The sequence below is a fragment of the Salmo salar genome, chromosome 09 (assembly GCF_965601325.2).
Source record: "Salmo salar chromosome 09, fSalSal1, whole genome shotgun sequence".
Lineage (NCBI taxonomy): Eukaryota > Metazoa > Chordata > Actinopteri > Salmoniformes > Salmonidae > Salmo > Salmo salar.
In genome coordinates, this window is record NC_138299.1 from 74,821,590 (window position 1) to 74,933,353 (window position 111,764).

General features: G+C 42.0%; 3 protein-coding genes, 1 long non-coding RNA gene and 1 other non-coding gene across 7 annotated transcripts; 3 read left to right on the forward strand and 2 right to left on the reverse strand.

Moving 5' to 3' along the window:
• Nucleotides 1-1,441: 1,441 nt before the first annotated feature.
• On the forward strand, nucleotides 1,442-5,833 carry LOC106611754 (neuronal PAS domain-containing protein 4A). The gene is made up of 8 exons (XM_014212297.3): nucleotides 1,442-1,952; nucleotides 2,435-2,598; nucleotides 2,722-2,824; nucleotides 2,942-3,251; nucleotides 3,390-3,499; nucleotides 3,698-3,833; nucleotides 3,959-5,682; nucleotides 5,805-5,833. The coding sequence occupies exons 1-8, from the start codon at nucleotides 1,778-1,780 to the stop codon at nucleotides 5,831-5,833; spliced, it is 2,751 nt and encodes a 916-aa protein (XP_014067772.3). The 5' UTR covers nucleotides 1,442-1,777.
• Nucleotides 5,834-13,637: 7,804 nt separating this feature from the next.
• LOC106611753 (uncharacterized) lies at nucleotides 13,638-16,912 on the forward strand. The gene is made up of 5 exons (XR_001330159.3): nucleotides 13,638-13,927; nucleotides 15,018-15,486; nucleotides 15,695-15,813; nucleotides 15,963-16,056; nucleotides 16,678-16,912. It is a non-coding gene; the product is annotated as an uncharacterized LOC106611753 (long non-coding RNA).
• A 7,970-nt stretch (nucleotides 16,913-24,882) lies between these two features.
• On the reverse strand, nucleotides 24,883-92,275 carry LOC106611752 (uncharacterized). The gene is made up of 5 exons (XR_014378796.1): nucleotides 92,121-92,275; nucleotides 67,189-67,347; nucleotides 30,221-30,317; nucleotides 27,118-27,278; nucleotides 24,883-25,275 (listed from the first exon to the last, which is right to left on the reverse strand). It is a non-coding gene; the product is annotated as an uncharacterized LOC106611752 (transcript).
• On the forward strand, nucleotides 58,787-64,991 carry LOC106611751 (transmembrane protein 121). Its single transcript, XM_014212295.3, has 2 exons — nucleotides 58,787-59,290; nucleotides 62,175-64,991. Exon 2 carries the CDS (start codon nucleotides 62,177-62,179, stop codon nucleotides 63,233-63,235), a length of 1,059 nt encoding a protein of 352 aa, XP_014067770.2. The 5' UTR covers nucleotides 58,787-59,290; nucleotides 62,175-62,176; the 3' UTR covers nucleotides 63,236-64,991.
• An 879-nt stretch (nucleotides 92,276-93,154) lies between the features above and the next one.
• LOC106611750 (uncharacterized) lies at nucleotides 93,155-110,429 on the reverse strand. Of its 3 annotated transcripts, none has more exons than XM_014212292.3 (16): nucleotides 109,986-110,429; nucleotides 107,029-107,134; nucleotides 104,601-104,814; nucleotides 104,016-104,158; nucleotides 102,065-102,227; nucleotides 101,887-101,942; nucleotides 101,495-101,685; nucleotides 101,091-101,201; nucleotides 100,813-100,938; nucleotides 100,225-100,329; nucleotides 99,994-100,143; nucleotides 98,535-99,159; nucleotides 96,419-96,482; nucleotides 96,107-96,291; nucleotides 95,890-95,978; nucleotides 93,155-93,978 (listed from the first exon to the last, which is right to left on the reverse strand). In XM_014212292.3, exons 1-16 carry the CDS (start codon nucleotides 110,172-110,174, stop codon nucleotides 93,886-93,888), a joined length of 2,610 nt encoding a protein of 869 aa, XP_014067767.3. In that variant the 5' UTR covers nucleotides 110,175-110,429; the 3' UTR covers nucleotides 93,155-93,885. The 3 variants fall into 3 exon arrangements, with proteins under 3 accessions (XP_014067767.3, XP_014067769.3, XP_014067768.3); XM_014212294.3 differs by lacking the exon at nucleotides 109,986-110,429 and adding an exon at nucleotides 108,794-109,049 and having other exon boundaries at nucleotides 106,970-107,134; XM_014212293.3 differs by lacking the exon at nucleotides 109,986-110,429 and adding an exon at nucleotides 108,794-109,048.
• Between the last annotated feature and the right edge of the window lie 1,335 nt (nucleotides 110,430-111,764).

Sequence of the window (111,764 nt, forward strand, 5' to 3'; positions counted from 1 at the left end):
TGGAAGGAACATACAGTTCCTTTCAAATCATTTCACAAAACATCACATTTCATCTCAAATTGAGCTTCCACAATTCACTGGATCCGACTGTCTTCTCACAGGTTTTTACACATCAGTGGTAGATGTAGATACGAATGACTGCTGCAAAGCCTCCATCCCCAAGCCTTCAAAGAATGTAGGCAACGTTTTATATGATAGTTTGATTGAAGATTATGTATTTTGGGCAAGAACAAAACTCTGGTCTTATCTGTTCAGCCCATAGAGAAAGGGTTGGGGTATGATCATGTTGTTTGGATTTATGTTTTTCGACAAAGCGAAAAAAAAACACAATTTGCAAAATATAAACACGGGTGCTTATAAGATGCAACTGTAACCTGTGAAAATGGTTACAAGGCTTTCCCAAATAATTCCCCGTTTGGATGCAATCCACGCCTAAGGTTTTCAACCAGAAGAATCAGCCAGGTTTCGATGCATAGACTAGACATAGCTCAGCATCACCCTTAGCTACATTCCACTCAAATTACCTTATAAGGAAGGATGTTGCAGTTTATGTAACATATAGGCTATACAGCGCGATTAGGCTGTTTCTCCTCTTCCTTTGCGCGTTAGCCCCGGAGGCACTGCGCTGCCTGACAACTGAATTTCAGTCAGAATGGTGGATTCCATTCATAAAAAGAGACTGAATTTGGTGATGTAACACTGCCCCACTGTCCCGCGTTTCTCCCTGAAGCAGTGAAGCAGACTTCCACCGATGCTAGAATCACTTTCTGCTGGAATATTGTTAATGTATAACCTTGGCATGCATCTGCATGCGTTACCCTAGAGGTCGACGGTGGACGGTTTTAAAGAAGGCATCGCATCGTTCATAATCATAACATTAAACATTATGAGCTAGTCTGGCGAGGCATAGATGCATTTGCATCATGTAGGCTACTGATAACCTAGCCTACACTAGAATTAGGAATGATACATTTTCAGAGAGGATCAATCGTTCCTCGGGTGCCAGACATAAAAACACATTTTCTCAGTTTCACTGCCCCCCCCCTCTCTCTCTCTCTCCCTCTCTCCCCTCCCTTACACCGGGGTCCGGTGACTCCGTCTACGTTTTACGTTTGTCTCCGCCCATTCCTCGGTTTTGTCCAAATCGGGCTTTTTGCGTCGCCGGAGCTCCCGATATCAAGCCAACGTCATCATTGGGTAGAGAGAAGAGCTGACGTCAGAAAAGAGTCACCAAAAGGAGAGGGTAGGAGCAGTAGGGGGGACGGGCAGAGGGAGAGAATTTCACCATTGCTAACATTGAATGCCCCTCGGCCCCCCTTCTCTCTAGCCCCCCTCTTCCTACAACGTCGGTGTTGGCGCGTTGGGAGCCCCCCTTCGTCACCGGAATCCCAGCCTATATAACTTACTCGAGAGCAGAGTCCCTCCACCAGATTTACGGGATCCGGATATCTGGGCGAGAGACGGCTACTACAGCCGCCGAATCAGTCACACTCTGAACCGGTGGAAAGCCATCCAGCGGCTAGCCAGCAACCTTACTGGACGCTGTGGCGGAACCGAAGAGGAAAAAATAACGGATAGGAGAAGGTCTGAAGCCTTACCCTGGAACAAGCTGAGATGAAATTCCAATAGTAAAACGACAAGGTTATTACTACTAGCCTTTCTCTGACACCTCATCTTGGGAGAAAGAGACTCAGACCTCATTGACGCAACGGTCAATATTCCGTTGAGTTTCACCTTTAAGTCCAGGGAATTTAGCCAACCACTATAACAGGCTACAATGTATCGATCAACGAAGGGCGCGTCGAAGGCTCGAAGGGACCAAATCAACGCGGAGATTCGGAACCTGAAGGACTTGCTTCCCATATCCGATGCGGAAAAGGCACGGCTTTCATACCTACATATCATGTCCCTTGCCAGCATGTACACCAGAAAATCGGTCTTCTTCTCTCAAGGTAAGCGCGACTTAGCTTATAGCAGACAAGTTCAAATACACTCAGTGTATAACCCATAGCCTGTTGATTCATAACTAAGAAATGCTTGTGAATGAAACATATACTGACAAACTGTTGCTTCCATCCGTCTGAGCTAGTTGCATGCTACCTTGGGCTTTCCGCTTGAATCAACAGGTGCCATATTTCTTGTCGAAAGAAACAGTTGATGAATTTCATGTCTACATGTGAATTATGTTGTTTAGGAATATATATTAGGAAATATTATCGTGCTTTGTTTGAGGTTCTGGCGTGAAAAACTATTTTAGAGCCGAGTGTCGCTATCTAGTGCTGAAACGCTTCTATCGCTGTCCATGGCACTGAAATCTAATGCGGCCGTTCTACAGCTATTGCAGGGAGCAGAAACGTTACCTTTGTGGTATGACATCCATTAGCTAGACAAAAGCATAATAAAAAAAACATTTCCCATCATCTTTTGTTTTTAGAATCGGGATCCGCTGGCAGTCTCGATGAAAGCGCGAGGTTCCTGTCTTTCCACGAGCTGTCTGAGCTGGTGCAGGAGCTACCAGGGTTTCTGCTCCTGCTGACTGGGGAAGGCAAGCTGCTCTACCTGTCAGACAGCGTCTCCGAGCACCTCGGCCACTCCATGGTGAGTTCACGGGAGACCAGCTCATGTCTAAATAGCAAACTAGTAAATTAGCTGTAATTTAGATTTTGTCTCAGGGATTTCATGAGTATGCTAAATAAAAAGGACTCGTTCTCGATGTTTCAGGTGGATCTGGTTGCCCAGGGTGACAGTGTGTATGATATCATTGACCCTACTGACCACTTCATCATGAGGACCAACCTAGCCCCTCCTACATCACCTGACACAGGTAAGATGCGCCTCCATATTTCCAATGGTACAGAAACGGGTTACAAATGCCTCACATTTATATTACTCAGATCATTTCTGATATTCACAATTCCCCCTTTCCTCTTCTTTCTCTCAGATCGTCTATTCCGTTGTCGTTTCAACACTTCCAAGTCGGTGCGCAGGCAGAGTGCTGGGAACAAGCTGGTTCTGGTTCGGGCACGCTGCCCTTTCCCACCCTCCTCTTCTACCACCCCTAGCTCCTACTGGACATCCAATCCCGTCTGGATGTGCTTCTGTTCCCCTCTGGAGGCCGTCCCCACCCGCTCTGGTCCTGGGGGGGACCACGTTCCTGCTCTGATCCCTCCTGCTGCTGAGAACAACTTCTTCCTAGCCTCGTTCCAGTCTCAACACAGCCGAGACATGAGGCTCCAGAACGCACAGGACAGGTGAGGTCACACCCACTGACCAGGCAACGCCACCTGTTGCTTTAGATCGTCTGAGTGATGGCATGACGTGTACGCTTTATAGTTAGAAGTATGTTGAAGACATAGACTTACCATGTCTTCTCTCCATCTTCCCTGTAGTGTCAGTGTTTACCTTGGCCTTGATGTGTCAGCCCTGAGGTCTCGCTCCTGGTACAGCCTCCTCCACCCACAGGACCTGTCACACGCCTCCACTCAGCACTGCAGCCTGTGTAAGTACCAATTCAGTTCACCACACAACAACCACACACAGACGCACCAACACACATCAACACAAATGCGAACTCATTTATACTGCATCCACTATTACATGGATCAAACTTCACTACAAACCCACCATTAAAGTTCTGTGACGTGATCAGTTCCAGAACACAGTCTGATGTCGATGTTCTCTCTTTGTTCCCCCACAGTGAGAGAGGGAGGAGAGGGTAGATCTGAGATGGTGGTACGGGTGGAGTCTGCAGACCACTCCTGGGTCTGGCTCTACATGGTACTGCAGCTGGAGGCAGGAGACAGCCCCATCAGCAGCAACAACTACATCATCAGGTACTACCTCTACCCTATGACAGATCATCACAACACATTTTCAATAGATATAAAGAAGGTTGCAAAGAGCACAAGGTAATCTTACTAACCATTTCCATCTTTCTCTCTTTCTGTTTCTCTCTCAGTGAGGCGGAGGCGTGGTCAGTGAGACAGCAGCTGAGCACAGAGCAGACCCAGCTGACCCTGGTACTGAGTACCAGTACCTCCCGCCAGGACAGCCTGAGCCTGTCCAGCCCAGACCAAGTCTTCACCCCAGGCAGCAGTGGCCTCTCAGCACAGTCCTTTGACTTCAGCATGACTGTGTCCAGCAGTGTGGGCTCCTCAGACGAGACAGGGGGCGCCACCACTGAGCCCATGCAGGTGGAGGGCGACCCTCGCTCAAGTATTTCCTCTATTGAGGAGGAGAGCTTCTTCCAGCAGCAGCAGATGCCTGCCCCTGTCCAAAGCCGCTCTGCTGCCTCCTCCCCCACCCCAGTTACCGTTGCAACGGTAGCAGACCTGGACTTCCTCACTCAGAACATTCTCCTGCCCCCCTCCTTCCAGCTCGAGCCCCCGCTGCCCGCCCTCCCCCTTCCACTCCCCCCTGTGCCCACCTCCCAGGAGCAGCAGACCAAAGAGTTTGTGTGTACGCCCCCCTACACACCCCAGCTGGGCGGGGGCAGCTTCCTGTTCGGCGAGCCCCTCTTTAGCTTCGACCCCACAGGCACCACCACCCCCCCTCCCTCCACCACCACAGCTACAGCCACCACCTCCATCGCTCCCTCCCTCTCCCCCTCCGCCCCACCCACCACAGCCTCCAGCCCTGCTCCCCCCTCCTCCCTGTGCCTCACTGGCCCCTCCACCGACCTGTTCTTCCCTACCGATCCCTGCAGTGGCTCTCTCTATGAGAAGCTACCCCCCACCCCTGACAGCCCTGGGGATGGGGACTGCACAGTGATGACCTTGCCTGAGGTTCGGGGACCCCTGTATGTAGATGTCCCTTTAGGGCCCTTTCACTACCCCCTCGAGGGCCTCCTCACCCCAGAGGCCTCCCCTGGTAAACAGCCTGGTCTCTCTTTCTTCTCCCTGGAGAGAGAGAGGGATAAGGAGAGAGCAGAGATCTCCCTCTTAGCTCAGCACATCAGCTCCTTAGCAGAGGGATTCTACCTGGATCCTCTCTTATCCAAGCTATCCCCTCCTTCCATGTCCCCCTCCTCCTCCCCTCCCCCCCCGACCCTCTCACCATCCGTAGCCACCGCTGGTGTTGACTCTATCCACATGCTGGGAGAGTTTTACCCCGTTAAAGTGTGGAAAGGCCTGGACTTCCCCGTATTCCAAGATGATGATGACTCTCTGTTTGAAGAGAGCATCTTAGAAGCCCTGCTCCAGGACTTCTCCGCCCCTCCGCCCCTCTCCCCCTCCATCTCCCCATCCTCTCCTCCCAACCCAGTGTGCTGGCACTCACCCTCCCACTTTGAGGGGGTCAGCCACTTCTGTAGCGTCCAATCGGCGCACTGTTACCCCACGGCCAGGTGCGGGGCGACATTGGCCGGCGAGGCCAGGGCGATGGCAGAATGGGAGGGGCTGGGGGAGGAGCCTATGGAGATCGAGGTGGCGTCATCACCTCTGTCTTCCTGTTCCTCCATCCCAGCATCCCCTCCCTTGCGACTCACTGCCTCCCCCACCTCCGGCCCCTCCACGCCCGTCGCCCCCAACACGCCCGCCGTGCCTTGCGCCCAGTCCCTCCTGGAGGAGCTGGCCGCCCTGGAACCCATGTTTGGGGCAGGTGCCTCGATCGCCCCCGGCTTGGGGCAGCAACCTGAGTTGTATCAACTCCAGTGTCACCAGCCGCCACAGTGCTTCCACAAAGGTGAGAATCATTCAGTTAACTTGTTCTACTGTCTTTCTCTGTTTGATAAATGGATTAAGATTTGTTAACCCTGAACATACCAGACTAATGTGCTCTTTCTCTTTGTCTCTTGTGTTTTTCAGATGGGAGTGGAAGTGTTCCCCCGTTCTAAAATAAGTCTGTGACTTACTTCATTAAGTATGGCATATTGTCATATTTCGTGGAGCTATTTTACTGAAAAGTAAAGATGATTTAAGTGTATAAATATATACATAATGTATACTACTAAAGGACTTTATTTCCTACATGTCTACTGAGAACAAATATTGCCTTCATATTTTTGTTTATTTATTTATTAATTCATGTATTTCAATTTTTCTTTTGAAATCAACAATTTCACATTTAATTTCAACATTGACATAATGGTGCAATATTTACCAACCGTATGTACCCATGACGGACTGAGTTTTGGGTCCATTTGGTGTAACATGAGCTTCAGATTTGATCAGTCAGAGACGGAACAAAATCTCTGACCTTGTAAAGCGCCGTTTAACTTCCAGACCGCATTTGTATTCACTCATAGTGAAAAACCTGTTGCGAACCAAAAAAATGAGAATACCTTCTTTGATATTTCAATAGAGAAATGACTTAGAGCATTATTGCTTGTAATGCAGCATCGCAAACTCAAATCACAAATGTGGTGAAAGTCTATGTTTACAAAAATCTCTACTGACCTGGTCCAACCACTGACAGTAGCTGATAAAAGGGGACCAGATTTACTCTCTCACATCCTCAATATTCAGTTTCCAGAGAGACACATAGTTCTACTTAGACCTTATTGTATTCCTCTCTTGTCATAGCTTGAAAGGCCATGTCTAAACATACAAATACTGTAGTCAAACTAACCTAATACTTTGAGCTTTGAGTTTGCAGCTGAACACTTTAAAACATTTGACTTCATGTTATTTCTCCATTACAAACTTGTGTATCAATGTGATGGTGTGCAAAAAAACAACAACAATACAAAACATGTGAAGACATAGGTCTTGGAATGTCCACACGCAAGAACGCATGACGGAGGTTTCTGGCATTTACCAGAAGGTGTTGTCGAATGGAAATCGTCTGGAAGTTACTCAACAACCGTGTGTGGTTCTGTTGTGTACAGGACCAGCACATTGTACATTAGACTCTGAATGTGGGCTCTTTAGGTCACCGTTTTCTTGGGCTTGGCTTCAAGGGCAGCTCTGCTGGATTTTCTTGCAGCATCAATATTTGCAATGCTGGCAGTTTATAGCGGCTCCTGTGTGCCTGGCATGGCCATGACCTGCTGAACTCTGAACTCTATCTGAACTCTTTCTCTATGTCCATGAACCAATGGACTGACAGTCACATCGTAGCTCTACTTGAGTTATGGTGTTGTGGGGCACAATACGCCTATGTGAATGACTATATGATTCTTCTTTTTTGAGAGGGGTTAGACAAAAATGGAAGTTTTGTTTTAAAAAATGACCTGAAAATAGTGTGATGGGTTACTATTTCTATTCAGTTCCTCCTAAGCGACACGGGTTGAGAATGGTACTATTCCCATGGTGTCGACGTGCTAACGTAGAGTTGTCTACGGTCAAGTAAAGGATTGATTCCTACGTTCTAGCTATTAAATGCTACGTTTAACATATGTGTAAGTATTATATTGTATGTGTTGAATTGAAAAATAAGAAACTGTTGATGTTCAATGCATAATGCATTATGTCTGTGGATGTATGCACATGCAATTTTTTGGAAGGGTTGTACATATTTGTACATTTGTATGAATACATCAGTCTGTACATATCAGAGATATTTCTATTGTTTAAGATGGACTATATACATGATGATATATTGAAGAATGGACATTGTGGATCAGTGTTCTCTTGTGTTGCTGAAAAGTGTATTTGGTTGTCAAACAAATGCATTTATATAAAAGTGCACTTAAAGCGGTTGGATCTCTTTGTGTCGTCACTTCCAGTCCACCTCCTCCTCCTCCTTCTACCTACTCTCATCATCATCCCCTCATCCCTCCCTCCTTCCTCTCTCCTCCCTCCCTCGCTCTCTCCTCCGTTTCTTCCCCTGGAGCTAGCTCCGCTCAGCAACAGCACTGACGCCACGATCTGACTCAGACTGACGCACACGCTCCACACCGAGGCTCTCACACACACAGGCACACACCACACACACACACAGTTGGCCTCCCACTCAAGCAGGCATGTTCACTTTGACACACACATTCACACAGGGGCGGACTGGGACCAAAAATCGTCTCTGGAATTTCTAACACGCCAGCTAATGTTTTTCCACCTGACCATTCCCCCCCCACCTAAGCCCCCATTATTAGCCAGATATTTTGCAAAAAAATAAATAAATTAATAGTTAGACAGGCCCACAAGGCAAAACATTGACCAGCCCATATGACATTTGTCCGAAATACCAGATGGCCAGCCCGCCCCTGCACGCACACCCAATAGGAGCCCCCCCATCTTTACAAATAGCAGCAGATCACACTCACTCAATGTACCTGCTATTCTGAGAGCGTGCTGTGATGGTGTCAGACTCCATATATAGGCATTCCTGTGTCGAAGCTCTGATTCAAGCAGCCCTCTTTCCTCAGCCTCCGATTCAGATGGGAGGGGGGACTGGGGGAGCCAGAGAGAGAGAAAGAGAGAGAGAAGGGAGAGAGGGGGGAGAAAAAAGAGAGCAGGAGAAGAGAGGAAGCCAAAACCAGAAAGAAAGAGGGACAGTCATGATGAATGTACTATAAATCACTAACTAGTACCCAGTGAAAGCTCTGTGCTCTTCACATCATGGAGGGCACATTTTGGTGAAATCACTAACGTTACATGAGTGATGGGCATTGCCATGTTACTGTGTAAATGCATCCTGCCACCTCCCCAGGTCCCTCAAATCTAATTTCAAAAGCAGATCTGCAGGATAGGGTACAAATGTGAGACCTTTAATATCTTATATACTAAACCTGGAGAGACAAAGCATTGCCATACCAACATTTTGTTTCAACACCAGACCAGTCACTGCAGTGAGCCTCCTGGAGATGAGAGCAGCAGAGATAGAATAGATTGTAGCTCTCTCCTGTCATCTTGTGGCCAAGCAAAAGTAGTGCATTTTCAAACTCTTCAACTCATTGAAAAAGAAAAGTATCGTCCTCTCACTGTCAACTGCGTTTATTTTCAGCAAACTTAACATGTGTAAATATTTGTATGAACATAACAAGATTCAACAACTGAGACATAAACTGAACAAGTTCCACAGACATGTGAGTAACAGAAATGGAATAATGTGTCCCTGAACAAAGGGGGGTCAAAATCCAAAGTAACAGTCAGTATCTGGTGTGGCCACCAGCTGCATTAAGTACTGCAGTACATCTCCTCCTCATGGACTGCACAAGATTTGTCAGTTCTTGCTGTTATACGTTACCCCACTCTTCCACCAAGGCACCTGCAAGTTCCCAGACATTTCTGGGGGGAATGCCCATAGCCCTCACTCTCCGATCCAACAGGTCCCAGACGTGCTCAATAGGATTGAGATCCGGGCTCTTCGTTGGCCATGGCAGAACACTCACATTCCTGTCTTGCAGGAAATCACGCACAGAACAAGCAGTATGGCTGGTTGCAATTGTCATGCTGGAGGGTCATGTCAGGATAAGCCTGCAGGAAGGGTACCACATGAGGGAGGAGGATGTCTATCCTGGAACGCACAGCGTTGAGATTGCCTGCAATGACAACAAGCTCAGTCTGATGATGCTGTGACACACTGCACCAGACCATGACGGACCCTCCACCTCCAAATCGATCCCGCTCCAGAGTACAGGGCTCGGTGTAATGGTCGTTCCTTCGACGATAAACGCAAATCCGACCATCACCCTTGGTGAGACAAAACCACGACTCGTCAGTGAAGAGCACTTTTTGCCAGTCCTGTCTGGTCCAGCGACGGTGGGTTTGTGCCCATGGGCGACGCTGTTGCCGGTGATGTCTGGTGAGGACCTGCCTTACAACAGGCCTACAAGCCCTCAGTCCAGCCTCTCTCAGCCTATTGCGGACAGTCTGAGCATCGCTTTATTTACTTCCATGGGGCAGAGAGAAAAAAAATCATTTATAAAGCTAATTTCCTACAATTCTACACATTTTGCCATGACTTATACCATGCTCATATTTGGTATCTTATTAGGATTCCCTTTAGCTGTTGTGAAAGCAGCATCTACCCTTCCTGGGGTCCACACAGAACATGAAACATGACATAACATACAGAACATTAATAGATAAGAACAGCTCAAGGACTGAACTACATATATTTAAAATCGATGCATATAGCCTACATGTCAATACATACTGTACACAAAAAATAATTAGGTCAAATAAGGGAGAGCTATTGTTGCTTTAACTGTTTGTTTAACTCAGGTTTGCTGTTCATTTGAGAAACATGAAATGGAAGATATTTTCATGCAATAATGGCTCAATATTATATTGTACACTTTCTTGAACTTGCTCTGGATTTGGGGACTGTGAAAAGACCCCTGGTGGCATGTCTAGTGTCAGAGCACATTAATATTTCTCATAAAAAGAGAAGTAATACAGTCAGACTCTCCTCAACTCTTAGCCAAGAGAGACTGGCATGCATAGTACTTATATTAGCCCTCTGATTCCAATGAAGAGAAAGACGTACTGCTCTGTTCTGGGCCAGCTGCAGCTTAACTAGGACTTTCTTTGCAGGATTTGACCACATAACTGGACAATAATCAAGATAAGACAAAACTATAGCCTGCAGGAGTTGCTTTTTGGAGTCTGGTGTCAAAAAAGCAGAGCATCTCTTTATTATGGACAGACCTCTCCCCATCTTTACAACCATTGAATCTACAGTGCTGTGAAAAACTATTTTCCCCCTTCCTGATGTCTTATTTTTTTGCACATTTGTCACACTTAAATGTTTCAGATCAAACAAATTTAAATATTACACAAAGATTACCCAAGTAAACACAAAATGCAGTTTTTATGTGATGATTTTATTTATTAAGGGAAAATAACTATCCGAACCTTCATGGCCCTATGTGAAAAAGTAATTGCCCCCTAAACCTAATAACTGGTTGTGCTTCCCTCAGCAGCAACAACTGCAATCAAGCGTTTGCGATAACTAGCAATGAGTCTTTCACATCGATGTGGAGGAATTTTGGCCCATTGTTCTTTTCAGAATTGTTTTAACTCAGCCACATTGAAGGGTTTTCGAGCATGAACCGCCTTTTTAAGGTCACGCCACAGCATCTCAATCGGATTCAAGTCCGGACTTTGACTCGGCCATTCCAAAACCATATATTTTTTTTAAGCGATTCAGAGGTGGACTTGCTGGTGTGTTTCGGATCATTGTCCTGCTGCAGAACCCAAGTGCGCTTCAGCTTGAGGTCACGAACTGATGGCCGGACATTCTCCTTCAGGATTTTTTGGTAGAGAGCAGAATTCATGGTTCCATCAATCACAGCAAGTCATCCAGGTCCTGAAGCAGCAAAGCAGCCCCAGACCATCACACTACCACCACCACCATATTTGACTGTTGGCATGATGTTCTTTTTCTGAAATGCTATGTTACTTTTACGCCAGATGTAACGGGACGCACACCTTCCAAAAAGTTCAACTTCTGTCTCGTCAGTCCACAGAATATTTTCCCAAAAGTCTTGGGGATGATCAAGATGTTTTTTTGCCAAAAGTGAGACGAGTCTTTATGTTCTTTTTGGTCAGCAGTGGTTTTCGCCTTGGAACTCTGCCATGGATGCCTTTTTTGCCCTGTCTCTTTCTTATGGTTGAGTCATGAACACTGACCTTAACTGAGGCAAGTGAGGCCTGCAGTTCTTTAGATGTTGTTGTGGGTTCTTTTGTGACCTCTTGGATGAGTCGTCGCTGCGCTCTTGGGGTAATTTTGGGTGGCCGGCTACTCCTGGGAAGGTTCAGCACTGTTCCAAATTTTCTCCATTTGTGGATATTGGCTCTCACATGGTTCGCTGGAGTCACAAAGCTTAAGAAATGGCTTTGTAACCCTTTCCAGACTGATAGATGTCAATTACTTTGTTTCTCATCTGTTCCTGAATTTCTTTGGATCGAGTCATGATGTCTTGCTTTTTGAGATCTTTTGGCCTACTTCACTTTGTCAAAAAGGTTATATTTAAGTGATTTCTTGATTCAACAGGTCTGGCAGTAATCAGGCCTGGGTGTGGCTAGTGAAATTGAACTCAGCTTTCCAAAATATGCGAATAACCACAGTAAATTCATGATTTAACAAGGGGGGGGCAATTACTTTGTCATGTAGGGCCATGAAGGTTTGGATAGCTTTTTTCTCTTAATAAATAAAATTATTACTTAAAACCTGTATTTTGTGTTTATTGGGTTATCTTTGTGTAATATTAAAATGTGACAAATGTGCAAAAAAACAAGACATCAGGAAGGGGGCAAATACTTTTTCACAGCACTGTATATCTTTTGACCATGAAAGTTTAAAATCTAAGGTAACACCAAGTAATTTAGTCTCCTCAACTTGTTCAACAGCCACACCATTCATTACCAGAACTTCGGGAATGATTTGTACCAAATACAATGCTCTTAGTTTTAAGGATGAACATTTAAGGATGTTCACCTGTTTATTACTGGCCACCCATTCCAAAACAGACTACAACTATGTTAAGGGTTTAAGTGACTTCTTCCCACCACTGTCAATATGCTTTAGGCTCCTGAGTGGGGCAGCGGTTTAAGGCACTGCATCTCAGTGCTTGAAACGTCACTCCAAACACCCTGGTTTGATTCCAGGCTGTATCACAACCGGCTGTGATTGGGAGTCCCATAAGGCGGCACACAATTGGCCCAGCGTCGTCCGGGTTTGGCCGGTGTAGGCTGTCATTGTAGATAAGAATTTGTTCTTAACTGACTTGCCTAGTTAAATACATAAAAAATAAATAATAATCAGCTGTGGTTGCTGATGCATATTTGGTTGAATCATCAGCATACATGGACACACAGGCTTTGTTAATGCCAGTGACAGGTCATTGGTAAAAATAGAAGAGTAGAGGGCCTAGAGAGATGTCCTGCGGTACATTAGAGAATCTTCCATTAAAGAAAACCCTGGAACTAGTGCTTGGTTGCACAGCTTTTGGCCAATATAACTGCAGACAAATGCTTCTTGTAGCCATCAATGAGCTTGCTGCACCTTTCTACTGGCAATTTGGCCCACTCTTCAGCAGCAAACTGCTCTAATTCTTCAATGTTTAAAAGTTGTGGGGTTTCCAGCAGGACATTAACCCGAAACACACATCAAAAAGCACCTAGGAATGGTTCAAGAAAAAACACGGGACTGTTCTAGAGTGACCAGCAAAGAGTTCAGATCTGAATCACATCCATAACCTATGGTGAGATCTGAAAACAGCAGATGGTGGAGGGCACCCCTCAAACATTGAACAATTACAGTAGTTTGCTGCTGAAGAGTGGGCCAAATTGCCAGTAGAAAGGTGCAGCAAGCTCATTGATGGCTCCAAGAAGCATTTGTCGGAAAAGCATTTGTTATATTGGCCAAAAGCTGTGCAACCAAGCAGTAGATCCGGGGTGCCAACAATTTTGTCCCAAACATTTCTCTTTATTTTCTCAATTAAAATTGTAAACTTAAGTTTACAAAAATAAATGTGGTTCTGCAATGTTGAAAATCCAATAACTAGGTGCTGAGACCAAGAGTTGTATTTCAATTTCTACTTATTTTAGAAGAAATATGGAATTATTTATGTAAAGTGAAAGGCTTCGTGACCCTAAGCTTCATGACCCTTGTGCCTGGAAATGGCATTGCGGAAATGCGTTTGCAAGAAATGAGCCTGTCCTCTATCTATCATAGAGATAGATAGAGGACTCATCTTTGTATCTGTGCCATTATAGAATACCACAGTATGAGTCACAATACCCATTAAACCTAGTGGTCAAACATGGACATTTTCCCAATAATTTTTCCACAATTCAACACTTAAAATAAGGACTGTTTCGTTTAGACTTACCTTGGTGTGACGTTTTGATAACCGTGTTACTCTCTCTCGGGCAAGGTGACTTTTAGAAATATTTTCACCTGTATTTACCCCCGAAAATGAAATGCTAATTATCTGCTAATGTGGCTATCATACAGAACTACAAATGCCTGAAATTAAGCTTCACGTCACTCAGCAGGCCCATGATGATCTGGACGAGACAGCCGAATTGAGGCAAAAGTAAGAATCTCTGGATTAACTATCTAATGTTAGCTACATTTAGTAATTAATAACTTGGCTAAATTAGTTTAAACTGACAATTATGTGAACTGTATAGGGCAAGTTTAAAATGTACACAATAAATGTTATCTAGTTAGGTAGCTTATGCTTAGCTAGCTATCAAAATTAGCCATCTATTTGTCTAGCCATTTAAATGCATGAGAAATTCGTAAAAACGAGTTAAGCTTTCTTTGGTTTTTATTAACTAACTAATTGAAATGGTGAAGCTAGGCATTCTTGATAACGTTTGTTTGTGTCTGTGGGTGAGGGGTGGGTAGCCTACTTTAAGTACTACTTGACTTGTAGATACCCTAGCTAGCTGTATTATTTTGGTCTGGCTTTTTGAGAGGCTTCAGAGATGAACTGATTAGCATCCTCTCTTGAGTCAACAGTGTGCTTACTTCACTGCAGGAAGACAAGCATGATCTGTTTGCTCTTACCGCCTGGTCAGCAGATCATTAGTATAGCTAGTAGGCAATACTGATGGAGGAAAAAAATTGATACAGTTACATATCACAATATTATTTTGGAAGATATTATATTGATACTTTGACTCAAAGGGGGGGTTGTTGTTGTTGCTAGATAACGTTAGCTGGCGCTAGTCTGCTGTACCTCCGCCAAAACAACAGTATTTTTCATACTATAGATTTTTCTCTATCTTCTTTTTAAATAGTAAGCCAGCGTGTTTTCAGCACTTATTTAATAATTTAAAAAAAATCTCATACTCTCTCATCTCTCTGCAGGAGACATATAGAGAGCAATATGTACATCAAATCTCAATAAAAATGCAGTATAGAATCGCAATGCATATAGAATTGTGAGAATCGCAATACATATTGTATCAGCACCTAAGTATCATGATAATATCGTATTGGGAGGTCCCTGAAAATTCTCAGCCCTAATATGCAAGGTTATGCAACCTTATTTAGTCCTACCTGCTATGGTGGGTTTTAAATTAATTCGTATTCACACGTTTTTTTTTTTTAGGTAGAATTACTGTCATGTTATTGATGCCAAATTGCAAACCTTATTTGCACCTTCTCTATTCCAGAACCAATGGGTGGGCCTGAGTCTCATCACCTCTCAACTAGGCAAGCTGTTTCAACCTGGAACACTGTTCTCCTGCTTTGGTCTGTTTCAGTCATTGCAGGTAGTCCTGAAGAGCATGAATGTGTGAAGGGGTTTTGTTCCAGCCCAGCTCTAACACTTGATCAACATAATCTATTGATCGTAACCAACACAATGAATCACGGCGATAGGCTATGATTTGTAATCAGGTATGAGCTGGGCTGGAACAATAGCTTATACCCACGCCAGTCCTGCCATTCAGATCTAGAGATGTCGTTATTCTGTACTCCAGTAATTTAGATGGTATGATATATAACGTATGGTCCACTCTCAAGTTGAACTTGAACTTGTTGACTGATGCCAAGGCGGCAGCTGCTAAGAAGAAGGTAGCAGCTGCGGACCAGAAGACTGCAGCCGAGGCAGCACTGGTCCATACCTGCGCTGTCTGTCAGGTGAGTAGTATTGGATGGTACTGTATGTGCCTTCAGGTTCCTCTCCATGTGTAGGCTATTGGACTGGCCTGTGTGGCACAGTCTTTCATATGTGTGGTAGTTTGTTGCATCATATTCCTTAGTTTATCATCTGTGTCAACTTTGAATTCAATCTAAGCCACAGTTTGTTAACTTCCTCCATTTTTGTACTTGACCTTTATTGGCGCAGAACCCGAAGACATTCAAGCAGCACTCTGAGAACAAGCATCCCAAGTCTCCAACGGTCCCAGTACTGGTTGATGTGCAGGCCTAAGTGACCACACACGCTCAAATGGACCTAGAGCTGGGGTAAGATTCTTCCATCATTCACACACAGTAGACATACTGTAAACCTCCATGTTGTCAACAAAATGCTGTCCTCGGTGGTTAAGTTGTATTATGTCTGGCTCTGTGGAAATGCTGTGATCACTCATCGTCTTTAATGTTGCGATTCACAGACACACGATGACCACGATTTGAGTGCTGCAACTGAGACGGAATGACCATCGAGGGACACATGCTGAGACCCCGACTATACAGCGCTATGAAAAAGTATTTTCTCCTTTTCTAATTTTCTCTACTTTTGTATATTTCTTTACACGAACGGTATCAGATCTTCAACCAAAACTTCACATCAGAAAAGGGAAGCTGAGTGAACCAATAACACAATCATTACATACTTATTTCATAAACAAAGTTATGTAACACCCAATGCCCCTGTCCCTTTAGCAGTGTTTGGTTTTCGCCAGGCATAATGGGATCCATGTCATCTAAAAACGTATTCTTTTGACTCATCTGTCCTTAGAACATTCTTCCAAGAGTCTTGATGATCATCCAGCGGCTTTTTCGCAAACTTCAGTCAACTTTGTGGATGAGATTATGTCTGGCAAAAACCAAACACTGCATTCCACAGTAAGAACTTCATACCAACGGTCAAGCATGGTGGTAGTGTGATGGTTTGGGGATTCTTTCCTTTCTCAGGACCTGGATGACTTGCCTTAATAGAAGGAACCTTGAATTCTTCTCTGTATCAGATTGTTGTGGGGGAAGTTTAGTATGTATGATCTATTAACATGAGGGGGGTGGGTTGATATAGTACCTAGTTTGAGTGTGCATTGATGGGAACAAGGTAGTAAAATGTTGGCTAATCACTGACTACTGTGTGTCCTAAAGACTAATCCTGCAGCTGATGATGATGAAGATGACACCAGCTTGACACCATCTTCAATAGCATAGAGCCTGTAGACCAGGGATTCCCAAGCCTTTTAGGCCCACGACCCCATTTTGATATCTGAAAACACTCACGACCCCAACCATGTGGAGAAAAATAAAATATTTGGGGCTATGGCAGTCAATTAAAAAACATTCTAACAGTATTTCTGAACGTCTTCTCAACTCACCATCACATACTTTTAATACTTGTCACATACTTTTAATGCGGGGTATGACAGTCAATTGCAAATTAGTCTGACATAAGATACATTATCTCACTACCACTAATGAGATTGGCGTGCCTGATGCATGTTGCGTCAGAGTTTCTCAAAGCCAGGGGGCGTTGTGGACAGTGCTCACCTAATCTCTGCTGTCACATCCAACCTGGATCGATATTTGGTATTAATACAGACGGGAGCACTGGATCCAGCTTCACACAGATTTGAGATGACGATGGGTACAATGAGTTTCATAGTGCTTTCAAGACAACTGGGAATTCTGAAAAATACAAGGTCAAATCATGACGTTAGTGATCTTCTGGTCGGAAAGTCGGAGCTCCAGAAAGAGGCCCGAGTTGGATGACCGTTCAAAACGATTTGGGAAGTAGGATTGGGAAGTACAGTAGATCCCAAAGTGCTCTTCCAAGCGTTGGAGGTGAGCAGTCATCACTCGTGTGTTACACTTACAGATGCTGTTTTCTGTGATAAACATGCCCAGCTGAGGGAAGGGGGCATGATTCACTTTAGAGAAGACTTTCTCTCCAATAAGAATTATTTCCTCTGAATCCACTGATTTGGTCACTCATCTGTAGAATGTTTCTGTATTTCCCCTGCATGCTTGCGTTCAGTTTCCCAAATATGTCTTGAGAGACATTTTCTTTTCATTACACAGAAAGTCAACCAAGTTTTTTTTTACATCCATTGTGAATGACAAAAGTTCCTCTCTCAATGTGAAAAATGTTTCCAACGCTCCCCCTCGATAACCACCAAGACTCGGTGTGAAACAGAACATCATCATATCTCCACATAGTTTAGTGATCAGGCATGCGCACAGTGGATGTGGGTTGATGTAGTTTACAATCAAAGTTTCCTGCTGCAGCATATCTGTATATCTGAGTACTGTGCTCAGCTCTTTTTCTGCCAGTTGCTCTCGGTGTATCATACAATGTGTCCACAAGGAGACACATTCATAACTAGAGTGCAGAGACCTGCCTGCCGTCCTGCTATGGATATAGCCCCATCTGTGCAATAGCACACAATTCTATCCCATGGAATCAGTTTTTTGTCAATATAGCCACGCAGCACACTGAAACTCCCCTCTGCCATTTCAAATAATATCAAATCAAATTGTATTGGTGACATACACGTGTTTAGCAGATGTTATTGCGGGTGTAGCGAAATGCTTGTGCTTCTAGTTCCGACAGTGCAGCAATATCTAACAAGTAATATCTAACAATTTCACAACATATACCCAATACACACAAATCTAAGTAAAGGAATGGAATTAAGAATATATAAATATATGGATGAGCAAGAAGGCTGTTGTGCCTTCTTCACCACGCTGTCTGTGTGGGTGGACCATTTCAGTTTGTCCATGATGTATATGCCGAGGAACTTGAAACATTCCACTTTTTCAATTGCTGTCCCGTCAATGTGGATAGTGCGGTGCTCCCTCTGTTGTTTCCTGAAGTCCACGATCATCTCCTTTGTTTTGTTTTGTTGAGGTTGAGTGAGAGGTTATTTTTCCTGGCACCAGACTCCCAGAGCCCTCACTTCCTCCCTGTAGACTGTCTCGTCATAGTTGGTAATCAAGCCTACTAGTGTTGTGTCGTCTGCAAACTTGATGATTGAGTTGGAGGCGTGCTTGGCCACGTAGTCATGGGTGAACAGGGAGTACAGGAGGGGGTACGCACCCTTGTGGGGCCCCAGTGTTGAGGATCAGCGAAGTGGAGGTGTTGTTTCCTACCTTCACCACCTGGGGGGCGGCCCGTCAGGAAGTCCAGGACCCAATTGCACAGGGCGGGGTTCAGACCCAGGCCCTCGAGATTAATGATGAGCTTGGAGGGTACTATGGAGGGTTACTATGGAGGGTTCATGCTCAGGAACCGTGAGACAGAACAATATGTCCTTGTGAATAGCTTCCCCCGACATGCATAGAGAACAAAGGCCAATGTATGGGTATCTCGGCCCTCACAGCTAATATCCGTTTGGAGCGCATAAACTGGGGAGAGTCGTTCAGTCTGAATTTCCTCTTGATTGCTAGCAATAGCATAAATTCTTTGTTTAACAGTGTTATCTGACAAAGTTATTGATGTGAGTTTCTGTGCCTCTGCCTCCCACACATTGTTTTCACCATATATATCAATTGCGAACGGTAATATCAAAGTCTTTGCAATAGTGTGTGATAGCAGGCCTAGCCATTCACCGTGGGAATCACTCGCTCTTAGGTTGAATTTGATCTTTCAGATTTGAATAATTTTAATTTAGATTAAGGTTAACCACATTACAATGATTTTCAGATACAAAGATTATATTATAATATATAAAACATTTGTAGTATACTCGTCGAACCTATTCACTCTATTGTTGTCAGTACTTGTCTACTCAAAAGCACAACTGTAGGTGCTCATACACAACAATACACGACTAGACTGTCTACAACTCAAACCCGTCTCAATGGCCTATTATTGCCTCTGAGTGTAGCAAAACACATACCAGTCTACTGTACCCTTTTTTGTTTACAAATGAACATGAGTTTTTGTACGATTTACACATCCACATGCTCAGTCTTCATGTTTTACACATCCTCATGATCAGTCTTTATGTCTTTCCAAGAGACGTGCAGTACCAACCAATCTTCTGCAAGAGGTCGAAGCAGCGGGTAGTGAAGAACATCGCCAAAGCTTGCTAAACCAGCTGCCATTACCCAAAACAATAAATAACAATTCTGGAACATTCAACCAACAACATCCATATTCAGTTAGACTGATGTTGTAGTATAATATAGAATGCCAAGTATGCTCACAACTGCATTGTGGTCTAGATATTGCTAGCTGTCGTACATATGTATATAATTGTTTCATATATTTTTTACTAGTGTACTGACAAGTGACTAAATGATTCCAGATGCATGGAGTTGGTGTATAATTTAAAATTGAATTTGTTGGCAAGTAAACATGTTTCAATAAAACAGTAGATTAGCCTGTCAATATAGCAAATAAGTAGACATGGCTTGTATTCAAGACAAAGTTGAATTGCTCTGAAGACCGAGGTGAGTTTACACAGCAGTATGCAGGAACACTTATGGCACTGAATATACCAAACATTAGGAATATTAAGTTGCACCCCCCTGTCCCCCTCTTGTTGGAGTGAACATGATGGCCCATGTTGACTCCAATGCTTCTGTTGGAGGTTGAAAAACTCTGCAGCGTTGCAGTTCTGGACACAAAACGGTGCGCCTGGCACCTACTACCATGCCCCATTCAAAGGCACGTCAGTCTTTTGTCTTGCCCATTCACCCTCTGAATGGCACACATACACAATCCATGTCTCTTAAAAATCCATCTTTAACCTGTCTCCTCCCTTTCATCTACACTGATTGAAGTGGATTTTACAAGTGACATCAATAAGGGATTATAGCTTTCACCTGGTCAGTCTATGTCATGGAAAGAGCAAGTGTTCTTCATGTTTTGCATACTCAGTGTATATACAATAGAATCAAAATATACTACTAATGCTTATAATAAATACTAGAGTTCTACAAAGGGAATTCTTGGGGTTGGTGTGTTTGGGTGGTGCAGTGAAGTGTTCGGAGTCACTTTGATACAAGGGGAGATTGTTTTGGGACCTTTCACATCTCCTCTTGAGATTCATCAACTTCTTTGTATCCATGCGGCATTGTCTGTGAGTGAAAGACAAAATCGCTATTACACAGTCATGGACAATCATTGTGTACTGTCTGTATTCCTACTGTAGCAGCATGGTGTAGAATATGAGAAATCTCACAGACACACGTTAGCTAGTGTCGGGTCGCGTCAATTCGAATCTGGTATCAGAACAAAATAGTTAGCACAGAGTAACTTCTGATTTCTTTGTACTTTAATTAATGCAAACACTTGAATGGTAAATATGATGTTCGTATATACGGTCTCACTGTAACACCACGCAGGGCAGACAGAGAAGAGAACTACACATCCTTTGTTCTCCCTGAAATACTCTGACAGAGATATGTCATGACGTTGGCCTGTGGGTAAGGTTTATGACCCCCCCCCCCCCCCCCCCCATAAATACCTTTCTCCCTTCCCCTCTCTTTCTGACCCTACTGAAGGACTGTTGAATAGCCTGTGTTAAATATAGAGAGTCTGGGAACATCAAACAAACGGGGAAAAGGAACCATATTTTGGTAATAAAACCAGTTGGAAATATGCTTTGGAACTTAATGAGTATGGATGTCAGTTCGGTTCTCATCTGAGACATTATGACTGATGACAGGACGACATAAACTGCACCTGGGAAAGTATACACCCTCTAGTTATCAGAGTCACATGGAATTGTTATGCAATTGAAATGTTTGATATTGAAATTGTTTGTTAGGAGATTAAATGTAATTTTAGCTTCCAAATGAGAGAATTGGGTTTTCATAAGGAAAGTGCCCTGCTTGATCAGTGGCCCGCCCCTGTGAAGAGACAGGGGTTATAAACGATGAAACACATCCTTCCCCCTCTCCACTATATAAGCCTTTGACGAAAAGATAACCACATGTTCCAGTACGTGAGGTCTGCAGCCTCTGCGTTATAAGGACACACATGTCAAGTACAGAACTAAGCCAACCTCGGCGTGAGCTTTGGTGCCGAATGGTATGAACTTTGAGCTTATTCACTACAGAAGTTATACTTCCTAGCCGTTGAGTTAGCAGCGGCCGCTGTAGACGTGGGCTAGGAAAGGACGGACCATTGACATTCTTCCGAGGACAGGAAGATCTGTTGGCCAACCCGGCCAGCATCTACGGCCAATATACCGAAGCGCAGCTCAGAGTAAATATTTATTGCATTTTCCTTTTCCAAATGGGCGGTAATTTAGTAATGCATAAGATAATGTATTTACAATAGCATAGCTGCTGTTTCTTTGTTCCTAAGTCTTCCCGCTCTTTCATTCAAGCCCAACCCCCTTTCCTTTGTGTAACCAGCCATCATACAGGTTCCGTCCACCAGGGACGTTTTCTGTATGACATCATTTGTATTCTGTGTATTTGTAATTCTGTGTGATTAGTTTAGGTATTTAGTAAATAAATAATTAAACCCAATTTTGTATTGCTGATTCAACTTGTTAGCCAGGGTTCGTGAAGATAGCCAAGAATTTACAACTTTCATTATGAGACTGAAAATAAGATAAGAGTTAATATTGACTGCTATCGATGTAAAATATAAATAGGTCTTTAAGAGTTTATTCGGAAGATAACGGCTCTATAAACACTTCCGTGGTGTACCGACTTTCTAGTTAATTACATTTACATGATTAGCTTAATCAGGTAATATTAATTACAGAGAAAGAATTTTATAGGTTAGCATGTCATATCACTTAATCCGGCAGAGCCAAAGACACGACAGATAGTTCCTGCTCACTGCTGGCCTGTCAGAGGGAGGATGAGCATGGTTTAAACTTACTCATCCTATCGTTGGCGTGCAGGCTGGTCCCAGCCTCGTGACGCACTTCCTGTTGCCGGGTGTAGTTATTGTCTTTAGTAGTTGACTTATCTTGTGACTGCACAATGCACAGTTCTCTAAAACCCCTACACCCCCTTGTATGTACATTTCAAATATTGTAGCATAGCTTCTCTGTTATATTATATAGGTTATGCAAACAAATAACCAGTTCAATCCTAACACTAGCTAGCTACAACACAGGTATAGTTCCTCCCAGGCAAATATGAGTCATAAAGCCAGTCATTCCTTTACCCTCAGCCATCATCATCATCAAAACACTTCTCCAGTTTTTCTCCTAATGAGAGACACAGAGGCTAGCTAACTAACTAGGAATAACGTTAGATTATAGTCACAGGAGGCTGCTGAGGGGAGGACAGCTCATAATAATAGCTGGAATGGAGTGAAGGGAATGGTATTAACCACGTGGATAACATGTTTGATGTGTTTGATACCATTCCATTGATTCCATTCCAGCCATTACTATAAGCCCGTCCACCCCAATTAAAGTGCCACATGCCGCCTGTGATTAGAGTACATTTTAGGTATAGCAAACACAGCTACCTAACTAGCTAGCTAAATTTGGCTAGATTGGCTTGTAGTACCAGCAAGCAGGCAGGATGAAAACCACTACATTGACCATGATCCTTTGCTAGTTACAACCACATTCACCATGATCCATAGCGATTTATGGTGCCATTCAGCCAATGAGGTATATAAATCCTGGATCGCTGATGCTATTTTTTGGCCAATGAGAGGTCGATCATATTGGCATTCCTCAGAAAAGCAGTCCACCATAAGATTTAATGGAATTATACAGTATTTCATTTAAATGTTTAAAGTACAAAATTACATGTCCTTTAGTGGGGACAGTAACATTAGAACTTTCTAAAACTTATACTTTATGGAAAATATTTGTATATATTTTTTCATGTTTCTGTTTAGCTCACATAATTTAATTTAAAAGTATGCTTTAAGGTGTCTGTAAGAGAATAACCATGGTATAAAAAAATGAGTAAGTGCATTTCTATAGTCGGAGCTATAGAAAGAGGGCCGAGTTCCCAAGTTGGAATTCAGAGTAGGATGACTGTTCAAATAGTTTTTTTCCCAAGTTCCCAGTTGTTTTGAACGCACTGAGGTCGGAAGTCTGAGATTTCCGAGGTCCCAGTTGTTTTGAACGCGGCATCTATAGCGTCTGTGACAGCATGAGCAGCCATTGAGGCTCTCTCTTTTGAAGTAGTACATTTTATTCTTCACGACTGGCTGATCCCTCCTGATAATCCGGTTGGACATGACTCCAACAGGGTCACCAGGAGGGATCAACCAATAAAGTTGGAAGTCCCACCCAGTTCACTACAATAAAATGGTGGAAACCCTCAATGGCATTGCCCATGCTAATATGACCTTTTTGGCCACTAGAGGCCTCTATCATTCTCTATGGTCCTTCTCCACTTGTACATCATCAGGCAAATTACATTTATAAGGGTGGAATCATAAAGTAAATGTGTAAAGTTATAAAAACTAATTTAACTAGCTGTGCAATATATTTTATAGTAAAAGGATAAGTAGTAAATATTTGTTAAGTGTATGCATGCTTTGCTCCTTTGAGAAAGAAATGCTGATTCAAAACAGGTGTGGTGGTATTAAAGGCCCAATGCCTTATAATCTTAATATAAACTAATTTCTGGTTAACAAGTACCTAACTTTTGTTTCACAATTTAAATTGTAAAAAAAAGACAAAAACAGCTTCTTAGCAAAGAGCCTGGTAGTGGTCTGAGTGATGGGCTTAATTGGACGAGCCTAATGGGAGGGATATACAACCTGAAAACTAGCTGTTATTGGCAGAGGTTTGAAACTCTTTGTTATTGGTCTATTAACTTATACCACCTGGTGATGTCACCAGGCAGGCCAAAACTCCAACCCTCAAAACTCAACATTTTCAAACAGCCATTACACTAAAATGTAATTATCATTTTCACAGTATTATTCCAACCTCATTGTGTGGGAATATACACAGAGTATACAAAACTTTACAAACACCTGCTCTTTCCATGACAGACTGACCAGGTGAAAGCTATGATCCCTTATTGATGTCACTTGTGAAATCCACTTCAATCAGTGTAGATGAAGGGGAGAAAACAGGTTAAAGGATTTTAAGGCTTAAGTGCCTTTGAACAGGGTATGGTAGTATGTGCCAGGCGCACCGGTTTGTGTCAACAACTGCAAACCTGCTGGGTTTTTTCACGCTCAACAGTTTCCTTTGTGTATCAAGAATGGCCCACCACCCAAAGGACATCTAGCCAACTTGACAACTGTGGGAAGCATTGGAGACATGGGCCACGAAAATCAATATTAAGGTGTTAATGTTTGGTATACTCAGTGTATATAAAGCACAGGGAAACCACTTCCCCTGGACCACTCAACCGTTTTTTAATTTGATAGATGGCAAATGAAAGAAGATGCAGCAATTTGTATAACAAATTCCTTTAATACAGCTTGGTTTGATGCCAATATTGAGAGATGAGATACATTCCTTAAATCATCTTCTGCACATCGTTTGTATTTAATAAACTCTAAAGAAAACATGAATCTCCTTGAGAGAAAATTGGCGTAAAACACACTCAACTACACTTAAAATCATACAAGTTTATTTTGCTAAGAAATACAGAGCTACTGTAAATGACATTGACAGAATGTGTGATGTGAGTGGTATGTGTACAGTACAGGGTCAGTATAAATGCATATGTAGGATATGGGGTGGCTGGGAGGGGGTCCTCATTTCTTCTTCACTGACTGCTTCGGCCTCAGATCTCAACCGCTCCTTCTCCTCCAGGAAAGTGTTATAATCCTCTGCCGATAAACTGAAGGTGGGATGAGAGGGAGGAAGGTAAGGCGAGACAGGGTGAGAGAGACAGGGAGAGAGAGAGGAGAAAATAAGAAAAAAAGTGAATAAAATGGCACAACTATTTTATCAACGATACAGTGGTCCTAACTGAATAATGGTGCGTCACGACAGTACCATTTGCCAATGATGAGAATGGCACTTAATTCCAGTCTATCAACACATACACAACCGTTCAAAAGTTTGGGGTCACTTAGAAATGTCCTTGTTTTCCATGAAAACATACATGAAATGAGTTGCAAAATGAATAGGAAATAGTCAAGACGCTGACAAGATTATAAATAATGATTTTTAATTTAAATAATAATTGTGTCCTTCAGACTTTGCTTTCGTCAAAGAATCCTCCATTTGCAGCAATTACAGCCTTGCAGACCTTTGGCATTCTAGTTGTCAATTTGTTGAGGTAATCTTGAAAGATTTCACCCCATGCTTACTGAAGCACCTCCCACAAGTTTGGATTGGCACTTATGTACCATACGGTCAAGCTGCTCCCCCAACAGCTCAATAGGGTTGAGATCCGGTGACTGTGCTGGCCACTCCATTATGGACAGAATACCAGCTGACTGCTTCTTCCCTAAATAGACTTAATAATTTGGAGCTGTGCTTTGTGTCATTGTCCTGTTGTAGGAGGAAATTGGCTCCAATTGAGCGCCGTCCACAGGGTATGGGATTGGCATGGCGTTGCAAAATGGAGTGATAGCCTTCCTTCCTTCAAGATCCCTTTTACCCTGTACAAATCTCCCACTTTACCACCACCAAAGCACCCCAGACCATCACATTGCCTCCACCATGCTTGACAGATGGCATCAAGCACTCCTCCAGCATCTTTTCATTTTTTCTGCATCTCACGAATGTTCTTCGTGATCCGAACACCTCAAACTTAGATTTGTCTGTCCAATGTCTGTGTTCTTTTGCCCATCTTAATATTTTTTTTTATTGGCCAGTCTGAGATATGGCTTTTTCTTTGCAACTCTGCCTAGAAGGCCAGCATCCCAGAGTCGCTTCTTCACTGTTAACGTTGAGACTGGTGTTTTGCAGGTACTATTTAACGAAGCTGCCAGTTGAGGACTTGTGAGGCGTCTGTTTCTCAAACTAGACAATAATGTACTTGTCCTTTTGCTCAGTTGTGCACCGGGGCCTCCCACTCCTCTTTATTCTGGTTAGAGCCAGTTTGCGCTGTTCTGTGAAGGAGTAGTACACAGCGTTGTATGAGATCTTCAGTTTCTTGCCAATTTCTAGCATGGAAAAGACTAATTTCTCAGAACAAGAATAGACTGACGAGTTTCAGAAGAAAGGTCTTTGTTTCTGGACATTTTGAGCCTGTAATCGAACCCACAAATGCTGATGCTCCAGATACTCAACTAGTCTAAAGAAGGACAGTATTATTGCTTCTTCAAAATCAGCAGAACAGTTTTCAGTTGTGCTAACATAATTGCAAAAGGGTTTTCTAATGACCTTTTAAAATGATAAACTTGGATTAGCTTACACAACGTGCCATTGGAACACGTGACTGATGGTTGCTGATAATGGGCCGCTGTACGCCTACGTAGATATTCCATAAAAAAAAAAAAGCAATTTACAGCTACAATAGTAATTTACAACATTAACAATGTCTACACTGTAGTTCTGATCAATTATGTTATTTTAATGGACAAGAAATGTGCTTTTCTTTCAAAAAACAAGGACATTTCTAAGAGACCCCAAACTTTTGAACGGTAGTGTACAACAGAGAATGAGTTTTTCAATGCCAAGTATTGTTACAATATTAATGACACTGGGCACTTTGAGACAAGGGTCCTACTCGTTGACGATATCAATGCTCAACGAGCGAGCCGAACCGATGATGCTCTTGACGACCGTCTCTAAGGAAGCATTCTGCATCTTGAAGGCGTCATCCTGGGCCTTGAACTGAGCGATCTCATACACAGCCCTCCACAGACACCATTCCGGCTGTCTCATAGCCTAGAGATGGAGAAAGAGATAAGAGTCCAAAGTGGGAATAGGATGTAGAAACCGAGGGGAGCGGAGGGTGGAAGAAAGAGAAAGAGTAAGGAGCAAAAAGGAGGGCAGAGTGTGGAGGAGAGTGGGGGAAAAACGAGGAAGTGATCAAAGGGAGGAGCTGGCGCGGAAAGAGGAAATCCATAATTCTCTTTCCTTAGCCCACCACTTTTCCCACTACCTTCCTCCTGCCTGTAATTGCCTGGCTCAAAGCCCCCCCCCCCCCCCCCCCCCCCCCCGATCATAAATATATCATCAATCAAAGAAGGCCAATCTCCGCCTCAAAGCCCTGTGTGAGACGTCTGCATCTGCCCGTCCGGTACGGGCCTGGCCTCAGACAGCCAGCTACAGAGATGGAGTGAGGGGGGGAAACCAGCCAACAATGTCCAAACCTTGCCGGTTTTACTGGCCCCTTTCTGGATGCCAGCCACCTGCTTGAGGAAGTAAGACCCATTTTTCCCGTGTCCAAGGGCATTGAAATATTTGATATTGATTTATACACTATGTTCTGTTGGAATTTAGAATTCCCAAATCAAAGCTTTTGATTTGAAGATCGGTTGGCCGATCTTCAGGTCATACGTCCTGTCAGGCTGCAGTGAGAAAGAGTAAGACAGAAAGAGAGATCGAGAGAGACAGTAGGGAAGAGAGAGTTCCTTTTAGATGTGTTTTAATCCATCAATCAAGATGAAAGTGGAAAGTGGAACGGATGAAAGTGGAACGGACGCTGTATGAAGTGGAAGTTGCTCTCAGTCTCTGTTCTGCATTAACTTGTCAATGGAATTATCTATCATCAGTGACCTCACAATGAAATGACACCATTTTTCTTCTATGAAATAGCCATTCGCTGGGATGGCCTAAATCTCCTGGCATCGATCTGGCGGACAATAGCAACATCCGAGAATTACTCTTGATTTACGGATGGTGACTTTGTAAAATAGGAAGATTTGCTACTGCTCCTATCCTTTTGTTGAACAGAATGAGTCAGAGACAGGGAGAAAGAAATGAAGGAACAATGAACACAAGACTGATCGAGGCTGCAAGGTTCCAACAGCCCTGTGGCATGCCAGCGAGAGAGACACTTCCACTACACTAGCTAAACCAAGTCTGGGCAATTAGGCCTGGCTTGCAGTCGACGTTCCAAATCATCACATAGGTGTTTGATGGGGTTGAGGTCAGGGCTCTGTGCAGGCCAGTCATGCAGAAACAGGAAAGGGCCTTCCCCAAACTGTTGCCACAAAGTTGGAAGCACAGAATTGTCTAGAATGTTATTGGATGCTGTAGCGTTAAGATTTCCCTTAACTGGAACTAAGGGGCCTAGCCCGAACCATGAAAAACAGCCCCAGACCATCCTCCACCAAACTTTACAGTTGGCACTATGTATTGGGGCAAATAGTGTTCTCCTGGCATCCGCCAAACCCAGATTTGTCAGTCAGACTGCCAGATGGTGAAGCGTGATTCATCACACCAGAGAACCCGTTTCCACTGCTCCAGAGTCCAATGGCGGTGAGCTTTACGCCGACGCTTGGCATTGCACATGGTGATCTTTGGCTTGTGCTTGGCCATGGATATCCCATTTCATGAAGCTCCCGATGAACAGTTATTGTGCTGACGTTGCTTCCAGAGGTAGTTTGGAACTCTGTAGTGAGAGTTACAACTGAGGACAGACGATTTTTACGCGCTGTGCCCTTCAGCACTCGGAGGTCCCGTTCTGTGAGCTTGTGTGGCCTACCACTTCGCGGCTGAGCCGTTGTTGCTCCTAGACGTTTCCACTTCACAATAACAGCACGTACAGTTGACCGGGGCAGCTCTAGCAGGGCCAAAATTTGACGAACTGACTTGTTGGAAAGGTGGCATCCTATGACAGTGCCACGTTGAAAGTCACTGAGCTCTTCAGTAAGGCCATTCTACTGCCTGTGTTTGTCTATGGAGATTTTATGGCTGTGTGCTTGATTCTGTCTGTCAGCAATGGGTGAGGCTGAAATATCCAAATCCACTAATTTGAAGGGGTGTCCACATACTGGTGTATATATAGTGTATTATATAAAGCATGACAAACAATACTCAGTAGATCGACACGGCAAGGGAAATTCTACTAGCATTGGATCAGTAACTGAAAGGTTGCTGGATCGAATCCCCGAGCTGACAAGGTAAAAATCTGTCGTTCTGCCCCTGATCAAGGCAGTTAACCCACTGTTCCCCGGGCGCCGAAGACGTGGATGTCGATTAAGGCAGCCCCCCCCGCACGCACCTCTCTGATTCAGAGGGGTTGGGTTAAATGCGTTAGACCCATTTTAGTTGAAGGCATTCAGTTGTACAACCGACTAGGTATCCTCCTTTATATACACAAAAGGACATTTGGGTAGTGAGGAGATGCTTGTAGTGCCCAGCAGATGGAGCCCGTGAGTAAGAGCGAGGCTGCAGGTGGGTTGGACAAAGTTCTGAGTCTTTCTGTCAGTCAATGCCTATGGGGTTTACAAGGCTTAATCTGTTCCCTCATTAGATATTCCACATATGCACTGACATCAATGCATGTATAATTGGCTAGAGGACTTCGAAAATGATTAACAGAAAAACGCAGCTGTATGAGATATGAAAAATGAATACCATATGAAAAAAAAATCATAAAAGCCACTTTACGATGATTCTATCCTCTTTACGATGATTCTATCCTCTTTACGATGATTCTATCCTTTTATACGCGCTAAATTCTGGGAGACTTTTACGTCCCCCCGGACAACGCTAGATTAATGAATGCAAACGGAAAAGCTTACTTCAGTGGAACAGTATGAATAATGGAGGTTCTTGGGTAATGGTATGCAGCCAGTGAAATCAGGCAGGATCTCTGAAAGGGTAAGCTGTAGGGGGCAGGGCTGGGTACACTGAGTGAGTAGTATTTTTTATCACACCTTAACATGAATCTTGATGGGCAGAGGGATTCCCTTCCTTGAGCTCTTCTGTCTTCTCGTTGAAGTCCTTGCAGAACTGGCCGATAGGGATGCCCTTCTGATGGAGACAGAAGGAGAGAAGACAGAGAGACGGGTGAAATGTTTTAAAATGGATGAGGAGTCTGGACCTGCAAAAACATCCATCCGATTGTCACTCATAGTGGGTGCAGCTCGCTGCTGGAATACCAATAACTGCTGGGGTCTGTCAATCAATCACAGGGCTTTTCAGAGTGGGCTGAGTGTATGTGCACGCATGACCGCCCTGGGGAGTGAGAGCATCTGCAGGTGTGTGTGGTTGTGTGTGTGTCGTTGTTTCTGTAGTGTGTGTGTGGGTGGTTGTTTATGTCCGTCTGTGTTAAAGTGCACACGTGTGTGTGTGTGTGTGTGTGTGTGTGTGTGTGTGTGTGTGTGTGTGTGTGTGTGTGTGTGTGTGTGTGTGTGTGTGTGTGTGTGTGTGTGTGTGTGTCAGGGGGGTATGACAGAATCCATGTGCGTGGCCGCTGAGTGGGAGACCTGAGATGAATGAGCCTGGCGTTTCCAGTGCCTGCCAGGCCAACCAGAGCAGAAGCTAAATGGATGGGTGACATTAAGTCAACACGCGCCACTGGCATTCCCCTCTCTTGTCTAGCCTACCTCCACACACCCATAGCACAATAAGCCATTTCTCAGAGTGGCATTGGGAGGCAATGACTAATCAGCAATCTAATTACTGCCGTTGAAATTTAAACTGACCTTCAACAGCCATCTTTCCCCTAAGGCAATGGACACGGTTTGATTGAAATGTTTCTCTCAGAATAAGCAAAGAGCGAGAAACAGATTTTTGACCACAGTCTAATGGTGCTTTGAGCTGTGCTGCCGTGATGGACCATGTTGAACACTGCCTGCAGTTCCTAATTATGTCGCTAATGAAAAGCCATTCATCCCAGCAGACATTACTCAATGACAGGGGGATGAGGAGGACCTTTATTTGGGACTAACGGAGTAGAAAAGCTCTTTTAACATCTTCACTCTATGTGAGAAAAAAAAAAAAAATAATGAATGTGAATCGATCCATCCATTTATCTGTCAATCCCATCCATCTATCTTACTGCCTCTATCACAGGAGGCTGCTGAGAGGAGGATGGCTTATAATGATGGCTGAAACAGAGTGAATAGAATGGAGAACGCGTGGAACCCACGTGTTGGATGTATTTGATACCATTCCACAGATTCCGCTCCAGCCATTACCTCGAGCCTGTCCTCCCCAATTAAGATGCCACCAACCTCCTGTGCTCTCCATGTATCTCAGCATTTATAGAAACCCAACCTGACTGAAGTTACAACACACCGTGTGTCGTCACGACTCACATGGTTTCAGAGCAGATGAGGCCCATTTGAATGATACAACCTCAGTAATGAAAAGCCATGAAGTCCCTGGAGCCCATCCCCCCCCGTCCCTCAGCTGCTTATTAACAGTAATCCTATGTCAACCTCATTTCTATTGCCTTCCCTCCCCTCCTTCCCATAAAACAACAGAGCTAAACAAACAAATGGGGAGGAGGGGAGGACAGAAAGAAAATGTCTAATTAAATAAGGCTTAATATAAAGGCTGGGCTCCCCGCTCACAGATCCGGGCTCCCCTTCTCTCTTCCTCGTTCCTTCTGTTCACCACCATAAGATAATGATCTGTCGGAGACTCTACGGCCAATGAACAATGACACGAAAAGCCACACAGACTAGCAGAGACTAGAGGAGATGGGTCTAATGCCGTTATAAAGTGCTTAAGCACAGACAGAGGGACATGTATGCAGTCAGACAAACGGACGGCCAATTATGCTAAAGAGAGGATGACAGAGAGGATGACATGAAAGGACCACAGACCAGCGGAGATGCTGTCCCATGGTGTTAGAAACAGATTAAAAGAACAGAGAGAGATGCAGAGAGAGAGAGCGAGATGCAGAGAGAGAGAGATGCAGAGAGAGAGCGAGATGCAGAGAGAGAGCGAGATGCAGAGAGAGAGAGCGAGATGCAGAGAGAGAGAGCGAGCGAGATGCAGAGAGAGATGCAGAGAGAGATGCAGAGAGAAAGAGAGAGAGAGAGATGCAGAGAGAGAGAGAGAGATGCAGAGAGAGATGCAGAGAGAGAGATGCAGAGAGAGATGCAGAGAGAGATGCAGAGAGAGAGAGAGATGCAGAGAGAGAGAGAGAGAGAGATGCAGAGAGAGAGAGAGAGATGCAGAGAGAGAGAGAGAGATGCAGAGAGATGCAGAGAGAGAGAGAGATGCAGAGAGAGAGAGAGAGAGAGAGATGCAGAGAGAGAGATGCAGAGAGAGAGAGAGAGAGATGCAGAGAGCGAGAGAGAGAGAGAGATGCAGAGAGCGAGAGAGAGAGAGAGAGAGAGAGATGCAGAGAGAGAGAGAGAGAGAGAGAGAGATGCAGAGAGAGAGAGAGAGAGATGCAGAGAGAGAGAGAGAGAGATGCAGAGAGAGAGAGAGAGAGAGATGCAGAGAGAGAGAGAGAGAGAGAGATGCAGAGAGAGAGATGCAGAGAGAGAGAGAGAGATGCAGAGAGAGAGAGAGAGAGAGAGAGAGAGTTCCGGAGTTCCAAATTGAGCAGCAGCTGCTGAAAAATGAGCTCCTACAAATATTGAAATTATTTGTACGTACACAGAAAATAAATGTGCAATAAAAATCAAAAACCAAAGAACAGAATTATTTTCACAATGTCGAGGTGTGAGACAAGGCTGCAGTTTGAGTCCAAACCTTTTCAACATTTATATCAATGAATTAGCAGACATGTTGGACCATTCTCCAGCCCCAGGACTCACACTATTTTACACAGAGGTGAAATACCTGCTATATGCTGATGACTTAGTACTTCTATCACCAACCAAAGAAGGTCTTCAACAGAACATTAATATTCTAGAGCAATATTGCCATAATTGGACCCTGGCAGTAAATGTCAAAAAAACGAAAATCATGATTTTCCAAAAGAAAACCAGATGTCAGAAACACAAATATAAATTCACCCTGAACAACACCATAATTGAGCACACTAAACATTACACCTACCTTGGTCTGACCATATCTGCATCGGGAAACTTTAATATGGCAGTGAATGCACTCAAAGAAAAAGCCCGCAGAGCATTGTATGCAATAAAAATGAAATTATTCAAAATCAACATCCCAATTAGAATTTGGACCAAAATATTTGACAGTGTAATCCTACCAATAGCTCTTTACGGAAGTGAGGTTTGGGGGCCACTCAATAAACTGGACTTTAAAATGTGGGACAAACATCCAATTGAAGCCCTACATGCAGAATTCTGTCGGAAAATCCTACAAGTCCAGAGAAATACACCAACTAATGCATGTAGGGCAGAATTGGGCCGCTTTCCAGTAATAATGAAAATACAGAAAAGATCATTACAATTTTGGCTACATCTAAATTCAATTCCAAATTCAACTCTGCAATTTAAAGCACTCCAAACCCAAGAGCTGAGCCCAGAAACGAGCCCTCTCAGTCAGCTGGTGTTGGACCTCACCAACCAAGCTGACACCAGCACTGCTTCAAAAGAAAGAATTCAAATAAACAAAATCATGAACCAATCAAAGGACTCATATTTACAACATTGGAAAAACGAACCAAAATCCCAAAGCCGACTAAATTGCTATCTGACCCTAAACAGAAAATATGAATTGGCTGATTATCTCTACTCTGTCAGAGATACGAAGCAGAGACAGATCCTTACCAAGTACAGGCTGAGTGACCACCGATTGGCAATAGAAACCGGCAGACATAAAAAGACATGGCTACCCAAAGAGGAGCGTGTATGTGGTCACTGCACGAGATGCACTTTCTCCTTTATTGTGATAAATATTCCTCACAAAGAGATTCCTTATTCACAGAAATTACTACATTTATTCCAAATTTGAACTTATTAAACCCAGAGGAAAAACTAAAAATACTCATGGGCGAAGGAGCAATGGCTCCTCTTGCAGCCAAATATGTATTTGCCTGCCATAGCCTGAGGGACACTGAATAATATCATCTGCATAGTAAGCAGTAACTTACTTATTATTACTATTATTGTTATTACTGTTATTGTTATTTCTATTATTATTGTTGTTGTTTATCATTCCAAATAGTAGTGGTATGGGTAGTAATGGTAATGATAACAGTTTAGTGATGGTGGTGGTAGTAGTAGTGGTAATGATGATAGTAGTTGTAGTACTGATGTAATGGTGAAGATGACCGTTATTTAGTTATAAGTTAGTTATAGATTCATTTTCCATATTTACATTTTTATATTTATTACATTCTACTATTTTACTATTATTTTACTACAATTTTATTGTTATTATTTTTATATTTAATTTTGTATTATTATTTACTGCCATTTTATATTATTATTTGTTATTGTTTATAATTGTATTACAATGTATATTGTATACATTGTTGCTTTGGCAATATTGACACAATGTTTTTCATGCCAATAAAGCAGCTTGAATAAGTGTTGCTTCTCTTTCTCTCTAACTCTCCATCTTATGTAACAAGTGTCATATTGTGTTAGTCCGCTAGGGACCTGTTGTCATCGTATTAAGTTACTAATCAATAACCTACACCGGTGTGTGTGTGTGTGTATCCTATGTTATCATTTGGTTTGTTCGTAAAATAATCAAATCAATTTGTGTGGTACGGAATGATCAATGAGACTCGGGTTTGTGAAGAGATTCACGAAGTCTGCAACGTTCAGAATGAGACTGATATGAGGAAATGATTAATTAGTGACTGTTATATCTATATATTCTTGAGTTTAATTCGGGATACAGTAACTCGTTAAACAACTTTTCCCGTGGTGTCCCAAATTCCTAATGAGTTAATTGTTACATGACTAATTTAATCTAATAACAATTAAACGTAGTAGGTAATTATTCAATGAATAACAGTCATCACATTAATGATAGTCACGTCACGACAACCCAATAGAATCACCATACTTTAACGATGACAGCTTCTCCATCCTAGAGGGGGAGATCAACAATTTCCAGGCTCAAGGACATGTACTAGTCTGTGGCGACCTAAATGCCAGAACTGGACAAGAACCCGACAGACAACCTCAGCACACAGGTTGACAAACACCTACCTGGAGGTGACAGCATTCCCTTCCCCATATGCCCCCCAGACACAATTACAACAACATAACCAACAAAAACGGGTCACAACTCCTGCAGCTCTGTCGGACGGTATGTACATGGTCAATGGTATGCTAAGGGAACTCCTATGGTAGGTACACCTATAGTTCATCTCTTGGCAGTAGTACTGTAGAAAACTTTTGCACTGACCTCAACCCAGAGTCAGTTCACAGTCATTCCACTGACACCCCTATCAGACCACAGCAAAATCACACTATACTTGAACAGAGCTTTGCTCAATCATGAGGCATCAAAGCCAAAGGAATATTAACCTGTTAGGGCTAGGGGGCAGTATTTACACGGCCGGATAAAAAACGTACCCGATTTAATCTGGTTATTACTACTGCCCAGAAACTAGAATATGCATATAAGTATTGGCTTTGGATAGAAAACACCCTAAAGTTTCTAAAACTGTTTGAATGGTGTCTGTGAGTATAACAGAACTCATATGGCAGGCAAAAACCTGAGAAGATTCTGTACAGGAAGTACCCTCTCTGACCATTCCTTGGGCTTCTTGGCTCTGTTTATTGAAAATTTAGGATCTTTGCTGTAACATGACACTTCCTACGGCTCCCATAGGCTCTCAGAACCCGGGAAAAAGTTGAATGATGTAATTCTAGCCCCAGGCTGAAACACATTAGCGCCTTTGGTTAAGTGGTCTATCAGAGGACCATCAGACTGAGGGGATCCCATGTTTTTATTTTCTCTCTCTTTGAACGTAAACACGCTTTCCCGGTCGGAATATTATCGCTTTTTTACGAGAAAAATGGCATAAAAATTGATTTTAAACAGCGGTTGACATGCTTCGAAGTACGGTAATGGAATATTTAGATTTTTTTTGTCACAAAATGCGTTGTGGGCGTCACCCTTCTTTACACTTCGGATAGTGTCTTGAACGCACGAACAAAACAGAGGATATTTGAACATAACTATGGATTATTTTGAACCAAACCAACATTTGTTATTGAAGTAGAAGTCCTGGGAGTGCATTCTGATGAAGAACAGCAAAGGTAATAACATTTTTCTTATAGTAAATCTGACTTTGGTGAGGGCTAAACTTGCTGGGTGTCTAAATAGCTAGCCCTGTGATGCCGGGCTATCTCCTTAGAATATTGCAAAATGTGCTTTCACCGAAAAGCTATTTTAAAATCGGACATAGCGAGTGCATAGAGGAGTTCTGTATCTATAATTGTTAAAATAATTGTTATGTTTTTTGTGAACGTTTATCGTGAGTAATTTAGTAAATTCCCCGGAAGTATGCTAGTTCTGAATGTCACATGCTAATGTAAAAAGCTGGTTTTTGATATAAATATGAACTTGATTGAACAAAACATGCATGTATTGTATAACATAATGTCCTAAGATTGTCATCTGATGAAGATCATCAAAGGTTAGTGCTGCATTTAGCTGTGGTTTGGGTTTATGTGACATTATATGCTAGCTTGAAAAATGGGTGTCTGATTATTTCTGGCTGGGTACTCTGCTGACATAATCTAATGTTTTGCTTTCGTTGTAAAGCCTTTTTGAAATCGGACAGTGTGGTTAGATTAACCTGTTGGGGCTAGGGGGCAGTATTTTCACGGCTGGATAAAAAAACGTACCCGATTTAATCTGGTTACTAATCCTACCCAGTAACTAGAATATGCATATACTTATTATATATGGATAGAAAACACCCTAAAGTTTCTAAAACTGTTTGAATGGTGTCTGTGAGTATAACAGAACTCATTTGGCAGGAAAAACCCTGAGACAGATTCTGACAGGAAGTGGATACCTGATGTGTTGAATTACCTTTAAACCTATGCCATTGAAACACACAGGGGCTTATTAATGTTTTGGCACTTCCTATTGCTTCCACTAGATGTCACCAGCCTTTACAAAGTGTTTTGAGTCTTCTACTGTGAGATCTGACCGAACAAGAGCCTTGGAACGGTGATGGCCGATTAGACTGGCGCACGAGGTCATGTTGGGTACCCTCGTTCCAATACGTTTTAAAAGAGAATGCATTCGTCCACCTTGAATATTATTCATGTTCTGGTTAAAAAAGGCACTAATGATTTATGCTATACAACGTTTGACCGAACGTAAATATATTTTTTCCCCTCGTTCATGAAGTGAAGTCCGGCGGGCTTAGATCATGTGCAAACAACACGGAGCTTTTTGGACATAAATGATGAGCTTTTTTGAACAAAACTACATTCGTTATGGACCTGGGATTCCTGGAAGTGACATCTGATGAAGAGAATCAAAGGTAATGGATTATTTACATAGTATTTTCGATTTTAGATCTCTCCAACATGGCGGTCAGTCTGTATCGCAAAGCGTATTTTTCTGGGCGTAGTGCTCAGATTATTGCAAAGTGTGATTTCCCAGTAAGGTTATTTTTAAATCTGGCAAGTCGATTGCGTTCAAGAGATGTAAATCTATAATTCTTTAAATGACAATATAATATTTTACCAATGTTTTCTAATATTAATTATTTAATTTGTTGTGCTGACTTGACTGCCGGTTATTGGAGGGAAACGATTTCCTGAACATCAACGCCATAGTAAAACGCTGTTTTTGGATATAAATATGAACTTGATAGAACTAAAAATGCATGTATTGTCTAACATAATGTCCTAGGAGTGTCATCTGATGGAGATTGTCAAAGGTTAGTGCATCATTTTAGCTGGTTTTATGGTTTTGGTGACGCCGGTCTTTGAATTGACAAAACATTACACACAGCTATTGTCAATGTACTCTCCTAACATAATCTAACTTTATGCTTTCGCCGTAAAACCTTTTTGAAATCGGACAACGTGGTTAGATTAAGGAGATGTTTATCTTTCAAAGGGTGTAAGATAGTTGTATGTTTGAAAAATTTGAATTTTGACATTTATTTGGTTTCAAATGTGCCGCTCTTGAAATGCACCTGCTGTTGATAGGGTGCACCACGGGTGGCACGCTAGCGTCCCACATAGCCCCAAGAGGTTAACCTCTATGGGCTAGGTGGGACGCTAGCGTCCCACCCGTGGTGCACTCCATCAACAGCAGGTGCATTTCAAGAGCAGCAAATTTGAATCCAAATAAATGTCAAAATTCAAATTTTTCAAACATACAACTATTTTACACCCTTTGAAAGATAAACATCTCCTTAATCTAACCACGTTTTACGATTTCAAAAAGGTTTTACGGCGAAAGCATAAATTTAGAGTATGTTAGGACAGTACATTTACAAGAGTTGTGTGTAATGTTTTGTCAATTCAAAGACAGGGTCACCAAAACCATAAAACCAGCTAAAATGATGCACTAACCTTTTACAATCTCCATCAGATGACACTCCTAGGACATTATGTTAGACAATGCATGCATTTTTAGTTCTATCAAGTTCATATTTATATCCAAAAACAGCGTTTTACTATGGCATTGATGTTGAGGAAATCGTTTCCCTCCAATAACCGGCAGTCAAGTCAACACCACAAATTAAATAATTAAAATTAGAAAACATTGGTAAAATATTATATTGTCATTTAAAGAATTATAGATTTACATCTCTTGAACCCAATCAACTTGCCAGATTTAAAAATAACCTTACTGGGAAATCACACTTTGCAATAATCTGAGCACTGCGCCCAGAAAAATACGCGTTGCGATACAGACTAGACGTCATGTTGGGGAGATCTAAAATCGAAAATACTATGTAAATAATCCATTACCTTTGATTCTCTTCATCAGATGTCACTTCCAGGTATCACAGGTACATAACGAATGTAGTTTTGTTCAAAAAAGCTCATCATTTATGTCCAAAAATCTCCGTCTTGTTAGCACATGATCTAAGCCAGCCGGACTTCTCGTCATGAACGAGGGGAAAAAATATATTTACGTTCGTTCAAACATGTCAAACGTTGTATAGCATAAATCATTAGGGCCTTTTTTAACCAGAACATGAATAATATTCAAGGTGGACGAATACATACTCTTTTATAACGTATTGGAACGAGGGTACCCAACATGAACTCGCGCGCCAGGTGTCTAATGGGCCATCATCGTTCCATGGCTCTTGTTCGGTCAGATCTCCCTCCAGAAGACTCAAAACACTTTGTAAAGGCTGGTGACATCTAGTGGAAGCAATAGGAAGTGCCAAAATATTCCTCAGCCCCTGTGTTTTTCAATGGGATAGGTTTAAAGGTAATACAACACATCAGGTATCCACTTCCTGTCAGAAAATGTCTCAGGGTTTTGCCTGCCAAATGAGTTCTGTTATACTCACAGACACCATTCAAACAGTTTTAGAAAATTTAGGGTGTTTTCTATCCATATGTAATAAGTATATGCATATTCTAGTTACTGGGTAGGAGTGGTAACCAGATTAAATCGGGTATGTTTTTTTATCCAGCCGTGTCAATACTGTCCCCTAGCCCTAACAGGTTAACGAGAGTCTTGTCTTTAAAATGGTGTAAAATAGTCATATGTTTGAGAAATTAAAGTAATAGCATTTCTAAGGTATTTGAATAACGCGCCACGGATTCCACTGGCTGTTACGTAGGTGGGCCGAAATCGTCCCACTGGCCCTAGAGAAGTTAAGAAATGCTATAGATGGAAGGAATGTAGTGTGGAAATCTACCAAAAAAACTATTAGACAACAAATTCAATCCCTTCTTGACAATATCCTGGACAAAATGTTTCACTGTAATAGTGAAGGTTTAAATTTGGCAGTAGAAAACCTAAACAGTATATTTGACCTCTCAGCTTCCCTATCAAATCTAAACATTTAAAGCAGACAACCTAAGAAAATTAACAACAAATGGATTGATGAAAAATGCAAAAACCTAAGAAAGAAATTGAGAAACCTATCCAACCAAAAACAAAAAGACCCAGAAAACCGCAGCCTGAATCACTAAAACAATACAGAAATACACTACGGAAAAAGGAACAGCACGTCAGAAATCAGCTCAATGTAATTGAACAATCCATTGAATCTAACCACTTCTGGGAAAATTGGAAAGCTCTAAACAAACAACACAGATTGTTATCTATCCAAAACGGGGATGTATGGATAAACCACTTCTATAATCGTTTTGGCTCGATGACAAAGAACAAACAGCAAAAACATATACACTATCTTAGAATCAACTATTAAAGACTACCAGTACCCATGATAAAATAAAATATACAGACCACAAATTCAAATTGGCTATCCTTAAACTTTTTATCATCCTCAGCTCTGGCATATTCCTCAATATTTGGAACCAAGGACTGCTCACCCCAATCCACAAAAGTGGAGACAAATTTGACCCCAATAACTACCGTGGGATATGCGTAAACAGCAACCTTGGGAAAATCCTCTGAATTATTAACAACAGACTCGTACATTTCCTCAGCAAACACAATGTACTGAGCAAATGTCAAATTGGCTTTTTACCAAATTACCTTACGACAGACCACGTATTCACCCTGCACACCCTAATTGACAAACAAACAAAGTCTTATCATGCTTCATTGATTAAAAAAAAGCTTTACTCAATTTGGCATGAGGGTCTGCTATACAAATTGCTGGAAAGTGGTGTTAGGGGAAAAACATACAACATTATAAAATCCATGTACATAAACAAGAGAGGTTACAATTGGCAAAAAACACACATTTCTTCCCACAGGGCCGTTGGGTGAAACAGGGATGCAGCTTAAGCCCCACCCTCTTCAACATACAGTACCAAGTCAAAAGTTTGGACACACCTGCTCATTCAAGGGTTTTTCTTTATTTTTAATATTTTCTACATTGTAGAATAATGGTGAAGACATCAAAATGATGAAATAACACATGGAATCATGTAGTAAACTAAAAAGTGTTAAACAAATCAAAACATTTGCGGTTTTTCAAAGTAGCCACCCTTTGCCTTGATGACCGTTTTTCACACTCAACATTGTCTCAACCAGCTCCATGAGGTAGTCACCTGGAATGCATTTCAATTAACCGGTGTGCCTTGTTAAAAGTTAAATAATGGAATTTCTTTCCTTCTTAATGCATTTGAGCCAATCAGTTGTGTTGTGACAAGGTAGGGGTGGTATACGGAAGATAGCCCTATTTGGTAAAAGACCAAGTCCATATTATGGCAAGAACAACTCAAATAAGCAAAGCGAAATGACAGTCCATCATTACTTTAAGACATGAAGTTTCATGAACTTTGAAAGTTTCTTCAAGTGCAGTCACAAAAACCATCACGCGCTATGATGAAACTGGCTCTCATGAGGAACGCCACAGGAAAGGAAGACCCAGAGTTACCTCTGCTGCAGAGGATAAGTTCATTAGAGCTACCAGCATCAGCTATTGCAGCCCAAATAAATGCTTCAGAATTCAAGTAACAGACATCTCTACATCAACTGTTCAGAGGAGACTGCGTGAATCAGGCCTTCATGGTCAAATTGCTGCAAAGAAACCACTAAAGGACACCAATTAGAAGAGAGACTTGTTTAGGTAAAGAAACACAAGCAATGGACATTAGATCATGGAAATCTGTCCTTTAGTCGGGAGTCCAAATTTGAGATTTTTAGTTCCAGTCGCCGTGTTGGAACCAAAAAGCAACCAACAAGTGCTCAGCATATGTGGGAACTCCTTCAAGACCATTGTGAAAGCATTCCAGGTGAAGCTGGTTGAGAGAATGCCAAGAGTTTGCAAATCTGTCATCAAGGAAAGGGGTGGCTACTTTGAAGAATCTAAAATATATTTTTATTTGTTGAACACTTTTTGGGTTACTACATGATTCCATATGTGTTATTTCATAGTTGAGGTCTTCACTATTATTTGACAATGTAGAAAATAGTAAAAAATAAAGAAAAACCCTTGAATGAGTAGGTGTGTCCAAACCTTTGACAGGTACTGTATATATCAACGAATTGCCAAGGGCACTAGAACAGTCTGCAGCACCCGGCCTCACCGTACTAGAATCAGAAGTGTGGTGGCTAATTTCTGCATTACCAAATGAGGAGAGTTACAAACTTCACACACCAGTCAGAGTTATACTTAAACTACATCTTTAATAATAAGAGCTTTGCAAAAGCACTTGACTTTCAATGATGCGCTATCTCTAATGAACCATTGAAAGTGACAACACAAAAGTACAAAGAGCTTTTATAGCCAAGATACACCCCTCTCAACGTACATGACGAACCACAGATACATAGAATGGGTCACAAGGTTAAGTTTTGTATGAAAGATATCTATAAAACATAGCAGAGAGCAACTGCTGTGTCAACAGTTTTCATTGTATAGACCAGTGTTTGGTCCTCCTACTCCAAACTGGAACCGTCTCTCCCTGGTACGGTATAGAACAGAACCATTAGCTCATGTTATCTGGAATGCTCTTTAGGCTTTATTACCCAAAGACATCGTAAATCTCCTCTGTCAGTGCTATCTCATAGAGGCCCATCCTCAGTAAGACACACACACATATGTAGACAATGTTCCATTCTGTCCTCTTCCCTTTCTGATATTCTGCATAGCACCAGGGACATATGAAAGACAAGCCTGACCTCTCCCCTCTCTGGACCCCAAGTGACTGAGCCCTAGCTAAGGGAAGAAGTCAGGCTTCCAACACCAGAGTCCAAAGGGATACATTCTGATTCATCCGCCACAGAAGTCAAATGTCTACTTTTTGCTGATGATCTGGTGCTTCTGTCCCCAACCAAGGAAGGCCTACAGCACCACCTAGATCTTCTGCACAGATTCTGTCAGACCTGGGCCCTGACAGTAAATCTCAGTAAGAAACAAATAATGGTGTTCCAAAAAAGGTCCCGTTGCCAGGACCACAAATTCCATCTAGAGCACACAAAAAACAATATATACCTCAGCCTAAACATCAGCGCCACAGGTAACATCGACAAAGCTGTGAACGATCTGAGAGACAAGGCAAGGGCCTTCTATGCCATAAAAATGAACACAAAATTCGACACACCAATTAGGATCTGGCAAAAAAAAATATTGAATGAGTTATAGAACCCATTGCCCTTTATGGTTGTGAGATCTGGGGTCTGCTCACCAACTAAGAATTCTCAAAATGGGACAAACACCAAATTGAGAGACTGCATGCAGAATTCTGTAAAAATACAACGTAAAACACCAAATAATGCATGCAGCGCAGAATTGGGCCGATACCCGCTAATTATAAAAATCCAGAAAAGAGTGGTTAAATTCTACAGCCACCTAAAAGGAAGCTATTCCCAAACCTCCAAAACAAAGCCATCGCCTACAGAGAAATAAACCTGGAGAAGAGCCCCCTAAGGAAGCAGGTCCTGGGGCTCTGTTCACAAACACAGACAGACCCCACAGAGCCCCAGGACAGCAACACAATTAGACCCAACCGAATCATGAGAAAACAAAAAGATAATTACTTGACACATTGGAAAGCATTAGCCAAAAAAACAAAGCAAACTAGAATGCTATTTGGCCCTAAACAGAGAGTACACAGTGGCAGAATACCTGACCACTGTGACTGACCCAAAATTAAGGAAATCTTCGACTATGTAAAGACTCAGTGAGCATAGCCTTGCTATTGAGAAAGGCTGCCGAAGGCAGACCTGGCTCTCAAGATTAGACTGCTATGTGCACACTGCTCACAAAATGAGGTGGAAACTAAGCTGCACTTCCTAACCTCCTGACAGATGTATGACCACAGAGACACATGCAGTTGAAGTCGGAAGTTTACATACACTTAAGGTTGAAGTCATTAAAACTCGTTTTTCAACCACTCCACAAATTTCTTGTTAACAAACTATAGTTTTGGCAAGTCGGTTAGGACATCTACTTTGTGCATGACACAAGTAATTTTTCCAACAATTGTTTACAGACAGATTATTTAACTTATAATTCACTGTATCACATTAAGTTGACTGTGCCTTTAAACAGCTTCGAAAATTCCAGAAAATGATGTCATGGCTTTAGAAGCTTCTGATAGGCTAATTGACATAATTTGAGTCAATTGGATGTGTACTTGTGGATGTATTTCAAGGCCTACCTTCAAACTCAGTGCCTCTTTGCTTGACATGGGAAAATCAAAAGAAATCAGCCAAGACCTCAGAAAAAAATGGTAAACCTCCACAAGTCTGGTTCATCCTTCGGAGCAATTTCCAAATGCCTGAAGGTACCACGTTCATCTGTACAAACAATAGTACGCAAGTATAAACACCATGGGACCACGCAGCCGTCATACCGCTCAGGAAGGAGACGCGTTCTGTCTCCTAGAGATGAACCTACTGTGGTATGAAAAGTACAAATCAATCCCAGAACAACAGCAAAGGACCCTGTGAAGATGCTGGAGGAAAGTAAAACGTAAGTAAACAGTAAAACGAGTCCTATATCGACATAACTTGAAAGGCCGCTCAACAAGGAAGAAGCCACTGCTCCAAAACCGCCATAAAAAGCCAGACTACGGTTTGCAACTGCACATAGGGACAAAGATCGTACTTTTTGGAGAAATGTCCTCTGGTCTGATGAAACAAAAATAGAACTGTTAGGCCATAAAGACCATCGTTATGTTTGGAGGAAAAAGGGGGAGGCTTGCAAGCCAAAGAACACCATCCCAACCGTGAAGCACGGGGGTGGCAGCATCATGTTGTGGGGGTGCTTTGCTGCAGGAGGGACTGGTGCACTTCACAATAGATGGCATCATGAGGGAGGAAAATGATGTGGATATATTGAAGCAACATCTCAAGACATCAGTCAGGAAGTTAAAACTTGGTCGCAAATGGGTCTTCCAAATGGACAATGACCCCACGCATACTTCCAAAGTTGTGGCAAAATGGCTTAAGGACAACAAAGTCAAGGTATTGGAGTGGCCATCAAAGCCCTGACCTCAATCCTATAGAACATTTGAGGGCAGAACTGAAAAAGCGCGTGTGAGCAAGGAGGCCTACAAACCTGACTCAGTTACACCAGCTCTGTCAGGAAGAATGTCCAAAATTCACAACTTATTGCGAGAAGCTTGTGGAAGGCTACCTGAAACGTTTGACCCAAGTTAAACAATTTAAAGGCAATGCTACCAAATACTAATTGAGTGTATGTAAACTTCTGACCCACTGGGAATGTGATGAAATAAATAAAAGCTGAAATAAATAAATAATTCTCTCTGTTATTCTGACATTTCACATTCTTAAAATAAAGTGGTGATCCTAACTGACCTAGGACAGGGAATTTTTACTAGGATTAAATGTCAGGAATTGTGAAAAACTGAGTTTAAATGTATTTGGCTAAGGTGTATGTAAACTTCCAACTTAAACTGTCCCTCAGATTACACAGGCCCACAAAGAATTTGAAAACAAATCCAATTTTGATCAACTCTCATATCTATTGGGTGTAATACCACAGTATGCCATCAAAGCAGCAAGATTTGTGACCTGTTGCCACAAGAAAAAGGGCAACCAGTGAAGAACAAACACCATTGTAAATACAACCTATATGTATGTTTTGTACTTTAACTATTTGCACATCATTACAACACTATATAGACAATGACATTTGAAATGTCTATTCTTTTGGAACGTGTGTAATTTTTACTGTTCGTTTTTTTATTTTATTATCCATTTCACTTGCTTTGGCAATGTAAACATGTTTGCCATGCCAATAAAGCCCCTTGAACTGAATTTTGAGAGAGCGAGAGCACGAGATGCAGAGAGATAGTGGGAGACGTAGAGCAGTGAACAGACAATGATATGCCAGACAGTGAACATGGGCAAAGAAAAAAACACAACCTATATCAGGCAAACAGACAAGTCACCATCGTTTTAATTAAAACATTACCTGAGGATACCAGTCATTGGGGCGTTTGAAGATGACAGGGTGAGTCTCCTTGTCACCCCGGCCCTTTTTAATAGCCTAATTGAAGTCATTATTTGGATTGAGCCGTGTTGGTAATTGTAAATGAGACTCTTTAAACTGGCAGTGGAGGCTGGCATGCCATGAACGCAAGGTTAACTTGGCTCCCTGACTTCCCATGACATTTAGAGCAGAGAGAGTGAGAGCGAGCGAAACTGAGCATTTGCACCCTGGCCAAATAGCCAACCCTGCTCCACGCTCCCTCTCCATCTGAACATTCAAATCATCCCACAGTCCGAGATGAGCGGCCGGCTTTCTCTCTCTCCTCCTGTACCATGACTGATTAGACTCCAGAGCGCAAAATGGCACCCAAGGCGAGCCTACACATTGTCGAGTGAAGGGGATATTTAACTCCCTCATCTTCAAAGAGTTTCTCTGAGATCCTGTCTGTGCATCAGGATTAAGTACTAATCTTTGGCGATATTTTAGCTGTCAGACGCCACAGCGACAGTAGTGAGTAATTGCTCCAATTTATTTCCAGATCCGAGGGTTATTATATATAATAATTAAGAGCGCAATTAGGCATATGCAATTAAAATCTTGGAAGTGTCCGTCTGACTTGACCCTTACACCATATTCTCTCCACTGTGCTTGTCACTCCTCATGTTAATGTGATTGGCCTTTCAGCTTCACTAACTCTTTTTAACAAGATATAGCGAGCACTGACATGAGCGAGAGAAAGGGTAACTGTGAATGTGTATGGAGAGAGAATGAAAGAAGAGAGAAAGAGAAGAGGGAGAGATAGCCGGGAGGTAGAGTTGAGTGTTCAGCGTGAACCGTGATCATCAGGATTAATATTTGAACAAGGGAAAGGTTCATTTTGACCAAGGTGAACAAGAAGAGAAAACAGAAGTACAGAGAGGCACCACAGGAGATCCTCATGAATGTGTGCGCACGCAAACACACATTTAAGTCTGACAAGAATATCAGATGGAGATAGAAAACATGTGTTCCCATATTCTTTCAGAAACAAAACGTTGACATGAAAAGATATTGAGGAGTAAGGCTCTGCGGGGTGTGTGTTCCGTCTCCCCTCTCTCTTTGTATGGTCACACGTGCCTTTATTTGTTAGGGGGTAGATCAGCTTTAATATTGCAGATAGATTGTGGTTTCTGTCAATGTAATTGCTGCATCATTTCCAATCCCCCATATATATTTTTTTCAAATATAGACATTTTCCCCTAACACTACCACCCTTCCCCTAATTGGAGTAAAATAATGGACAACAATACTTAGGCTTCTACTTCCAGCTTTTACACACACATTTTACAGACAATATATTTTACATTAGTTATCTTTTATTTTTAGTCCCACACGTCAGCTACCCTCAACCCTTCCCATCCATCACTGCAAACATCCAGTTTTGATAATAGCCATATATTTTTCAACTGTGCTGTAATTTTTCACAAACGTTCTGAACCTTTCTATTCTCATTGTTTCTACAGATTGTAATTGAAAGAAACATTTTTACAAAAAATATTATTACATTATTGATTGATTGACTAATGCTTTTCAAGAGTTAGCTCCAGGTAAATGTTGCAATTCTTCAGCCATTCCTGAACCTGCGACCAAAAGCAAGCAACTCATGGGCAGTAGCAAAACAAGTGATCAAATGATTTGGTCTCCCCGCAGCAAAATCTGCAAAGCTGGGATGGTTGTCCCCCCCATATACTGTAGCATGAAAAAGTATGTGAACCCTTTGGAATTACCTGGATTTATCCATAAATAGCCCATCCAACCAACTACCTACCTCATCCCATATTTGTTTTTGTTTTTCTGCTCTTTTACACACCAGTATTTCTACTTGCAGATCTTCATCTGCACATCTATCACTCCAGTGTTAATTGATAAATTGTAATTACTTTGCAACCATGGCCTATATATATCACCTTATCTCCCTTATCTTACCTCATTTGCACTCACTGTATATAGACTTTGTTTTCTTTTTCTCTCCTGTATTATTGACTGTATGTTTTGTTTATTCCATGTGTAACTCTGTGTTGTTGTATGTGTCGAATTGCTATGCGTTACCTTGGCCAGGTCGCAAATGAGAACTTGTTCTCAACTAGCCTACCTGGTTAAATAAAGGTGAAATAAAAATGAATAAAAAACTTCATTTGCACACAGTGTATATAGATTTTTCTATTGTGTTATTGACTGTACGTTTGTTTAATCCATGTGTAACTCTGTTCTTTTTGTCGCATTGCTTTGCTTTATCTTGACCAGGTCGTAGTTGTAAATGAGAACTTGTTCTCAACTGGCCTACCTGGTTAAATAAAGGTGAAATATTTTTCTACATTGTTTTTATTAATTGGTCATAAAATTTGATCTGATCTTCATCTAAGTCACAACAAAAGACAACACAGTCTGCTTAAACTAATAACAAATAATTATACGTTTTCATGTCTTTATTGAACACCATGTAAACATTGACAGCTTAGGGTGGGAAAAGTATGTGAACCTTTGGATTTAATAACTGGTTGACCCTTTTAGCAGAAATAACCTCAACCAAACGTTTTCGGTAGTTGCGGATCAGACCTGCACAACGGCCAGGAGGAATTTTTGACCATTCATCTTTACAAAGCTGTTTCAGTTCAGCAATATTCTTAGGAGGTCTGGTGTGAACCGCTCTCGAAGTCGTGCCACAGCATTTTAAAATCGGGTTGAGGTCAGGACTCCTGAAGGCGTATTTTCTTCTGTTGAAGCCATTCTGTTGTTGATTTACTTCTGTGTTTTGGGTCGTTGTCCTGTTGCATCCCCCAACTTCTGTTGAGCTTCAATTGGCGAACAGATATTTTGCAGGAGAATGTAAGGCTGTTTTGATAAACTTGGGAATTCATTTTTCCGTCAATGATAGCAAGCTGTCCAGGCTCTGAGGCAGCAAAGCAGCCCCAAACCATGATGCTCCCTCCACCATACTTTACAGATGGGATGAGGTTGATGTGCTGTGTCTTTTTTTCTCCACACAGTGAGTGTTGTGTGTTTCTACCAAACAACTCAACTGTAGTTTCATCTGTCCACAGAATATATTGCCAGAAGCACTGTGGAACATCCAGGTGCTCTTTTGCAAACGTCAGACGTGCAGCAATGGTTTTTTGGACAGCAGTTGCTTCGTCTGTGGTGTCCTCCCATGAACATCATTCTTGTTAAGTGTTTTACGTATCGTAGCCTCGTCAACAGAGATGTTAGCATGTTCCAGAGATTTCTGTAAGTTTTTAGTTGACACTCTAGGATTCTTCTTAACCTCATTGAGAATTCTGCACTGTGCTCTTGCAGTCATCTTTGCAGGACGCCCACTCCCAGGGAGAGTAGCAACAGTGCTGAACTTTCTACACTTATACACAATTTGTCTTACCGTGGACTGATGAACATCAAGGCTTTTAGAGATACTTTTGTAACCCTTTCCAGCTTTATGCAAGTCAACAATTCTTAATATTAGGTCTTCTGAGATCTCTTTTGTTCGAGGCATGGTTTACGCCATAATGACCATCGTTATGTTTGGAGGGAAAAAGGGGGATGCTTGAAAGCCGAAGAACACCATCCCAACCGTGAAGCACGGGGGTGGCAGCATCATGTTGTGGGGGTGCTTTGCTGCAGGAGGGACTGGTGCACTTCACAAAATAGATGGCATCATGAGGGAGGAAAATGATATGGATATATTGAAGCAATATCTCAAGACATCAGTCAGGAAGTTAAAACTTGGTCGCAAATGGGTCTTCCAAATGGACAATGACCCCAAGCATACTTCCAAAGTTGTGGCAAAATGGCTTAAGGACAACAAAGTCAAGGTATTGGAGTGGCCATCAAAGCCCTGACCTCAATCCTATTGAAAATTTGAGGGCAGAACTGAAAAAGAGTGTGCGATTAAGGAGACCTACAAACCTGACTCAGTTACACCATCTCTGTCAGGAGGAATGGGCCAAAATTCACCCAACTTATTGTGGGAAGCTTGTGGAAGGCTACCCAAAACGTTTGACCCAAGTTAAACAATTTAAAAAGGCAATGCTACCAAATACTAATTGAGTGTATGTAAACTTCTGACCCACTGGGAATGTGATGAAAGAAATTGATTTATTTCTGCTTCTTTTTCTCTACTATTATTCTGACATTTCACATTCTTAAAATAAAGTGGTGATCCTAACTGACCTAGGACAGGGAATTTTTACTAGGGTTAAATGTCAGGAATTGTGAAAAACTGAGATTAAATGTATTTGGCTAAGGTGTATGTAAACTTCCGACTTCAACTGTATGTGCTGTAGAATCGGCACATTGAAAATCTCTTCCCAACTATTTTGTAACCTGTATGGTGCAGCTGCCAATTTTTGGGTCCTTAAATTAAACCGGTATACTTGTTTTATTTATCATAATTTTTCTTTAACCACTTTTGGTATTTAATGTAGGTCCAACATAAGTTTCTTAATTTTTCCCCCTTCCACTTGCCTTTTCCATTTTTCCAGTAATGCTGCAATCACTTGGTTGTAATTTTTTATAGAGCAGACATTTCCATATAGTTTTGTTAGCTGCATGTGTGACAACTCCCCCCGTCCTATTTATGATAGATGGTGCCGACAGAGATAGTTTCCTAAGAACGCGAAGAGAGGAGACCATGCTTGAGACCCAATCACTGGACACTTTAATAAATGGATCACCAGTCACTTTAAACAATGCCACTTTAATAATGTTTACATGTCTTACATTACATGTATATACTGTATTTTATACCATGTACTGCACCTTACCTATGCCACTTGGCCCTCGTTCATCCATATACTTATATCAACATATTCTCATTCACCCCTTTAGATTTGTGTGTATTAGGTAGTTGTTGGGGAATTGTTAGATTACTTGTTAGATATTACTGCACTGTTGGAACTAGAAGCGCAAGCATTTCGCTACACTCGCATTAACATCTGCTAACACTGTATGTGACCAATACAATTTGATAATATCATTAACAAAAAGGTTACCGTTTTTATTTTTCTCAAAAAATATAAAAAATGTTTTATCAAGTAGTATATTTGTGTTTAACCATAATATTTGTTCTGTCTTTTCTAATGGATTAATCTGAAATTGCAACAAGCTTTCTATGGCTTGTTTTAAAAATAGGGATATTTTGGAAATTAGTGACTCATTTCAGCAAACTAGGGATTTGAACGTAAACCATTTTTTTAAAATCAAAAAGCATTTTTGGGGGGCAGAAATACCTTATGGAACATGAATTTTCATGTGCCTTAATAACAAACTTGTATGCCATCTGTAAATTCAAATAAAATTGTGAAATTACAAGTCTAGTTGCTTTAGGCACGGAAAAAGTCAGGAGCCTTCCCGCTAGCCATGATTGGCTGAGATAAATGGATGGGCTGGACATGCTGAGAGATGAGTTCGGATTGGTCTGCCATGTAGCACGCTTCAGTCTATAACATGAGCTGCTCAGTATGAGTAGGTAATCCTTTCTAACGCAGCTTTTTTGATCGATATCACGAAGAACTGCAAAAGTGTTGCTCTCCACTTTCTGGAGGACAGAGTTTTGAAAATCAGCGGAATTCCCAATGGAAGAAAAGTATGATAGCTAAGAGATGGAGAAAATTCTGGTGTTTGACTGCAAATATGCGGAGGGAGTCGAAAAGAGAACAGTCTGTTACAGAAGTCACAGAAGGCTATTGTATAAAACATCTGTCTCCAGATTACATCTTCAAACTAAGGGAAACCATTGCATCCGTGACAGAGAGGGAGAAGAATTTATCCATGTATAAGGGTAAGAGAGTTTAGCTAGTTACATAAGATATACGTTTCTAATTTTGTCAGAAAGTTGTTTTCATTGGAAGTTAAAGCGTACTGTTAGCTAGCTAGCTAGCATTGTGTATAATAGTATTTGTATCTCAGAGCCAGTTGCATTGCTAGTTGGTTAGCTTGAGCTACCTGTAGATTCATGCAGGGTATTAAAGTTATGAGTTGGGATTATGGAAGGCTGGACAATTGAATGAGTCAAAATTAACCCAAGGCTGAAAAATGGCAAAAGAACATTAGCTAAGCTGGAACACTAGCACGAGGCCATAGCAAATGAATGGAATCAAACGTTCGCAAAGCCTGTTTTGACTGGAGTGACGGTTAGAATTCCATTTTGCCTAAATGGCACCAAAAAAATGCATCCCTTTCTTTTTACCACTACCATTTGTTCTTAGGACAAAAATGAAAAATAACTTGTGTAGAAAGTAAAACATCCGCACCTCAATTATGCCAAGTGTGCTTATGTCTGCATAACGAGGATGTAGGGGAAAAAAGTCCAGAAATAGTCAGAAGTTGACTAGCGTTTGATGACAACGGAATACACTGCCCAGCCTTACATAATTAGAAAGAGGAGATTCTCTTGATTAAAAATGGTGTCCGACTGGTGTCCGACTAAATTACACATTGCGAGATATTTGGCGAAATAGACATACATACACTACCATTCAAGTTTGTGGTCACTTAGAAATGTCCTTGTATTTTAAAGAAAATGACATTTTTTGTCCATTAAAATAACATCAAATTGATCAGAAATACAGTGTAGACATCGTTAATGTTGTAAATGACTTGTGGCTGGAAACGGCTGATTTTTTATGGAATATCTACTTAAGCATACAGAGGCCCATTATCAGCAACCATCACTCCTGTGTTCCAACGGCACGTTGTATTACCTAATCCAAGTTTATCATTTTAAAAAGGCTAATGTATCATTAGAAAACCCTTTTGCAATTTTGTTAGCATGGCTGAAAAGTGTTGTCCTAATTAAAGAAGCAGTAAAAAAAAATAAAAATAAAAAATAAAATTCAACAAAAAAAAAACTGTCCTTCATTGGACTAGTTGAGTATCTGGAGCATCAGCATTTATGGGTTCGATTACCGGCTCAAAATGGTCAGAAACAAAGACCTTTCTTCTGAAACTCGTCAGCCTAAACTTATTCTGAGAAATGAATAGCCAAGAAACTGAAGATCTCGTACAATGCTGTGTACTACTCTACACAGTTGGCGTTAAAATACACCAGCTATGCTATTTTGGACCACCAGGCTGCTGATATCATGCAGCCTGTAGTTTTTGTGTTTATATTTTTTCATAACAACAATGACAAGTTTGACGACAATAGAATGTTCATGATGTCACTGCAACAACTGTCTACAGACATGTCGATAGACGTAGTATAAACCAGCTTCTAATCTTCAAATCTTTGGTTGTTTAATACACTACTGTACTCACTGTTTAGCACATGGCCTCACATGTGAATCCTTACAGAGATGGGTGGGGCTAAGGCTTAAGAGGGTGTGAACGATGCTGAACGTGTACAAAACGCTGTGAAGTACTTGTAGTTAACGGTATCAGTAATGTTAGTTCATCATAGCTGAGATGTAGCTCCGCCCACTGGTGAAGTGGAGCAGAGCATGCTGGGCGATCTCTAGCTCAGAGAAGAAGATAAACTGGAGAGAAGTCAAGTCAGAGAAAGCTCCAGCCACCCGTGTTTTCCCACCAGTTAGTTTCATTGTGTTAGCCAAGGTCAGTGTGCGTCCTTATTACATATCTTTCAGGTGTTTATGTCTCTGCGACGTCATATTTATGGTTACACTAATTAGTAGATTCTACTGAGAGCTAGCTATTGTGATCTGGCTAGCTCTGTTATGGTGGTTAGAGCATTGGGCCAGTAACTGAAAGGTTGCTGGATCGAAACCCGAGTTGACAAGGTAAAAATCTCTCATTCTGCCCCTGAGCAAGGCAGTTAACCCACTGTTCCCCGGGCACCGAAGATGTGGATGTCGATTATGGCAGCCCCTCAGACCTCTCTGATTCAGAGGGGTTGGGTTAAATGCGGAAGACACATTTCAGTTGAAGGCATTCAGTTGTATAAATAACTAGGTATCCCCCTTTCCCCCCATATAATTTTGGACATTTAACCCTGTATTTGTATAGGATAATGTCCCCAAGTGCGTTGTTTATATGCCCTGTAATTGTATACGTGTAGGGTAAATCATTATATGGGTATAACATTGCATTTCACTGTTTAGAGGTATTCAAGTTCATTGTAGCCCTGTACTGAAGATGGTGCTATGCTTTGTAGTACAAGTGCGGCAGCACCCTTTTGATCTCAGATTAGTACACTTAGAGTCACGTTTTATTGTGCTGTATGTTATTGCCATGCAAATTGTTTATAAGAGATTGTATTCTGTCATTCACCATCTTTATTTCTCTCTTTCCCCCCCCCCCCCCCACACACACACACACACACACACACACACACACACACACACACACACACACAGGTTGAAGCAAGTTGCCAGACCACTAAGTACCTTAGCAGATCCATACTATATACACTGTGCGGTGCTGTTCCGTGCATGTGCATCTTCAGCGTTATTACACCACCTCAACTGGAATCCTACCGGTCTGTCATGTGCCTTTACCAGCACATGGGAGCAAACACAAAGTAAAACCTAACCTAAAGAATATACATTCCACCAAGTCCTCACTTACAGAATGGGTGTAGACAAAGAAGAGCTCTCCAGTAGGTGTACCAAAACATTCAAGAGCCAAAAGCGGGGTTACAAGTTTAAAAAGTTATTCAAAGCAGAATTACTTTCCCATTTTTCCGCAATTGTAGTGTATGATATACAATTTTCTAGCTCCGAGTCTATTCATTTATCTAATATAAAAAACACAATTTCAAATTTTGCTACATAATACCAAATCAAGCCGGTCGGTCACATTTCATTTTCAAATAACTTAAAGTGAAAGGTTGTAATCAGAATAAAGGGAAAAAGGCAAATTTTGAATGAGTTTGGAATGAACTTTTGTATGACTGAAGCATTTAGTGAGAGGTTCAATACTTTCATATTTAATAATTTCAGCCCTCCGAATTCATATTCATTATATAAATAACCCTGTTTAATATTGTCTGGCTTGCTGTTCCAAATAAAGTGGAATATGTTTTGCTCATATAATTAAAAAAAAAAACAAGTCGATCGGTGTGGGCAGGGCCATAAGTAAAAATAGGTAAACTGGGATATGACTAAAACATTTTTTTTAAATCAGGTTGATTTTTCCATAAAACAAAAACAGGCATTTACCTTTCCATGGTAGCAAGAGCTTATCTATTTTTGCCAACTTTCTGATTAAATGTAGTGTGAGTGTATTTCGGGATATGAATACAGAGTATGACCACTTCGCCGTCAGACCATTTTATTGGTAAACTACACAGTAATGTAAAAGTTGTATTTTTTAACGATCCAATAAATAATATGGTACACTTATCATAATTTGGTTGTAACCCAGAGGTTAGACAAATTATCTAGATCCTTTATGAGGTTGTGCAGGGATACAAGTTGTGGATATAAAAGAAAACATGAATCATCCACGTACATTGACACCTTTGATTTTAAGCCCTGGATTCCAGCCCCTTATTATTGTTGGAGCTCATTTTAATATCTATTTGTTATGTAGTGGACAACATCGTTTCACTCCTCGACAGTTGAAGACTTTCTGAGAAGTATTCATTATTTACCACACAACTTTAACCCATTGTATAAATTAAAATAGTCCAGGCATTTATATATAAATTCTAGTCATACTTTATCGAATGCCTTTTTCAAAGTCAGCTATGAATACCAGGCCTGGTTTCCCAGATTTGTCATAGTGTTCTATTGTTTCTAATACTTGTCTTCTATTATCTCTTACGTATCTTCCATGTAAAAAACCTGTCTGATTAGGATGAATAATATCCAACAATAACTTTTTAATTCTATGAATTTTGCTATTTTTTTTGCATCACATCATTGAAGTGTAAGGGGCCTCCAGTTCACAGGTGTCTCAGAAGCATGTGTGCGTGAGAGAGCGACAGCAAGAAAAAGAGAATGTGTGTAAGCAAGTGTGGCAGACATGCAGGTAGAGGACACAGACATAGGAGGGGGCCTTGGGGCAGGATTAATTGCCCCTGGCACACAGGAAGGACAGGGGATAAATAGCCCTGGCAGGCAGTGTGGTGGTTGGGTGGGATAGGGAGAGGGGAGGAGTTACAGAGGGGTGCGGCCGGGGTTAATTAAACTCCGGTGAAACACTCTCATTCGTTATCTTGTTCATTTCATCTGCTGCCATGTTGCCGTTTTATCACTCATCCCTATCAGGACGTCATTCGGCTGATTGGGTTGACCCGTCTTACCCCTGCAAGGCACGCCTGTCTGCCACAGAGAATAGCAGGTCAGCTCAGGTCCTCTGAGCCCACAGTCAACTCTCACATATTGTACTGAAATAAGTGTACTTCAAGCACATTTTCCAAATGACCAGGATGATGACAACGGACAGTGCCGGCCAAACTCCCAAAAAACTCCTTTCCATAACAAGCGAAACGGGTGAGGAACAACCAGCAGCACGGCTCTGCTCCAAGGGTGTATACTGGCTCCATCTGCTCTAGAAGAGTGTACACAGCAGAGAACCTGCCCAATCAGATCAGCAAGCAGGGCAGGAAAACAAGTGATTACACCATATCAAAGAAAACATGGTATTTTCGACTCCATTAAGTTCCCCTCACACTGTCGACAGTGTTGTGCTTCATGATTAATCACGTGTAGAGCCAGCAGCAGCTGAATGGCCTACAGGAGGCATCAACAAGACACCTCAGGAACTCTGGAGGAGCTAGTGAGAGAGCTAGGAACTGTATCACAGGGGTATTGATTTGGTAGTGTTGCATTGGAGTGCAGTAGTAGTAGTCGTAGCAACAACAATGTAGTAGTGTGGTATTATGGTTGTGAAGGGTTCTGTCATTTCATTTCAAATCAAACTTTATTAGTCACATGCGCCGAATAAAACAGCTGTAGACCTTACAGTGAACTGCTTACTTATGAGACCCAAACCAGCAGTGCAGTTTAAAAAAAAAAATACAGATAAGAATAAGAGATAAAAGTAACAAGTAATTAAAGAGCAGCAGTAAACAAAAATAACATACAGGGGGGTGCCGGTACAGAGTCAATGTGCGGGGGCACCGGTTAGTTGAGGTAGTATGTACATGTAGGTAGACTAAATTAAAGTGACTTTCTCATTTGTGCAATTTAGAAAGCATTCCAATTGCCACATTAAACAAAATTATTCAGTGTGGTAGGTAAAGCAGTGCATGAATAGCAGCAGAGGGTAGAGCTCTGATACATTTGACGGAAAGGAGACTAGTGAGAGCAGATGGTGGAGAGGAGATTGCTATTCTATTCTGGCTCTGTGGTGGTTGGCCTCTGCCACTGGTGGACATCAGCTTGGAACCAATCAGTCCTTAGCATTCTTGGACGGTCTCTTACCCCACGTCCTTCCAAACTTCCTACCCACTCATGTTTAGGAGGGAAAGCGATGACTGTGCAGTGCTGTGGACAGTCTGCCTTCCCTTTCTCCCTCCCTCTGTCCCCCTCTCTCTCCCGTTATGTCTGCTCCCCCTTTTCATGCTGAAAGAGAGCCAGTGCAGACTGACCTTCAACCACACCCACAGGGAACCAAAGGAAAAAAAGGCAGAAGAGAGACAGAGAGAATGAAACTGGAAGGCATGAGAAGGGAGAGAAAGAGGAGGGCTGAGAGAAAAACAAACAAATTGAACCAAGGGAATGGAAAACCTCTGGAAGCCAGTGGAGCGAGAAGCTGATTGTGACAAGAATGATGACTCTCCTTCCCCTTTCTCACACACAGAGACGAGATAATAAAAAAAGGGAGATGGTTAAATGAGAGAGCCTTTGAGTTTAGATGTAACGCTGAGAAGGTGGAGATTGATATGCATATGCATCCACTTAACGGAACACACAATGACAAGGTGAAGCAATGCATGCTCCTTGACTATCAAAATAATGTCAAACATCAAAACCCCATGCATTCCTAAACCCTTTAGGCCACAAGGCAGCCGGCTGGGACTGTTAAATCTACAGTACAACAAGAAACAGGATGGTTTTGTTGTGTAACTAAAGACGGTAAGAAACAGAAGGGGTCTAATTAAAGTAGTAACATCTGTGCTTTGAGATGTGTCCATAGGCTACAGGCATCTCTCGCTCTACTTGGCTCCGTATATCTGAGTGCATCCCGTATATATTTCATTGAGGGCGGCACTGGAAGGGCAATCAAGGCTGTAACCTACTTCCATGTAACACCAATCCATTACGCTAGTTTTCTTCAAAGTGGCATAATGATGATTACCATAACCGATGGACATAACTGTGGGCTGCTAAATTTATGCAGCGGTACCCTCGGTGTGTTATGATTTCACTTAAGGACCAATGGAATGATCTGAATTTTTTTTAACTCCGCCCACACGGGGCACCGGGCGATGCAAAACGAACTCACCCAGTGAGAGAGGACGAGGCGGGGAGCCGAGAGTATGTAACCTGCCTACAAATTAACACCGCAATCATAAACTCTAGCGGCGAGTTTCCTCATGTTTCTCTCTCGTGTCCTCGAGGTTTGCCTTACTGTCGATACTTATCTGGCCGTCTATTCCTGATCATCTTTCCGAGTCAAGCAGCCGTCTACTTCTGCGCTACTTCGACAGCTCACAGAATACCGAGCCCGGCGAACAAGCCCGCACAGCTCCTTCCCGAATAACTGGATCTTCGGCTGCCAGACCGGAGACCCAAGGTGTCAAATTCAATGCGAACATACCAAGAGATGGAGAATTCTGCGCCCACGATGACAGTGGGATAACTGTGCGAAATGACACGTTTATCTGATGACCGAAAAAGCAAAAGCGGCTTGACGTTTTAAATCTTACAAACTCGAAGATGGACAATTACTTTCCCTATTTTATCAGTACGATAAGATCGTCATAGCAGAGTGGGAGTTTATTCAAATATTCCGACAGACACACAGCATTATAGGACTAACACAAAGCAACCGATGTGAAGACTAATTTAGGAGTCACAGATTATACATTTTGGGCTTTAATGTTTATCCAGGGACCGTTCGAGTTCGACTAATAGGCGACGTGGATCTCAATCAAGCCAAGAGGAGCAGCGAAGAACGCATGCTTTGGGTAACTAGCTATCCACCACTTTGAAAGAGTTGAATTATGTATGCACGTATTAATAAAGTGTGATTATGTAACAGGTGGTGCATCATTAAAATGTACCATAAATAAATGAGTGACTAGGTGTTAAGTGTGTGGCTCCAACATAATGGTAGATAAAATCGCCCATAGAGAGGGCATTGAAAACAGATTTCTGTTGAAATTATCATTTTTTTTTTTGGGGGGGGGGGGGGGGTCAATTTGAGGTACATGCTCCAATACCTATCCAACCTCTACACATGTAATAGCTGTTCCCATAGGCGTACAAATGCCTCGAGACTTCAGATGTTACTGCTGGACGGCAACTCAGTCACCTGGATGAGACACGATTTGCCAATACTATTCCATTAGTTGGACGTTTTTTCCCCTCCAGGGTTTACCTCCATAAATGAATTTAGTTTAATTTTAGACAAATCCTTCTTTCTCTCTCTCACACATAGCCCTATATACCCTTTCCTTGTACAACTTAGCCCAGTCTAGCCATCTCCCCTCCTGCTGGGTAAGATTACATTGGATTTAGTTTGTATTAAGACAAATATCCAAGGGATGTTTTTATATGAATTATAAGTCTAGAGCAATTAATCTTCCTCTTACCTGCCTCCCAGCGCACCTGGCAGACCACCAATATTAGAGAGGCAAACAGACGAGGTGTGTGTGTGTGTCTCCGTGTGTGTAAGGGAGCTCATTTGAAAGCCATAACAGATTACCTGGGTGATTGGCGAAAACACTTCTTTCTTCACAATACACACGACACGCATAACAAACAAAAAGGAATTATTTTTGTCCTTGTACACCTTCGGCTGAAAAATCAACAAAATGTTTTCCTGTCCACCTTTACAGGCCCATTCCTTACACTTGCAGCGGAATCCCCTGAATCAGCCTGTCAGTTACAGTACGGCTTTCTAATGATAGGGATGATGAATTTGGTCATTATTGATGAGCAGAGTGGACATACGGAAGTCATCTGGGCCGCTCACTCAGAACAAAATCAATGTGCGTTGACAAGCCGTCACAACACAAACACAGGCTGACAGAGGAACGCCAAGGTTCCAGGGTACAATTTAAGACGCATATAGAATTGCCAACAGGCGTGTTGGGAATGAGAAAGGCAAACACACTGTCTGGGTTGGCAGACTACCTTTCTCCTTCCACTGACTGCAGTTGGGGGAGGGGGGGGGTTGTTCAGATAAAACACAATTTTCAATTCCAATATTCTCACAGTCAACGGATTGGTACACTAGAATCCATTCAATTCCAGCACTGATAATCAGGTCGCAGTGAAACAAAAAAAGCCCTGTATGATAATCAGATATTAGTGAAGCTGACATTTGTGCCCCTCCTCTTCGTTTCCTCACCATACCCCTAGGAGGATTAGTCAGTTAGTCTAGGTCTTTTCCTCACCCATCCATTTTTCACTCCTCTGTTCCAGATATTAAAGTGTTTAATTTCTTCTGATCCCTGGTGATGAATACATTTAAATCTATTCATACACAGAGCAGGCGTAAGATGCCGTGTCTTTTTTAGCTGCCTGCGTCAACATCTTTCTGTCTGCAGCTTCCTCTTCATCACTTTTGGCTTTCCTCTCATCTCCCCTCCAACTCTCTCCAAGCAGAGTTAATTTATGAACTATTACCATCATGCAGTAATACTTTATTAGGCATGTAGACAGCCAAGAGCATATCTCTTACTTTCAATCCCCTCTCCCAAGCCTCTCCTGCAGACCCTTTGACAGTCCCTCTCGCTCAGTGGATGACAGGGCTCAGATGAGTGGTGCATTGAAAAGATTGATGCCTGTCGTCAGTCAGAAGCAGACATAAACACACGTTATTAGCTCTGTTCATTTGTTCCCTTATGGCCGCGGAGCCCACAATCGTTTCACTCGATCACACACTCAAATGTTGCCATTATGGGATATCTGAGGTGGTAATGATTTCATATTAAAATGCCAGATCTCACGGAGGGGTTGACACCCTCGGCCGTGCTAGTCAGATGGCCGACACCCCTCAGCTCTCCTGGCTCCTCAATACGATAAGGAAAGGCATGTTTGATTTCACCGTAAAGTCTGATAATTTCACACTCCCAATCAACACTGGGGTTTTATACTGTTCACTGCTGAAATATGGCACAAAATTAGCCAATTAGAATGGATTACACACACACACACACACACACACACACACACACACACACACACACACACACACACACGTGTTCATGAACACACAAGCAATTACCGTCAAAAACATCTCAGAACAAATATTAATAAGAGACGTTATTAATATTCGGCCCAAATGAGAAGGCAATTTTCTGCCAATTTAAGACTGCGGCAGGCAGCAACAATGAGAATCAAACAGGCCGAGTAAACAGGAAGGGGAAAAAAAAGATTTACTGCACTTTAACACAATTAATTAATAATGAATAAGGTAAGACCACCCAAGCAAAACACCATGGAAGGAAACCTGGGTAATACTCAAGAGTTTTAGCCAAGGTGCCCGGGAGGGGGTTGAATGAAACTCATAGTTGAAGAGCTTCATTTAAATGAAAAAGCCGCAGAGGAGTGAGAACTAACACCTCTCCTCAGGATGTATGACCAGGAAGAACGATCTCTGACCCAAAGCTCACTGCTGAACTGGATTCAAAATGATCTTTATCCATAGCAACAAGCAAAAAAGAATGACTAGCATCACTTAAGGTGACAAGAGTCGTGAAGAAAGCTTTTGTCTATCATGCAAGTGAAATTCACTTTGGTAAATGAATGAGGTCAGAGTCTAGACCGGAACAAAACAAGTTCCTCTATTTTGTATTATTTCCCTTCTCTCAGCTTTGTCATGTTTCTGTGTTCTTCTCCCAGGCATGGTGCCTACGCCCCAGGTGTGCGTATCAACCCTGGTCACGGTGAGCACCATGGCAGTGGTCGACCTCTACCTGCTGGAGCAGAGCATGCTGGGAGCCCGTGGCAAGGCCGGGCCCGGCGTGTGGCCGTGCACCGCTGTGTTGCTAGGTGACCTGGGCTTCCTGCTGGCTCTGCGTTTCGTGTCGGCGGGAGTGGTGTCTGAAGCGCGCTCGCCTCGCCGAGGCTTTGCCAACGCACTCTGGTTCCTCTTCCTGTCCCTGCTCCAGCTCAAACTCTTCTTCGTCTGCCAGAACTACCGGACGGAACGCCGACCGCCCGACCCCCTGGCCAGGAAGACGCTCACCTTGCTGCTGTCGGTCTGCCTGCCCTCCCTGTTCCTCATCCTGACTGGGGCTGACAACATGACGCCCCTGCGGAGGAAGCAGGAAGTGCGGGGGAGGCTGCTCTGGGTGGTGGTGGACCTGCTGGATGTTCTGGACCTGCAGGCCGGGCTGTGGGAAGCCCACACAGGGGCCACTGACCTGGGGGTGCCCCTGTGGGCCGAAGGCCTCGTGTTCTTCTATTGCTACGCCCTGCTGCTGCTGCTGCCCTGCGTGGCCCTCACAGAGCTGGGGGCCGCTGCCCTGCCGGGACAGAGGGGGCCCCGTAAGGAGGCCCTGTACCCCTGGCTTAGCCTGGTCACCATCAACGTGTTCACAATGGCCCTCAGGGGCACAGGCATGCTGTGGTACAGGGACCCCCGGGTCTCTACAGTGTTCCTGGGGAAGAACCTACTGGCCCTGGCTGTGAAGCTGAGCTCTGCCTGGGAGAGGCACAAGCAAGGTGGGAGCAGGGGGACAGGGATGGGGGCCGGGGCGGGAGTAGAGTCAAGTATGGACTCCACCCTGGCAACCCAGAGCTCAGAGCAGACAGAAGTCCAAGCCCAAGGCAAAACCACCCCCAGGCCGCCCTCTCGCAACCACACAATGTCCCGCTCCCACAGCCACTCCGTGTCACACGTCAGTCTGGATCCCACAGAGACCTCTCTGGGCCCTTCCTTCATCTCCCATGAACTCTAGAAACTGTCCAGACTGAGACAGCTTAACAGCTGAAGCCAAGCTATCGGAACTCCCCAGTCAGGGAAGCATTTAGCACTGAAGAGTGAAGACCGTTGGCCTCACACAGACGAACAAACTAAAAACAACACGTACACCCCATGCTCTGTGAACCAGCCAAGGCAAACACATCAGTAACTCATTCAATTAGCTCACTTTGGTTAAAGGGATGATTTATCCACCCCTGGGTCCTGACAGCCTGTAGTATTTGGTTATCTGAGGGAGAGAGAAGGCTCAGGGCTGGGGCGGAGTGAGAGATGTACAGCGAAGAAGTGCCTCGCTTTTCAAGGAGCTACAATCCTCAGTACTGGTTCCACTCAGACATTACCATGGTGTGAGTCAGTGTGTGTACTGTGAAAGCTCTTCCACAGCTCTCATCAGCTACACCTCCAGGACAGCTTCTAAACTGTAATAAAGTGTTTCATACTCACAGGCTCGGACACTTCATTGGCCATGTGCGGGAGGGTATTGGCAGGCTGTCACCACAACATTGGAGAAGACAGGATCAGAGGCTGACCATTCACAGTTAGAGGGCCTCAGGGATATACTAGATGTCACTAACTTTCAAAACATCCACTGCATCAAAGCAAATGTGTTTACCCTTTACATATTCAGTGAAAACTTCAGCATTTCTTTGTTGAAGATACGGGCCGATGTTATAGATCGGGAGCTGCTGGGGTGAAGCCCGCCACACATCTGAGGCAGGCGGTGCAATGTGTGAAGAGAGAGTGACAGACAGCGGAACAGCTATCATTTATCACAATTAGACTAGCAGCACCTGCCTGATAGGCGTGCAGTGATCCTTCAGCCAGCCGTCTGGCTGCTGGTCCGGCTTCACTGTCGAAACCTTAAAGCCTGCAGATGTGCTAAAGTTTGTGTGTGTGTGTGTGTGTGTGTGCGTGCTGAGCAATTCATCATCATATTTTTTTCAATTATTAAACAACTAATTGAGCAACATCAGTTCAATTACTTGAATTCCATTTATTTTTTTGTGTGAGCCCAACACGCTGTTTCTCAAATCATTCACGAAAGAAATCAAGTCAAGAACTATGTGGGATGCTAGGCTGAAGGGTGTTGTAGTGTTCACTAAGCAAATATTTAACTTAGTTCAGCACAGAAATGTGGTAATTAACTACACTGACCATAATCCACTGCGACAATTTTTTCACTCGCCAAAATCAGCCCAATGCATTTCTATGGGCTTATTTTGAAGCTAAACTTGCAACCTGCCTTCCCGCCTTTGGGACAACACCACCCCTTGTTTGGGCGGCGACATGAGCATATCACCATTATATACAGATCTCTGGACGGATACAATTTTATGCCTGCTACGTTAGGTTTAGATATACACAGACCGTATGAGAGAGGAATGTACACAACGAGGAGAGGGACAGAGACAGTTCAGGAAAGTATGCCTTATCTACTTTGAAGAAGTAGTAAAATGATTGTCAGACAGCTCTGCAGCATACTTAGGCAGGCTAGCTAAAATAGGATGACTAAAGACAGTCCAGTATGAGGAGAACATAACAGATGGCCTGGCTGGCTGACTGCTATTGCCTGAGCAGAGATGAGATTAAAAATGAAAGGAATTAAAAAGAATAAAGCAGTCAAATAAAACAAAAGCAATATAAACAACTGAAATATTGTATGTCATAGTCATTTCCTATTTTTTTATTTTTTATTTCACCTTTATTTAACCAGGTAGGCAAGTTGAGAACAAGTTCTCATTTACAATTGCGACCTGGCCAAGATAAAGCAAAGCAGTTTGACACATACAACAACACAGAGTTACACATGGAGTAAAACAAACATACAGTCAATAATACAGTAGAAAATAAGTCTATATACAATGTGAGAAAATGAGGTGAGATAAGGGAGGTAAAGGCAAAAAAGGCCATGGTGGCAAAGTAAATACAATATAGCAAGTAAAACACTGGAATGGTAGATTTGTAGAGGAAGAAAGTGCAAAGTAGAAATAATGGGGTGCAAAGGAGCAAAATAAATAAATAAATACAATAGGGGAAGAGGTAGTTGTTTAGGCTAAATTATAGATGGGCTATGTACAGGTGCAGTAATCTGTGAGCTGCTCTGACAGCTGGTGCTTAAAACTAGTGAGGGAGATAAGTGTTTCCAGTTTCAGAGATTTTTGTAATTCGTGCCAGTCATTGGCAGCAGAGAACTGGAAGGAGAGACGACCATAGGAAGAATTGGCTTTGGGGGTGACCAGAGAGATATACCTGCTGGAGCGAGTGCTACAGGTGGGAGGTCTACCTATTGAGGTCTACCTGATCAGAGACAATAGAATATTTTCAATATTTTGAATGCTCACCATTTGGGGCTTTGGAAGTTCCATTAATAAGCTCTGAAATCATAGTAACGTCATTATTTCGTAATGCATTTAAAAAAAAACTTTTTTATTTTATTTAAATGATCGAACCAAAACCGACCTCAAAAAGCACTAATCGCTCAGCACTAGAGTGAGAGAGAGGAAGTGCTGTTTTTAGGATAGGAAAGGGTCTATTCAATCTCCATCAGTGGTTCCTAATGCACTCCGCACCGCTTCTGCCTCCTCTAACCATTAATGCTCCTATTCACTGAAATTGGGACCCATTTGTCTAAATGCTAAGAGCTTATACACACAGCTTTATGCTTGATTTACAGGATGCGCTAAGAGACTAACACACACACACACACACACACACACACACACACACACACACACACACACACACACACACACACACACACACACACACACACACACACACACACACACACACACACACACACAGTTACCAGTAAAGCCATTCCTCCAGGGAGTTTCTCTGTAGTTTTGAGAGAGACGGGGAAACGTCGGGGATGTGTTCAGTTCAGTAGACCGGGAGTCCGGGAGTCCGCTTCGCTCTCTCTCTTTCATCTCTCGCTCCCTCACTCCCATTCCATTTCTAAACTACGCATTCTGGATGCACTCCCAGTTGGCCAACGTCTCTCATATTTCTGATATAAAAAGCAGTAACTGCATCGGCAACAGCTGCAGAAAATTACACCTTCCTTGAATTTGTTACACCTGTTAAGCCCCATGTACAATCCTCAGCATCTTCCTGAGGTCCTGAAGAGATATTAGTGGTCCCGCTCTTTTTCCTCCCCTCCATCCCTTCATTGGAGTGTGCCAATTTCACTATGGACTGTAATTATTCTCCCCCACCAAAGCTGTCAGTTCTTTCCTTTTGTATCTTGCGTCCCCTTTTATTTCTCTCGTTTGTTTAAATTTGCCCCGCAGCCGACAGCCTACCTCTCTGCGCTCTCCCTGTCAGGGGCGGTTAGTCAGAAGGGCAAGGGAAGAGGAGAGAGGGAAATTTAAGGGCCGAGGCCGGTGCCTAAAGCCTAGTGGCTGCCGACTGGCACTCATTTACCGTTTACCACACACACACACACACTCACTCAGCGCTTGATGGAGCAAGGGAGCAAAGAGAGAGGCAAAGAAAAACACACTGGCATGGCGTGCCGCAACACTGACATATGGCATACGAAACCACTAAGAGGGTACCTTTAGACAAACATACGGCTCGGCTTTGCCTGGATGCAACTCATCCCACCTCATTACTGCTCTCTCTACCACACAAAGGCATATTTTCCTAAGCTCGCCAACCCCCCACAGTGTGGCAGAGGGAGAAACTTAACCGAAGGAAGTCTAAATCATTCATCATAGCTCAGCCCTCAAAAGGACCCAACACTTTCTTTTTTTGGCAGGAACTTCCAAAGTATATTTCAAGAGCAACCGCCAACTGATGCACAAGAGCTTGACACTCCAAGAAATTCAAGAGAAGACATGTTAAGAATCTGACAGAGTTTCTCTTCTTGTTTGAAGGGAAATAGAATAGGAGAGACAGGAAGTGGAGTCTGAGCAGTAAGTTTACCTGTCCCAGGACAGGACCCAGAGGAGGTCCGGGAGTCGTCTGTCCTAACCTCATGATAGCCTGGATCAAGCCCCCCCCCCCCCCCATGTCCACCTTCTTCACGCCCTTGGAGACATCTTGGACATCCCGTTCTGTATGGAACGCCGTCTATCTGTCCGTCTGTAAGGAGAGAGAGACTACAGTGTAAGACATTTGAGCAGAAAAAGCTATTAGCTTCAAAAGACATCACCTTAAAACAACTAATTTACAAACATGATGGGCTCATTAAAATATCACACAGTCTAATCGATAGAAGACAACCCAGGTTTAGCCCGAGGGTTTCTACTTCATAGCAGTCTAGTAATTTAAAAAATAATTTGCCTTCGATCTCACTGCAAGTCACCTGGAGGGCGTTGTGTGGATCAGTGTGTCTGGGTAAAAAGCAAGGCCTTGGGAGAAGGACCCTTGGTACTGGCTGGATTTAGGGATTCTGAGATGAAACATGGGTTGCAGTCCAAATGTCTCCACTGTATCTAATCTGATACCACCACCGAACCAGTACACAGTATAGAACCATAGTAAGCTGTATGACTCATTACCATCATATGTCTCTGTACTGATCCCATCAGCAGAGGTAAAGGGGTCATTTGGAACCTAGCCAAGGCAAGGTCAGGTGGATAAGCATCGTCACTCTACAGTAAGGGCAGAGAGGGGTCTTCTTTTTCATTCCACCTTCAAATGCATTTACCAAATTACCAGTCAATTAGTGGAGTGGGGAGAGTGGGCTGAACTCTTTGCCCTGCTTCGCAGAAAGAGCCAGAACACATAAATAGCAAGCCTGTAGACTGTAATACCCACTTGGAAAAGACCACAGGTGTAAAACCCAAAGATCAATGGGTGTACACAAGAGACAAGTAGGGAGCTAAGGTTTAGCCGGGTGAAATTGGGTGAGACCTGCATTCAATAAAAGTTAGAACTTCGAAGGAGTGGAGAGGAGACGTAAAAACAATTCCGTTTGGGCAAAAAATGAGATCAACAAGAGCAGACACAATCTAAAAGACACAGCCTGGCACTTTTGATGATCCAAAGTAGAAGTTACCAATGAGAAGTTGTCGTTCTATGTACTGCAGCTGGGTTTGTTTAAGGGCAATTTTAGCGTTATGGACTTTACATTTGCACGCAAAATCTAAACTTTAATGTCTCACGGAATGGTTAGACAAAATAGAAATGAAACTCTGATGTGTGTCCATAGTACCCCTTGAGGGAAGTGTACCGTGCCTTCAGAAAGTATTCACATCCATTGACTTCTTCCACATTCTGTTGTGTTACAAAGTGGGATTAAAATGGATTTAATTGTCTTCTTGTCAACGATCTACACAAAATACTCTCATGTCAAAGTGGAAGAAAAATTCTAAACATTTGAAGAAAAAAAAGAAGAAAAACACTGATATACACTACATGACCAAGAGTATGTGGACACCTGCTCGTCGAACATCTCATGCCAAAATAATGGGCATTAATATGGTGTTGAACCCTCCCCTTTGCTGCTATAACAGCCTCCACTCTTCTGGGAAGGCTTTCCACTAATGTTGGAAGTGTTGCGGGGATTTGGTTCCATTCAGCCACAAGAGAATTAGTGAGGTCGGGCACTGATGTTGGACAATTAGGCCTGGCTCGCAGTCGGCATTCCATTTCATCCCAAAGGTATTTGATGGGGTTGAGGTCAGGGCTCTGCGCAGGCCAGTCAAGTTCTTCCACACCGATCTCGACAAACCATGTCTGAATGGACCTCGCTTTGTGCACGGGAGCATTGTCATGCTGAAACAGGAAAGGGTCTTCCCCAAACTGTTGCCGCAATGTTGGAAGCACAGAATCGTGTAGAATGTAATTATCATTGTATGCTGTAGCGTTAAGATTTCCCTTCACTGGAACTAAGGGGCCTTGCCCAAACCATGAAAAACAGCCCCAGACCATTATTCCTCTACCACCAAATTTTACAGTTGGCACTTTGCATTGGTGCAGGTAGCGTTCTCCTAGCATCCACCAAACCCAGATTAGTCCGTCTGACTGCCAGTAGGACTCTGGAGCAGTGGAAACACGTTCTCTGGAGTGACGAATCACGAATCACTCACTACAAAGTTCCAAATTACCTCTGGAAGCAACGTCAGCACAATAACTGTTTGTCGGGAGCTTCATGAAATAGGTTTCCATGGCCGAAACACTTTGTAGTGAGTGATTCGTGATGCGTGATTCGTCACTCCAGAGAACGTGTTTCCACTGCTCCAGAGTCCAATGGCGGCGAGCTTTACACCACTCCAGCCAACGTTGGCATTGCGCATGGTGATTTTAGGATTGTGTGTGGCTGCTCGGCCATGGAAACCTATTTCATGAAGCTCCCGACAAACAGTTATTATGCTGACGTTGCTTCCAGAGGTAATTTGGAACTTTGTAGTGAGTGTTGCAACAGAGGACAGACGAGATAGATAGATAGATTTTTTTTTATTTTTTTTACATATCTACCAATAGGTGCCCTTCTTTGCGAGGTATTGGGGAAACCTTCCTGGTCTTTATTTTTTATTTCACCTTTATTTAACCAGGTAGGCAAGTTGAGAACAAGTTCTCATTTACAGTTGCGACCTGGCCAAGATAAAGCAAGCAGTTTGACACATACAACAACACAGAGTTACACATGGAGTAAAACAAACATACAGTCAATAATACAGTAGAAAAATAAGTCTATATACAATGTGAGCAAATGAGGTGAGATAAGGGAGGTAAAGGCAAAAAGACCATGGGGGCAAAGTAAATACAATATAGCAAGTAAAACACTGGAATGGTAGATTTGTAGTAGAAGAAAGTGCAAAGTAGAAATAGAAATAATGGGGTGCAAAGGAGCTAAATAAATAAATAAATAAATAAATAAATAGCGTAGGGGAAAAGGTAGTTGTTTGGGCTAAATTATAGATGGGCTATGTACAGGTGCAGTAATCTGTGAGCTGCTCTGACAGCTGGTGCTTAAAGCTAGTGAGAGAGATAAGTGTTTCCAGTTTCAGAGATTTTTGTAGTTCATTCCAGTCATTGGCAGCAGAGAACTGGAAGGAGAGGCGGCCAAAGGAGGAATTGGCTTTGGGGGTGACCAGAGAGATTTACCTGCTGGAGCGTGTGCTACAGGTGGGTGCTGCTATGGTGACCAGCGAGCTGAGATAAGGGGGAACTTTACCTAGCAGGGTCTTGTAGATGACCTGGAGCCAGTGGGTTTGGCGACGAGTATGAAGCGAGGGCCAGCCAACGAGAGAGTACAGGTCGCAGTGGTGGGTAGTATATGGGGTTTTGGTGACAAATCGGACGGCACTGTGATAGACTGCATCCAATTTACTGAGTAGGGTATTGGAGGCTATTTTGTAAATGACATCGCCGAAGTCGAGGATCGGTAAGATGGTCAGTTTTACGAGGGTATATGTTTGGCAGCATGAGTGAAAGATGCTTTGTTACGAAATAGGAAGCCAATTCTAGATTTAACTTTGGATTGGAGATGATGTGAGTCTGGAAGGAGAGTTTACAGTCCAACCAGACACCTAGGTATTTGTAGTTGTCCACATATTCTAAGTCAGAACTGTCCAGAGTAGTGATGCAGGACAGGCGGGCAGGTGCAGGCAGCGATCGGTTGAAGAACATGCATTTAGTTTTACTTGTATTTAAGAGCAGTTGGAGGCCACGGAAGGAGAGTTGTATGGCATTGAAGCTCGTCTGGAGGGTAGTTAACACAGTGTCTAAAGAGGGGCCAGAAGTATACAGAATGGTGTCGACTGCGTAGAGGTCGATCAGAGACTCACCAGCAGCAAGTGCGACATCATTGATGTATACAGAGAAAAGAGTCGGCCCAAGAATTGAACCCTGTGGCACCCCCATAGAGACTGCCAGAGGCCCGGACAATAGGCCCTCCGATTTGACACACTGAACTCTATCAGAGAAGTAGTTGGTGAACCAGGCGAGGCAATCATTTGAGAAACCAAGGCTGTTGAGTCTGCCGATGAGGATGTGGTGATTGACAGAGTCGAAAGCATTGGCCAGGTCAATGAATACGGCTGCACAGTATTGTTTCTTATCGATGGCGGTTAAGATATCGTTTAGGACCTTGAGCGTGGCTGAGGTGCACCCATGACCAGCTCTGAAACCAGATTGCATAGCGGAGATTATGATTGAATCGGTGTTGGAAATTCACTGCTCGACTGAAGGACCTTAAAGATAATTGTATGTGTGGGGTACAGAGATGAGGTAGACATAAAAAATGATGTTAAACACTATTATTGCACACTGTGTGTCCGTGTAACTTATTATGCACGTTATTACTCCTGAACTTATTTAGTCTTGCCATGACAAACGGGTTGAATACTTGACTCAAGATATTTAAGCTTTTCATTGTTTATTAATTTGTAAAAACTTCAAATGACATAATGCCACTTTGTCATTGAGTATTGTGTGTAGGCCAGTCAAATTTTTTTGTTATTTAATCAATTTTCAATTCAGGCTGTAAGACAACCAAATGTGTAAAAAGTCAAGGGGTGTGAATTCTTTCTGAAGGCACTGTGTACAGTATACGCAAATAAGCAGACTTCTAAATATTGGAGAAATTAAGCAAATAAGAAGCATTATAGACGTTACATGAAACATAAGCTTTTTGGGGAGACTGAACACATTAGCAAAAGTCTGAGGTTGTAAGTCTTAGATCAAACCATGGATAGCAATTTCAAAAGCAATGGACATTCAAATGTCTTGGTCAAAATATATCATAACACATTTGTCATATGGAAGGTTTTTAAAATGGTCAGCAGATGGTATAGTACCTAGGATTGCATAATTACAGGTAGCCAGAAAAGTATACAAGGCCATACACCACACCCTTACAGGTATTTCTTTTTCTATCTTTATACATATAAAAATGAACCTTTACCAGTTGAAGCTAGACACAAATACGACTTTGCATGACGATTTTTCTGAAATATTGTAACAAATTACGCAAATTAGACAATATACAGTGGGATCCTAAATTATTCACACCCTTGATAAAGATGAGCAATAATGACTGTATAAAATAATTCAAATACTGAGATATAATTTTCCCATTCTTTTCCATAAATTATATTATTTCATACTAAAGCAATTGCTCAGAGTAAGAGATTTTGTTTAACAAGTAATACTTTTCCTCAAAAATGTAGGGGTCACCCCTAAAAGATTATTAGAAAATAAGAACATGTTTAGTATTTGGTCCCATATTCCTACAGTAGCATGCAATGACTACATCAAGTGTGTGACTACAAACTTGCTGGAAGCATTTGCAGCTTGTTTTGGTTGTGTTTCAGATCATTTGTGCCCAATAGAAATGAAAAATAATGTAGTGTCATTTTGGAGTCACTTTTATTATAGACAGGCTATTTCTAAACACCTCTACATTAATGTGGATGCTACCATGATTACGGATGAGTGAGAAAGTTAGAGGTTAAAAGATCATACCCCCCAAGACATGCTAATCTCTCACCATTACCAATAACAGGGGAGATTAGCATGTCTTGAGGGTATGATCTTTGACCCTCTGTATGGATGTAGTCATTGCGTTATAGGAATATGGGACCAAATACTAAACTTGACTACTTTTCAACTTTTAGGGGTGTTAATCATTTTGGCCCTACCTTTGAGGGAAAAAAGTATTACCTGTTAAACAAAATCTCTTTCTGAGCAATTGTATTAGTATAACAACAAATAATTTCCCAAAAATTGAGCATACAATATAGCTCAGTATTGGAATCATTTATTTTATACAGTCATTATTGCTCATCTTTGTAAGGGAGTCCCTAATTTCAACCCCCTGTACATGTGCCTGCTGTACACTACCAATCCACTTTTCTGGACACTGGATGAAGTCAATATATTTTGTGGGGCTTTCAGTTTAAAAAGACACTGCAGGACTATTCCCAAATCGTTGATAAACACTTATCTAGTACTGCCACGTATGAGAAATTCATTTCAGGATACATTTTCCAAAATAATCTTTTCAGTTGCTTCAGTAAAAGTCTGATGAATACATTTCAGAACAAGCACACAAAATGTGGTGAATGCACATTTTGCTGAAAAAAAAAGAGAAAACAATTATAGACCATATTAAAACATTGATGAAAGCCATCTTTACATAGAAAGTTTCCTACTCTTTAATGGTCAAAATCCATAAAATGTCCAACTTAAACATTTAAAATAAAGCCTGAATTCTAACTGTACCTTAAGGACAATTATGAACGTGGTTTCATTCGGAAAATGCTAACTTTATTTGTGGATGCCTAGGTTGACTTATCCACGGAAATGTCCTTAAATGAAAAGCAATTATGGGGCTTAGTAAGAATGTTAACGGAATTAAAACTGGGTCGCTAAGCGTGGGGCAACACAAATATTATTTGGGTTTTAAGAACTCTACTCTAGCCCTTGAAAATGTCCCTCAGGTCAGCCACTACCTTTCGGCAGTCAATTTCATGCTACTCACATAACGTGTAATTCCACTGTAAAATAATCATGTAGCAGTTGAAATTGATTAGGGAGCGAGTCAGAAAGAGAGGAGTCCAGTATTCATAGATGAGCAAGGTAATCTGCCCAATTTCAGGTGGGGAAAAAAGCAACGATCAAAGAAAAAGCACAGAGAAATTAAAATAAATTAACAAAAAACTGCAGAAACTGACAAGCTGCCTTAGAGCTATATTCCTTTTGTTTATTTTTTATAAATGGACCATCATCCTAACACAAACGCAGACATGCAAGGCAAGATGTGGAATTATGGTAAAATACACTAGACAATAATTTGAAATGGCATCAAATGTGGAGTTAGTACTCCAAATATGAGAGTTCGGGAATAACATTAGCAGTGTGAGGAAGTGACCGTGTCATGCTTTAATGCACCACGACCCAAGCCCGAGTATGAATAATGAAAACAGCAGTTCCCGCTAAAAATTAAATTGTTCATCAGAAGGCCAAGCACAGAGGGCTCGTGAAGCACTGACCTAGATAACAGCAACAACATTTCACAATACTGCATTTTGCATTCCTAAATCATACACCTCTTTGTAACTCAATATTCTCTAGAGATATGTAGCTGATACATTATTTGAAGGTGATATGTGTACTGCTATTTTTGCACCTGCTGTGCTTCTAGAGCCAACCTACCATTGATGAGCATGCTAAAACACTTGAGACTGGATAATCAATAACAAATTAGGAATCGACTTTCTTTTCCTAGCCAAACACTGATCACAAAAGAAAGCATCAACCTCTTATTGAACAACAGTCAAATTGGGACATCATTTGAAGATATTTCTGCAAACACCCAGAGGCCCGGGGCCTTTTACCCTCAGCCTTAGTAATCAGTCACGGGACACAGGCCTTACATGTCCTCTGTCAAACATTGTGATGTTATGCCGAGCAATGAATTGTCACCACCAAAGTCAATAGAACCCCAATGAATCACACCATAGGTCTGGATGAGATTAATATAGTTTAGCCCGTCAATCAAATGCTAAGGAGGTCTTGAAGTTCTGATCAATACTGATAGGAACATGGACAAGATGAAGAAAAGAACAAAGTTAAACATGTCATAATTAAAGCCGACACATTCACAGAGAAAATTTGACTTACAAATGCACCTTTTCAAACTGAAAGACTATGGCCAGAGCTTACCCATGAGGTTGCACAACGGTTTAAATCAATGAGTCTTCGTTTTAGTCAAAGTATGATATATTTGGGCATGAAGTGAGAAATCCCAACTGCCCACTTCATGCAAATCCGTGTGAATGCAGTGTCTTTTCCTATGATACGGCATACAAATTATTTTTCAACTTAAATTTCATTTCAGGGCTGGGTTTTAATTTAAACGTTAATCAGAAACAGCTGCAAAGTTATTCCTCTTCACAACTGAGATGAGCTAAAGCCTTGTGTTCACTTGGCTGCCTGGAGAAAATTAAAAACGGGGGTGAAACTTGTGTTTTTGCACCTCCACTTATTTTTTACCCGAACATTTGTCAATGTTCACTTATTATTTTTTGCTAGTCTATTTATATAATGTATACACACACTCCAGAGTGGCTCAGCTGTCTAAGGCACTGTATCTCAGTGCTAGAGGTGTCACTATAGACCCTGGTTCGATTCCAGTACCAGCCGTGATTGGGAGTCCCATAGGGCGGTGCACAATTGGCCCAGCATAGTCCGGGTTAGGGTTTGGCCGGGGTAGGAAGTCATTGTAAATAAAAATGCATTCTTAACTGACTTGCCTTGCTAAAACTTCTGGTGGGTCCCCTGCGGGACGGTTGAGCTAATGTAGGCTAATGCGATTAGCATGAGTTTGTAAGTAACAAGAACATTTCCCAGGACATGGACATATCTGATATTGGCAGAAAACTTAAATTCTTGTTAATCCAACTGCACTGTCCAATTTACAGTAGCTATTACAGTGAAAGAATACCATGCTATTGTTTGAGGAGAGTGCACAGTTTCGAACATGAAAAGTTATTAATAAACAAATTAGGCACATTTGGGCAGTCTTGATACAACATTTTGATCAGAAATACAATGGTTCATTGGATCAGTCTAAAACTTTCCACATACACTGCTGCAATCTAGTGGCCAAAATATAAACTGCACCTGGGCTGGCATAATACATTATGGCTTTTCTCTTGCATTTCAAAGATTGTATATAACAAATAAACGGTTGTTTTTTCCTTTATATTACCTTTTACCAGATCTAATGCATTATATTCTCCTACATTCCTTTAACATTTACACAAACTTCAAAGTGTTTCCTTTCAAATGGTACCAAGAATATGCATATCCTTGCTTCAGGGCCTGAGCTACAGGCAGTTAGATTTGGATAAGTCATTTTAGGCGAAATTTAAAAAAAGGGGCCGATCCTTAAGAGGTATTAAATATATATATATATATATATATATATATATATATATATATATATATATATATATATATATATATATATATATATATATATATATAAAAACACTCAAGTGGCCAGTTAATTAAGTACACCCATCTAGTACCGAGTCGGACCCCCATGTAGCCATGCACCTGGTCAGCAACGACTTTCAGATACGGTGTGGCATTCAGACATTGCTAAATTGGTATTAAGGGACCCTAACGTGTGCCAGGAATACATTCCCCACACCATTACGCCACCAGCCTATACATTACATTTACATTTACATTTAAGTCATTTAGCAGACGCTCTTATCCAGAGCGACTTACAAATTATACAATTGACATTACGCAGGATGGGGCCATGGACTCATACTGTTTACACCAAATCCTGACTCTGTCATCAGCATGACGCAACAGGAACCGGGATTCATGACCTGGCAATGTTTTTCCACTCCTCAACAGGGCGGTGTACCTAATAAACTTGCCAATGAGTGTATATGACCATTTTATAAATGGTATAATTGTGTGATATGGTAGCATTTTGTTAACCTGCTCCCCCCCATTGCCCACAGAGCAATGGTTTTGACCACTAAAATTTCTTCACTACACGCACCACTGCTTTGATTGGCGTAACGTTAGCTAGAAACCACAAGTGTCTATCCAGATAAAGAAAATGCACCCCGAAAGAACATTCATGGAATTTATAGTTACATGTAATTTGCAGCATGCATGGTCATGAGCAATGACTTGTAGCCTATCATTTAACTTCAACCATAAGCACTTGGCTTTGCTGTACCACAGCCGAAGCCTGCCAGCCGCCTACCTACCAGAGGCTGCACTGTTTCCATAACAACAGAAAAATGCATATACGCCATCTTTCAATAGTTATACAAATTTCCGGGCGGAGGGTCATCTTATTCTTTCTAACTATTTCTATGGCGGATTCACGGCCACAATTTATGTAAGATGCCAAAACTTCAGATGACAATTGATGGCGAAGTCAAAGATAATCCTGATAGGTATCAGTCTGGTGTTTCCTGTAATGACCTTAGTGATCACTGTTTTACAGCCAGTGTTCGTAATGGCTGCTCAAACTACCTGTCCTGATTTGTCATAGACGCTTGCTAAAAACCTTCAATGAGCAAGCCTTCCTTCATGAACTGGGTCTCATTCAGGCAAATGAGAAATAAGTGCACTCACGCTATCCGGAAGGCCAAAGTTAGTTACTCAAAGGAGCAGTTCTCCCTCTGTGGATCTATCCCCAAGAAGTTCTGGAAAACGGTTAAAGACCTGGAGAATAAACCCTCTTCCTCACAGCTGTCCATGTCCCTTAATGTTGATGATGTGGTTGTTACTGACAAGAAGCACATGGCTGAGCTCTTTAAAATCACCACTTCATTTTAAGTCAGGATTCCTATTTGACTCAGCCATGCCTCCTTGCCGTCCCAACATTTCCTCATCTCCCACCCCTTCTCATGCAACTATCCCCGATGCTTCTCACCCTGCCCCGCTACAAAGTTTCTCCCTGCGGGCAGTCACTGAGTCCGAGGTGCTAAAGGAGCTCCTTAAACTTGACCCCAAAAAAACATCTGGGTCAGATGGATTAGACACTTTCTTCTTTAAGGTTGCTGCCCTATCAACGCCAAGCCTCTCTCTCCTTTCTGGGGAGGTTCCCATTGCTTGCACGGCAGCCACGGTTCATCCTTTAAATAAAGGGGGAGATCAAGCTGATCCTAACTGTTATAGGCCTATTTCTATTTTGCCCTGTTTATCAAAAGTGTTGGAAAAACTTGTCAATAATCAACTGACTGGCTTTCTTGATGTCTATAGTATTCTCCAGAGGTTTGGACTCGAGTCACATGACTTGGACTCGAGTCACAAATATGATGACTTGCAACTCAACTTTGACTTTAACACCAATGACTCGTGACTTGACTTGGACTTGAGCCTTATGACTCGACCTGACACCCTCCGCAAGGCCAAATATTAAAAATGATGCTATTAAAGAAAAAGTGTGCAGCGCATCAACTCTTCATGTAACAGATTTAAGTTTGAATCGGACAGCAGCCAATAAAATTGTGCCAGCGGAGAAAAAGTTGCGCGTGGCAGTGCAGAGGAACGTCAGCGGGTGAGTTCAGTTTGAGCCATTAGCAAGATGATACCCAAAATGATTATTTTCGGATATACAGACTACGCAGTAGCCAACAAAAAACAGATTGCAACTTGCAAAACATGCGGGAAGAAAATACAGAGTGAGGCGCAACAACTTCCGACTTTGTTTGACATTTGAAGCTGCAGCAAGAATGGTAAGTTGTGGCTAATATAGCCGACAGCTATATCTAACTTTGCTAGTATAGCATGTAGGCTAACATAACGTTAAATCAATGAGCCTCCATACAGTCTGCCAGTGCGGGAATGCGATCATTACACCCAAGATTGCTACTGCCCCGCTCAATTTTTTTATATGCTTACAGATTTGAACAAAACCAGATGAACAAATGTGTCTTAAGTGAACCACAAGTCTCCAATCTCACAGTTCATGGAGACCCGTGTAGGGCAGTACAGCATGAATCATCAACAGCAGAAAGCTTTCAACAATGCAATACTGTCCGACCAGGTTATCGATTGCAACTTGCCTGTCTATTGTGGAAAACAAGAGTTTGTCACTTTCTGTCAGTGCTTGACAGCAAGTACAGCCCAGTGTGTCGTAGAACATTGACATCAAAAAGTAGAGAACCTCGCTACAGAGAGACGTTCAAAACTGAACACAAACCACGTTTCAGTCACAGTGGACATTTGGTCCGACCGAAAGACGAGGGGGTTCCTTGGTGTCACTGTGAACTGTATGGAGAAAGATGGAGAGAGGATACAGCTCAAGTCCAATCTCTTGGCCTGTGACCGCTTCAAAAGGCCCACACATGGCCGAAAGAATCTGTGAGCAATTTGAGGCCATATGTGGTGAGTACAGCATTAAAGATATATTGGACTATATCATTAGTGACAATGCTGCGAACATAAGAAAAGCATTCACGGTGTGCTTCCCCATTGAACAAGAAGATGAAGGCTCAGTTGGTAGAGCATGGCGTGTGCAACGCCAGGGTTGTGGGTTCGATTCCCACGGGGGGGCCAGTACAAAAAAAAAAATGCATGAAATTAAATGTATGCATTCACTACTGTAAGTCGCTCTGGATAAGAGCGTCTGCTAAATGACTAAAATGTAATGTAAAATGTAAGATCACCTTGATGACCCAGAGCTCTGGAATGAGCTAACCCTGGAAGACCAGCAAACAGTTGATGCTGCTATTGCAAAAAAACAGTGCTTGCAGACTTTTGCCCACACTCTCCAGCTGGTGGTGGGAGATGGCTTGAAAAGAAACAAAAAAAGTGATGACTCCTTCTCTTTCAAAGTTATCGAAAATCTGCTCACTGCTATATACAAGCACAACATTCAAAGAGGTGTTTGAGGCTGAATTTGGGGAAAGAGGCATCCCTGCTGCTGTCAACACAAGATGGAACTCAACACAGACAAGTGAAGGCAGTTATCCAATGTGACCATAGAAAACTCAGTCATGTTCTAGAAAAGGCTGGACACAAGGAGTTGTTGTTCACAGTACGGGAGTGGAATAAGTTGAAGGAGTTGGTGGACATCCTGAAGCCATTTGGAGAAGCAACAGATATGACACAGGGGGAGAAGATAGTCACAGTCAGTTCTGTTGTTCCCTCGGTCCTGTCCCTGAATCGCCACCTGGAGCAGCGGAAGCCTCAAGTCCATTTCCTGAGCAGCCTTGTCAGAAGTCTCCAGGCATCACTGAACAAAAGATTTCTTGGAATCTTCATCAATGTGAAAATGGCCAGGACACAAGATGGAATCACCGCCCCCTTTTCATATCCAGTCTACCTCAAAGCAGCTGCCTTGGAGCCGGCTTTTTCTCTGATGTGGGTGGGGCACCATGTGATGGTCAAGGAGGAGGTGGCACAAAGAGTGAAAGGTAAATATTGAGTTTAATGTAACTTCTCATAATTTAATCAAATTGACTGCAACAATAATACTTTCAGTTTAACCCACTGCATCGCCAATACCGGCCTTTTTGTTTCTGCTTTTACATGTTTTGCCAGAACTGATTCTGCAAGATGCTACAGGGACTGAGCAAGCTGTGCCTCTTGTTGATGAGGAAGAGCGAGAGGACCATAGTCTTGGACAAGAAGAAGGGCTGTTTGCAGCATACTGTAAGAGGCAGAAGAAAACTGCTGGGACCACTCCAGCACTACAGTTAAGTCACTACCTTGACATATGCGAAGGACAGAATGCCATCTTGTTCTGGGCAATGAACAGGAAGGCTCTTCCTTCACTGTCCCGAGTGGCCATCAAGGTCTTGGCAGTGCCTGCCTCCAGTGCTCCAGTGGAGCATGTCTTCAGCCATGGTGGCATCATACTGCGGCCTCATCGCGCACAAATGACTGACAGACTTTTATCGAATTTGGTCTTTTGCAAATGCAATGCATCATAGGGCCCTGAGATAAGAGAAAAAAATGAAACTTTATGCATTACACACACGTAGTCTCCATGTTATCTCCCATCTTTGGGATCTGTATTTTTTTTCTCAGACATTCAGGCCAGTGTTCAAATTGTAGGCCTACTTGAAGTTCAGTATCAGTTGTTTTGATGTACCTTTTAATAAACGATTGTAACTTTATGGTAGGATTGTTTTAGGTGTCTAGAGTATACCTGGAGAGAGAGAGAGAGCACACAACAATATTTTGTTTTTTGTTGTCATATTGATGTGTCTTTCTCATGACTACCCATGTATTTCCATGGAAATATAACGTTCATTTGGAAAGTAATAAATATATATTTTTAGAAGCATTCATGATTTGTATAAATGTAATATACTATTACTCTTGTTAAATATGAAATGGTATTACATTTGGTGAAGAGCACATTATGACTTGTTTAGGACTTGAGACGACTCGGACTTGCCTGTCTTTGATATGGGACTTGACTGCTAAGACTTGAGACTTACTTGTGACTTGAAAAACAATGACTTGGTCCCACCTCTGGTATGCAATCTGGTTCCCGCTCAGGTTATGGATGTGTCACTGCAACCTTAAAGGTCGTCAGTGATGTCACCATTGCCCTTCTAAGCAATATTGTGTGGCTATTTTTATGGACTTGGCCAAAGCTTTTGATACGGTAGACCATTCCATTCTTGTGGGCCGGCGAAGGAGTATTGGTGTCTCTGAGGGGTCTTTGGCCTGGTTAGCTAACTACCTCTCTAAAAGAGTGCAGTGTATAAAGTCAGAAAATCTGCTGTCTCAGCCACTGCCTGTCACCAAGGGAGTACCCCAAGGCTCTACAACAAAGCTTTCTTAGTGTCCAACAAGCTTTCTCTACCCTTAACCTGTACTCTATACTCCTCTGTAAACTGGTCATCTCTGTATACCTGTCGCAAGACCCACTGGTTAATGCTTATTTAAAAAACCCTCTTAGACCTCACTCCCCCTTATCTGAGATATCTACTGCAGCCCTCATCCTCCACATACAACACCCGTTCTGCCAGTCACATTCTGTTAAAGGTCCCCAAAGCACACACATCCCTGGTTCATTCCTCTTTTCAGTTCGCTGCAGCTAGCGACTGGAACGAGCTGCAACAAACACTCAAACTGGACAGTTTAATCGCAATCTTTTCATTCAAAGACTCAATCGTGGACACTGACAGTTGTGGCTGATTTGTGTGATGTATTGTTGTCCCTACCTTCTTGATCTTTGTGCTGTTGACTGTGCCCAATAATGTTTGTACCATGTTTTGTGCTGCTACCATGTTGTTGTGTTGCTACCATGCTGTGTCTTCATGTGTTGCTGCCTTGCTATGTTGTCGTCTTAGGCAGGTCTCTCTTTATGTAGTGTTGTGTTGTCTCTCGTTGTGATGCGTTTTGCCCTATATTTATTTATTTTATTCCCAGGCCCCCGTCCCGCAGGAGGCCTTTTGGTAGGCAGTCATTGTAAATCAGAATTTGTTCTTAACTGACTTGCCTAGTTAGATAAAAGATATATATATATATATATATATATATATATATAAAAATAAATAAATAGGCCAGTGGTTTCCATCTGGAGCGAGGTTTTCCCTAAATTAATTCTTATGACAGAACCAGCCATAGAGCCAGCTGGCTAATCTTTTGAATATGGTGTAGTTAAAACAGTAACATTACATTAGCTAGCTAGACACCAAACATGTTCATAACTAACCAAAGAACCACAGGGTCTTCCAATGGAACAAATTAATCATAGTGGGCAGAACAAGCAAGGAGGGGGGCAGAGCCAAGCATGAGCTGGTGAGATCCTATTGGCGCATTCTAACATATATTTGTATATTTCCATTAGGGAACGCCTACTCAGTGAAGTGCACTTGTGCAATAACTTTGGCAAAGAGTAAAAACAAACAAAAAAAGTCCACTCTGTGCGTAACAGATTTTAGTTTTGGGAACAGAAAACTGTATTGAGATCAAATGTTTTGTCGATGAGAACATTTGCAGAATGATGGCAAAACTCTTTGTGTTGTGTTGTCTCTCATTGTGTTGTGCGTTTTGTCCTAAATTGATATTGTATTTATTTTTTAATCCCAGGCCCCGTCCCCGCAGGAGGACTTTTGGTAGGCCGGCATTGTAAGTAAGAATTTGTTCTTAACTGACTAGCCTAGTTAAATAAAGGTTAAATAAATAAAAATCTACAACTGCTGGCCACTGGGCTTCCTCTCAACACCATATTTGGTAGTGAGTGGAAACGTCAAGCGGATGCTTCACATTTATACATCCGGTGAAACATGTCTTAATGCTCCATCTGTGTAGATGAGGTTAGCTATTATGCTCGCTAGCTCCACTGACAGGTGTCAGTGCCCTATGTGTTGATGTTTCAACTCCACATGGAAATTCCCATAACCAATTCGTGAAGATTTATAAGTAGCCTTCTTCATTTTTCAGAGATCAAATCAAATTTTATTGGTCACAAACACATGGTTAGCAGATGTTAACGCAAGTGTAGCAAAATGCTTGTGCTTCTAGTTCCGACTATGCAGTAATATCGAACAAGTAATCTAACAAATACACAAGGGGATGAATAAGAATATGTACAAATAAATATATGGATGAGCGATGGCGTGTGGCATAGGCAAGTTGCAGTAGATGGTGTAGAATACAGAATATACAGTTAAAGTCGGAAGTTTACATATACCTTAGCCAAATACATTTAAACTCAGTTTTACAATTCCTGACATTTAATCCTAGTAAAAATTCCCGGTCTTAGGTCAGTTAGGATCACCACTATTTTAAGAATGTGAAATGTCAGAATAGTAGAGAGAATGATTTCAGCTTTTATTTCTTTCATCACATTCCCAGTGGGTCAGAAGATTACATACACTCAATTAGTATTTGGTAGCATTGCCTTTAAATTGTTTAACTTGGGTCAAACGTTTTGGGTAGCCTTCCACAAGCTTCCCACAATAAGTTGGGTGAATGTTGGCCCATTCCTCCTGACAGAGCTGGTGTAACTGCGTCAGGTTTGTAGACCTCCTTGCCCGCACACGCTTTTTCAGTTCTGCCCACAAATGTTCTATAGTATTGAGGTCATGGCTTTGTGATGGCCACTCCAATACCTTGACTTTGTTGTCCTTAAGCCATTTTGTCACAACTTTGGAAGTATGCTTGGGGTCATTGTCCATTTGGAAGATCCATTTGCGACCAAGCTTTAACTTCCTCCATAATTTTCCTTCATGATGCCATCTATTTTGTGAAGTGTACAGACCCTCCTGCAGCAAAGCACCCCCATAACATGATGCTGCCACCGCCATACTTCACGGTTGGGATGGTGTTCTTCGGCTTGCAAGCCTCCCCCTTTTTCCTCCAAACATAACGATGGTCATTACAGGCCAAACAGTTCTATTTTTGTTTCATCAGACCAGAGGACATTTCTCCAAAAAGTACGATCTTTGTCCCCATGTGCAGTTGCAAACTGTAGTCTGGCTTTTTTATGGCGGTTTTGGAGCAGTGGCTTCTTCCTTGCTGAGCGGCCTTTCAGGTTATGGCGATATAGGACTCGTTTTACTGTGGATACAGATACTTTTGTACCAGTTTCCTCCAGAATCTTCACAAGGTCCTTTGCTGTTGTTCTGAGATTGATTTGCACTTTTCGCACCAAAGTATGTTGATCTCTAGGAGACAGAACGCATCTCCTTCCTGAGCGGTATGACGGCTGCATGGTCCCATGGTGTTTATACTTGGAAATTGCTCCCAATGATGAACCAGACTTGTGGGGGTCTACAATAGTCACAGAGGGTTTAATAGTCACAGAGGGTACGACATCTCCAATGCACCTGCTAATAAAACTCACTCACCGAGTCAGCGTATACATCAATGTTGTTGTCTGAGGCTATCCGGAACATATCCCAGTCCACGTGATCGAAGCAATCTTGAAACGTGGAATCCGATTGGTCAGACCAGCATTGTATTGACCTGAGCACAGGCATTTCCTGTTTTAGTTTCTGTCTAGGCTGGGAGCAACAAAATGGAGTCATGGTCAGACTTGCCGAAGGCAGAGCGGGGGAGGGCTATGCATGCATTGCGGAAGTTCGAGTAGCAATGATCCAGAATGCTACCAGCTGGTGTCGTGTATTTGATATGCTGAGAACAAGGCTTCCTAAATTCTCTCAGTTTAGCTTTGTTAAAATCCCCAGCTACAATAAATGCAGCCTCAGGATGTATGGTTTATAGTTTACCTAGAGTCCAGTAAAGTTCTTTCAGGGCCGACAAGGGATCTGCTTGGGGGGGGGGGGGGGGGGGGGATATACACGGCTGTGACTATAATTGAAGAGAATTCTCTTGGGAGATAACACGGTCGGCATTTCATTGTAAGGAATTCTAGGCCAGGTGAACAAAAGGACTTGAGTTCCTGTATGTTGTTGTGATTATAACATGAGTCGTTAATCATAAGGCATACACCCCCGTCCTTCTTCTTACCAGAGATGTTCGTTTCTGTCGGCGCGATGCGTGAAGAAACCGGGTGGCTGTACCGACTTTGACAACATATCCCGAGCGAGCCATGTTTCCGTGAAACAGAGAATGTTCCAATCTCTGATGTCTTTCTGGAAGGCAACTTGTGCCCTAATTTCGTCCACCTTGTTGTCTAGGGACTGGACATTGGCGAGTAATATGCTCGGAAGTGGAGCATGGTGTGCTCGCGTTCTGAGCCTGACCAGTAAGCGCTCCGTCTGTCTCTCCTACGGCGACCGCGTTGTTTTGGGTTGGCCTCTGGGATAAGATCGCTTGTCCAGGGTGGGGGTGCCGAACAAAGGATCCGCTTCAGGAAAGTCGTATTCCTGGTCGTAATGATGGTAAGTTGACATCGCTTTTATATCCAATAGTTAAGATTTTCTGGGGTAACAATGTAAGAAATAATATATTTTAAAAAACGAATAACTGCATAGTTTTCTAAGGACCTGAAGCGAGGCGACCATCTGTCGGCGCCATTTTGTGGAACCTAAATGAGCATTTCCTCTCTAGGACAGGAAATTACATTGAAATAGTGACCAGAGCTGCCATGGTCTATCCATGTCAACTCCAAATTTTGCACAGTGGTTTTCCACATTCAACTGAGAACAGACAGCTATGACACAGATGGCATCGTCTATCTGAAACAAATCTGCCATGTAAAACAAATGAGATGGCACCTAGCATATGCTGTAAGGCCTTGATATTGTCAAACTATTATGATATAAATGTCTTATAATGTCTAGTTAGAAGACAACTATTCGGGTTTGCATTTTTCACACATTAGCATTCAGTCCTTAAAACTCCGCAGCCCCGTAGCTGAATATCGATTGCCGTCATGTGTCAGGCATTCTGAAGGCCAGACAAAGAACTCAATAAGTAAAGTGTTGGAGAAATGCTCACAAAATGCTAACTGACAATGTCTAGACAAGGCTATACAGTAGATCACTCTACCAAGCCCAAACTTAATATTGATTAGAGGTCGACCGATTAATCGGAATGGCCGATTAATTAGGGCCAAATTCAAGTTTTCATAACAATCGGTAATCGGTATTTTTGGCCACCGATTTGCCGTTTTTTGGGGGGTTTTTTATAAATATTTTTTAACTAGGCAAGTCAGTTAAGAACACATTCTTATTTTCAATGACGGCCTAGGAACGGTGGGTTAACTGCCTTGTTCAGGGGCAGAACGACAGATTTTTACCTTGTCAGCTTGGGGATTCAATCTTGCAACCGGTTAACTAGTCCAACGCTCTAACCATCTGCTTTACATTGCACTCCACGAGGAGCCTGCCTGTTACGCGAATGCAGTAAGAAGCCATGGTAAGTTGCTAGCTAGCATTAAACTTATCTTATAAAAAACAATCAATCAATCATAATCACTAATTAACTACACATGGTTGGTGATAATACTAGTTTATCTAGCCTGTCCTGCGTTGCATATAATCGATGCGGTGCGCATTCGCGAAAAAGGTTGCTCCAACTTGTACCTAACCATAAACATCAATGTCTTTCTTAAAATCAATACACAAGTATATATTTTTAAACCTGCATATTTAGTTAATATTGCCTGCTAACATGAATTTCTTTTAACTAGGGAAAATGTGTCACCTCTGCAACATAGTCAGGGTATATGCAGCAGTTTGGGCCGCCTGGCTCGTTGCGAACTAATATGCCAGAATTTTACGTAATTATGACATAACATTGAAGGTTGTGCAATGTAACAGGAATATTTAGACTTATGGATGCCACCCGTTAGATAAGATACGGAACGGTTCCGTATTTCACTGAAAGAATAAACGTGATAGTTTCCGGATTCGACCATATTAATGACCTAAGGCTCGTATCTCTGTGTGTTATTATGTTATAATTAATTCTATGATTTGATAGAGCAGTATGACTGTGCGGAGGTAAGCAGCAGCAGGCTCGTAAGCATTCATTCAAAACAGCACTTTACTGCATTTTGCCAGCAGCTCTTCGCAATACATTGCGCTGTTTATGATTTCAAGCCTGTCAACTCCCAAGATTAGGCTGGTGTAACCGATGTGAAATGGCTAGCTAGTTAGCCGGGTGAGCGCTAATAGCGTTTCAAACGTCACTCGTTCTGAGACTTGGAGTAGTTATTTCCCTTGCTCTACATGGGTAATTCTGCTTTATGGGTGGCTGTTGTCGATGTGTTCCAGGTTCGAGCCCAGGTAGGAGCGAGGAGAGGGACGGAAGCTATACTGTTACACTGGCAATACTAAAGTGCCTATAAGAACATCCAATAGTCAAAGGTATATGAAATACAAATCGTATAGAGAGAAATAGTCCTATAATAACTACAACCTAAAACTTCTTACCTGGGAATATTGAAGACTCATGTTTAAAGGAACCACCCGCTTTCATACGTTCTCATGTTCTGAGCAAGGAACTTAAACGTTAGCTTTCTTACATGGCACATAATGCACTTTTACTTTCTTCTCCAACACTTTGTTTTTGCATTATTTAAACCAAATTGGACATGTTTATTTTATTTGAGGCTATCCAAATAAATTACAAAAAATTATATATAAAAATAAATAAATAGAATACTTAAAATATATGTATATATTATTTTTTTAAATTTTATTTCATCGCTATCGGCTTTTTTTGGTCCTCCAATAATTGGTATCGGCGTTAAAATCATAATCGGTCGACCTCTAATATTGATAAAGCTGAAATCTCAAAATAGTGATCATGTCAGGCAGCTGCTGTTAATAGACTAGCTAAAAACTGGGCTGACGGGCCTCTGATCATTTCCAGGGGGCTCATTTATAAACCATGCTTAAGTACAAATATACCCCAAAATGTGTGTGTGCGCCAGTTCATGCAAAAGTTGGCATTTATACAAATTTTACTTGATATGAGAATGTGCTCACCTCACAGCAAACTTTAGACCATAAGTACTCACATCTGCTAGTGGTTGAAATATTGTATTGCAAGCTGGAATGTAAGTATTTTGTGCAAAATGGGGTTCTAAAGCTTATTCATACAAAAAAAAAAACAAGAACGCAGCAATTTACCACTAGTGAGAAGAGCGAAAATCTAAAATAATTAGACAGGAATCTTTTTCCCTTCCATTTTCATAACCATTGCAGAATATATTCCTCACCTTTTCTGGCTGTGATGGGTTCATATTCCCAAAGAAGCCATAGCCTTCAACAAATTACCATATGCATCTCATTTAATTGGACCCTAGTAGCCTAGTAAATAGGTCTAGCCTATATTTACTTCCAAGTTTAATATCATAGGCAGCCAGTTTATAATACTGATATACAGTCGAATTTAACAGCTTATCTACACTGAACAAAAATACACTATATTTATCACACACACAAATGGACGTGGACATCCGTTCAAAGTTAGTGGATTCAGCCGCACCCATTGCTGACATGTATCAAATCGAGCACACAGCCATGCAAACTCCATAGACAAACATTGGCAGTAGAATGGCTTTACTGAAGAGCTCAGTGACTTTCAACTGTAAGTGCTGTTATTGTGAAGTGGAAACGTCTAAGAGCAACAACGGCTCAGCCGCGAAGTGGTAGGCCACACAAGCTCACAGAACGGGACCGCTGAAGCACGCAGCGCGTAAAAATCGTCTGTCCTCGGTTGCAACTCACTAGAGTGCCAAACTACCTCTGGAAGTAACGTTAACACAAGAACTGTTCGTCAGGAGCTTCATGAAATTGGTTTCCATAGTCGAGCAGCTCCACACAAGCCTAAAATCACCACGCGCAATGCCAAGCATTGGCTGGAGCGGTAAAAAGCTTGCCACCATTGGACTCTGGAGCAGTGGAAACGCGTTCTCTGGAGTAATGAATCACGCTTCACCATCTGGCAGTCAGATGGATGAATCTGGGTTTGACGGATGCCAGGAGAATGCTACCCCCCCGAATGCATAGTGCCAAGTGTAAAGTTTGGAGGAATAATGGTCTGGTTCTCATGGTTCGGGCAAGGCCCCTTAGTTCCAGTGAAGGGAAATCTTTACTCTACAGCACTGACAATTCTGTGCACAAAGCGAGGTACATACAGAAATGGTTTGTCGAGATCAGTGTAAAGAACTTGACTGGCCTGCACAGATCCCTGACCTCAACCCCATCAAACAACTTTGGGATGAATTGGAACGCCAACTGCGAGCCAGGCCTAATCGCCCAACATCAGTGCCCGACCTCACCAATGTTCTTGTTGCTGAATGGAAGCGAGTCCCCACAGTAATGTTCCAACATCTAGTGGAAAGCCTTCCCAGATAACTGGCGGCTGTTATAGCAGCAAAAGGCAGGGGACCAACTCCATATTAATGCCCATGATTTTGGAATGAGATGTTCGATGAGCAGGTGTTAACATACTTTTGGTCATGTAGTGTATAAAGAGAAAACGGTCCTCATCCAGATACAGCATAAATTACTGCTAAAGATTCACACACACTACCCCATAAAAAGTGGAAATGTCTTAAGTCAATAAGTTTTCATATTCTGCAATGGCAAGTGTAAATAAGTTCAGGAGTAAAAATTACTTAACAAGTTGCATGGACTCAATAAGTGTTTAACATGACTTTTTTTTAACGACTACCTAAAATGTTTGTACCCCACACATACAATTATCTGTAAAGAGCCTCAGTCGAGCAGTGAATTTAAAACAGATTCAACCAAAGACCTGGGAGGTTTTCCAATGCCTATCAAAGACTTGCACCTATTGGTAGTTGGGTGAAAATAAAATAAAAAGCAGACATTGAATAACCCTTTGAGCATGGTGAAGTTATTAAATTACACTTTGGATAGTGCATCAATACACCCGGTCACTACAAAGACACAGGCGTCCTTCCTAACTCAGTTGCCGAAGAGGAAGGAAACCGCTCAGGGATTTCAACATGAGGCCAATGGTGACTAAAACAGTTAATGCTTAAATGGCTGTGATAGTTTTAAACCTAACAACATTGTAGTTACTCCACAATACTAATTGACAGAGTGAAGGAGGACGCCTGTACATCATTTTTTTAAATCCCCAAAATGCATAATGTTTGTAACAAGGCACTAAAGTAATACTGCAAAAAATGTGGCAAAGCAATTCCCTCTTTTGTCCTGAATACAAAGTGTTGTGTTTTTATTGGATTTGACCCAAACATATTACTGAGTGCCACTCTCTACATTTTCAAGCATAGTGGTGGCTGCATCATGTTATGGGTATGATTGTAATCGTTAAGGACCAGGAATTTTTTCAGGCTAAAAAATAAACTGAATGGAGCTAAGTACAAGCAAAATCCTAGAGGAAAACCTGGTTCAGTCTGCTTTACACCAGACACTGGGAGATTAATTCATGTTTCAGCAAGACAGTAACCTAAAACACAAGGACAAGTGGCCGAGTTACAGTTGACTTAAAATCTACATGACCTGAAAATTGTAGTCTAGCAATGATCAACAACCAATTTGACAGAGATTGAAGAATTTTGGAAGACGTGGTGAAAAGGTGTGGCAAGCTCATAGAGACTTACCCTGAAAGACTTAGCTGTAATCGCTGCCAAAGGTGCTTCTACAAAGTTCTGACTGAGGGTGTGAAAACTTATGTAAATGAGATTTGTATTTCTTTCAAAATAAATTTGCTAAAATGTCTATAAACATGTTTTCCCTGTCATTGTGGGATATTGTGTGTACATGGGTGAAATCAAATGTTATGCAAACTGTACCACAGCAAAATGTGTAGGTACTGGAAATATTTCATTCGTATTTTGCGTGTCATGGCATAAAGTCAATAGTTCCAAATTATACAGCAAATAAAGGCCGTTGTCACCATAAAAGGTGGAGTATCAATGCTCATTCCCACGCACACAGTTTTACATGTCTGATTTATTACGGGAAACATGCGTATGAATGGCGTGCGCCAAGTTTATAAATCTCAATATTTTGGTAGGTGCGCACTTTTCTGAAAAGGTGCACGCAGAAGTTTAGTGCGAAATTGACTCAACGGTTATAAATGAGGCCTCGGGGCAGCTCCAGCTGCCATCTGCAACGCTGTGCATGTTGTTTCAATTACCTGAACAAGCCAATGGGGTCCTGTTCAGACTTAATATTATAAATAGGGGTGCACATTATGGGTGTATTCATTAGTCGGATTCTGTTGCAAAATGTTTTTCACGTGAAACCGTTTACTCCAAACGGAAAACGTTTAGCAAAGAAAACGAGTTTCTATAGGACAAATTCAGGTAGGTCCCTCCCTGTTTCGTTTGGTTCCTAAAAAGTTAAACGGTTTCTGTTGCAAAACGTTTAACAGACCAAATGTTTTGCAATGGAATCCGACTAATGGAAACACCCCAGGCTTCCTCGTCTCCTTTTCCTCATATACACTGATGAGAATGAGCATGGAAGCAGAGAAAAGCTCATTCCCAATAGGCATCAACGATTGCCAGTGTTATCAGATGAGAACAGAATGAAGGAAAGAAGACAGGGACAGTTACTGAGGACGGGGAGAGGTGGTTCGTTCTTGTGCAAATGCCATTCTGTATTCCCTTCAGCTCTTCATAGACGGAAGACATAACTAGTACATTAAGGTACTGGAGAGTTCGAGTGACGTCACGGCGATACAAGATTTGACGTCTGTAAAGTGTGTTTGGTGTTTTATTTGATTGTCAAACCATGCACTTCGCTACTCGTCAAAGCAACTGAAACACGGTGGTCCCTCTACTTTCTATCCGACACCAACCATAGAAAGATGATTACAATACAGTTTGAGCATCTGTGCAAAGACGCACACAACATTTAACTAATATCCTCTTTTTGCTAGTTAGTGTGAGCTCGTACTAGCTACATTGCAGAATAGGAGCTAGCGTTAGCTAACTAACGTTATGTAAATCGTATACACATTAAAACAAACTGCAAAGACTAAGCTAGCTAGCAGACACAGATGTAAGAAAGAAAAAAATATATCCTTTACCGTACCTTTCCGTTATTCAATGCCCAAAGCAGACACCTTCACACTTTACCTAATGCTCAGGGCGCAGCCATTTTGAATTAACCTGAAACACCAACAATGCTGCCACCCAATGTGTTGGAGGGAAACTGAAGGATAGCATTGCAGGCAAGAGCATTCAGCAGAGCAGAGGAACACTAAACGTGTTACTTTGAGCTGAGCAAGATCACTGTGCTCAACAATACGTGCTATCAAATCAAGAATATATAAGTATTTTCATATACCTTCTCATTCAAAAAACTATAGGACATAGTTATAGATATTACTGCCCTGTTGAGGCTAGAAACACAAGCATTTCGCTACATCCCCAACAACATTTGCTAAACACGTGTATGTGACTAATACAATTTGATAGGAGAATAGGCTCATTGTAATTGCTGGAATGGAATAATTAGAAAGTTATCAAAAACAAACATATGGAAACCACATTTGACTCAGTTCCAAGAATTCCATTTCAGCCATTACAATCAGTCTGTGTTATAGCTCCTCCCACCAGCATCTATTATCTTGGGTATCTTTAAGCATAGCTACAAAATCCAAATTAATCTCTTAAAACTGCACTATGCCGAAATCGTTTCACTTTCAAGTAGAATGATAAATCTATAGCTCACATTTATGTAAATTTAGTCAGGTCACCCAAAAAGTTACATATTGCCACTTTAATTATCAAATTGTTTTGTCTGTGAACTTTAATAATGATCAACATGGGGAAAGACAGTTAAAATTCAGTAATCCCATTGGATTAGGATGAATCCATATTCAGAAGACAGAAAATACTTACCACACAATCTAAAGGGGCAGCAGGTAGCCTAGTGTTTAGAGCGTTGGGCCAGTAACCGAAAGGTTGCTAGATCGAATCACTGAGCTGACAAGGTAAAAATCTGTCGTCTGCCCCTGAACAAGGCAGTTAACCCACTGTTCCTAGGCCATCATTGTAAATAAGAATTTGTTAACTGACTTGCCTAGTTAAATAAAAAAAAAATGAAAGCATAACAGGCATATGTCAAAAAAAGCAAGAAAAACCTAAATGACTTTATTAAGAAGGCACATCAACACCAACATCGTCACATTCAGTTGCTTCGCAAGTCATGATAAAACCTAAAGCACAGATAAAGGCATGTGTAATTACTGGCTATTCTCCAAACCAAATACAATATGAACAACTTCAGTCAAATGCTTCTGATCATTTAACACATCTCCCCATCAACTCTGATCGTGATCATAAACGTTTTGGACAAAACTTTAAAATGTAATTCACAGTGCTCTTTTGTTCCTACCAGTAAAGTTTTTCCTTCAACCCATCGAAATAGAAGTGCATTTATGGTCCCTCTGAGTTGTTACCATCTCGATAGCAAATATTTACATTTTCTACACGGGTAAAGGACATTTGAACTTGAATAAACACACGTTAAATTTGCCCATGTTGCTAAATACATAATCAAGATCAACTTATTTCATAGTCAACATATGATACATTTTAAATAATAGGCATGATTCACAGAATGTTTAACGCATGAGGTAAAATAGATTTTCCTGGAAATGTATCATAAGATGTATTTATTATAATACTCCAATCAAGTGTAGACATATGGATTAAATGCTACTAAATGGGATTGTTGTAAGGCCTACAACCAATCAAATAAATATTAACATTTTCAAAAACATCAGAACAACAGTTCACAGAACAAAAGATCATTAAAAAGCATGATTCAGCAGAGAACATCGAAAAATGAGTTAGTTGACATTCACTTTCTGCAGGGTTATGGCACTCACATTAAGGGCATCCTCACCTGGCAGAAGCTGTCTCAACAGGAATGAAAGCAGCATCTATTGAAAATAAAGAGAAGCAAAAGATGAATCAACATAACTGTACAAGACAGTCTAGACGTACAGTACCAGTCAAAAGTTTGGACACACCCACTCATTCAAGTTTTGTTTTACATTATAGAATAATAGTGAAGACGTCAACACTATGAAATAACACATATGGAATCATGTATTAACCCAAAAAAGTGTTAAACAAATCAAAATATAAAGTAGCCAACCTTTGCCTCGATGACAGCTTTGCACACTCTTGGCATTCTCTCAACATGGAATGCATTTCAATTAACAGGTGTGCCTTGTTAAAAGTTCATTTGTGGAATTTCTTTCCTTCTTAATGCATTTGAGCCAATCAGTTGTGTTGTGACATGGTAGGGGTGGTATACAGAAGATAGCCCTATTTGGTAAAAGATCAAGTCCATATTATGGCAAGAACAGCTCAAATAAGCAAAGACAAATGGCAGTCCATCAGTACTTTAAGACATGACGGTCAGTCAATCCAGAAAATTTCAAGAACTTTGAATGTTTCTTCAAATGCAGTCGCAAAAACCATCAAGCGCTATGATGAAACTGTCTCTCAAAGGACCGCCACAGGAAAGGAAGACCCAGAGTTACCTCTGCTGCAGAGGATAAGTTCATTAGAGTTAACTGCACCTCAGATTCCAGCCCAAATAAATGCTTCACAGAGTTTAAGTAACAGACATCTCAACATCAACTGTTTAGAAGAGACTGCGTGAAATCAGGCCTTCATGGTCGAATTGCTGCAAAGAAACCACTACCGAAGGACACCAGTAAGAAGAAGAGACTTGTTTGGGCCAAGAAACACGAGCAATGGACATTAGACCAGTGGAAATCTGTCAAAATTTCTGATTTTTGGTTCTTTGTGAGATGTAGAGTAGGTGAACGGATGATCTCCGCATGTGTGGTTCCCATCGTGAAGCATGGAGGAGGTGGTGTGATGGTGCTTTGCTGGTGACACTATCTAATTCATTTAAAATTCAAGGCATACTTAACCAGTGTAACAGTGTAGGTTCCGTCCCTCTCTTCGCCCCAACCCGGGCTCGAACCAGGGACCCTTGCACACATCAACAACTGACACCCCACGAAGCATCGTTACCCATCGCGCCACAAAAGCAGCGGCCCTTGCAACGCAAGGGGAAACCCTACTTCAAGTCTCAGAGCGAGTGACGTCGCCGATTGAAACGCTATTAGCGCGCACCACCGCTAACTAACTAGCCATTTCACATCGGTTACACCAGCATGGCTACCACAACATTCTGCAGCGATACGCCATCCCATCTAGTTAGCGCTTAGTGGGACTATCATTTGTTTTTCAACAGGACAATGACCCAACACACCTCCAGGCTGTGTAAGGGCTATTTGACCAAGGAGAGTGATGGAGTGCTGCATCAGATGACCTGGCCTCCACAATCACCCGACCTCAACCCAATTGAGATGGTTTGGGATGAGTTGGACCACAGAGTGAAGGAAAAGCAGCCAACAAGTGCTCAGCATGTGTGGGAACTGCTTCAAGACTGTTGGAAAAGCATTCCAGTTGAAGCTGATTGAGAGAATGCCAAGAGTGTACAAAGCTGTCATCAATGCTACTTTGAAGAATCTAAAATATATTTTGATTTGTTTAACACTTTTTTGGTTACTACATGATTCTATGTGTTATTTCATAGTTTTGATGTCTTCACTACTATTCTACAGTGTAGAAAATAGTAAAAAATAAACAAAAACCCTGGAATGAGTAGGTGTCTAAACATTTGACTGGTACTGTATATTTTTAGGACATTTGACAGATATCAAATATAGAGAGACAGAACTGCAACATTGATGAGAGGACATTAGGATCTTGACGTCAGTTCTCTCTTCCAGTGCTCTCTACAGAAACTCAAGAGGCTAGATACGCACATAGATCAGCTTCTTGTTTTCTTCACAGTCCTGGAAGAGCTTAAACGCTGTCTCCATATCTGTCTTCTTCAAGATTAAATAGTTTGAATCTAAAATGAGATCATGTTGTTAGTGAACTGTGAAAAACTTCTCAAATTTCTGTCCAAGCATGAAAAGCAAAATTCCAAACATTTAGATAGAAAAAAATAAAAAACACAAAACACTGTATATCACGTACATCTGGCATTGATGAGGTGGTGAGCTCTGTCTTTGGTCTCATGCTTCTCCTCACTGCTGCGATGGGGTATGGGGCAAGTCATCTCCGGCAAGCCCTCGGGCCACTGTTTCTCACGCAGGTTGTCGATATAGGAGGCAATCTGTGCTTCCGTTGGGTTCATATTATTCAAGAAGCGGTTCACTTTCCTAGAGAATATTATAGAACGTCATTCTGGGATTCTAAAAAGGACAAATGTAGATCATCCTATTACTCTGTCAGTATGACGAACCAGGACTGCAGTGGAAAAATGGGAGAATATTTCACAGTTCTTACTTTTTCAATATCGGCATGACGGGTTTCAGAATCGCATCAAATATGTTCAGAAGGATGGAATTGCCTGGAGGGCAAAGTAGGGCGCTGATTATTACACACTATTAAATGTAATTAATATTCATAACCATCCTCAAAAGGTGACTCTTTAATTAAAATATAAACAACTAAAATTACATTGAACAAAAATATAAACGCAACATGCACCAATTCTTTTTTTTTTTACTGAGTTACAGTTCATATAAGAAATCAGTCAATTGAAATAAATTCATTAGGTCCTAATCTATGGATTTAACATGACTGGGAATACAGATATGCATCTGTTGGTCACAGACACCTTCATTAAAAATTAAAATAAAATAGGGGTGTGGATCAGAAACCCAGTCAGTATCTGGTGTGACCACCATTTGCCTCATACAGTACGACACATCTCTTTCACATACAGTTGATCAGGCTGTTGATTGTGGCCTGTGGAATGTTGCCCCACTCCTTTTCAATGGCTGTGCGAAGTTGCTTGATATTAGCGGGAACTGGAACACATACACGTCGGTCCAGAGCATCCCAAAGATGCTCAATGGGTGACACGTCTGGTAAGTATGCAGGCCATGGAAGAACTGGGACATTTTCAGCTTCAAGGAATTATGTACAGATCCTTGCAACATGGGGCCATTCATTATCATGCTGAAACATGAGGTGATGGCAGCGGATTTATGGCACGACAATGGGCCTCAGGATCTCATCATGGTATCTCTGTGCATTCAAATCGTCATTGATAAAATGCTAATTGTGTTCATTGTCCGAAGCATATGCACGCACATACCATAACCCCACCATGGGGCACTCTGTTCACAACGTTGACAACAGCAAACACACCCACACGACACATGTTGTCTGCCATCTGCACGGTACAGTTGAAACCAGGATTCATCTGTGAAGAGCACACTTCTCCAGCTTGCCAGTGGCCATTCAAAGGTGAGTATTTGCCCCCTGAAGTCAGTTACGATGCTGAACTGCAGTCAAATCAAGACCCTGGTGAGGACGACAAGCACGCAGATGAGCTTCCCTGAGACGTAACAGACAGTTTGTGCAGAATTTCTTCAGTTGTGCAGAACTACAGTTTCATCAGCTGTCTGTGTGGCTGGTCACAGACGATCCCTCAGGTGAAAAAGCCAGATGTGAAGGTCTTGGGCTGGTGTGATTACAAGTGGTCTTCGGTTGTGAGGCCGCTTAGACGTACTGCCAAATTCTCTAAAATGACATTGGAAACAGCTTATGGTAGAGAAGTTAACATTAAATTCTCTGGCAACAGTTCTGGTGGACATTCCTGCAGTCAGCATGCCAATTGCTCACTCCCTCAAAAATATTGACATCTGTGGCACTGTGTTGTGTGAGGAAACGGCACATTTTAAAGTGGCCTTTAATTGTCTTCTCACAAGGTGCACCTGTGTAATGACCATACTGTTTAATCAGCTTCTTGAAATGCCACACCTGTCCGGTGGATTGATTATCTTGGCGGAAAGGAGAAATATTCACTAACAGGGTAGTAAACAAATTTGAGAGAAAAATAACCTTTTTGTGCATATGGAACATTTCTGGGAGCATTTATTTCAGCTCATGAAACCAACACATTGCATTTATATTTTTGTTCAGTTTATCATTTTTTATTTATTATTGTATATAAAAAAAGGTAACCTCATGTTTCTCCCCAATTTCGTGATGACCAATTGGTAGTTAGTCTTGTCTCATCGCTGCAACTCCCGTACGGACTCGGGAGAGGCGAAGGTCGAGAGCCGTGCGTCCTCCGAAACACAACCCAACCAAGCCGCACTGCTTCTTGACACAATGCCTACTTAACCCGGAAGCCAGCCGCATCAATGTGTCAGAGGAAACACAGTGCACCTGGCAACCGTGTCAGTGTGCACTGCGCCCGGCCCACCACAGGAGTCACTAGTGCGCGATGGGACAAGAACATCCCTACCGGCCAAACCCTCTCCTAACCAGGACAATGCTGGGCCAATTGTGAGCCACCCCATGGGTCTCCCAGTTGCGGCCGGCTGCGACAGAGCCTGGACTTGAACCCAGGATACAATTTCAAACAAATGATGAAGTTAGAACTAACCAGATATTGCTTTCAACAAATCAAAAAGGGCTTTGGTTGCTTCCATTTGCTCCCAGCTGGATTGTTCCTTTTTCAAACACGGTGAGTCTTCTAATTTTGTCTGACTCCCCATTTCATTTCCTTTACTCCTGGGGATACCTCCTGACATTTTGAAAGTGAGTTTCTCCTTTTTATTCAACTTTCCACCGAAAGGATGTGATGGACTGTCAGCGAGGTCAAATTGCGAGCTTCCATTTTCACTGGAACGTCGCAGTCTACAGAAAGAGTCAGTCTGGTTTTCAGGGGTGTCTGATTTCGTTTGGGCCAGACACTCCTCTGATCTAGATAGCCCTTTGATTGCCATCTTTAGGTGGGAAGTTATGGGTTTCTCAGATTCCTCGGTTTTGTCTGCATTAACCAAAATGTCAGATTTCTCTATTGGTTCAGTCTCGTCATCTCTGCAGCACTCAATGGAACTGGGTTCTGAAGGAGAATCCTCATCACATTGGGAGATGATGATACATGGGCCCCGGGCCAGGTCATCCCTTGTATCGCCATCCAGGTTCTCAGTTGCAGTTGGTTCTGCAGCCTCCGTTGTGTTGGAATCATCTGGTTTGGTCCCTCTTCCAAGGCTGTTGTGCTTGTCCTGAAAAATTCATTGTGCATTGCAGACCTGGGTTCACATACATGTACATTTGATTATTAAAATTATTGTTTTTGGTATGAGTACGTTTAAATAATGTGGCCCAAATCAACTAGCTACTACTTCTGTTTGAGGTATTTGAAAGTATTTTCTAATAATTTCCCATAAAAAGCCTACTATTAGAAAATATTTCCAAATACATTATTTCAAATACCAAACAGACCTACGTTCAAATGCACGAGAGTGTTTGAAAATACATGGTATTTTGTTTTTCTTAAACTTTTTACCCCTTTTTCTCCCCAATTTCGTGGTATCCAATTGGTAGTTCCAGTCTTGTCCCATCGCTGCAACTCCCTTACGGACTCGGGAGAGGCGAAGGTCGAGAGCCATGTATCGTCCAAAACCCGCCAAGCCGCACTGCTTCTTGACACACTGCTCGCTTAACCCGGAAGCCAGCCGCACCACTGTGTAAGAGGAAACACCGTACAGCTGGCGACCAAAGTTGCGGCCGGCTGCGACACAGCCTGGGCTCAAACCCAGGTCTGTAGTGACACCTCTGGCACCGCGATGCAGTGCCTTAGACCACTGTGCCACTCGGGAGGCCAGGTATTTAGCTTAAAAAATATATATAAATACCCAAATACTTACTTCCAAATGTCTTTGAAAGTCGTGCATTGAAACACTATCACAAATATTGACCAACTGCTGGAGAGTCACTACTGGTTTGGTTTCTTAATCCACCAGCAGAGGGCATCATTTGCCATTTGTGGTGACACTGACATGATACAAGACTACCTGGCTTGCAGGCCTTGCTCAACAGGTTATTAAAATGCCTACCTCATCTTCCTCTTGGCCCGGAGTCAGGAAGTTGGCCAGGCCACTGAAGAGGCACCACACATGATCCTCTTCAACCAGCAGCTTTTCCAGAGGACACAGAAACTGAAATACTGGCTGAGTGTGGCCCACTAGAACATCAGACACCAGCTCCTGGAGAGGACATTTACTTTTATCATATCAGATCACCTATCTGTGTGCATTTATGCTCATGCATGAAGTGTGCCAGTGTACCTGTAAGAAGAGCTTGATGGACTTCCTGGCTTCTTTAAAATCCTCATTGATGTTCACCTCAGTGCTCTCCTCTAACACGTATAGGGAGGGTAAAGTAGCAGAGTCCTAAAAAAAATAAAAAATAAAACAATCCAAACAAGGGAAAAATAATAATAAAAGAGAAATTGTATGATCTGTAAATAAGAGCGTCTGCTAAATGACTCAAGTGTAAATCTGGACTCATTGAGGATGCAAAAGGGAGACCAGTGTCAAAAGAGACTATACACTCAGACTATTAGCAATGGTTGTATCTAATTGTGCAACATCCATAAGATGTCAAAGATAAATGAAACAGTACAGTATCTGTTACATTCACAAGTCCTGCAGCGCTCTGTTTTGACAACAGTGCTGTGGTTTTGTCATCTTGAGACCCAACAAAATAAGGAAGTTACCATTGGTCTCATTTCTCAAAAACCTTTTACACTGAATTCAATACCAAACAGCATAGCGGCTTTACCTCATTTCATTGGCCATGAGGTTACATAGTGAAATGGTACCTTGTGCAACACAATAGCAGCAATACAATCTCCCTCTTCATAATTCCCTAACCTGCCATAGGTTGCGGAAGTGGATGATGTCTGTTTGGGTCTTCCTCACGTTCCAGTGAAGATTTTCAGGGTTGTCCCTCTCCTCCAGGTGAACTGTAAAATACAGTTCCTCGTTTTCCCTCTCCACCTACAGACAGTAACATCTTACTTTACACACCATTCTGGCACAAACAGGTAACAGAATGACCAAGGACATGTCTTCACACAGCTCAGTTTCATAACTAACAGTAGTTGCATTCAAAGCATTCCACAGTGACTTGTGTGCGATTAGTGACTTACACAAGGGACGCTGACAGCCCAGTGGCCAACCCGCCACAGCTCATACGACAGCTTGAATTCCATCATATCCTCTTGTACACTGTTCCAGTAGCTCTCCAGATCACTGTCCTCCTGGTGAAACAAACCAATGACAAAATAAAAATGTCAGCTGTGTTATATTTCATCCTCAGTTTGATACTTAATGTTACCAGACTATAAATAGAACAATGTTTGGGGAGGAGAGAGGACATTCAGAAATAATATGAAATAATCTTCTATTGGATAGATGGCAAAACATGTACTGTCTGTATGTATGCACTGTCTTTAGAAATCAATAGAATTGCTATAAAAAAAAAAAAGACTAGAACAGGGTGAATAGTGCAGTGATGACTGCAGAGCCGCTCTTTCTGGTGCAGTGTCCTTACGCTGTCAGAGTCCTGCTGGTTCCGGATGGAGCCCTCCCGGCTACTCCCTTCATTTTCGTTTGATGGACGACCCTGGATAGACAGGGCCGTGACAACCAGCGCCTGCTCCCTTTTCTTCATCTTCTCCCTTTTAGCCTTCTTCAATCTCATCTTGTCAAGGAATTTAGACCAGCCTTCCTTCAATTTGTTGGCTGGAAAAACCACACATATCTGATTAGCTAAGTGTCGACAATTTTCATGGCCCTTTTCTATGTCACAAGTTGACTGCAACTATGATAACTTTAAGGCAGGAGAAAGAAAACAAACATGAAAAAAATCATCATGGATCACACAGAATAAACTGGACATTTTAATTAGCTTAGTAATGGTTTCAAATACACAAATACCCTCACCTTTCTTTTTGGACTTGCTGTCACTGGTTTGAGCACCCTCTGTTTCTTCCTGCGTCCTAAAATGGCCACAAAACAAAACCAAAGCACAATTTCTTTCTGTGTTCTCTGCACCCTTGCAGCACTGAAGCGTGTTTATTAAAGACAAGAGAGGCAGCCTGGTAGGAAAAGGTCCACTCACGCTCCACTGGCCTGGCTCTCCAGGGAGACGGGAGAGGCCCTGTCAGAGTGGGACTCACACAGCTCCTCCACAGAGCTCTTACGGGTCGCTCCATCCAGCTGACTCACCACCAGCTGGTTGAGGTTGTCAGGGTCTGAGAGCCACCGCACCAGCAGGTCCAGTGCTGAGGGCATGGATGACAAAGTCAATGTGATACTGACTACAGAGTAAAACCACATGGTAGTGGGACAAAACCATGTTCAATAAATACTAAACAAAAATATAAACTGCCCCATGAGCTGAAATAAAATATCTTATTTGGGAAGCTTATTTCTCTTAAATCTTGTGCACAAATTTGTTTACATCCCTGTTAGTGAGCATTTCTCCTTTGCTAAGATAATCAATCCACCTGACTGGTGTGGCATTTCAAGAAGCTGATTAAACAGAATGGTCATTACACAGATGCACCTTGTGCTGGGGACAATAAAAGGCCACTCTAAAATGTGCAGTTGTCTCACATAACACAATGACACAGATGTCTCAAATTGAGGGAGCGTGCAATTGGCATACTGACTGCAGGAATGTCAAATAAAGCTATTGCCAGAGAATTAAATGTACATTTCTCTAACATAAGCCGCCTCCAACGTTGTTTTAGAGAATTTGGCAATACGTCCAACTGGATTCACAACCGCAAACTCGTGTGGGCGAGCGGTTTGCTGATGTCAACATTGTGGAAAGAGTGCCCAATGGTGGCGGTGGGGTTATGGTATGGGCAGACATAAGTTACAGACAACGAACACAATTGCATTTTATCGATGGCAATTTGAATGCACAGAGATACCGTGACGAGATCCTGAGGCCCATTGTCGTGCCATTCATCCGCCGCGATCACCTCATGTTTCAGCATGATAATGCACTGCCCCGTGTCGGAAGGATCTGTACACAATTCCTGGAAGCTGAAAATGTCTCAGTTCTTTCATGGCCTGCATACTCACCAGACATGTCTGCCATTGAGAATGTTTGGGATGCTCTGGATCGAGGTGTACGACAGCATGTTCCAGTTCCCGCCAATACCAAGCAACTTTGCACAGCCATTGAAGAGAACAACCTTCCACAGGCCACAATCAAAAGCCTGATCAACTCTATGTGAAGGGGATGCGTCACGCTGCATGAGGCAAATGGTGGACACACCAGATACTGACTGGTTTTCTGATCCACGCCCCTACATTTTGTTTAAGGTATCTGTGACCAACAGATGCATATCTGTATTCCCAGTCATGTGAAATCCATAAATTAGGGCCTAATTAATTTATTTCATTTGACTGATTTCCTTATATGAACTGTAACCCAGTAAAATCTTTGAAATTGTTGCATGTTGCGTTTCTATTTTTGCTCAGTATACATAGGCAAAAAGCAGACACACTTGCCAGACACACTGGCTCAGAATAACAGACCATTACAGAGAGCCTTTCCAACTTGTTTCGCTTTTATACCAATGTCCACCTCCAGTATCCACGTCTCCCAGGCAACAAAACAAAATGGTGTTAACGGTCAAGTTTCACTGAACATTTTTGAGACTCAATTAAGGTTACAGGTGCAGAAGTTAAATGCTTTATCTACAACAGTAAAAACCCTTACCATTACAAAGCCATAAATGTAAATTATCCAAGCCGTTTCACTGGCTCCTGTGATCATTATTAAAAAAATATATATGTTTTATTGTCACATAGGTGCAGTGAAATGCGTTGTTCTACATTATCTGCAGGTTTCAATAACACAGTATGTTAGCTTTCCTCTAAGGAGAGCCCTAGTTTAGTTACAGCATGGTATGTGCAGTATTTCTAACCTCTATCCTTTACTCATCATGATAAGCAACATAATGATTTCATGCTAATTTGTTATTTTTTCAAAACTTCAGCAATGTGCTGAGAGAATACAAGAGGCACTGATAGGCCTATATTGTGGGGCTTACCTTTTAAGGCAACTATCTCATTTAAGGCACAGTGGCTGACTGCCAGTCCCCATAGGGACTGGGGTAAAAGGTTTCGCACCAGTGCTTCAGAGAACACTCGGAGAACTTCAACCTCCTCTCCTCTAGAGCGGAACAATGGTTTTCTGACACACACAGAGAGAGAGAGAGAGAGAGAGAACAAAACAGACAGACAAAATTAATAAAAATAGTCTATTTGGAATAATGACAAAGTGAGCAATAATACCTAGATTGATGATTTTATGACAGAGCATAACACATTGATAAGCGAGACATTCTATCCCTGCAATACGTAATACAGGCCATTCTTCCATCATGTGACAACTTGTATAGTACCCTAGGTCACATTAAATCTATTTTTTTTAAAGTGCATTACACCCAATAAAAAAAGTTTGAAATTCCGAACTGAGGATGTTAATGATTTATCCAAAACAATCAAATATACATAAACCACTTCAACAGTATAGGCAAGCGATACAGCTGTAGAACGGCAACTCAATATGGGTGATCACATAATCTATGGCTTCTATTGATATTCTACAAGCGACTTCAGGAGAGCTGTATTACCTATGAGACTGTTTGGCATTATGGAGGTGCTGGGTCAGGATGCGAATGCAGCCCACACTTGCAGCACAGACGTCAAAGTCTTTGCCTTTGCTGATGACTTGATCGATGACTTGGTCAAACTCCCTCCACAGCACCTGGTGCAGGAGCTGACTGTCACAGGGCTCAGGGATGCTGTACCAGGGGAGGACTAGCTGGGCGTAGGCACACTCAAACACTGGAGAAAACGCACACTCAAAATCAACACAAAGGCAAAATAGTTGACGAAGACAAAAAAATAAATACATTTACAGCGCATTCGGAAAGTATTCAGACCCTTTCACTTTTTCCACATTTTGTTACATTACAGCCTTATTTTAAATTTGATTATTTTATTGTTTATCCCTCATCAATCTACACACAATACCCCATAATGACAAAGCCAAAACTTGTTTATAGACATTTTTGCAAATGTATTAAAAATAAAAAACAGAAATACCTTATTTGCGTAAGTATTCAGACCCTTTGAGACTCAAAATTTGGCTCAGGTGCATTAGGTTTCCAATGATCATCCTTGAGATGTTTCTACAACTTGGAGTCCACCTGTGGTAAATTCAATTGATTGGACATGATTTGTAATGGCACACACCTGTCTATATAAAAAAGGTCCCACAGTTGACAGTGCATTGCAGAGCAAAAATCAAGCAGCGAGGTCGAAAGAATTGTAGCTTGAGCTCCGATACAGGATTGTGTCGAGGCACAGATCTGGGGAAGGGTACCCCAAAAAAATATGCAGCATTGAAGGTCCCCAAGAACATGGTGGCCTCCATTCTTAAATAGAAGTTTGGAACCACCAAGACTCTTCCTAGAGCTGGCCGCCCGGCCAAACTGAGCAATGGGCGAGAAGGGCCTTGGTCAGGGAGGTGACCAAGAACCCGATGGTCACTCTGACAGAGCTCCAGAGTTCCTCTGTGGAGATGGGAGAACCTTCCAGAAGGACAACCAATCTCTGCAGCACTCCACCAATCAGGCCTTTATGGTAGAGTGGCCAGACGGAGGCCACTCCTCAGTAAAAGGCACATGACAGCCCTCTTGGAGTTTGGCAAAAGGAACCTAAAGGACTCTCAGACCATGAGAAATAAGATTCTCTGGTCTGATGAAACCAAGTGTCTTTGGCCTGAATGCCAAGTGTCACGTCTGGAGGAAACCAGGCACCACTCATCACCTGGCCAATACCATCCCTACGGTGACACATGGAGGTGGCAGTGTATGGGGATGTTTTTCAGTGGCAGGGAGACTAGTCAGGATCGAGGGAAAGATGAATGGAGCAAAGTCCTTGATGAAAACCTGCTCCAGAGCACTCAGGACCTCAGACTGGGGCGAAGGTTCACCTTCCAACAAGACAACAACCCTAAGCACACAGCAAAGACAGCGCAGGAGTGGCTTCGGGACAAGTCTCTGAATGTCATTGAGTGGCCCAGCCAGAGCCCAGACTTGAACATCTCACGAGAGACCTGAAAATAGCTGTGCATCTACGCTCCCCATCTAACCTGACAGAGCTTGAGAGGATCTGCAGAGAAGAATGGGATTAACTCACCAAATACAGGTGTGCCAAGCTTGTAGCATCATACCCAAGAACAGCCGAGGCAGTCACTGCTGCCAAAGGTGCTTCAACAAAGTACTGAGTAAAGTGTCTGAATACTTATGTAAATGTGATATTGCAGGTTTTTTTTATATACATTTGCAACAATTTCTAAAAACCTGTTTTTGCTTTGTCATTATGGTGAATTGTGTGTAGTTTGAGGGGGGAAATGATATATTCCAATTTTAAAATAAGGCTGTAACGTAACAAAATGTGGAAAAAGTGAAGGGATCTGAATACTTTCTGAATGCACTTCAAAAGAGCCCTGAGTATTGTAAGTGAAAGGCTACATTTTGTACTTATGATTTATTTATAAGTGTAGGTTGAAGTGAGCTGGGAAATTCATTTTAGCAGGATTTTCAAAAACACTTCCCGACAGAAAACACTCCAAACCGGTCTGAGCATGCCTTATACAAAATATGCCAACCAACTCGTTCCATTTACAAGCAGAGCTTGGTAAAGCACCACCCGCTTTCCATAATCCACAGCACATTGAAAGAGTTATTTTTGTGTCTATTGCCTCAACATCTTTGTCACACAAGCCCCAGATCATGTAACATGAGATATGTCTTCAGCTACATTTGCTATCTTATTCAACTGTGTCACAGAATACAGAAGAACTACATTTGGCTGACCAAGTACACTAAGGAAAAGGGCAGAATATTGTTTTCGTTATTCGTCCTTGATCTTAACAATAGACTCCGCTTTACAAATCTCTTACACTGGCAGAAAGCCTGACAGGATTACTTACAAAAAATGTCTAGGAACATTCTGGCAGGATCTCAAATTACGCAGAGCAAAATTGCACACCTTGCTGAAGAGACCTCTTCACATGGGGAAACTGTCTCTCCTGTGATGTTTCAGCTTTAGTGCTTGTTGTATCAGTCACATCACAACCTAAATGGTCGGTGGTTTCCTGTAAGACAATTCAGATACATTACAGTAAAGTTCAGTACAGTAAAGAGTACAGTACAGGGCACAGTAAAGAGGTGATTATAGTGTTTGGACATCATTCATTCCTTACCATGTAGATTAAGTAGAAAGATAGCATAAGTTCATTTTCCATGTAAAAGGACCCATGAGCACTAATATGTGAAGTTGGGTGTCAAATGACTGGGTGTCAGATTGACTTCTAAAACTGATTTAAAAACGGGGTCTAAGAAAACATCGACCAGATAAAAAAGGTAAAAAGGTATTAGAAATACATCAAAACCAGTGGAGGCTGCTGAGGGGAGCCTGGCTCATAATAATGGCTGCAACAGAGCATATGGAATTGCATCAAACACATGGAAACCATGCGTTTGATGTATTTGATACCATTCCAGCTATTCCGCTCTAGTCATTACCACAAGCCTGTTCCCTTTAATTAAGGTGCCACCAACCTCCTGTGATCAAACACTACAATGTTGAAGTAAAGACCGCTATCAATTAAAATCAACACATATTTAGTTTAGTAAAAAAAAAGTCTGCCTTCCGTATGTTTAAGACACGTTGCCTTGTGCCTTGAAATTCTGTTACCAAAAACCCAGATACCTTCAAGATATTTTCTAATTTCTCTCCGTCATGAGGGATGATAATGAAAGTTCACAGAAGTAACAAGGTAGACCTATCAATTAGTTATAGTGTTGTTACTGATATCAATTTTGTTGATAATTTATTAAATGATTAAAACTAGAAATTCTGTTACCAAATCGCTAACAGAATTTTGAAAAAAATCTGTAACGGAATCTCTGCAATTGAGCTACAATGGGAAATTATAGTAGTCAACGCCTGATGTCCATGGATGTTGACAAGCAGATTTCAACACCCACAGACGCCTGGACCAGCATAAATTTGGCCCTAACATAGACGTCCATGATAGGTTCAGATTTGGTTCGGTAAATCTGAACCAACCATAGATGTCTATGTTTCACAAGTTTGAGCACCACTGTATAGTACAATAGAGTAGAGTTCAGTAGAGTAGAAGAGAGTTCTGCACAGTAGAGCACACTTCAGTTGAATACACTATAATGTACTGTACTCTACAATACCCTACTGAGCTTTACTTTGATGTTAAGACTTGTGAAACATGATAGTCTATTATAGGTTAAGATTTGGCCCAGTCCGGACCAACATCATTTGTTCTTGTTTGGTGGCAGAGCTCAAATAAACCTGCAATATGTAACTTTTTGGGCAACCTGACCAAATTCACATAGAAATGTATGTTATACATCTGTCATTCTCATTGAAAGCAAGTTTAAGAAGCGGTAGATCTGTTCTGTGTGTGCTATTTCTATGCTTCCCATTCTTACGTTTCGTTTTGCTTATTTTACTTTCGTTTTTGTACACCAGCTTCAAACTGCTGAAAATACGATCTTTTTGGTTATGGAAAATATATTTTACAGCAGTTTGGAGTACAATGATTCTCTACACTATACTTGCTTGTTTTGTCACATAAACTTAAATTAAAATAAACTGTTTGGATTTTAGCAACCAGGAAATGACGGAGAGATTTCTGCATAGTGCAGCTTTAAAATAATAGCCAGTCTGTAGAATAATACCCAAATAGGCAAAGAAGGATATTGCATATTTCTACCTTTGCGTAACAGGTAGAAGTTTTGGATACATCACAGTGAAGAGAACGACTTCCGTATCCATAATTATGCATTTCTGTGTAGTACATATCAGGGACCCATGATGAAATTACATTTCCGCAAGTCTATTACCAGGTGTCAATCGACTTCACTTAGCGAAGTTAAAAAGGTGCTACACATAGGATTTTTTATTTGCCCATAATATATCGGGCGCTAATAAAGCCCAACAGTGGAGGTGTCATTAACACCCATAAAACCTAGCGGTCAAAGATTTAAATGATTCCAATCGGTTTTCACCATTCATTTTTCCCATAGGAGATTTTACAAACACATAAAATAAGGGCTGTGTTTCTTCTAGGTTTACCCTGGTGTGACATTTTGATAACCATGTAAATCGCTCGGACAAGGGGACTTTTATCAATACTCTCTGGAGCGGCATCTGTTGTCAAAAATGTTCTGACTTTGTGGTTGTGTTATCTAGCGGAAATCGCTCTGTCATTTCCTGGTTGCTCAATTTCAGTTCATGTTTTTTTTTTAAAACAAGCACTGAATCGAGTAGGGAAGCATTGTACCATCTAAATCGCAAAATAGTTTTCACAGATGTTTGAAGCTGGTGGACCAAAACCGCCCACCAGCTTAAAACAGGTGGTGTTATTGAAAATATATTTCACAGCGATTTAGATGGTACAAGGATTACTGGGCTAGGGGACACACCATTATTTCGCGGGTGTTATCATAGCGCTCCTTTCATCACCCTTGTATCACCTTATTTTCCCCTCCACTTGTAAAAATATGGGCAATTTGCCACCAGCTATATATAGGACATGAGGTCCGTGTCAATAACTTTCCATTATAATTTTATACGTTTCATTTGACCACACAACTACTACAACAGTAATGTTTCATTGGCTAACAACTTAATAGATTGCAGACAGGCATTCAGTTGCAATATTAAAATGTTTGGTGGTATTAATGAGTGAACATTGACATCACTGACATGATTCATAAACTGGTTACATTGTTTCTGTGATTTTGTAAACAAAAGTAACGTGCATGGCTCACTTGCCCAGTTACATTGAATCTCATTATGAGCGTTACATTCTGGCAATGATGATCTCTCGTGCAGATGAAAAAGTAACACCTTACCGCAATTGAATAGTCAGTCATAACAAATGCATAGAATATTTAAATTACCTGGAATAAATCTTCTTCAGCCACATCGTCTGTTTGAGTGCCGCTTTCCCGTCTGGTCTTTATTAAAACATTTGGGGTTGATTGCCAAAATAGTAAACATAAAACAATTTGAGCCGCTACTTGTCCGCGGTCAAATAAATACCACACAAACCCAAGAATGATGGCAATAGAGAAGCGCAACAGGTACATGTTCTATCTTTTCAAGACGCCAGTCTCATTCATTCAACTATTCAATTTCCATTCAGGTAGCTATTCAACGTTTTAGTCTAGGTCTTCATCTATAAAAACATTCCTTCATAGAGGAAAGGCAAAGGTCATTTTCAACTTGCTTGTCTTGATAAAACATTAAAAGAAAATAATTAAACACCCTGAGAAGTGCTCGTGCGCTTCTTCTTCTTCAAAGTTTTATGGCAGACTACACCTACTGGTGTATTGCCGCCGCCGCCGCCACTTCTTCTTCTTCTTCTTCTTCTTCTTCTTCTTCGATGGGGTTTAACGGCGGTTGGCATCCAATGTTAATGGTGCATTACCGCCACCAGCTGCACGGGGTATTGAATAAGAAAAACAAAAAAAACATTCCATATTGCCGCCACCTACAGTACGGGGTCTTCTTCTTTGATATTATGGCTGTCGGCAAACAAATACTATAGGTGCATGCCGCGACCTAGTGCTTTGGCTGTATATGAGGGCTCTGGTCAGAGTTAGTTTTTTTGGTTGGGTATGCAACTGATTATGGTATGGCAGGCCATCTGTTGGGAGAAGGGTGCAATTGAGGACCGCAATTTGGGGGAGTTCCTGCATGTCGGCATTCCTGCATCTGCAGAAACCCCTCTTTATTATTTTATTGGTCCATTATTAAGTTAGGACATGCGTTCTGTGGGTGGCACTGTGTGCTTTTTTTGAAGGATGGGTCCCAGTCTCTCGGGGGCCCTGGGATCCGGGGAGATGGGGTGGTATACCGGTCACTGGAATGACAACCCAACTTGGGATGGGAGGTTTTAGTATATGCAAAAGTAGAGAACAATTGGAGGTTTACTTCGTAGCAATGCAAATATCATGGTACAGCTATATGGACACTCAGTCATGACTTTTTAATGGTAAGCTTACAAACATATCTTATGATAAATGGAATTGAAACTTGTATCTCATTATGGTAAATGGTGAAATAAGTATAGCCAGTTATAATTGTAATGGCTTAGCAGATAATAAGAAAAGACGGGGGGGAATATACTTCTCCCATGGGAAAAGAAACTCAAAAGGGGTGATGATATTAATTAACAATAATTTTCATCAGAATGTGCAAATTGTCCAAAATGATCCCCAAGGTAGATGGATTATTTCAAATATGTTATTGGACCATAAACAGATTTGGCTCATTAAACTATATGGTCCAAATAATTATGATCCACGCTTCTTTGTGTATATATACACGTATATACATATATACTAATTTATCAAACCTTTAAGTAATACAAGACTATTATTATGGTGGCAGATTATAATACGGTTTTAAATACATCAATGGAACTGTGAAGGACAATCAAAACAATTCAAATGTATTGGTCACATACAAGTCTTTAGCAGATGTTATTGCGAGTGTAGCGAATATCTGGACTTGCCCACCTTGCTTTATTGGAATGGAAGGAACATTTGGGCGTCACGAATAGGATGATTGATTCTGCCTGCGGAGCTTTCCAGTGGTGGTCTGCGAGGAAAACCGGAAGCACATTTTATAAAGCGTGGGGAAATTCCTGTCTGACCAAAAGAGGATGAGACCCA

Excerpts from the sequence above, each read along its gene's own strand:
- LOC106611754 (XM_014212297.3), top strand. The coding sequence starts at position 1,778 with ATGTATCGATCAACGAAGGGCGCGTCGAAGGCTCGAAGGGACCAAATC. Across the intron at positions 1,953-2,434 it reads ATCGGTCTTCTTCTCTCAAG|AATCGGGATCCGCTGGCAGT; the intron begins GTAAGCGCGACT and ends TTTTGTTTTTAG. Across the intron at positions 2,825-2,941 it reads TCCTACATCACCTGACACAG|ATCGTCTATTCCGTTGTCGT; the intron begins GTAAGATGCGCC and ends TCTTTCTCTCAG.
- LOC106611751 (XM_014212295.3), top strand. The coding sequence starts at position 62,177 with ATGGTGCCTACGCCCCAGGTGTGCGTATCAACCCTGGTCACGGTGAGC.
- LOC106611750 (XM_014212292.3), bottom strand. The coding sequence starts at position 110,174 with ATGTACCTGTTGCGCTTCTCTATTGCCATCATTCTTGGGTTTGTGTGG. Across the intron at positions 101,943-102,064 it reads GAGAGCCAGGCCAGTGGAGC|GACGCAGGAAGAAACAGAGG; the intron begins GTGAGTGGACCT and ends TGGCCATTTTAG. Across the intron at positions 99,160-99,993 it reads CGGGCCAAGAGGAAGATGAG|GACAAGCACAACAGCCTTGG; the intron begins GTAGGCATTTTA and ends TGAATTTTTCAG.